This window comes from Sapajus apella, unplaced genomic scaffold, assembly GCF_009761245.1.
Source record: "Sapajus apella isolate SASKATOON/1434 unplaced genomic scaffold, GSC_monkey_1.0 scaffold7, whole genome shotgun sequence".
Taxonomy (NCBI): Eukaryota; Metazoa; Chordata; class Mammalia; order Primates; family Cebidae; genus Sapajus; species Sapajus apella.
In genome coordinates, this window is record NW_022436947.1 from 42513384 (window position 1) to 42657562 (window position 144179).

General features: G+C 34.8%; 1 protein-coding gene and 1 pseudogene across 5 annotated transcripts; both read right to left on the reverse strand.

The window, feature by feature from the left end:
• Positions 1-28559: 28559 nt before the first annotated feature.
• HGF (hepatocyte growth factor) lies at positions 28560-102132 on the reverse strand. 5 transcript variants are annotated; one of them, XM_032276445.1, is made up of 19 exons: positions 101971-102132; positions 101570-101699; positions 94404-94569; positions 90748-90860; positions 89262-89376; positions 84107-84234; positions 77324-77444; positions 75709-75827; positions 61486-61663; positions 57711-57838; positions 48105-48207; positions 44040-44173; positions 38660-38698; positions 37322-37418; positions 34283-34357; positions 33275-33415; positions 32642-32748; positions 32393-32538; positions 28560-29177 (listed from the first exon to the last, which is right to left on the reverse strand). In XM_032276445.1, exons 2-19 carry the CDS (start codon positions 101655-101657, stop codon positions 29001-29003), a joined length of 2175 nt encoding a protein of 724 aa, XP_032132336.1. In that variant the 5' UTR covers positions 101658-101699; positions 101971-102132; the 3' UTR covers positions 28560-29000. The 5 variants fall into 5 exon arrangements, with proteins under 5 accessions (XP_032132336.1, XP_032132334.1, XP_032132338.1 ...); XM_032276443.1 differs by having other exon boundaries at positions 84107-84249; positions 101971-102131; XM_032276446.1 differs by having other exon boundaries at positions 29001-29177; positions 61486-61660.
• A 1336-nt stretch (positions 102133-103468) lies between these two features.
• Positions 103469-104476, reverse strand: LOC116549899 (annotated as a pseudogene).
• Positions 104477-144179: the final 39703 nt, after the last annotated feature.

The window sequence follows — 144179 nt, forward strand, 5'->3', positions numbered from 1 at the left end:
ACTAATGGAATAGACTGAACATTATTTCAATAACCATCTTAGTCTTAAAGCCAAAAGAACTTAATTTAAAAAATCCTATTTTATAACAGATAAAAGCTCAGTACTGTTGCATTCACACATTATTAAAAGCTACATTGGATTTTATGTAATTCTTTAAAGAGAATTTTACTTTTAGATTTATTTTTTGGAAAAAAATAAAACAGCTGCTTTTAGCTTAAATAGTTTATTCTTGCTAAATGCAATGGCAGTCTAGAAACATTTTTCTATCAAGGTTTATCTCCACTTTAAGTTTAGATAAGAGACTGCCAGATTTTCTCCTTCAAAAGAGATAAGAACAAATGTAACCATAAATACTGCTCATTTATCATTAGCATGTATGCTTTCACAGAACAAAGTAAAAATGCATCCAGCTCTGCTTAGAAAGAGGATACATTTGATTTAGACCAAAAGGAAACATCAGATATTTAATTTCAAAAGATAGTGGTACAGGTTTTGTAAGAGAGAATATTTCATAAATAATACAATACTGGAATTTTAAGTATTAAATTATTGTTTTGAAGTTCACTAGACTCAGATGTCTTTAAGAGTTTATAGGGAAGACAGTGTCTTAAAACAGTCACTCACCATTGTTATGATACTTAGGGTTGAAACATAGTGCTTTATTCAAGAAGATTTGCAAATACTTTTTATACCTATATAGTATCATTTCTAATTCATCAATTAACATTTACATACATTTAAATGTTAAGCAAAATAGCTATAGGGAATTATAGTACAGGTAGTATAGTCAAGACATGCTAAGCACAGCAAGTTAAAAGATAAAAAATAACCCACATGGGGATGATATACAAAGATACAAATAATCCAAATGTAGTATTATAGGCATTATGGGAGAAAAATGAACAAGAAATTTATGGACAAAGCACAATTCATGGAGGGAAAAAGAATGGATCTAGGACTTGAAGAAGAATAATCAAGATGCTTTCAAGTAGAGAATGAGGAAGAGAAAAGAAATTCTGTGTAAGGGGCACAAGTAAAGGTACTGAATCATAAAAGGGTATCAGGAGTTTGAGAACAGAAATATAGTATAAATTAGTCATACATCATCAGCTGTTGAAATGGTGTTGTAGGAAACAATGGATAAGACACAGATTTGAGCCAGGATAAAAAAAAGAAATTTAACTGAAGCTTTGGCAAAATCGCATGATACATTTCTGTCATGGCAAATAGGTCACTATGACTAAAATATATATCTTTGACTAACAAAACAAGAGGCAGATTAAATGACTAGAGAGATACATATGTAAAAAATTGAGAAGCGTCTTGCAGAGTGTACTAAAATGTTTGTATTTTAGCTGCAGTCAATGAGGGTCCAGTGAAGCATTTAAGCTGGGAAATGACATGATGAGTTCCGTCATTTGGGATAACTGCGGTGATGCTGTGTAGCATGAGAATGTGAAGGAAGTGAATTGCATAAGAATGGGCCGTGTTAATTTTGCCTTCCCATCATTCTTTCTTCCCCTTCTGGTGGAACAACCTTTTCCTTTCTTTCTTATTTTGCTAGTTCTGGGAACAAAAGGCATCCTATCATGCTTTGGTTAGGCTAATTACCTGGGCTAATTATAGTTTTCTTTGTTCCCAGTAACAGTGAAAGAATCAGAGATAGGTATGTATCCCTAGTGGAGTTTACTCTGGGATTTTTTAATTTTCACATATTTCTGCTGCGGAAGACTGTAGTTTCATTTTAAGTACAGAACCGCTTGCAACTTGAAAACCAGCCTCAAGGGACTAGCTGGCCTGAAAATTACAGATTAGAACTGGACAGAGGAAAGGAGACTCCTGATAGAATCTATCCCAATAGTCAACCTTCTCTGGAACTAGCTCTATCTCATTTCTAAATTGTATTTATGTGATTATAGTAGTTTGAAAATGACCTCAGCTCTTCCCCTCCCTTTATCTGTGCCCTTTGCAATGTGAAATTTCAGCTCCTCCCATCAAAAAGTAGAGTCTATCCCCCACTGCTGTGGCCTATAGAATGAGTAGGAAGTGATCATGTACCAGCTCTGAGCCAGAGTTTCAGGAGGCTCATGGCAATTTGTTCTCTGGAAACCCTGCCATTGCTGTAAGAACAAACCTACACTGGCTCACTGGAGGTTGCAAGACCTTGTGAAGGAGAGCTGAGTCATCCTGGCCTGATGACAGCCAACTTGCCAGCCTACCTCGATTATGCTAGCCCAACCAAAAGTATTCAAATACAGTCCATATCAACAATTGTACTCACCTAACCCATAGACTTATAGAGCAAAATCAATGCTTAGTGTTTATATTCCACTGAGATGTAATGGCTATTTCAGACATTGTTTATTGTGACATTATATAATTGACAGTATATGACTGTGACAGTACATAATTGATGCAATAAGCCAATAAATTCACCCTTGTTAGAATAAATTAGCTGGATTTGGGAATATGAAACAACTAAATGAATCCAAACATAACCATTTAACAAGGCATTTGAATCATCTAGACGAGAGTTCATAGCCTGAAATACCATGGAATGTACAATTATTTAACATTATAAACAAAGTAGAGAACCTAAAGTTTCTCTAAAATAGTCTTTTAAAAAACAAATGAGATGGGTGATGCACAAAACTTGTTCTACAGTTGGATGCAGTTTGGGAGTAAGGGGACATTGTTAAAAATGATGCTAAGATCTCAATTTAGAAAAATCAGGAGTTTGATAACTAAAATGGGGAATAAAAAAGCAAAGCAGGGGACTGAGAAAACATGACCTAAGTGACAAAGACAGAAGTTAGGGAAAGAGTGGATTTCAAATGCGTTAGCATTAATGATTTCAATGATTATGGAAAGGTCAAGTATAAAGGAGTCTAAAATGAAGGCATTGGTTTTGATAATTAGCACAGAGTGGTTGAATTTTCCATTGCAATTTCAGTGAAAACATAAAGTGGAATGTGTGAGAAAATACAATTTGTACAAATTATTAACCACTATTATTTATATTGTATATATCTGTATTTAAGTATATATGTCTTTATTTATTTTGAAAGGGAGGTATACAGGTGTATTTACTCATTCATGCATTCAACATCTGTTTATTGTCTGCTTTTTGCCACGCTGATTGTCAGGGATATGGATAGAGTCACTGCTCATATTCCAGTGAAGGACGTATTATGTAGACACATACATGAAGTACATAAAAATAAGTTTATAAAAGAAAACATTTAATAATATAAAATACCATCTCATAGAAGGATAAATAATCAACCCTACCTTTCAGAAGTCTTCCTAAAACGCAGCATATGAATTGAGTTTTGAAGCATAAATCTAAATTCTCTATTTGGATAAGCAAATATGTGACCGTCTAGGCAAAGAAAACTATTTGCCTAGATGGTGATAGATTGTGAAATTGTACTGGGTATGGAAATGAAATTTCAACAACTTGATTCTGATGAAGGTCAAAGTGTACTGGGAAAGTTGTGATCATTGAGATTGGTGACAAAGGCAGAAGACAAATCTGCCTTTGTCGCAGTCTCAATGATCACAAAGAGATTCATGCATTCCTCAGGTTGAGATCTGTACTATAGAGGAGGCTGAGAGTTGAAGGTGCCTAATACAAGGGAGCTATAGAGTCAGATTTTTGTTTAGAAAGGTAATTCAGGGGATAGTAGAGAATGGAAAAGAAGCAGGGAATGAGACTGTGGTAAAAAGATGCTCAAGATAAAAGTCTTTCTAAATATCAGTGACTATTTCTATAAAATGTCATCAAGATTTTTTACATATCAATGTATTAATCATATATGTCTTTATATAAGCTTTATTTTATATCAATGTGCTTTAAATTCAAACTTATTCAGAACAAAACTAATTTCACTACCTTAAAACAGAATAAATAACTTTATTTTTATGATTGATTCTTACATGACATCTAAAATAATCTTCTGTACTACTAGTGCTAAGTAAACAACTTGGAAAACAGTGTCCTCTGTCATCAATGGTAAGGAAAAGGAGAGGATAGAGTTGAGAGACACTAAGAGAGAGATTCACTAAGGCCTAAGAATTGATTGGGTGATGGTGGTAATACTGACTTTACGTTAGGCACCTCATATGTGCTGAACACAATTATAAGCACTTCAGTATGCCTACAATGAGAATAGAGTAAGTTGCCTCAATTTTTATGGAATTATCTACATTTTACAGATGGGAAATGCAGCATAGAATCTAGTAGAATGGTTGTTAGGTCTCTTACACTGGTTTTCTCTAAAGACTCATCTGGATAAAATAAAGACTCCATATCATTGGGAATAAGCTAGCATTTATTGGGTGCTTATATACTATTTTTAGATATTATATTGGGATTTTGATGGTGTTTGGTGATACTAAATCCAGAAACAAAAGATGAACCATAGTCTCTTCTACTAATAAAAACTAACCTTTTGTCTCCCACTACCACATTAATATCCCTGTGGAATTATTATTTAAGAATGGCAGCAAACTGAGGATTAAAGTGCCAATTGATTAAGAGCTGAGGTTGTATTATTCCATATCCTAAAGAACTCTGATGAAATTGAGTTGGAATGTATAGTGTAGGCATTCTACCTTCTGCTCATTTATCTGTTTTGCTTTGCTTTTTTTTTTTTTTTCAATTATTTAGTAAATGTATTAAAAACTCACTCTGTGACAAGTACTCTGGTTACAAGATCGAAAAAACACCTCTTGACCGATAAAATTTATATCCTATTGAGGAAGGGAACAATTAACAACTTAATTAGATGTTCCATACGTTGGATGGCCATAAATGGCTTGGGGGAAAATAAATAAAGCAGTGAAAAATAATAGGGAAAGCCAAAAGGCTCTGAATTCAGTTTATAATGGGGTGGACAAGAAAAGGTCTCATTGAGAGTTTTGCACTTTTCACAAAGATCTGAAGGAAGTAAGCCATAAGATAACCCAGGTAGAAGTATTCTATACAGAGGAAACAGCAATAGTAAAAACTCCCATATGTTTGAACAGTTGTGGGGAACATACTCTTACCTGGGTAAGGTAGAGAGAGAGCTAGAAGGCTCTGCAGGACCTTAGCCACTCAGGTACAAAGAGGAAGTAGGAGAGAAAGAACTCGATAATAGCAGCCACATTTTAAGCCATAGTGACTCCATTGGCTGGTTACTATGGTTTATAGTAAATTCAAGCTCTGATCCAGTGGATTAGCAACTAGCTCTTCCTTGAGGAAAAGCTAGAAAAGCGTTTGACAGAAGCAGCTGTAGCATGAAAAATGGGCAAAAATTGTTCTCTCCCGTGGCAGTCTTAGATGAAAGATAGGTGAACCGGGGATGTTTCAGATAACTCCAGTTCATTCTAGATTGCATTTAAAAGAGTGATTTTCCAAACTGGATTCCCTGTGTTATCATCACATAGGCATCCACATCATTTCAATCTTTGCTGAAATAAAGCCAATACTACGTTTAAATACAAGAGCTGTGTTCTAGTATATTACGGAATAACTGAAGGTAGGAAGTTTAAACACCACAATAATGTAATTAATAATCATGTTCCCAGTGTTGTTTCACTTAAATGTAATCTTATTTGTAATAAAGTAATTGAGTTTCAGGTTATAGAAATCCATACCTTATTAGAAAAGAATTTTATAATAGCATAAATATGCATATAACCAGTAACGTTGCTCATAAGATGAGAATAACTTCCAAATATAGGATATTGTTTAAACACATTTATTTCTTTCGCTGGAAAGATTGTTTCTAACATAAGAAGAAGGTACTTATATAAAATAAAAGTAGCTCAAACATCAGCAAAATCCAATAAAAGAGACACTCGAATGACTTTTCAATATTGGCTTTACCAGAGCTAGAAAATTATAAACAGAGAAGAGATAGATGTCATGAAGTTACACAAGGCTCTGATGTCTTTTTTTTTTTTTTTTTTTTTTTGAGACGGAGTTTCACTCTTGTTACCCAGGCTGGAGTGCAATGGCGCGATCTCGGCTCACCGCAACCTCCGTCTCCTGGGTTCAGGCAATTCTCCTGCCTCAGCCTCCTGAGTAGCTGGGATTACAGGCACGCACCATCATGCCCAGCTAATTTTGTCTATTTTTAGTAGAGACGGGGTTTCACCATGTTGACCAGGATGGTCTCGATCTCTTGACCTCGTGATCTACCCGCCTCGGCCTCCCAAAGTGCTGGGATTACAGGCTTGAGCCACCGCGTCCGGCAAGGCTCTGATGTCTTAAAAAGAGGCCGGGGAACATTTCCCTAGGTCGTTTTCATGTGCTCAATAAAACAATATGCATTGGGCCTAAGTTCATAGTAAACTCTGGCAATATCTGTTGGGTTATTTGAATGGTCCTAGAGTGGAAAGAGAAATCTGTCCTTCATTGTCACCATTTCGTGACAATCCTAGAGTAAAACTAGCTACAGTAGTAGAGAAGATATGGGATATAATTAGTATAATCCATGCATACAAAAATATCCATCCCTCAAATATGCAAATTTAGGTTATTAAAGCTGATCTATATTCTCGTGGTACATTTGATAACTTTTTTTTTAGGTTAGAAAATTTTTAAATTTTATTGTGGTAAGAACACAATATAATTTTCCCTCTTAACAAGTTTTTTAAGTATACAATATTATTATTGACTATAGGTACAATGTTGTATAGCAGATCTCTAGAGCTTATTATTCATCTTGCTTAACTAAAAAGTTATGCTCATTGACTAATAACTCTCCACTTTCCCTTTCCCCTAGCTCCTGGCAATCACCATTTTTTTTCTTTGATTCTATGAATTTAACTACTTTACATACATCATATAAACAGAATCATCCAGTATTTGCTGTTCTGTGACTGGTTTATTTCACTTCGCATAATGTCCTCAAGGTTCAACCACATTGTCACACAGAATTTCCTTCTCCTTGTACTTCTTATTCAGTGGTCAGGGTAGAAATCTATCCTCAAGTTAAGTATTCTGTGGTATTTATTTAGCTCTCATTTATTGAGCACTGACTATTTGCTACCCAAGGAGCTAGACTGGGTAGAAGATAAACAGAAGCAACAAACACGAATTTTACTTTCTAAAAGTCTGTGCTCTAGTAGAAATAAAACCGTAATTGAACTATATTATAATATGATATGTACTATGGTAAAGGCATATCTAAATTGCTATAGCAGCTTATAGAAGGAAGTGATTATTCTCTCTGAGGAGGTTTAGGAGGAGGGCTTCCCAGAGGTGGTGACAATTTAGTTGTATGGAAAATATGAATGTAAGTTCACCATGTATAGAAGGAAGGTATAGTAGCATTTGAGAAAGCAATATGCAAAGTTGTGACGTATAATGTTTGGTGAATGAAAATTAGTTCTGCATGATTATAGGATTGGGGGATTGGAGACAAAAGAGTTTAAATGGCTTTGAAACACTTGAGTATTTCAGACCAGATCCTCTAGAGAATTGTAAGCCAGGAGGTTTATAACTAAATTATTAAATTTTATTTTTAGGAATATGAATTGTGAAATAATGTAAAACAAATTATTTATCATAAACACTTCAATGAGTAACATTAAGTGGTTTAACAGAAAAAATAAAGGCTATGTATTTATAGAGACCTGTTCAAATACTATCACATCCATTTATCTCCTTTAGTTTTTAACCTCTTGAAGTCAGTTTTCCCTTCCCTTTATGAAATTATCACAATATATCTAACTTTCCTGACAGCTAGTTCACACAACATTGGGCACAAAGTGGGTGTTCAATAAATATTGTATTACCAATGAGTTTTATTCGCACAATTGTCATGAAGATAAAAAACAATTTATACGTTTAAAAGTCCTAGTATAAGCATGATGTTTCATTTACCTTTCTTTTTTAATTTTTGACTGAAATAATTGGATTTTGATACTTATTTTCATAAGAAAAGGAAAAGAAAAATTACTCATTTTGAAAACGCCATAAGGAAATCTAGGGGATTAAGCTGTATAATTGAAAGAAAAAAATGACAATAATAAAGTTATCCATTCACATAAAAAGCAATACCTTTCCAGTGGAATGCTGATCTATAAAAATATATACAACTAAAGCATAGAATGGTTTCAGATATGGAGGATGAAAATGGTCTGTGAATGTGATCATGGAAATATATATGATACAGTGTTGAGAGTATCAAAAAATTACAGAACCATATCTGTAGGCTGATTACATTTTTTAAAAGAAAGCATAAATTATTGTGTAAATAGAAAATCATTTAAATGATATATGCCAAACTGTTAATATCATCTCTGTGATGATGTGCTATTTTCAATTTTACCTTATATTGTTCAGCATTGCTTACTTTTTTTATAGTCCTAGGCATGTATTACATTTATAATACAAAATGGTAACACACACACATACACCCCTCTCACCAAGCACTTTACTTATTTTTCACTAAGCTAATACACAAAAGATAGCATTAAAGAACAAAACAAACACCAGCTCCTTTCATCAAGGAACCCAGCATACAAAAATGCAAAGGCGAAGTGGTAGCTTTGCCTTAATGAAGATAAAGCTGACAGTGAGAAAGTCCAGGGAAGGGTAATTGAAGAGATGTGCAGACATATGCCTCCCCTCACTTATGGTTACTGACTATCAACGCTGCTGCTGTGCGTGGATGGCAGAGGCAATCTGTGAGGCTTGAAATTAAGTAAATAAAGATAAATTTCCCCTTTTATTACACATAGAATTAGAAGCAAAAAGGATGAGGGACAGTGGTGATAAATAGGATAAAGCTAAACCTTAGCATATGGCATCAAGAGCCACACGGGATATGCTTTTAGAGACTCCAACTACAGCTAGGAACAAAAGTCTGTGTCATTTTTAAATGACAAACTGAAGGTATAAGATTCTGAAATTGATTAATATGGAGTCACAAAGAGACTCATTCTAAATTGCACAAAGAAAAATTGGCAATGTTAAGAGGAAAAGTGCTATTTTTCATGTCCATGAAAACTCAAATTTTCTCTTTTAAACACTTTATGAACATTTTGTATTTGTATATATTGTATTGTCTGCTTCATTTCAAGGCTGAGAGAGAACATTTGGAAAAACACAAACTGAAATTAACTGCTAATCCAATACATCATGTTTAGTTTCTTTTCTTCCTCAATTAAATCTTGTTTTTCCAAGGTCAACCACAAAATCCTACCTGCCAAATCCTGTAGGCCCTATTTTGTTCTATATTAAGTGTGTGCATATACCATAAGGTGGTGAAATTTTGCTAAATGTGGCAAGAATTTAAAATCACTCTTTTGTCCATCTTATGGCTCTAGATGTCACCAATTTTGTTACTTGCTATCCAGAAATACTCATTTTCACTTTTATTTTTGCTATGTTTTATATTTATACACAGACACACATATACACATATCGCACATATATATAATCACAAGAATTTTCATAAGTACCCTCAACAATGTAACATATTTTAAGAGCAGCAAAATATATGTGAATTTATACTACATATTAAACCATCCTAAAGTTAGATATTTAGGTTGTTTCAGGGTTTGAGTCTTACAGAAATCCAATGACAAACATTTGCACACATTTTTTCTCTGTATATATAATTCTTTCCTTAGGCTAGATGAGTTAGCCTCCTTAGTCTAGCTCTCAAGAATCAATAATAATATTTATGACAACGAGTAAGTCTCTGATACCACTCACCCTAAACCAAACCAGAGTAATCTGTGAATAACAAGTTAACTCTAAATCAACACCTCTTCATTTGCAGTTTCTGCCTGTCTGAATTTTAATTTTGACCTCATACATAAAACCACTATTTGTTTTCACATTCCATAGAATCTTAATGCTTATTGTATGCTGTTACTGATTGACCGGCATGTAGCAATCTTAGTGTGCCTTCATTTCAATCTTCTGAAGTGTAATTATATCAATCAAGATAGTCTAGGTTATGCCATGGTGATAAACAACGCATATATCCTAGTGCTTTTCAAGACAAAGGCTTCTTTTCACACCATACATCCATTGCAAGTGGAGAGGACATGAAAAAAAAGCCATCTTCAGAGCTAAACACATGCAAATTTTAGCTCTTCTTAGAAGCAGGAGAAAGTATCCCTATTATCTTACATCAAGAAATCAAAATACAAGAAGCCAGAAAACAAGCTGCTAACGATGTTTCAATGACACTTAAAATTCTCATATGTTGTTAAGAACTTAAATTCATGAAAATTCTCACATGTTGTTAAGAGCTTAAGTTCATGAACCCCCATTTTGAAGGCAATCTGCTTATACGTTAAAGAGCTTTAGAAATAATTATCTCCCTTACTTTAATCCAGTGATTCTTTTTCTGAAGCTTTAAATAAATAAAGCCAGACCTATTTGTCTGGCTGATCTGTTTCAATGACATAGCTGAATGTTTTTTTTTTCTTGCAAAGTTGGAAAAAAGTATTTTAAATTGTGTGATTTAAATTCTGTCATATGGAGTATATGAAATTCATTTGGGAGACCAGAGGATCCTCCAATTAAAAGACAGTTACTTATGATAGGTTGTATTATGATTCACTCAAGTTTCTTGCCCTTCTCTCAGGGAGAATTACATTCTGACTCACTGATTCAACACTGGTCTTGTGACTCACTCTCATCAATGAACTCCACATAGAAGTGACGTGTTTTGCCTGTGGGAGCAGCTGTAAGTCCCTTCTGCAATGGTGATTGGCAGTGGTCCAGAGTGAGGCTGTTCCCTCAACCTGAGTAAGCAGAGCTTTTTACCAAACTCCTAACCATAGCCTACAAAGCTCTCCATTTATGATCTGGCCCATCTATCACCAAACCTACTTCTAAGCCTCCTCTTCCACCCTCTCCAAACTCATCCAGACATGCAGACCTTCTTGTAGCCCTTGAGTTCTCCAAGCATGCACCACTTCACATTACTTATACTTGCCCTTCCTCCCCGTGGAGCATGTTTTTTTTTTTCCCCCTTTGTGTGTTTTCTGTCTCTGCTTAAATATGATCTCATGAGGAGAAAAGTCTTCCTTGATCATAGATCTTAGGCCTCAGACTCTTTTTCAGATTGTTTTATCTCCCTACTTTTTTTCTAATTATTAAAACAGTTGTTTTGATTATTTTTAAGTTGTTTACTTATTTATTGCTTAAGTCATCCACTACTGTGTTCTCAATGCTTATGCAAGTACCTGACACATAACATCTGTTTAATAAATATGTCAAGTTAAATTAACAGATGTAATTTAGAGCAGGGTCAAATTTCACATTCTTGAATAAATGGTTAGTTTTATTGCTACAAGGAATTTTCATAAATAGCAACAAGCAGAAACAATTTAACTCCTTGAAATATATGCTTAAAAATAAGGGAGGCAGAACACAGATACAATAACATTAGCATATCTTTCAAAATAGATATTTTAGCTATTTCATCCTGATATTATGAAAGAAAGAAAATAAAACATATGTCATGGTGGAACGAGATGGAAATCTGTGGTAAATAGTATAGATTGGATGCACATCACTTAATAATGATCAGCATGCCTAGTTCCTAACTTTCCATTAACTTGTTGGTCAAATGAAGATAAATGGATATATTAGTCTGTTCTCACACTGCTATAAAGAACTGCCTAAGATTGGGCAATTTTTAAAAGAAAGAGGTATAATTGACTCACAGTTTCACATGGCTAGGGAGGCCTCAGGAAAGTTACAATGATGGCAGAAGTGGAAGCAAACACATCCTTCTTCACATAATTTCAGGAAAAATAATGACAGCCAAGCAAAGGGGGAGGGAAGCCCCTTATAAAGTCATCAGATCTTGTGAGAACTTACTATCACAAGATCAGGATGGAGAAAATTGCCCCCATGATTCAATTATCTACACCTGGTCCCTCCCTTGACATGGGGGAATAATTACAATTCAAGATGAGATTTGGATGGGGACACAGAGCCAGACCATACTAACCAATTATTGTGAAATAAAAAATATATATTCATAGCCTGGAGCAGTGGCTCATGCCTGTAATCCCAGCACTTTGGGAGGTCAAGGTGGGCAGATCACCTAAGGTCAGGAGTTCGAGACCAGCCTGGCCAACATGGTGAAACCTTGTATCTACTAAAAATATAAAAATCAGTTGGGTGTGGTGGTTGGTGCCTGTAATCCCAGCTACTTGGGAGGCTGAGGCAAGAGAATTGCAGTGATTGTAGTGAGTGGAGATTGCACCACTGTACACCAGCCTGGGTGATGGTGAAAGGCTCCATCTCAAATAGTAATATGATCTATATTCACTTTTTGTATAATGTCTGCACATAGGAAATATTCAATAAATATTGGTTCATTTCTTTATGTTGGCTTATTTATATATTAATTTTAATATGTTTTAATTTTGAACATATAACATATCATTAGTTAAATGTAGATTACCTAATTGTAAATATTTTCCAAATAGAAAATCTATGTAATGATGAAAAAATAAGCATTGTTATACATTTTAACTTAAAAACTTAACCACTGTAAACTAAAATTATTTCTTCATGAATATATGAAATCCATATAAATTCCCATAGATTATTAGGCTTTAGTGAGATTTTTTAAAACGTATAGCTTTCTTTATCATAGGAATATGAGTATGTTCAATTTAAATTGAAATGGTTGCTAGAAAATGATAAAAATATCACTATTTTTTCCTATATAAAATCCAGCCCTCATAATTATCTAGCATGTCATCAAAGCACGTGTTGCTTGAAATAGTCATGACCAGATGTTAAGTACGGTTTTGTCTTCATAATTTTAACAAGATATTGTTTAGTTTTTTTCTTGTCTTTTTTAAAAACTCACTGATTACACAATACATTCTCTCTCCACAAAGTATATAAAGTTTGTTCCAACAAAAGTATACAAAATTTTAAAAAGTAAGATATATTAAAAACGAAATTTTAGGACCGTGATCTGATGAAAACAGTAGAAAATGAAGGTAAGAGGAGAAATTTGGGGCTAAAAATTTTTTCAGTAAATATTTTTATACTCACTCAGAATCACTAGGAATGATGTCTCTAATTGTCCCTTTATGTAGCCTGATCCTGTAATTTAAATAAAATTATATTGTCATTAAGTAGGTTAAATAATTATTTGTATCAATATTCCATCTAAGGAAGTAAAATAATACTACTTTACCTTTCCACCCTCACCATTTATGTTCTGCTACACAAGGAAAAGACAACTATATATCAAGTTTTCCACCTTAAAATTATGAAGAATTCTGACTCTTCGGACAGAATGGAAAAGAAAGTTTAAAGTTTTTCTTTATAAAAGTAAATATCCTTTAGCACAGAGTTGGCTGGCGCTCCCCTAATCCATTCTCCACTTCTGTTAGTAATAGAATTCTAAATATTTAGCTGGGCACATGAAGCCTAAGTCACCCTTTCAGCTAGGTTTGGCCATGTAACTAAGTTTATGGCAAAGGGAACATTTAGCAGGAGAGCCATGCTTGGGCTCTTGGGGTATGTTCTTAAAGGCTGCACCTCCTTCTTTTCTCTCTCTGGTTGCTTGGAACACAGACTTGAAAATGGGTCCTTAAGCAATCATTTTGTACATGAAATGGAGCTGAGTATTGGGAATAATTCAGCGACAAAATAAACAGAATCTGAGTCCCCAGTGATTCCTGAAACTACCGTGTCAACTCAGGACTTCTACCCCTAGATTGCTTTTATATGAAGGAAAAAGAAAATTATCTTGAGTTTTTGTCAATTTAGCAAAACCTAATTCTAACCGATAAATCCACATTCATGAGACTTTCTTTCATATTAATAAATAACATACTTAATACATATTGCAAACAACTCATAAAAGCATAGATAGAATCCCTTAGTATCACACAAGTGATGTTAAATATTTAAATGGAGGGAAAATTACAGTGATTCAAACTACTGCTGATTAAATAAAAATCTAAAATTTAGATCAAACAAATCCAAAGTCATAATTATTTTAAGAGATATTTATATGTATCTTGTTCTAAATTTCATTTCATGGGAGAGAAAGCAAGAATATAAATTCATAGTTCAGTGGTGTGCACGCTAGGCAACACTTGATATAGAAGCTGAAGCTCCCAGGAAGAGAGAACAGCTGTGAGAACAATGTCTAAGGGGTTTTATGTGCAACAATGTCAAGCTCTGAGTGTGCTCAGCCCAGTTACAGAGCCGCAATCCTATTGCTTCAAGGATAGCAGGTTCTTTAAGGTTATCCACCTAAAAACGGATGGAACAGATCTAGAGCAGTTTCGTGCCCAGACAATGGGGCTGGTAGGAACTAAACAAGAAAGTCAGGACCCAGCCAGCCAGAGTGGTTGGGATAAAGGCCAAGAGGAAGCTACAACTGAGGTCAAACTCAAAACCTAAGTAGGGTTCAGCAAGGAATAGAGATGATAGGTAGAACTATATACGAAAGACAGAACACCAGGACAAAATATTGTCAAAACACCAAAACAGAACACCGTAACAAACACTAGTGAGGACAAAAAAAAAAAGGACAAATAAAAACAAACAGCAAAAAGAAATATATGAGTAGTTTGTCAAAGAATGACCATGCTATCTCTTTGCTTAAAGCAGGACTAACAATTAGGGAAGACGTAAGGGTGAACTCCGAGGTCACTAAAACCCTGGGGTCTGCGTCATGGCACATAGAGAGCCACAAAAGGACAGTAGTGCTGGCTGCCTTTTCCACATGTGCCTTTTAAAGAGATCACTCTAACAGCATAGGGGAGAGGGGCCCGAAGAAAAACTAGTTTGGACTTAGCTTTTTAGAACACTGAAGCAGTGGAGGGAAATAATGACAGTTTCTACCAGAGCGCATGAGGCAAACAGGAAGAGGAATGAAAACTTTGAGGCCATAAATAGAAACATTTAATTAGACAAGATCAGAAGCATGTAGAGAGCTGAGCTGTGGGGCAGTGGCAGAAGAATGGGATGAGCCAGGGCTCTGCCTTTGGTGGTTTTGCAGATGGTACTGCCAAAATTGGAATAGAAATTTGAAAATTTTAGAGAAAACCCGATTTTAGGGGGAAAGGATGTGATCTGTGCTTGTAAGATGTCATTTGAAGTATCTATTGGACAATCAAGTGGATACATGCACAAGAGTTTGTCTTTTTGAGTAAACCTCAGAAGGGCATCCAGATGCATTAAACTCCAGGCATGACACTGGAAGAGGGTTTCAGAACATTTAGCTGACTAAAATGTGGGCCACGTTACTATGATATTACTCAAACCATGAAAGTCGAGATAATACAATTGTACATTACCAATTACATGCAGAAGTGATGAGAATATCTCATTTGCCAAGCCTCCCTCTTCCCCCAAACAGTACTATTTCATGGAGACTGCACAGTTTCCAGAGGGATCATTAGACTAAAGAGGGAATATATATATGAGCATCTTGAGAATACTCATAGGGTATACAGAGTTTGAAGATTCAAACTCATGAATTAAGGTGGCTGAGAAATATATAAATCATGAGCATGATCCTGAGAACTATAAGAACTATTTACTAAGTCTTTAATCCTAGCGTATAATCTATATTTGGGAAACATCAGGTTAAACTCTCAAACTGGTCTATTTAAGAACTCATTTTGTCACGGTAGGTCGCGGTGAGGCACACCTGCAATCCCAGCACTTTGGGAGGCTGAGGCAGGCAGATCACCTGAGGTCAGGAGTTCAGGACCATCCTGACCAACAAGGTGAAACCCCGTCTCTACTAAAAATACAAAATTTAGCCAGGTGTGGTGGTGCATGCCTGTAATCAGAGCTACTTAAGAGGCTGAGGCAGAAGAATCTCCTGAACCTAGGAGGTGGAGGTTGCAGTGAGCCAAGATCGCGCCACAGCACTCCAGCCTGGGCTTTAGAGTGTGACTCTGTCTCAAGATAATAATAATAATACAAAAATTAGCTGGGCGTTGTGATGGGCACCTGTAATCCCAGATACTCGGGAGGCTGAGGTAGAGAATTGCTTGAACCTGGGAGAGGGAGGTTGCAGTGAGCCGAGACTGCTACATTGCACTACAGCCTGGGTAACAGGGCAAGACTCTCTCCATCAAAAAAGAAAAAAACTCATCCTCTCACAGGTTTCACAGCCACAGAACACCCCTAGTTCTATAAAAGTAAGTGAAAGCAATTTTAAATCGACAATCTTATAAAGCTGCTTAAAAAAATAAAATAAAATCATCTCTCTAGGTCGGGAACCCTTGCAGGTTTCTAAATTGTCAGGGTCATTTTCGCAGAGGTTGAAAAGAACAGACCTGCACTCATTATTCCATTTTATGCTACTGCTTGCTCGCTTGTGCTCTTGTTTGATTTGCATTTCAACTCCATTTCTGCCGACAGATTCATCCACCAGGTTCTCCTTAGAAGGACTTCTTACCAGCCAGGCATGGAGTCAAATTACAAACTGAACTGGGGAAGGAAGCCAAATGAAGATCCACCTTGGCTTGCTCCTTATGTAGGAGTTTGCTAGGGCTGCACCTGGGATGGGCTTTCTCTGCCAGGCCTTTTATCTCTTTCAGCTGTAAGGTAGGTCGAGTCTCTCCTTTTCTCTGACAGTGTTTTAAACTTTTAACTATTTATGCTTTTAAACTCCTTTAAAAGTACTGCAGATCCTTTAGAATTTTGATTAAATTTTAACATGAATATGACCTCAGTTTTAAAAATAAAGTACATAGTAAAACTAAGGTTTTGAATTTAAAATAGAGTAAATCTTGTTCCCAGGACTGGCTCTGCCTCCAGCTATGTGACCCTGGGCAAGTCATTATACTTTTCTGTTCCTGTGTGTGTGCACCCGTGTGTATGTAAAATGAAAAGCTGATTTTTAACAGGCCTTTGTGTTGTCAAAGTCTATGTAATATAGACTTGTGATGCAAAATCACCCTATGAAAAAGATTATAATTTCCTTTGAAGATGTTTCTTTCATAAAACACCTTCTGGTATCAGCAATAAGGAGCAAGAACCATTACTGCTTTTCTTTGTTTTAGAATAAATTTTGAACTTTTTCCCAACAAAACCCCTTAGAATTCTTACCAATACACATTTGTCTGCAGTTCTATTTCTGTCTCACAAGTCTGTTGCTTTTCTTTGTCAATAGCTCTATCCCCTTCCACCATAAAAGATAAATAAATCTCCTCGCTAAACTGGTCTTTCCCTGCTAACTTTCAACTCCATGGTAACAAGCAATGCGCATGTTAGCCAGGTACATTTAGAGATGAGGAGGCCATATTCCTTTAGTTGACATCTCAAAGAGCTTTGGACAAGGCCTGCCTGAAAAGCAATTTGACCTCTGAATAATTTCTTGCTCATATCCTACTCAGATGATAGCAGTGTTTCCTTGTTTAAATAAGAATTTTCCCTCCTCCTACTTTCCTGGAATATAATTAAATCAAAAGTCCATTACACAGTATAAAACAAAGGGCCAGGTGGAATTAATATTGAAAATCCACCCCTAAATGTATTCTACTTATGAATTATTTGAACACTCCTTTTCTCAAAAATGGATATAGTTTTAGAACCTACCTATGTAAAATTGTAATGGTGATTAAATGAGATTAAACAGGAAGCACTGAATAAGCATTATCTGTTGTTATTAGATCATCTTCAAACATAATTAAAAACTTGTGATGAAACATTTGTCAGTTTCATGCTAACTTGAGAAATCTTTGTAATTTCATGCATAAAATTTGCTAGTGTTTTCACCATTTGAGAAACTACATTATTCCCTTGATAATAAATGCACAGACCTCTTGAATCTATTAAGTGTGATAAGATTCTTGGGAAAGTAAGGAAGAAGGGGCAAGATTTAAAAGATTAGGAGCCTGGAAAAATTCAACAAAGAAAGAAGATAAAAGAGAGTAACACTAAATATAATTAAATAATTATGTCGTAATGGAAGTGTCCATAAAATAGAAAAAAATATTCAAATAGGCAGGATTTAAGATTACCACAATATTGAAAGATTAAGGAGGGATGAATCGAAAAGCTCAGGAAAATCTTGCTGTATACTCCAGAAGCTGTTTGCACTTCTCAGTTAACACTTTCAGATTCTCCATTCATGCCTGTTTCCCAAACTTGCTTGTGTTTATAAGAAGTGTAGGGGACGAGGTTTATTTACCAGCTTGTATCCCCAGCACCCAGCACTGTCATAGTAAATACTCAATAAACATGTGCTGATTTAAAACAGAAGTGTATGACAGAAGCCAGTGGAAACCACCTCCCTAACATTACTGCCAAAGGAATTTGGAGATCCTATTACTAAAAGAGTAAACAAAAGCTAAAGATTGTAATGCAATCGTATTTTAGAATTGAAAGAAAACCAGACAAAAACTGTGGACATGATTAATGACACATTCATTCAAAAAAATGTTTATCATGTAGTCCCTAGCTTAGCCCATGTTCTCCTGGAGCTTACAATCTAGTAGTAGAGACAACATTAATATCTATTTATGAAAATGACAATTTAATTAACTGAGGTAAGTGTCCCAAAATAGAAGTGTGTCATCCTGTGCAATGTGTAACTGGGTCAGGAAGGTGGGTGGGGGGACGATTGGTGATGTTTAAGCTGAATGATGAAGTAGGCATTAGTCAGGCAAAAGCTGGTGGGTGGGGGATAATTCCAGGCAGAAAGAACAGCAGATGCAAAGGTTTTGAGGCAGGGAAGAGCTTCCTGACCTACTCCCAGAATGGAAGGATACCAGTGTAGCTAGAATATAGTAGGCAAAAGGAAAAGAGGTGAGAGAGGAGTTGAACCATTAGGGACAGTTCATCTATGGGTCAGCTATAGGGAAACCATTAAGAAAATTCAAATGGGAGAATACAGAGTTACATTTTAAAATGAGTGTGTAGCTGGGTGTAGTGGTGTGTGCCTCAAGTCCCATTTGAGATTACTGTAGTAATGAAAAGTGGAAGAAAATTGTGCGTTGGGCTAAAGTCAAGTCATTGGAGATAGAGACATGTGAGTGATTTAAGATGTATTTAGGAGGTAAAACTGATGTCTGGGTGATTGGCTGGATATAGAAAGAAAGACACAAATAGGTTTAAAATGCTTTCTGGATCCTAGCTTGAGCAAGCCTGATGGTTGTACCTTTTATTGAAAAGAAGATTGAAGGGCAAGGAGAGATTGGGGTTCAGTTTTAGAAATGTTCAGTTTAGATGCTAAGAACACATCCAAGCAGTGACATCAAGGGCACAGATGAGCCTTTGCTTTTGTTGTCTCCACCTGCTTCAGTGCTTTCCCATTGAGCTGCTTTGATGAGGTCCAGCCAACCTCCCATGTAAAGTGGTGGTGAAAAGATGATGAAGCATTTGAAGCTGAGAAGGGAGTTGTAATATTTTAGAGAACAATTTTAATAAGTACTGGAGCCCAAATGAACAGCTTGGTAACTATAGTTAAGAAGATGCTGTAGACTTGAAATTTGTTGAGAGTAAAAATCAAGTGTTCTCATCACACACACACACAGTAACTGAGGTGATGACTATATTAGTTTGATTGTGGTAATCATTTTGCGATGTGTACATATATCAAATGTCCTGTTTTACACCTTAAATATATATAATTTTTATTTGTCAATCATATCTCAAATAAGCTGATAAAAAAGATATTACTGAGGAAGAAGTAAAAAGAAGAACGAGGTTGATAAAAGAATAAAAATGGGACACTGTGAATGTGGAAGAACTGCATTCTCTATGCTTGTTAATTTTGGGATGACTCATTGTATTTGGTTTGTAAGTGGATTTGGGAAATACAAGTGATTGTAATTAAGAGGAAAGAGGCTAATAAAGAAGAATAATGCTTTAGATCTTTTTGTTGACCTCACTTCTGAGGACATATAAATGCCTTCAGAAAACTTTCCCAGCTGCCCTCAACTTTGTTAACCTTTTTTTTTTTTCCTTTTTCTTCTTTAATTTGTATTTTCTTTCATAATCTTTACATGCCTTTCTTTTCCTTGGTGCCCCATTTCTGGAGCTGGAAATTTAGGCAGATGAGGGGATATCATGAGCACTAGAAGGGTTTAAAACAAAAAACAACAACAAAAAAAAGAGGCATTTTTTTTTTTTTTTTTTAGCTTTTAGTGCTGTTAAAATAGGACTACCTCCATAGTTTTGTGTAATCAGTTTTGCTTCTGTATTATTGACAGGAAAGTTCTTATAGATGATACACATAGTCAAGAAAAATATGCCTCAACTCCTCCTGTCTGAATTTTACTCAAATAAGTATACAAGAGTAAATCAGGTAAAAAGAAGTTTGAGCCTGGCACGGTGGCTTACGCCTGTAATCCCAGCACTTTGGGAGGCCGAGGCGGGTGGATCATGAGATCAAGGGATCGAGACCATCCTGGTCAACATGGTGAAACCCCGTCTCTACTAAAAAAACAAAAATTAGCTGGGCATCGTGGTACGTGCCTGTAGTCCCAGCTACTCAGGAGGCTGAGATAGGAGAATTGCTTGAACCCTGGAGGTGGAGATTGCAGTGAGCAGAGATTGCGCCATTGCACTCCAGCCTGAGTAACAAGAGCAAAATTCTATCTCAGAAAAAAAAAAAAAAAAAAAAAAAAAAAAGAAGTTTGATCTGGGAAAATTTGCTGTGAGATACTTTTGTAGAGAAAAAAATATTGTATATTATAAACACATAGAAATCTAAAACCATGTAGTAATAATTGCTTCTCATTTCAAAAGTAAATTTGCAAATCAAGTTTTTTTGGACTGCATTTATCAGAACTCTTGTGCCTAAAGAGGAAATGAAATATTGGCTCTGTAATTGTAAGGGGGTTCTGTAATACAACAAATCTGAAGAATATGCCCCCCTCCTGATCTTCAAGATATACATGAACATCCAAAGACTCTTAACTATCCCACAGCAAAGTGCCCTGTATAAAGCATCCCAGCATCTCCAAAACTTACTTAAGCCTTAAACATTTTATTCTTCTCAGTATAGCTTTTAGAGATCCTGCAAAAGACCAGTTTGGGTAAAGCTTATCAAAGTCATTAAAGCAGTATTTCCTACTTCAGAAAACATTTGTAGTTAGAGATTCTATTCTTCTTGTTCATTCACATATTCTGCAGCCTTCACTATTGGGAAGTACTGCCTGGTGTGTAAACCATCTGATTGAAATGTCAATCTTATTTTTCACAAAGTCTTACTTTTTTAACCAAAAGGACCTGAGCATTTCCTCTCAGAATGACTCTTTGGACGACTGAAGAAGCATATTTAATCATGTTTGCAACTTTTCTTCTCTAATCTGGAGATCTTTAATCACTTTTATCATTTCATAAAGTCGATTTTCCACTTATTAAATAATTCATTTTTTTAATAGGATATAAATTCTTTGTTTTATGGCACAATAATATATCTTGAACTATTACTACATTTAGGTTTTAATTCATCTAAAAAGTCAGAAACTTGAAAACTAAATGCTTTTGTAAACCTTTAAAAATATATGAAAAAAATTAATATGAAAATCCATCTGCCTTTGGTCCACCTCATTTCTTTACAACACACTACCCATGTTGATTTCTCTCAATTAAGAAAACTCATCAAATGAAAACCATTTGTTCCTTAAGTAATGATACTGTGAAACTTCTCAATGCACAGATTGCATATTTGTACATATGTAATGAGTGGACTATTGTTGACTCAGGATATTTTTGCAATAATTTATCCTTTATCTTCCAATGTTATGACCTCAACCTTACATAGAAGAACCTTCTCCCAGATGGGAAAAAATGTTCACTAGCATAATCTATACTATATTAGTTTGGTAAAATAATATCATTATCCATAAGCAAACTAAAATTTAATTTTTATTTCTGTTTTTAATAACCACATTGCAAATATAAATGTATAAATTCCCTAAAGTTAATAATTCCTCTCTTTTCCAGCTGCATTGTCTATTTTATAAATACAATAAACTCTTTTAAAATGGTCCCACTTACTAATTCAAATCTAAATAAAGCAACTAAACATAAAATCTTAAAATCCTTAATCCTCAGTGACAGTTGCATAATTTTTACAAAAATCCAAAATCTCTTGTTAACATTGATAAGGCTTCAAGAAGAGGGTGAATTATAGAATATTAATAGTTACAAAATATATATTGGATACCATAATATGTGAAGCATTGTACAAAATAGTATATAAATATTACTAATATGACAATGCTAAACATCTTCAAGGAGCCAAACTCACTGAGGTGATTCCATATTGAAAACAAAGCAGAATAAAACAAAACTAATCTAATGCCATCACACACACATACTGTTGTAACAAGTGAAAAGAAAGCATAAATAATTCACAATTGAAAAATTGTGGAACCAACCCAAATGTCCATAAATCCAATAGTGGATAAAGAAACTGTGGTAAATATATGATGGAATACTATGCAGTCATAAAAATGAATAAATTAATAGCATTTGTGGTGACCTGGGTGAGATTGGAGACTATTATTCTAAGTGAAGTAATTCAGGAATAGAAAACCAAACATTGTATGTTCTCACCAATATGTGGAAGCTAAGCTATGAGGATGCAAAGGCATAAGAATGAGACAATGGACATTGGGGATTTTTGGGACTTTGGGGGAAGAGTAGGAGGGGTGCAAGGGATAGAAGACTACAAATATGGTGCAGTGTTTATTGTTCGGGTGATGGGTGCACCAAAATCTCACAAATCACCACTAAAGAACTTACTCATGTAACCAAATACCACCTATACCCCAATAGCTTATGGAAAAAAATTTTTAAAAACATTTTAAAAAAATATAAAAAAAGAAAGCATAAGCAGCCACTGCGGCAGGCTGAGGAAATGATGACTTTTTTGGATAGAGCTGTTGAGGATGAAATCACAAAGGAAACTCAGTAACATATGAGGTTTTTAAGTGTTGAAGAAAAGTATGATGCTCATAGGGACTGTTTGAACAGAGACATGAAGTTTAAATTTGATGACATGTTCAAAAATGATGCAAATAAAATAATGAGCATTAAGGAGTATTTGGGAAGGATGAGGATCCGAAGTTGGTTTGGAGTTAGGTGTATGTCAGATTGTTCAGTTTGTCTGTTTTTGTTGGTGGTGGTTTTTTGATGTTGTTATCATTTACTTTTAAAATCCATAAACAGACAAGTAATCTATGATCCCATAATTCTTTTGAATTATGTAAAGTAAAATTAAGTTTCTTTCTTTTGCCAGATATTTTCTGTCTTGCTTAGCTGTGCTTTAGACAATAATATATTCTTCATAAATGTAAATGCTTCCCCAATTACTACAAGTATTCCTTCTATCTTTTAATTCTCAGCTTTTAAAAATAACACATGCAACTGAGATATTTGTAAATATAAGGGACAAAAGAAAAATATGGAGCATCAAGTGTAAAACTTTTAATATGAATTATACATGAGAGGCTTGTAATTTGGTGAGAATGATGTAGAAAGTTTTTTAAGGGTTGTATAGCTTAAGGATGGTGCCTGTGTAGGAGAAAAATAAAACAGAATGGCAACAGAGCTCCTGGACTAAAACACAGAGGAAATGCAGACCAAGGTGATTCTATTCAGGACATTGACAAATGGTAACTATTTAGAGCAACACAACTTATAAAAGTAAATAAATAAGAAACCAACAAAAATATTTTCTAAGTATTATTTATCAGATACCAGATATTTAAACAGCTTACTCCAACTTTACTGCGGACCCTGTTCAAATATCTCTTAAAGGAGCTTTGCTGGACTATTCTATTAAAATAGCAGAATATAAGTTTAGAATGGAATGGAATTCTAGAACATAGAGAAAAAATGTCAAAATTTAGAAAAATCAACAATATTTAAAATATTCTTACTGTCACCATAAATGGATTAAGTGTATATATTTTGCTTTAATTATAATCACTTAAAAGATTAGATATTTTAATATGGGCTATAGAATTAGACACATTAATCGTCACTTGAGATCACTCTATATGCCAGAATAAATTACTACAGCAATCTTTTGAGGGAAAAAGGCAGTAAAATACAATTTGAAATAATCAGTGGTGTTATAGAGCTCTCTTTGCTTAGATCATTGACTAGTTCTTCCAATTTGAATTAAAGGAATCCATTGAATTCTTATTTGTTCTTAACTGAATGCACACTTTAAAAAGATACTCAAAGTGCTTAAATAATTTAAAATCACCTTTGTATTATATAGTGGCATGAGAAAGGGAATTAGGTGACAATTCATGGCAATATTTTGGATATATTGGCAAATTACAGCATAGTACCATTCTAGTACCAAATATGAAGAATGAATAAATAGTTACATTTTACAGTGGGAGAAACTAAAGTGCATAGAGTTTAATGGTTTACTGAAGACCATCTCTATTGCTGTGCATATTAGTTAGAATAAAATAATTTTTGTCTTAGTCCTATTAAACAAGTTATAATTTTTGTCCTAGTCCTATTAAACAAGTTGTATGATATTTCTTATATGAACATATATGTAACTTTTGTCAGTGAAGTCAATGTTGTTGCTATTTTCTGCCTTTAAGCCCTAAGACAAATATAAATATGTACATGTAAATAACTATAACAGAGAAAAGAAGAATTTTGACAAAATATTTTATTAATAATAATATAATCATGGTTATAAAAATAACAACTTTATTAACTACAGAAAGTTTATAATACAAGTCATAACCACAGTGTTCCCTTTTTTGGGTAAGCATCCAGCTATACCACTCAATAGGCAGCTTATCAATTTCCTATTTACATACAAGACAAACAGTCAAAACATCCACAGTATTTCATTTTCAGTTTCCTAAATACAGAAACTTTCTGTGCAAATGGAAATGAGCCTACTTAAAAGTTACACTGTCAAGATTTATATGGTCCAAAAAATTTCAACTTTTTTTTATATTATTAAATTCTTAGTTCCAAACTCAGTTGAATGTTGAAAGATAACTTCTTTTTGGACTTTATCATGACAAGTGATTTGTTTTAAAATTATGTATTTAAAAACCACAGGCCAGGTCCTTTTACCAAAATTAATTTTATTATTTTAATGTGTTTATATATATGGGGTATCATTAATTAAAATAGTATTTTTTGAATCTTAGTAAATCAATTTAAGGCTTTTTAGTATAAGAGCTTATTAACATTCTTAACCTCATGATCTCTATATTGCAAAAACAGTATTTATTTAAAAAAAAAAAGTTTATAAACAAAAAGGAAATGCCTGACAGCAATTTCCCACTTCTTGACAGTGTTCTTTTAAAGAGAATGTTGTGGCTACAACATTCACTTTGTACAGTACCATTGGTACCAACAAGAAATATTCACAGGAATAAGTGAAATACAATTTTGCTATCACATGCCATTATTGTTAATTTTCTTGCCTTCCAGTATCTCACATTTCCCGTAATTTGAAACACTTAGATAGCAAGCAAAAGCCTATTAATACTAGAAATTGACTCAATATACATTACTGAGGACCTGCCCACAGCAAATACATAAAAGTCATTACACATTTTACAATAAAATTAAAGAAGTATACAAAAGGATTATCATTTCTTCTGCACGGCAGAGGCATTATGAAAAATATTTTAGTTTTACACTTCAATTCCTGATAGACATGAGAAAATGTCTACAATTATAACAGTACATAACCATTATTCAATCAGCCAAACCAGAAATCGCATTGAAACCTTCTGATTTAAAAGATCCTTTTGTCAATGACACAAAATAAAATGGATTATTGAATTTTTTAAATGTTTAATAATTTATTCAGCAAAGAACACCTAGTAAAGAGTATCTTCCACCAGCAAATAATGACATGACTCTACCCCATTCTACCACCTAAAATAACATGCACTTTGTTCATCTAACTTTCATTGTCAATTCCACCCATGTCCCTCTATCACTAAAGGAGCCTCCCAAAGAGAGAATTACTTTCTACAGTTTGTTTGATGATTTATTGGTGGTATTGTTTTTAGCCTTTAATAAAATGAAAAATACTAGGTTCAAAATGTCTAAATACTTAGCTTCATCTTGTATCTAGCTAATCTTTATCGGTATTTTTAGGAAATGTAGAGGAAGAGTCATAAAGGAAGTAGTTTTAAAATGTGAGTATTTAAAAGTATTATAATTTTATAAAAGTTGTATAAATATCATTATATGCAACAATAAAATTTCACTGGTTCAGCAATAAGAAACTATGAAATACACTCTATGTTTTGGCAATATGCTCTTGACATTTCTAGGTATTCTTATTATAATGGTGTATTATATAAGGGAAAGAGAAATACAATCAGATAAGATGATGGAGGCTAGCAACTAGTTGGACGTCTTTTTGCTTCCACTTTAAGATTCTTGATACCAGCACATATTTTACAAAAAAAATGAAACAACTTTTATAAGCACTTCTGGATTTGCTGCCCTATATTTTGTGGACTAAGTGCTCCATAAACTTAAAACCATTTTAGTCCAGATTGAACAGTATTCTAAAAAGCTGTTAGGGAATTGTTTGGGAACTTGGCCTTGATAAAAATCATTCAAGAAAACTAAGAGAAATGGGAATACTGTATTCACACCATTCAAAAAATTATTATTATTATTTTTAAACGCTACTGATTTTAATCTCTTTGTGCATAAAGGATTTAAACAAAAAGGCATTTGCAGTGTCCAAGATGATATTCCAGGTGCCAACAGTTTTGATACACAATGTCTGAAATAGCAGGAATATAACAACTGAATTCAATAGCAATAATCTACTGCAATGGAAGCCTCCAGCTCCAATCAGCCTGTCCACCAGCCACATTGAAGTACTGTAATGAATTGCATCTGTCAATACCCCTGCTGTCTTGAAGTCCTTAATTATGGCTTTGTGTTCCTTTTCTCCTCCTATAATTATGTAACCAGTTGTTAGTTTTTTGGGTTTTCTTGATTAGAGTGTATAGGAATTTGGCTAATGGGACACTTTATAAGAAATTGTCCCCAGAAAAATGGACCACTACCTCGTCCTTGCCCACTGTGCCAAGAGGATCACTTAAAGGCATGCTGCCCCAGGGGACAAAGGTTCCAGGGTCTGAGGTGGCTAACCAGATAACCCAACAGCAGGACTGAGGGTGCCCGGGGGCAAGTGCCAGCACAAGTCATCACCCTCACGGAGCCCGGGGTAAAGCTAGCCATAGAGGGCCAGGAGGTTAATCTCCTTCTGGAAACTGGCGCAGCCATCTCCTTTTTAATTTCCTGTCCTGGAAATTAAAGCCCTGTTACCCCAGGGTTTTCGAGATAGCCCCCACTTGTTAAGCCAGGGTCTAGCTCAGGACATTAGTAATTTTTCATATCCGGGTACCCTGGTTCTTCAATATATGAATGACTGACTTTTAATTGCAAACTTGAAAACCCAGTGTCAGCGGGCCACCCAGGACTTCCTAAACTTTCTTGTCAAAAAATTATTTTTAAAGGCCTTTTGTACAGGAAGTTTTTTGAAAAAAAATCAAAGCCTATCCTATTACTTTTTGTTATTCTATTTCTCAACAAATACATGATCTTTAGCTAAGCATGACAAATACAAAAATATGATAATTTGGCTGTTATACAGAAAGTTTAAATGATCATTACATATGGCATTAGGAAAGATCTTTGTAAAATGAAATAAAAAATGAAGATACCTTGATAAAATATCTGATTCAACAGATTCAACTGTACTTCAAAATAATAAATGAATACAGAGTTTAAACAAACTAGTTTATTTCCTTTTAGAAGTTTTCTTTTACTTCAAACAAGCTTTATTAGGCTAAAATCTTCCAGGTTAAGAAATATGTTTTTCTCCAATATATACTTTAATGCATGACTTGATGAAGGGTATTTATAAAACTTTGGAGACATGGAAGTTTTTCTCTTAAATTTTTTAAAAATTAAAGGCAGTGAGCTAGAAGCCAATCACAGGAGCAAGTCTTAGAATTAACCTATTTAAATACATTTTTAATAACTAAACAATTTTAAACTTCTTCAGTTAGATACTGATGTGGGCATTTAAGAAAGGCTTTAGTAAAATAGATCCACAAATATCTTGTGTAAATGAGTGGCCTTAAGTTGGAGGAAACAAATAACACAAATAGAACTATTACCCTCTTTTCTTTAAGAATTAGGAACTACCTGAAATAACTAGGTTAATAAATACATGTAAACACCTAGAATAGGTGTTGGTGTTATTTCACTCTCTGGGGGATGGTCACACCTGAAATGCCAACCAAAGATCATCTGCACATTATGTGTGGAGAATTAGCTAGTCATTTTGATCTTGCATCATTGTTTAATATTTCTACTGGTCTTTAGAGATTTCTTTCTCTTTTTTTTAGGTAAACTATAGTTACACACTTCTAAAATATTTAGGAGTTACATGAGGTACACCATAATTTAAACTGTAGTGCATGCACATGTGTACCTAGGCATGTGTACATGGGTATTGGTTTTGTAAAAAGTGTGTTCATGTACCAGTATTGCAGGATACATGGTGAGGAGAAATGAATGAAATATAACATATGGCATATGAAATGTAATATAATTTAATATAGGGCTACAATTAAGGGACACAAGGTATAAATTGTTCTGGTGAGGTTAAAATAATATTTAATTTATGGTTTGTTCATTATTAAGAAACCAACCTCAGTAAGCAGCATAGAGAGATTGAATTTTTTCCCATTAAATCTTTATCATCCAACAATTATACCTGTGTCTTTTTTTAATCCATTCAAGTATCTTCAGGAGATATGTTACTACTCTTGCATGTACCTTAATTCACTTCAACATTGACAAAATAACACAAACATAACAACAGAAAACACCCATAAACATTAATGAGAATTTTAACAAACATAACTCTCCAGTGGTTGTCTTAGGATTGTTGTAAGTGGCATTTTAAATTCCACATTCTCTGAAATCTTCATGTAGGAGACAGTTGTATTGATGGGTGCTTCAGACACACTTACTTCAGCTATGACTGTGGTACCTTATATGTTAAAATAATTTTGTGTATCCATTTTGCATAATATGCTACTCGGACAAAAATACCAGGACGATTTAGAATGGCACATCCACGACCAGGAACAATGACACCAAGAACCATTCTCATTTTATGTTGTTCACAAACAAGTGGGCCACCATAATCCCCCTAGGAGTAAGACATACAAAAACAAGGTATTATTAGAAATTAAAAATAATTGTACATTAACATTATGCCATATGGATTTGCATCTCAGTTATATACAGAAAAGGAATAACTGCAACTGACATATGAAGATATAAAAATTAGTGTACTCAACCATTTGTTGACTTTCTACTGAATTAGCCAAGACAGAGAAAAATACAAAGTTCAAAGTGTTCTATTATGTGTATTCACCTAAAAATGACTTGCCTTTTCCAAAATAGTCACTCATCCTTTTAAGTGTGTATTGCTTTTGTTGGATATAGACTAACATATAACAACTGGTACCTATTTAATAAGGTAGATTTTACATTTATTTCGATCTTCTTATGTTCAATACATGTTCAATATAGAAAATTTGGAACATGTAGAAAAAACAAAGGAAAAAGAAAATAACTTGGAATTATACAGTTTTCTTTTTGTTTTTTGAGACCGAGTCTCGCTCTGTCACCTAGGCTGGAGTGCAGTGGTGCGATCTCAGCTCACTGCAACCTCTGCCTCCTGGGTTCACACAATTCTCCTGCCTCAGCCTCCTGAGTAGCTGGAATTACGGGCGCGTGCCACCATGCCCGGCTAATTTTTGTATTTTTAGGAGACGGGGTTTCACCATGTTGGTCAAACTGGTCTCAAACTCCTGACCTCATGATCCACCTGTCTCGGCCTCCTAAAGTGCTGAGATTAGAGGTGTGAGCCACCGTGCCCTGGCAATTATACAGTTTTATTTTTTTTTTTTTTTGGACGGGGGTTTACTCATGTTACCCAGGCTGGAGTGCAATGGCGCGATCTCGGCTCACTACAACCTCCGCCTCCTGGGTTCAGGCAATTCTCCTGCCTCAGCCTCCTGAGTAGCTGGGATTACAGGCACGCACCACCATGCCCAGCTAATTTTTTGTATTTTTAGTAGAGACGGGGTTTCACCATGTTGACCAGGATGGTCTCGATCTCTTGACCTCGTGATCCACCCGCCTCGGCCTCCCACAGTGCTGGGATTACAGGCTTGAGCCACCGCACCCGGCCTAATTATACAGTTTTAATAACTAAACTGCGTTACATTTTCTCTTATTTCTAAAACTTTTTTTTTTTTTTTTTTTTTGCTTCTCGCAATCCTGCCCTAGATGATCTTAACAAGTTAAATTAAAAACCTGTAGTCAACAAAATAATTCTGTTAATTGAAATGGCTTTTCCAGGCAAGGAATATTCTTCCACTTACTGCCGGTATTAGTAGTTAATATAGTTATATTTATATTTTATACCCTTCTTTCTGTAGGGTGTCCTGTGATTTCATGGCATTTCTTATATGGCAAGCCTGTTGCTTCATCAGATATGGATAGATGAAAGATGAACAGATGGCTTTATTTGTGTTGTGTATATATACATACATATACTCATTTATGGTTTTATTTATTCACACAAATATAATTAATATGTAAATACACAAGTAAATATAAATAAACATATAACCACTACAACTGTGCTGCACCACTTTCATGAACCATGTAGGCTCCTAAGAATGCAATGGCTGGCTTCTGGCATCCTTATATGCAGAAGAGTGTTTGGAACTACCTTAATTTCCCCCCAACAGCAATGGGGGAAATTACTGCAAAATTAACTTCTGTGATTCAAATGGAAAGAAGAAACCCATTGGCATTCTATGATAGGGAAGACCAAGTTAGGGGTAAAGTAGAATATCAAACAGTAAAGAAAAATGGTTTATTCCAAGAGACTGCATAAACTATGCCAGGTGAGGCAATAAACCTGATTTTTAAACAAATGCACTAGTGGTTACTGACATGAAAACTCCTCAAAGTAATTCACTCTGGAGACTTTCACTAAATGTGATGTCACTGCTATTATACAAACATTTGGGAGATATCTCCTTCAAATTTATTTCAGTGGTTAAATTATCTTAATTTAAATGTCAGTGACATGTATTTTTAAAAACATCTGGAGGATAAATACATTTTGAAACATGGCAGAATCTATTTGAGGTCAAGTCTTAATAAGGTTAAAAACAACATATATAGAGATAAATAATTCAAGCTAAAGAAGGGAAATGAAGAATATATAGTTGATAACCCAGATTAAAGACTATTCTTCAAAAGCAGCTGTCGAATTTGGTTTTAGTAATAACAATAATTAGATGATCTATACGGTTGGGTCTAGTTAGAAACTTCTGTGTTTACTGGATGCTTATTGCTTTTACTTTTTAAAGTCATTACTTTCTCCTAGTAAATTTTCCATTGTTATAATGAACAGTGGTTTTATTGTTCATGATTTACTAGAAAGGCAACAAATTTGAAACTGGTTATAAACATAAAATGTTTCTAACCATATCAGCTTTAAGCAGTTCTAAAAACTAACTTAGTAAACAGTAAACATTTTCTCTTCTTTTCAGAAATAAAATCTCAGAGCACGGTGTATAACACTTGCATTTCAACACATATTTATGTTCCATACTTCCAGCAGGCATTTTCCTACATATCAAAGGACATTTCACTATCATTGAACTCATTTCATCCCTTGCTGCACACAGCATTCCATAATCCCACAGCCCTGAAGCTTGGAGAATGTGTCTCTCACATTCAAAATATAACTAAATAACAGCTTAACAGCTTGTCTATGTAAAACAGGGATAGAAACATTGTCAAGCTGAAATAACAGTTGCCTAACAAGTGAAATGTCCAAACTCGTAAAGTCACAAACTTTTTGATCTTTAGGTTTTTTAAAATATAATTTGTATAAACACATACACAGAGCAAAAGAGCAAGAGAGAGACCAGCTTACCCACAAAGAGATTTAAAGGTTTAAAGCCAGGTGTCTCTGAATGATATAATTAGTGAGGTTCACTTAGAGATAATTTAGAAAAACATTAGAAAAATGCAAACTATTTATCAAACTGATTTGGATACTTCTCATTTGAATAGCTCTCCCTTAGAGGTCCAGGTCTACACATTTATTGTTTTTTGAGAGACAAATGCCATCATAGTTTGCTGCTAATAAAACATTGGTTATCTCACTGTTTAGTTAAAAGAAATGCAGAATATTACAGAGTAAAATTTCCCAATTCCTCTCTCCTAGAACATGTGGTATACAATATTTTTGATTTGAGAAAAATAGAAAAAAAAAGCATGAAACACTAAGCTGTTAATCACATTCTCCTTATTAAATAACTTCCTTTTTACCTCACATGGTCCTGATCCAATGTTTTCAACCCCTGCACATATTTCAGACTCATTCAGAATCACCTTCCCTTGATGATACTGGTTGCATTTCTCATTTCCCACTATATAGAGATGTGCCACTCGTAATAGACCATTATAGTTGATCACTAGATTGATGCAAAAAACATACAGTAAGATGAGAAAACAGAGACAAATGTGTTCTTTTTTAAGTAAAATAAATATGGCTTCATCTTTTGAAAACTAGCTTACATCCAGTGTAGCCCCAGCCATAAACACTGCAAGAGGTCTTTTCAGGAATTGTGCAGCCATAATTAGGTAAATCAATTGTACTGACAAAATCATCCAGGACAGCAGGCCTGAAAACACAAAACACAGTGGTAAGTACTCCCAACCGGATTCAACACAAAATTAACATATTAAATGCAGTGTTCATGTTTAATATGACATTTACAGAGAATGAAGTCCTGTTTCTTAAAAAAAAAAAAAAAAAAAAAAAAGACGGGAATGTCCAAATATAATGATGCAATTTGGAATAGGTAGTAAAGAAATGAGTCATATATTTGCCAATATTTAAGAATAAATGGTTGATGCTATTTTTTAAATGAATTATTTTACATTTGAAAGTTATAACTGCTAAGTTTCCATTTTAAAACAAACTGATCAGACTGTTGGGCCAATGTTAGTTATTCATTTCTTACAGTTTTGCAAAGGCCTGTCTCTCTATACAGAGATCTGTAAGCACACATATAAGCATATGTAGAGCATGGTGACATATGCTTTTATAATGCATCTGTGTGAGAGAGAAAGAATTGCCACACAGCTGAAGAAAATGCTCCAACAATTCTAGTCCAGGTGAAAAATACAAAATCTAAAGTAACTAACCTGGCAAGCTTCAGTAAAACCAGATCTGATCCTTCAGGCCCATATACCAGCTGGGAAACATTTAGAACCTGTTTGCGTTTCTCATCTCCTCTTCCATGGACATCATGAATTCCAAGCCAAGCTTCATAATCTTTCAAGTCTCTGTTTTGAAGGATAAAGCTTTAAATGTAAAATATAATAATTCCAAATTATATAGTACTATTTCTATGTATTGTTATTTTAGACTATTAAGGCTCATAACCTTAATTTAAAATTCAATTCAAAGTACAATAAAGAGCAACCTATTTGTTATGGGATATTCTGAATACTACAAACATACATAAGCAGAAGGAGGCTTTAAATTGCTGAGATTCTAAATGACTATTTTAGAAACTTGCTTATGCTTGCTAGAGTAAGTCACTTGTGAAAAATGCTCAGGTAAAGCACTTTACATGAATTATATTTTTTTTCTGCAAATTTTGCTTTGTTTATGTCAGCTGTGTATATATTTGGTTTGGTAATAAGGGTTGATGTTTTTCTACAAACAAAATCAAAGTGACTTGGCTGAGAAGCAGGAAGGAAGTTTAGGAATGTTGCCTCTTTATCTTTTCCTCAGGCTAATTTTCATTGAAAATTATGCTTAGGATGATCCTGAGTCTGACTCTACAGGAAAAAGAAGTGAGGATTAAAATAAGCCTGTTGATAATTTAGAAAAAAAAGGAAATTATATCTAGAAATATAGGGTACAAGTAGAAAGTTGGGATATAAAACATTTACATAATTCTAGCAAAATTTTCCCCCAACTGAGAGTAATGCTAATTGTGAAAATAGGTGAACTGAAGTAGTGTCTTGCAAGTAAATATCAGCGAAGTCAAAGTAAGTTTGTAAGCCAAATTCTAAAAATAAAATAATTTGTTCACCCCACTGGTAAATCTCTATAAAATGAATACAATTATAACCTTAAGAGCAAAGTGGAAGACATATCAATTTTAAAGCCTAAAAATAATTCTAGTTTCAAAAACACATTACCGAGAAGGGAAACACTGTCGTGCAGTAAGAACCCAACTTTCCTTTATCAGTGATCCTCCGCAGATATGTTTATTTCTGTAAAAAAGAGGAAAGAGAAACAACATCTGTGCAGAAAGAGTGACTGCCAATTAATGCAAAGCCTGTGGCTCCATTTATTAAGAATAAATGCACTGCAGAGGAAAATATAGAAATTAACCCAACTGGAATAAAATGAGAAGTTCTTTTATCTGACGGGTGATATTTGATGATTGTAGAATTAGGACATTTTTTCATAATGGGACTACAAATTTATAAAATCAATTTTACTTTTGTGTAGTCTAAAGAGCTCAGTTATTACACATCAATAGCCATCCCCATTCGTGTGTATGTGCATCTATCCTTGTGAAAGTATGTGCTACAAATACAGGATAATTAGAATTTTTTAAAATGTGAACTTATTTTAAATTTCGGTGTTTGCTTATGAGAAATGCAAAGCTGAGTTCCTATTTGAACTCTGAAAACATCCAGTGGTAGCAATTTTATTTGTACACTATTTCCTTCTTCTACTACCATTATATAGTTTCGATATATTAACTTAAAATATAACTGAATAAATTTCTTTCTTCAGCATAAGAACAGCAATATAATATTTCATGTCTAAAGTAAAACAATTTTGCAAGGCAGATCATTTAGGAAATTGTAAAATGTTTGTAGAGAATGGTGAGTGCTGGTACATTCGTTTGCTGATATCCAAAATCTTAAATCCATTCTTTTTAGGGAGAGACATGGAAAAAGTACAACTTTTCACAATTTACATTTCCAAAGAGTACAGATGTTCAGTACTTCAGAGGGTAATACTAGAAGATTCCCAGACTGAGACCATAGTTATTTATGGCTTTTACCACACAGGAGGATAAGAATATATACTGACTTTTAATTTCTCTCCTTCTCAGTATGAGTTTTGGAAGAATAACTAAGCAGATGTTGTTGCTAAAAACTTGGATTTTAAAAGGAAAAAAAACTTCAAAAAATTTATAGTACTCTGATCTGATGGAAAAATGGCTTCACCTGCTTCTCCAAAAATGGAGATGACCAAAGCAGTATCCTTGTGAATTTTCTTACTGGAAAATATAATTTACATGTATTAGTATATGTCTTCTTTTATTCTCTGGGGTTATAAGATAAGCAAAGAATCACCAATTATCTCAAATGTGGATTATTGAAAGATTTCCTTTTCCCTCCCTCCCTCCCTTCCTTCTTTCCAGTCTTTCTTTTCTTTTCTTTCTTGTTTGTTTTTTGAGATGGAGTCTCCCTCTTGTTTGCCCAGGCTGGAGTGTAATGGGGTGATCTCAGCTCACTGCAACCTCTGCCTCCCAGGTTCAAGCAATTTTTCTGCCTCAGCTTCCTTGAGTAGCTGGGATTACAGGTACCCACAGCCACACCCAGCTAAATTTTTTTTTTTTTTTTTTTTTTTTTTTTTTTTTCGTAGAGATGGGGTTTCACCATGTTGGCCAGGCTGGTCTCAAACTCCTGACCTCAGGTGATCCACCTGCCTCAGTCTCCCAAAGGGCTTCTTACAGCCATGAGTCACCACATCCAGCCTCTTGAAAGATTTTCTATAATTAAGAAAATTAAACACTCTAACAGAATTCTAAAGTCTTTATTAAATTCTCATACTGCACACTCAACTTTAATATTCTGGTTACTTTGACAATTCTGTTTTAGTCCTACACACCTAGGACAGCTATACTACAATTATTGGCATAAATATTTATGAAATCTGATGAGCTATTCCTTGAGAAAAGGGTATACTGTTTTTTTTGGTATTTTCTCAGAGAAAAGGGTATACTAAAAAAGAACTTTAAGCCATCTCCTATGACATTATGGTCATCTAAAGTCACATATAGCAAAGGCTATAACCTCTTTTTTTCCAAGAATTTGTTTATTCATAAAAGGACTTCCATTTCAAGTTGTCTCTATTCTAATGTAACTGTGATTTAATAATAGTAACAGATATACTTTCTTTTTCTTTATTCTAGGAGGCTAGGGGTGAAGGAACATTAGGGTGTTCTAAAAGGGGATATTTAGGTTGAGATTTGAAGAACAGGAAAGACTATTCAGGCATAAAACATGGAGGAAAAAAGCCACAATGTATGTTGGGAACAACTGCATAAAGGTTTGGAGGAAAAAACATGGGGTATCTAGAAAACAAGACAATGTGGCTCAAATTCAAATGTATCTTGGGGTTTCCTGCATGGCGAGGTTCTGATAGGGATAGCCAAAGACATAAATATTTCAGCATTCCAAATAACATAAAGAACAATATATGTAGTATATGAAAGTAGTAAGATCAGATTTTAAGTTAACTTATATTTTTAATATTTAATTCTTATGATATAATTACTAAGCTTAATTTTCTCTCACAATATGATTTGCAAAGTGATTTTATGGAGGACATCTCATTGACTCCTAAGTGTCCTAAGAGCATTGAGAAATAGACATATCAATAATTTTGTATCTCCACTGATTATTGTAATATCAAGACTATTTAACTGTTGGCATTTTTTTGTAATGATAAAATACTCTAGAATTTAAAATTGCCCTTTTTTATTTGATAGACAAGTAAAAAGTCAGAAATTAAAAACAAATATAAATGTGTTGATATAATCATGCATAAACATGTTAGAAAATAAACCCATAGTGTCCTAGATTAGAAATTTAATAACAAGTATCATAAATACTATGGTAATATTAAGGTTTTCAATAGGTCCTCTGTTTTTTTTTTGCTTAATCAGAACCAAAGTGTCTCTTGGAATCAGGGACAATGCCAACACATATGGGACCTTTGTGAAGATTTCAAAAGGCACTACCTCTGGAAGCAGAAATTGTAGTCCAGAGCTTACAGTGTGGCAAGCAGAATGTAATCAGGCTCCTCTTTTACTGCCTCACCAAGTGCCCTGGAGAGGATACAACCTTCATAACCACATGTGTCCATAATTCTGGGAATATGACTTTTGCACATAATCTGGATATGCATGGTTTGCATCTATTAGTAATTACCTGTATTTCAAACTAACCATCCATCCTACATTTGTTCGTGTTGGAATCCCATTTACAACTCTCAATTGTTTCGTTTTGGCACAAGATATTACAGGATCTAAAAGAGGACCAAACATAGCATTTTAAAATAACAATTTGAAATAATGAGTGCCTCTTAGTTTTCTTAAATGCAATGATAATTAGACAAATGAAACTATTCTTATTGTGTCAAAAGAACAGTTTGGAACAAGAGTAGTTTTATATGACTGCAGTATTATAGTAAGCCCCTAACACTTGTCATCCTCATCTAAGAAGTTGAGTAACAGAAAAACAAATCAATTCAAAGCAGACTGGGTTGCCATGAGGGCGACAGTGGCTTTGCTCACAATGCACTAATTACCAAGTTCCTCCGGTCAACACTAATGTTATATTGCCCTCACCAGCCTCGACATAAAATGAACCAAACTTATTTACAATGGTTATTTCTAAAGGTCAGTAGAAATCAATAGCTTCAGTGAAAAAAATAAAACCAAGCTTTACTTGGTTATTACTTCTGAATTTGCACAGATTGTAGATTTACCTGATATGTCTTACAAACATTTGATTTTTTGAAATCATATCCAAATGATATAATTATCATATGCAAGCAATTATGCCCAAAGACATAATCTAGAATTCATTGAAGTAAATGTTTTCCTCACACTCCTCTATGCTCCTCGCCTTATCCTCTCTACTTCTGCCCATGGTCTAGAATAGATTTCCATTTGCTTCCTGAGCCTGGGGCACAGCAGGTGGTATTTTAAATCAAAAACACTTGAGTAACTTCCTTCAGCTCAAGAAATATGTGAAAATAAAATGGAAGTGCCTCCCAACAGATTCTTAAACTGAGGATTATCTGAGTATCTCAGACTGTGTCATCTTGTGCCCAGTGGACTGCAGGGCATGCAGAGAAGTTTACAGATAGAGTAGAATAGAGGCACTGAATAACTTTCCAACTTTCGGGTTTTATCCTTCCTGACTCCAGCATCCTAATTTTATTAAAGCATGGTATATATAAAGGTGGTCCATTATACACATTGTGCCGCAAATAAATATAAACTTTCTTTTCAAAATCACATATACCATCTTACAGATTTTTGGCAAGAAAATTGAATTTTCATATTCAGTAGGTAGTTGACTTTGAAACTCCTTTACAGCTATGCATAGAAAAATGTATTTTAAAAAGTAAAAATAAATAGAATAGCTTCTTCTTATAATGAAAGCTAATACAGATAATTTTCTATGAAGGACATAATGACATCATTTCTGACGTACAAAGAGAGACTCAGAATATACTTCATATTGTGAAAGATTACTTACGGTCTAAATTGACTATTGTAGGCGTGGTATCACCTTCACCTGTAAAAATAAATGTATAGATAAATACATAATTCATACATGCATATTTCTGTTATATAAAGCCAACTATATATTAAAATCCAAGTATCAATGAATTCAATAATTTACTAAAATTCTTTTTTTTTTTTTTTTGAGTCAGAGCCTCATTCTGTCACCCAGACTGGAGTCTAGTGGCTCTACCTCAGCACACTGCAACCTCCCCCTCTCGAGTTCAAGTGATTCTCCCGACTCAGCCTCCCAAATAGGTGGGACCACAAGTGCACACTACCACACCCAGCTACTTTTTGTATTTTTAGTAAAGACGGGGTTTTACCAGTTGGCCAGGCTGGTCTCAAACTCCTGACCTCAAATGATCCACCTGCCTCACAAAGTTATAGGATTATAGGCATTTGTCACCATGCCTGGCCAGTTTAGTAAAATTCTTGATATTTTATTCAGAGATAAAATGTAAGCTCTTTTGAGTAATTATGCATCACTTTTACTGGATAATATTGTAAGTATAGGCCCACTAGTACTAGGCGATATGAACAGAGCCCTCTTTTATGACTGTGGGGGCTCTCAGGTGTGTGTTGCGAGGATCATTGGCCACTTGAATTACACTGCTGGCATCAAGGAGCTGTCTGGATCCACAAAGTTGTCCAACATACTACACCATGGACATTCATTCCATTGAATAGGGCTTGTGTTCATTATTGTCTACTTGGACTCTTCATATAGATAGGCCATTTTGCTTCTGTAATTTGAATCATTTAAATTTTTTTCTGAAAACTTTTATTTTTGTATGATAAGAATAATTGCAACTATACAAACTTCATACATCTCTGCAAGGATTCTAGAAGATAGAATCCAATGTCACTAATGGAAAAAGAGGAATAACAAAATATAATTATGCTTTGTTGTTTGAATATTTCAAGGATTGATTTTTCCAGATGCTAGTTAAAAAAAGTATGGAAAAAAGAGAACACTGAAAACTACAAATTAATTACAATTAAAACCTGTAGCTTACTACTTTTTCATCTCTACTGGGGCTTAATTGCCACAAAAAAAGAGAGATGCTTGGAAGATGCAAGGATTTTGAAATACTTACGCTGTAATGAATGAGACACAAGACATTTCCTGGAGCTTAATGTCTGAGTATTCAGAATTGATGGCATAGAGTTCAGTCAGGCACTATTTAGACCCAGATGGTTGTTAATCCCTGGAAATGCCCTGAGCTCAAATAAGCCAGAAACAAAGCAATAATGCATATGGATTCCTTTGAAATGGATGCCAATGTGATTGTTATTTATAAGGACAATTGTGAGAATTAATATATACTTATTTATGTTCATTTTCCAGATCTAGATATTTTAAATGAATGGGGTAATGGTGAACATACAAAATTCATCATTTCTCTTTCCCTGTAGCTTATCCTAGAGGAGGGCTTGTCAGTCAGCTGAGGTCAGTGTTTTAGTTTTTAAATATGAGTTAAGATTGAGGCAGACTATGGTAACTAAAACATCAGGGATATTGGTTTTCCACATAAGTCAAATACTTGAAAATGTTAAAGTAAATAAGTAGATATTCATGTTTTATTTTGTAATGAGAAAGACTGGGTTATTTGTTCTAGCTTTACTTGTATATTAAGTCTCTTATTTCTAAGCATTAAGCTAATAGATCAACAAAGTGCTTACTTAACTCTTGTATCTTACCAACATATTTAGTTTTAAAAATTTGTAGATACTATACATTTTGGGTTTTAATAATTAATAGTAATGTATATGTTTTGCTTTCCCTAATCCAGTATTTCTCACACTTTAGCATTAACCAAAATACCATTTAAAATTAAATTTCTGGAGATTCTGGGCTGGTGGCTGGACTCTTCATTTTTATAAAGCATTCTAGGTTCTTTTGTTGTGTGCCTGGAATAAAACTTGAAAAACCGCTTTCTAGGCCTTTTCCATTTCACTATCAAATACTATTCTCACTTTTCTTCCTTTACTTTTACCACTATCTATACCACACTACTTTCAGACTCATGTCTAAAAAAAATGTGATACAATAACTATTTTGTATTGGATCAACTTAAATTTGAAGAAAACACGTCAGTGATAAAAGTTTTACGCATGGAAGAGTAGGGGTGTGTGTGTGTGTGTGTGTGTGTGTGTCCTCAGAACCAAACATGGACTCTTCCTGAAAACATAAAGAAAACTTTCTCCTACTCTTCTTAAAGTTTTAACTCAATTTCAAAACTTCATGAACATCACATATTTCTCCATGAAGAAATCTATGTTCATATTCTCATTTTATATATTGTTCATATATACACATTACATGATTATATTGCTTTGTAATTGTTTACACAAATGTCTCCTTTATATACCATCAACTATTTGAAATTAAGAAGCAGTATTAATATTTTTATAAACCTAGTATGTTATATATGGCTTTGTACACAATAGCAGCTCAATAAACAATAATGAATGAATACATAAAAAATAGAGATGGAAGTTAAGGTTTTGACTGTTAACTAGGCAACAGACACTGTTCACCATAGCCCCATATACTAGAATCTTTTACTATAAAATATTGCAAATACTATGAATCCTAAGTGGGTTTAGTAACTTGCCCAAGGTACTTACAAAATGATGGATCTGGCATTCTTAGCAAGTCTGGATTCAAGTTCTTAACCATGACACTCTTGGTGGTTAAGATTTTTCTAAAATAGTATACTAAGTATGTCTGTGTATAGTCAGTCATATAGGAACCTCTACATTTTTATGTTTGCATATTTTATAAACTTAAAAATATATACAATATTATTTTGTAAGCATGTTAGGAAAAAATGAATAAAAACCTTTACAAGTTTTGTAAGAGAACTGTACAGTGTGAAAATGATTTATACAGTCTCTGCAGTTATATAAATAATAAGAACTCAAATCTTCTAAAGATAAATATTATTACCCTTTCACCAGGGAGAAAATGTAAATAAATCCTGGCTATAAATATTAGTTAGAAAAATGACCGTGTAAAAGTCTTTATTGAAATTAATGTTTGGTATACATTGAAATAAAATGATTTATCTGCAATAGCATTTAATCAAATACTAGTAACACCCTCAAGTCTTTCAACAGCACATTACTTTTAGTTTAAAAATATTAGTTGAAAAAATTTTTTGAAAACTTCTAAATTATTAGAGTCCTGGCTCCCTTAGTTTGTGATTATAAACCAAAACACAGTGCCTTGAGATTCTACAGGACCATTTCACTCTTAACCATGCATATGTGCTAGATCAAGCTGCTGTGATTTTAAAATATCTGGAAATCTGTAGAGGAAGCAAAATAACATGTTTTAGAAGAAAGATAATTGTCTTTTTCCTTCTTCCTATAGTCGATGAGCCTCCATTAGTCTTAAACAGAGACTTAACAAAAACCTTGTGTTATAAAACTAGTACTTAGAAAAATAATAATCTTTTAATCATTTAAAAATATTTTTATATGGCACTGTCTGAAAGGGTAGGTGTGTTTCTTTTAGTATTAACATTTGAAAGGTGTCCTTCCTGGCAGAATATTTTCAGGGCCTGTGCAAACTTTAATATAGAAAAGTGAAGAATATTAGGAAAACAAATTAATTTGAAAGGCTATGATCATGGTTGATAAAATGAAAATATACTTATTAGAAATACCATTTATTTGCAAACATATATTTAGTTATTTATTCTTATAGAGAATTTGTGAAACTATTAAAAATAGATGGAGCAGCTACAAGTCTTAATTATAGGTAGACTTGATTAACATATTTTAAGTTTGCCTTTAATGCTAGAATTTCATAAAACCTAATGGCTGTTTCCATTTAAGGTGAACTTTACCTCTTTAATTTACATAAATTCTGGAAAACATAGACTTGTGTTTGTATTTCACTTTTTTGAAGCAACATTATCATTTCTTCAATTTAATCTCTCTTCTTATAGTAGATATTTTTGCTGCTATTCTCAAGGTACTTGCTACTACTGGCTTCTCTAACAAAAAACATTCTTAAAACAAAGTTTTTATAGAACTTACGAAAGTATTTCCTTTCTAAAGAGAAGGTAGTTTAACGTTGTGGTAAATGATATTTTTTGTAAACATGGAGTTACAGATGCATGGTGTAGTAAAATGGTCTCTGTCTACTGACACAGCTTTATAAAAAGGCTTTTTCACTCACTAACATGTTAAAGACATAGTGCCATCTCAATACATATTACTCTACATCAGTGGTTACCAGTGGAAATGATTTTGCCCTCCAGGGGACACTGGCAATGTCTAGAGATAGTTTTGATTGTCACAACTTGGGGCAGGTGTCATGCTACTGGCATCTAGTGGATAGAGTCCAGGAACACTACGGAGCATGCTGCAAGCACAGAACAGCATCTGGCCCAAAATGTCAGTGTAGGGAGGCTCAAAAATCCTGATCTATATCAACTTTATTACTGCTTTTTATACATTTTATCAAACTGACTTCACAGCAGGATTTCGAATTCACACTTGAAGGAGCATAGAATTGAGACACCCTGATTACCCAGGTCCTCACTAATATTAGATGTTTATTACAATCATTTTATTTGCCAACCAGACAGGTTGAAGTGACTTCTCATGCTTTAAAAAATGTTTCCTACTAATAAGTTTTCATGTCTTTTCATTTTTTTATTAGCTATATTCTTGAAGATTTATTTTCTTTCTTTTTCTCCTGAGTTCTCACATCTTTTTCTTATTGCTATATAGAAACTTTATAATATGAATTATACTAGACATGTATTTTATATGAACTATATCAAACACGTATTACATGTTTTTTATATAACTTTTATTTTATGCAACAATACCCTTTTAATAGAGCCATCTTGGGAATCAAATAACTGGGTGGAAAACTCCAGGTTTTTCTTCAGTCTTAAGTTAAAGAACTGAGAGGGAAATAAAAGTACCACCAGTTCAGGTCTGCTTATGGAACTTTGCTGAGAGCTCTGCTATATTCAGAAGCTGAACAGCTAGTATTGGTGTTGGGGAATGGGGAGATCTTTCTAGCCCAGTCATATCAGAAGTGTGGTCAATTATTGCTTTTGGAATCCAAATGGAAATCTTCTGGGGGAAGAGAATCTCCTTTAAAATGTTAGAATATCTTCTTATCTATAAGAGACATGGAGAGAGAGGGAGAGAGAACATGTGGTGTGTTTGCATGTGTGTTGTGTGCATCTTTGTATGGTGCTCTCTTTAAAGTCTCCTCAGTTGGGAATCAATGCCAGACCGCCTATATTACTTACAACTTTTATATGAAACGCAGTATATTTAAAATATTTCATATGACAAAGACCTCTAATTGTACTTACAACGAGAAATGGGGCAATAATCCCAAGGAATGAGTGGATTTCCCGTGTAGCACCAGGGTCCATGAGCATCATCATCTGGATTCCGGCAGTAATTCTCATTCAGCTTACTTGCATCTGGTTCCCAGAAGATGTGACTGTGGAGACAACAAGCTTTGCACATCACAATGCTTATTCTATCCAAGAGGCACAAAATAATACAAGAAGATGTAATCTCAGCACATTACTTTAGTACTTTAAGTTTGTCCTTAAGCCAAAATAGTACCATGCAACTTAATCCTTGATCAATTTCCTACAAATTGTTTCTAAAAGTCAAACCTAAACTAGATGAATTAAGTATTATTAGAGACCCATTGAGAGTTTCTAAATAAATATATCACGTATTTCCAGTAGCATGCTGGTAAATGTTTACCAACTGTTACTTTCAGGTATGTGTATGCTGAGGATGAAGACGAGGAGTCCTCATGTGTAGCTCTTGCTGATTTTTGTACTGTAAGTACTTCTACCATGAAAATTTCAAACTCCTAATGTAAAAAGCACTGAAGGCAACATTTTTGAAAGAAGGTGAGAACAATTATCTCTCAAAATTCCATAAGAGCAATCCGCTCTATCCACCACTACATGTTACTAAAAATGCTTTAAAAAACAGCAGTGCTGAAATCAGCATTTATTTTAATCATGCCAATTCTTGCTTAAAATTATTTAATAAGTCCTTTTAATCCTTAGGATAAAATTTAGTTCTTAACTGATATAGTGTTGCCACTTTGCGAATTCCTTCCTGTGGACATTGACCAAGTGACATTCTTTCAGTCTTACCAAAATTATTTCCTATATTCAAATACTCTAATGCTTTGGCCTTTGCACATGCAGTTTCTTGTGTCTAACGTAGTCTTCCTCCTCTACTTCTGTTGCCCGATTTCTATTCATCATATGTATATCCCAGCTAATTTCCCTTCCCTTTTTTTTTTTTTTTTTTTGTTGTTGTTGTTGAGATGGAGTCTCACCCTGTTGCCCAGGCTGGAGTGCAATGGCACAATCTCAGCTCACTGCAATCTCCACCTCCTGGGTTCAAGCGATTCTCCTGCCTCAGCATTCTGAGTAGCTGGGACTACAGGCACATGCCACCATGCGCAGCTAATTTTTGTATTTTTAGTTGAGACAGGGTTTCACTATGTTGGTAAAAAAAACATGCTGGTCTCAAGCTCCTGACCTTGTGATCTGCTTGCCTTGGCCTCCCAAAGTGCTGAGATTACAGGCGTGAGCCACTATGCCTGGCTATTTTCCCTCCCTTTAAGAAGTCTTCCTGACCACTTACGTCTGAGTAGGCACTTCTTTGCATTCCCAAAGCATAAAATATGCTATCTTTCATAGTTTTCATATGGCATTTCCTGTTTGCATGTATCCCACACTAGAGTGGGAGATCTATGAGAACAGAACTCTGCTGCCCTTTGAAGTCCTAGAGCTACAGTGTCGATATGGTAGCCCCTAGCCACATATAGCTACTGAGAAATTGATCTAGTCCACATTGATAGGTGCTATCAGTGTAAACAGACACCAGATTTTGAATATGAAGCATGAGAATATAATGTAAAAGGTATTTTAAATTATTTTTATATTGAACACATATTGAAATAAAAAACTTTAGATATATTGGAATAAATAAAACATTAAAATTGATTTTGCCTGTTTATTTTTACCTTTTTAAAAGTGCCTACTAGGAATTTAACAGTACATATGTGGCTTACATTTTTGAGTTGCATTATCTTTAATTAGAGAGCATTATTTTAGAACTATCCTTCTTCTGTGAAGTAAGTTAATTAAAACAATATAATACACGATTGAGTACATTTTGGAAGAGAATAAGGCACTTAAAAGACTGAAGCAAAGTCACTGCATCTCTCAGAGCCCTTAAATTCCTATGCACATATAGGAATCTTTCCTATAAGATTATGGTGGTCAAATGACATAACTCTTGTAAAGCAGCCATGTTATAGGCACTTGATCAAATGACTATAACTTTTTTCTTTTTTTGAGTAAAAATGATCATTTGTTATATATGACTTATGCTAAGGTAAATTTTTTTCAGAGTTGAATATACACTTTATGTTTTTTAACTTTATATATATATATTTTAATTGTACTTTAGGTTCTGGGGTACATGTGCAGATCATGCAGGATTTTTGCATAGGTACATACCTGGCAATGTGGTTTGCTGCCTCCATCCCTCCATCACCTATATGTGGCATTTCTCCCCATGTTATCCCTCCTCAACCTCCCCAACCCCTGCTGTCCCTCCCCTAGCACCCCCAGTAGACCCCAGCATGTGATGCTTCCCCCCCATGTGTTCTCATTGTTCAACACCCGCCTGTGAGTGAGAACATGTGGTGTTTGATTTTTTGTTTTTGTGTCAGTTTCCTGAGAATGATGGTTTCCAGATTCATCCATATCCCTACAAAGGACATGAACTCGTCATTTTTTATGGCTGCATAGTATTCCATGGTGTATATGTGCCACATTTACCTTGTCCAGTCTATCGTCGATGGGCATTTGGGTTGGTTCCAGGTCTTTGCTATTGTGTGCATAAACAGTGCTGCAATGAACATACGTGTCCATGTGTCTTTATAGTGGAACAATTTATTATCCTTTGGATATATACCCAGTAATAGGATTGCTGGATCAAATGTAATTTCTATTTCTAAGTCCTTGAGGAATCGCCACACTGTCTTCCACAATGGTTGAACTAATTTACATTCCCACCAACAGTGTAAAAGTTTTCATGTTTCTCGACGTCCTCCGTCCTCTCCAGCATCTGTTGTCTCCAGATTTTATAATGATCATCATTCTAACTGGCATGAGATGGTATCTCAATGTGGTTTTGATTTGCATTTCTCTAATGACCAGTAATGATGAGCTTTTTTTCATGTCTGTTGGCTTCATATATCTCTTTTTTTGAAAAGTGTTTGTTCATACCCTTTGCCCACTTTTGAATGGATTTGTTTGTCACTCTAATGATTGTTTCTTTTGCTGTACAGAAGCTTGGAGTTTAATTAGATCCCATTTGTCTATTTTGGCTTCTGTTGCCAATGCTTTTGGTGTTTTGGTCATGAAGTCCTTGCCTATGCCTATGTCCTGAATGGTTTTGCCTCGGTTTTCTTCTAGGGTTTTTATGGTGTTAGGTCTTGTGTTGAAGTCTTTAATCCATCTGGAGTTAATTTTAGCCTAAGATGTCAGGAAAGGGTCCAATTTCTGTTTTCTGCACATGGCAGCCAGTTTTCCCAACACCATTTATTAAAATTCTTTTTTCTTTTAGTCTAGTGCTATACTCTGGGATGTTTATGAAAAATCTGTTTTAGGTCACAATTGTGTGTTATACTTCTTTTGCAATTTTGTAAACACTAGCACTATTGCTAAGGCTGAGTGGATGCTATCTTCTCTATCTATGAATATATCTATGGTAAAAATCTGTAATTCTCTTAAACTTTTAGAATTTTTCAATTACATGTACATTCCTGTAATTATTGGAAAATTTTATGTATCAAAGCTACATAAGGAAACCTGCCATTGTACATTTTAATAGTTAAGATTTAGTAGTTTAGATATTTAAATTATATACATGAGAATGATTATTCATTGGTTTTTCATAAACTATTAATTATTAAATATGAAAACAATAATCCCATAAAATGCACTACTTCAAACACCACATTTGCCACTTAGTTATATACTGTCTTATTAAGTTATGTTACTATTGTATCAATGTGACCATATCCTCCTTGGAGGTTGGAACCAAAATATGTCCACTTTTTGTTGCTGTTCCCTATGGTACCAATTATAGTACAGAATGCATAGTAAATGCTCAATAAATATGCACTAACTTGAATTGCATATTTAAAAGTTGGCTTCTTTTTAAACAATGTTATGATGAGTTGTGCAGAAAAACCAATCCAATGCTTTTATTAGCTTGCCATGATATAGAAAAGATTAGAAAGAAAAAGCAATATACATATCTAAATACACAATCCATTGTTACTACTACATTCGATATATAGAAGAAAGAAATTTACATACCGGTGTAAGTCTTCCATGTTCTTGTCCCACATTGAACACGTTAGTCCAGATCTTGTTTTGGATAAATTGCCCATATAATTTTTGCCATTCCCACGATAACAATCTAGACATAAAACATACAGAAATAAGTCTAATAAATATTAAGGAATATAAAACAAAAACATTTTTATAAGTATATGGATTCATGAACATCAACATACAAATTAAAGTACTTGAAATCTGTACAAATCAAAAAAACTCAAATATCTCAGATTAAAATATCCTTATTTGAACCCCAGTGTCTTCATTAAAATAAGGGCTTATGCAAATTCAAATATTACAAACAGTAATTTAAAACCAAATGAGTGGCCCTTTGGAACAACAAAAAATAGGAAATTTTAGAATAACACATATATTTCCCAATATTTTCTTCTGAAAAATGTCATTCCATAGAAAAGTCATAAGAATAATATAATGAACATTAATCTACTAGTCACATTCCTTGTGTTTTGATTTTTGTCTTATATGACATTGACATTCTGAGTCACCCAAGCCAGCTGCTTTACAAATGCTCTTTAAGTTGAATTTGTTTGATTTATTTTCTCATGAATAAAATCAAGTTAAAGATATTTGACAGGAATATTGCATCAATGATGCTTTGTCCTTTTCAGACCATTACATCCTGTGACACATGATGTTACTTTGATCTATCACTAGTGATGTGTTTGATCACTCGGTTAAGTGGTGCAAAGGAAAAACACTTCTTTGTATTTAACAAAAAAACTGATTGGGGCCTTTGAGTCTGAATATAAATATCCTATTTCCAAACAAATTTTCACAAAAGAGCTTAGACATATTTTAATGAATTTTGCATGAATCAGTTATTGTCATGCTGATTGTAAAATGGTTATTTTTACTATTTCTAACATTTCTTTGTATTTTTTAGCTAGCATTTAACTGTAAATAGAAATTTTTCCCTTTCCCTTATCCCGTTCATTTAGGTATTAGTAGGAGAAGTACTAGAACTAGCTATAAAAGTTGTAAATTAAATGTGAACTTTTTATTTTTATTTTCTTTTTATTTAATATGATATACAATCTATTGCTGTTTTCATTTTGATGCTCAACTTGTTCCAAATTTGGTCAATGGAAGCCACTTTAAAACTGATTCCTGTGTCTCTTACCATGCCCCATGAGGTTTTCTCTTTCTCTTTTTTTATTGAGAAATTTGTGTTCTCCTGCCTCAGCCTCCTGAGTAGCTGGGATTACAGGCATGCACCATCACACCCCGCTGATTTTTTTTATTTTTGGTAGAGACAGGGTTTCAACATGTTGGCCAGGCTTGTCTCAAACTCCTGACCTCAGGTGATCCGCCTGCCTCAGACTCCCAGCGTGCTGGGATTATAGGCATGAGCAACCACACCCAGCCATATATTCATATTTTTAATCAAAAGAAATGTAGTTGGAAATCAAGTTCTTCAAAAAATATAAGTTGGCCAGGCGCAGTAGCTCACACCTGTAATCCCAGCACTTTGCAAGGATGAGGCAGGTGGATCACTTCAGGTCAGGAGATTGAGATCAGCCTAGCCAACATGGTGAAACCCCATCTCTACTAAAAATATAAAAAATTAGCCAGGTGTGGTGGCATGCACCTGTAATCCCACATACTCTGGAGAGTGAGGCAGGAGAGTTGATTGAACCCAGGAGGTGGAGTTGCAGTGATCTGATATTGCACCACTGCAATCCAGACTGGGCGACAGTGAGACTCCGTCTCAAAAAAATAAATAAAAAATTTAAAAAGTATATTATATATATAGATATAAGTATATATGTACTTATGTATATAAAGATATAAGTATATATATATATTTACTTGTGTGTGTATATATGTTACTTTCCAAATTTAAAAAGAAACCACTATTCTATATTTTTAAATAATACCAAACATTTTAAAAGTGACTTTTTATTCCTAACATTCTTAATTTTTACATGAATGAAAACTGTACATTTGACTATGAAAGGTAAACTACAAATTTACATCAACATTAAGATTTTATGTTGGGACAAATAACTAATGGATACTAAGCTTGGTACCGGGGCGATGAAACTCTCTTTACAACAAACCCTCATGACACAAGTTTGGCTATGTAACAAACCTACACATATACTCCTGAATTTAGAAGTCTAAAAAAAAAAAAAAGATTCTATATTTTAAACTTGGTAAACCATAGCATATTTTCATTGGTTTAAAATGTGCTATGTGATTACAACAAATATTAGGATATAAATGTATATATGATTCATTAAGTAATTTAATGACGGCTTAGAATCAGTTACCATAATCAAAAAGAAATACATACAATAAGCATATTCAATTGTCATGCATTCTCTTCTTTGGATCACACTTGCCAAAATGACATAAGGAATTTGGGATTAAAATAACTCAAATAGATCTGATGCAGATAAAAGAGTCATTACAATACACGATCAAATTGTTTTCAGAAAGCATTAACCTATAAAATTTAATACTTGCACACTAAAAGAATATATCAATTAAAACCTTTTCTCTGACAATACTTTTTTTTCTATATTAAGAAATTTTAAACATTTGACTGTTAGTAAAGTCTTTAGATAGGCTTTTACTAATGAAAACTATTGTGCAATATAGTGTAGTGGTATTGCTATTTTATACATTTTTATTTTTCACATCTGTATTTTTGTGGAACACAGATTAGTTGAAAAGATCCTCCCTAGCACCACCACCACTATCCTTTCTTTTGAATTTGGGCTAGGAGTTAGGTTTTTCTTGAGTAAACTTTTTATTTTAGAATACTTTTGAGCTTAGCGAAAGTTATCAAGATAGAAGTCCCCATATACCACAGTTTCTCCACTTTTGACGTTGTACAATAGTATGATTGACTTGTCACAGCCATCTAACTAATATTGATACATTACTATGAACTAAAATCTGTACTCTCTTTACAAATTCTTAGTTTTCTACCTGATACCTTTTTCGTGTGTTTCAGGATTTCACCTGATACCACATTATTTTCAGTCACCATGTTCCCAAAGCCTCCTCTAGACAATTCCTCAGAATTTTCTTGTCTTTAATGATCTTGGCAGTTTTGAAGAACACTGATTAACTGTTTCATAAAATGACCCTCAATTAGGTTTGTCTGGTTTGTCTTGATTAGATGTGGATCATGCATTTTAGAGAGAAAGACATGAATTTCTGTGCACTTCCTAATTTCTACTCCATTTCAGTTAATAGACAGGCCAGGCACAGTGGCTCACGCCTATAATCCCAGCACTTTGGGAGGCCAAGGTGGGTGGATCACCTGAGGTTGGGAGTTCGAGATCAGCCTGACCAACATGAAGAAACCCTATCTCTACTAAAAATACAAAAAGTAGCTGGGCAAGGTGGCGCATGCCTGTAATCCCAGCTACTGGGAAGGCTGAGGCAGAAGAATCACTTAAACCCAGGAGGTGAAGGTTGCAGTGAGCTGAGATTGCGCCATTGCACTCCAGCCTGGGCAACGAGAGCAAAATTCTGTCTCAAAAAAAAACTAGACAATGTGTGTGTGTGTTTTCATGTGTTTATCATGAATAACTACTGATTCCTCTAATCCAATTTAATACCACAGAATTTTCCTCTTCTGTATTTCATTTTTCTATCTCCTTTCTCCCACAATGAGAACCCTGGTTTCAGGTAACATCAATATATTTGATCATTTTCTCAGTTCTTCAATGCATACAACATAATTTCAAACTGCTGCAACTTAACAGTAACAACAAAACTATAATTTAAAGATTAAAATGTATTTACAGTTATTTTACTCTTAAAATATATTCTAATGAGAGTATGTACAGTCAGAGAATTGTATCCAAAATTATCTGGATTTTTTTTTCCTTCTCTCTACTAATGGTATACATTTGATATATACATAGACATATTTCTGTTTTTATTTCCATCTTTCTAGATGCTATTTTTTGAATATTTAAAACATTAACATTGGATCATGATCAAAACTATATGAAAGGGTAAATTCAGAGAAGTGTCCTTTTCTCTTGCTTCTGTGCCATTCCATTTCTACTTTCTACTCACCATTGCCAGTAGGCAATTTCATTTGTTTTTTGTTTATGGCCCTTGTGTATTTTCTTTACATTTGGCAAAAGGTATTAAATCCAATTAAATGGTATTTACTTTTTTGACAAAACTACTACACATACCTACATAGTAGCTTCCAGATACATATATGTACATATGTAGACATGTGTGTATATATGTATTTGCACATACAGATATATAGAGAGATATATCTATCTGTGTAGGTATACATATTATGAATGTATATATACACATATATTTGTATTTATATGAGTATATACATGTATGAATGTTACATACATATACATATCTGTGTATGTGTATGTATATACATTCATACCTGTATATATACACACATATAGATATATACATATATAATATGAATGTATGAATTTATATATATATATATATATATATATTTCATACCTGTAGTCTCATATTCTATTTTTTATTACCAGTAGTAAATTATCTTATTTAGTTACCAGTAGTATACAAACATATGTGCCTAGCTTTTTAAAAAAGTTAACCTCATGCTAAGCTGCAAATGATCTAATATTAGCTCTTTAACAGTTTTAGTGTTCTTTTTGCAGGTTCATAGCATTTTAATGTGTAGCTGTACCAGAATATATTTTCATTGTTTTGCTATGACAGATAATTATGCAATAAGAAACTTTGTGCACATATATTTGTGCATTGTTAGAACTTTATAATCAGGTATTGGCATCGTTGGGCCAAAACTATGTGGTTTCTTTTTACATTCAGATATTTTATCCATGTGGAATCTTTTTTCAAGTAGAGGGCATGAAGTACTGACTTTGACTGTATTTTTCTTTTTTTAAAAAAATTTATTTTATTGCATTTTAGGTTTTGGGGTACATGTGAAGAACATGCAAGATTGTTGCATAGGTACACACGTGGCAGTGTGATTTGCTGCCTTCCTCCCTATCACCTATATCTGGCATTTCTCCCCATGCTGTCTCTCCGCAACTCCCCACCCCCGTCCCTCCCCTATTTACCCCCAACAGACCCCAGTATGTAATGCTCCCCTCCCTGTGTCCATGTGTTCTCATTGTTCAACACCCGCCTATGAGTGAGAACATGTGGTGTTTGATTTTCTGCTCTTGTGTCAGTTTGCTGAGAATGATGATTTCCACGTTCATCCATGTCCCCCCTTCCTGAAGAATGATATTTAAGCACATACCTTTACGAAGTACAAGGACAAGCCATACGAAAAATTTTGGAGAAGAGCAAGCCACACAAAGAAGCCAGCACATGCAAATACCCAGAATCAGAAATAGGTCTGTCATGTATGCATAAGAACTGCAGAAGTATGCAGGGGTCAGTAGGTCACGCCACAATGTTGATTTCTAAGTTGATGTGAAACCAATAGGTTGTTTTAGATGATGTGTTCTGATTCATACTCAAAGAAGGTCAGTTTATTTGGTGTGCAGAGAGTAGACTATAGAAAGCAAATGTAAAATCTGAGAGAAAAGGTAATATTCTATCAGAGTAGTCAAGGTGGGAGATGATTACAGCTTGTTCTAAAAAAAAAAGCTATTGAGAGAATGAGAAATGGTCACACTTGGGACATATTCTGAAGGCAGAGCTGGACATATTTTCAGATGGATTGGATGTGGAACACAAGAAAAAAAGCAAAATTAAAGAAATTCCTTTGATTCTGTGCAAATTGCTGAACAATAGTAGCACCTTTTAAAAAGGTTGGGAAAAGAGTGAAACTGGATGAATAACAAAGATGGGCATCTGAAGTTCCCTTTTGCATGTGTTCAGTTCAAGGTTCTTTTGGGGCTGTCAAGTAAAAGTGTTGAGTATGATTATCGATGTTACATATGAGACTCAATCTGAGAGAACAGATTGAAGCTACAAAGACACATTTGGTTGTCATTAGCCATATTAAGCCATGGGGTATGATGAACTAGAATATAGAATGAATATAGATATAGAAGATGTAAAAGGGGAAAAAGATTTTTTTAACTTTTGTGGGTCTCATATTTTATCAATAAAATGGGAAAAACAGAAAGAAAAGGCATGAAGTTAATTTTATCATCATTCTAAATGGTTAACTGCTGCTCCATTATATTTTTAAAGTTAATATTGTACTCAGTGGTATAGTTTGCCATATTTTTAATATAATAAATCTCAGTATGCACTTGAGTCTATTTTTGGGTTTTGTGTTTTGTTGCAATTGCTAAAAAATTCAAGTGCTACAACAACACTCTTTTAGTTATAAACTCTTTATATTTTAATATCTGATAGGGATAGTTCCCTCTAATTGCTCTTCATTTTCATGGTTTTTCTTATTATACTTACATATTTTAGGAGAACTTCAGAGTCAATCTGTTTAATATAAGAAAAATACATATTGATCTATTTATTAATATCACATTAAATTTCTAAATGAAGTTTTCATCAGTTTTGTTGCTATTATAGATGTTTTCTCTTTAAATCTTCAAGCTCATAAAAATACTAGTGATATTTTTATATTAATTTTATATCCTTCTACCTTAATGAATTTTTTATTGTTTCAATTCCATTTTCCATGTATTACTATTACATAGTTTACATAAATAGAGATAATTTACTTTGCCTTTTCCAATTACTTTGTTTTCTCATCTAATTATATAGAATAATATATCCAATAAAACTTTAAAGAGAAAAACAATGTTAAGTTATACTTAAAATATTAAACAGTAAGGGAGATAGTGGAAATAATTATTCTTTTTGACCTTATAAGAATTCCTCTAATATTTCCTCATTAAGTAAGTGGTAATTTTATAAGTGGTTATTTATATATGTACATGTATACTCATGTATATTCAATATACATATATGTACATATATATTCAATATATGCTATGGAAGTATATATGTGGAGGGTATAGGTGTGTGTGCCTATATGTGGATGCCTTAAAATGTGAACATAGATGTTAAGGAAGTCTGTGTAAGCATAGATGGACATATATGGATGTATGGATGTGTGTATATGTATATGTATAAATATAAAACCCATAATTTTCTTACTTGAATACATTTATGAGGAATGTATGAGTTTTGCCACAGGAATTTCAGAATCAATTGAGATTTGCCATATAATTGTTTTTCTAACATCTATGATGAATTGTAATGGGATGAATTGTAAAAGGATGAAAGAATAAAAAGGTCAGTCTCAGGAGGGTCAGATTCAATCCCAATGTGCCAATTTGAGATGTAGGCAAGTTACTTAAATTCCATAAAACTAATATTTTCATCTATGAATAAATTGATTTATCTGATAAGCAATAACATCTGTTTCCCCTCCAGAATCCAAAATTTTCCTATTCTATTACCTGATCCTTTTTATGTGATGTATATGTATATAAAAATACCTTTTTACACACCAGAAATTTATCAAATAATTGTTTTCCTTCTCTCCCTCACAAATTATTAAAAAGTGTTCAAGTAAATGAGCCAGAAACACAGAAGACTCCACTGGTACCAAACTTCCCTTAATCACTGGCTTCAACATTATTTCCAACGGACCCTTAAAAGAACAGTGAAACTGACCAAAAAGGGACTCATCCCCTCTTCCCTCTACAACTCTATTTTCAGACTTGCTCACGAACAATGACACTGTGGGAAAAGTTAAAGGATGGAAGAAGGATGCACAGGACAGTCAGTCTATGAAATGGAGCTTTAGTTTGGCTTGGAATTTCTAGGATGATTTAGGACTAACCATGACCATGACCATCACAATTAAGTATATGTGAAATAGAATATGATCATCTGAAAAGGATATCTCTCAATGTACTATATATCAGTTATTCCCAGGACTCAACATTATTATTAATATTTAACAAATTATTTCTTTGAAAAATCTACTTTTAAAAAAAATTTATTTTAGGTTCAAGGGTACATAGGCAGGTTTGTTATATGTAAATTGTGTGTCACCGGGGTTGGATGCATAGATTATTTTGTCACTCAGGTAATAAGTTTAGTATTTAATAGGTAGTTATTTGATTCTCTCCCTTCTCCCACCCTTCACCTTCAAGTAGGCCCCAGTGTCTGTTGTTCCCTTCTTTGTATCCATATATATTTAATATTTAGCTCCCACTTATTAGTAAGAACATGCAGTATTTGGTGTTCTGTTCCTGCATTAGTTCACTTAGGATAATAACTTCCATGTTGCTGCAAAGGACATGATATTCTTTTTTATGGCTGTGTGGTATTCCATGGTGTATATGTACCTAATTTCCTTTATCCAGTCTACCATTGATGGGCATGTAGGTTGATTCCATGTCTTTGTTATTATAAATAGCGCTACAATAAACATATGCATCCCTGTGTCTTTATGGTAGAACGATGTATATTCCTTCTGGTATACACTCAGTAATGGGATTGCTGCATTGAATGGTAGTTGTATTTTGAGTTCTTTGAGAAATCTCCATGTTGCTTTCCAAGGTGGCTTAATTAATTTACATTCCCACCAGCAGAGTATAAGCATTCCCTTTTCTCAGCAACCTCACCAGCATCTATTATTTTTTGACTTAAAAATCTATTTCAATCTGACTTGACTACTGCTCCCTGAGACAGTTATCTTCAATGGTATCTGTGTTTCCAAATACAGTGGTGATTTCTCTCAAACCCCACCATTATCCAGCAGCTCTACTGCTAACACCCAGGGACATGTCACTCCCATCTCTAGTCTGAATTATTGAAACAACCACTTTGTTGGTTCTCCTGTTTTAACTGTTGTCAAGAATTCTAGCTATTTTCCAGAATGCAGCCAGAGTGATCCAGTTAAAACTTAAGTCAGATTGTGGAGTCCCTTCTCTTTCAGAGCAAAAGTACAAACCTTTACAATTCCTGAAAGGCTGATGCAACTTTAGCCCAATTGCGTCTCTAATCTCATTTCCTATTACTCTTCATCTTACTTATTTTATACTAGCTGTGGTGATGTGCTTATTTGTTTAACTTTCCCAGAGCTCTCTCATCTCACACCACGTGCATTTGCAGTTTTCTCTGTCTAGAATACTCTTACACATATATGTGCATGGCATGGCACATGCTGCTCCCTCACCGCCCTTGGGTCCTTCTTACATGTTAATGTAGCAAGTAAGAGCTTCCCTAAACATTCAAATATAAAACAGAAGCACCCCTCTTTTCTAACTCTGGGACATTTTTCTCTCTACTACTTATGAAAACTGTAATATTCCCATTTTCATTTTTATTTTGCTTTTCTATCAGTTAGATATTAGCTCCAAGAGGTCAGATAGCTTAGTTTTGTTTACTGGTATATCTCCAGCGCTTAGAACTGTGCCTGGTAGTAGCATACACTCAGCTAAATAAATAAATGTTGACTGAATAAATATGTAAGAGAAATCCAGCTTCAAACTTGGCAATTTTGTTTGCTAGCCAGCAAAACCAGTGCAGCACGAAGTAGCTCTTATGCTGTAAAATGTGTCCTCCTTTTAGACATTTCCCCTGAATTTAATCATGCCCACCCTGCAGAATGTCAGCTATTACCTTGTCCATTTGACATGTCACAGTTTGGAATTTGGGAGCAGTAGCCAATTCGGATGTTTGGATCAGTGGTAAAACACCAGGGTGATTCAGACCCATCTGGATTTCGACAGTAATTTTCTCGTAGGTCTCTGTTGAGAATAAGCATGTGAATGTAAATTGCCAGAGTTCTTACATTGGTGAAGTCAGTGTTATTACATTTCTAGAATTCCAGAATGTATGCATGTTTATAAATAGAGTTCTAAGTTTCTGGAATTAGGATAGCTATAACAATTTAAAACTCAGTATACATACCTGACACTACCCAAATAAATGCTGTCATATGTTAATATTTTTTTCCTTCTAGAGGCCTAGAGTTTCACACAAACATTACTGCTTCAAAAAAGAGAGAAATGGTATCACTGCATTCTTCTCACTCAGTCTCAAGATTTAGACTCTCAATTGGTACCATTTTAAAACATTGGCCATTATTTATTACATGTTCATGGCCCATATATTGTGTAGAAACAACACGTATCTCTCTTTGTGAAAGAAACGTTATTATCAATAGTCATTAACTACTCTCATTTAAAATGAAAGTTCAATCTATTCAAATATGTGCCACAGAAAATATGATAGCTATTTTTTCCTTAAGTTCTGTATTTCTTTGATTTATTTAATTTGTTGCATCAATTTATTTTAATTACAAAGCAAGTCTTTATCAATTTAAAGAGGCTACCTAAAACCTTTACAAATATTTCTTTTTTTTTTGAGACGGAGTTTCACTCATGTTACCCAGGCTGGAGTGCAATGGCGCGATCTTGGCTCACCGCAACCTCCACCTCCTGGGTTCAGGCAATTCTCCTGCCTCAGCCTCCTGAGTAGCTGGGATTACAGGCACGCACCACCATGCCCAGCTAATTTTTTGTATTTTTAGTAGAGACGGGGTTTCACCATGTTGACCAGGATGGTCTCGATCTCTTGACCTCGTGATCCACCCGCCTCGGCCTCCCAAAGTGCTGGGATTACAGGCTTGAGCCACTGCGTCCGGCCAATATTTCTTAAAGTTAAGACCTTGTTATACTACAGAGAAACGAACTATAGAATACATTGAAATGTAGTACATGTATATCCTTCATTTTACCAGTATTTTAATTAGAAGTTTAGAGTTTCTAATAAGAAAAAAAATCTATGCTAAAATTATCTGTATGTAAAATAATTTTAATCGTTTTCTATTTTAATATAAATAAGGTTCACATTAAATAAAATGTGCATTTTGTGATAAAATGTGTTAAATATGCTCTCCAATTTTAAGCAAGTACATTCTTTTATTTCATAGATTCCTTGTTAATAATTTAATTAAATGAATATTCAGTCTTTTGGAAACCACAGTATTTGTACCACTTAGGTCCAATTAGAAGTACTATTATACAATTATATTAATATCCAAATAGACCATTGGAAACTGAGAAATTTTTAAGGAAAAAGCTTGTGTTTGGTTAGAAAATCAACAAATAATAATAGTCTTACCTAATCAAAATAGGTCCTGACACAAACTATTATTTAAGGATATGAGAACATTAACCACCAGTGGTTAAAGCCACTGTATAATAAGTGTTTATAACCCATATTCAAACCTTTAGCCTTCTTATAAAATTATTAAATGGAATAGATGAAAAAAACAATTTATACTTATATTTTAAAAATTATGTCAGTGTAACACATGTGTGTTAAATTTTACATAAATGTTGCACACACTTTGGTTTTATTGTCTATTATTTGGTAGAGATGGAGTCACCCTTTGTTGCCCAGGCTGGTCTTGAACTCCTGATCTTAAGCCATCCTCCCATCTCATCCTCCCAAAGTTCTGGGATTATAGGCATGAGCCACTATGCCTGGCCAGATTTGCAATTTTACATAAATAATCACTCAGTTTAATCATTTGGATTGTTCATTTAGACAGGCCAATTAAATGAAGATCAAGGGCTATCAAAGTCCTAGTTTGGACCCACTTTAAAATCTGTTTTAGAAGCACCTCAATCAATAATCTAGATGAAGCAAGCATGAAAGTCAAGATTTGCTCAAATATTTTTACTAAGTCCTTACCCTTCACTTGAAGGAGGATTGATTTACAATTACTAAGGTGAATTGATGAGTTTATGATTCATGTAGATTCATCACAGGCAGTATTGTTCAGTTACATCCAAAGATTGCCATTTGTAAGGTCTCAGTACTAGGCAAGTAATGTTTAATGTTTAATGTTTAGTAGAGACACCTGACCAGTACACCCCTCACTACTAGATCACAAATAGTAAATGGTAAATCAATGTCCTGAGAAAAGAGTTGAGTCAGATTTTATCAGTTTTAAAACACAGCACAAACTTTGTTTCTTAATATTTATATTTGGTTATTTAAATCAAATAACAAAATTAAGAAAAGATGACTTAAATTCTGCTAAGATATAACAGATAACTTTTGATAATTAAATTTTAATTGTGAAGTCTGTGAATTAAATTTTTACAGTCATTCTGTTTTTCTTACAGATGATTTTCACTAGGTATCTGCATATATACAATTTCTTATCGGGTATTACCAGTCATTAGAAGTCAACAAAAATGTGAAGGCACTGACACTATCTATCTCCCTTGTCCCTTATAACAAACATTTTCTCTGTTTCTTTGTTTTCTCTACTTTGATGTATTTTTCAGGTGTGAAACACATGGGTCAGGAATAGAGAGTGAATTGCTTTGATGGAAATGAAAATAAACCCAGAATGATAACCATTAATTTTATCCTTATAAACTAATAGGAAAAAATATTAGTTATTATAAACTAATGGGAAAAAAAGTCATAGATTAATGTTTACTATCTAAACAAATAAATAATGGAACTAGCTAAATCTTGTGCATGCACACACACATACACACACAAATCTCTCCTCTCCTATGGTGGATGGCCACTAGTGCTCATAGCTCTTCATTCAGAAATGTTAGGCTGTCTTATTAAAAACCAATTACATAAAGCCAATATATGTTATTTATAGGTGCTATTTCAGGAAAGCCACTATGAATGATGTATGTGTTATAAATTTCAAAAGCAATCATTTTATGTTCCTCATAACAAGGTGGACAATTTAAAAACACATGGCATTGTGTCTGTGTCTGTCTACTAAAGTCAAGTGGTGTAAAAAGTACCCATAGAGAATGCACAGCTATGTAATTGATACTTAAGGGCAGTTTCTTTGGCTTGAGTCATCTACATTTTGTTTTGCTCCTTCACTTTTCAAAGCAAATCCAGAAACGATGCAACACATTCATTTAAGCTTTGAAAAATTATTTTATTCACAGAACTTTAAGGCCAGTAACTCTTCAGTAGTGTTACTTTTCTTTCCATTCTTTCAAGAGGAAAAATGTGTAATCCTCCCAAAGCTAATATGAAAATTTAAGAAGGCAGTATTTTGAAACATGCCTGCCTACCATTAGTATTAATCGATTAAACAGACTCACAAGAGCAAAGCTGTGATCAGAAACCACCTACGGATGTGTTTCCCAAAGCATAGTGAATCTATCCTCTGGATTCCAACCACCTAGAATGCTTAATGAAATGCATATTTGAGGACCAAATATCAGATCGAAAAAATCAAAATCTCTGAGCAGAGGAATAATCTGCCTTTTAATTCCTTATTATCACTGGGCACACTAAAGTTTGATCACGAACACAAAATTAGTAAAAAGTAACCACTCTATCTCATTTCCCCTAGGGCCTACTGAAATGTATAACATTTGCCTCTTTTACTCACTTGCATTTATAATTTTCAGGAGTCATGTCATGCTTGTGAGGATACTGAGAATCCCAATGCTGACATGGAATTCCATTCCAAATGGTATTGACAGTGCCCCTGTAGCCTTCTCCTTGACCTTGTATGCATTCAGTTGTTTCCATAGGAACATTAGTGTGATTCATAGTACTGTCAGCTAGTGGTAAAAAAAAAAAAAAATATATATATATATATATATATATATAAAATAAGAAATTTAACTTAACATTACTGTCTTCCTTCCAATTTCCCTTTCATTAAAATCCTAAATTAGTTTTTTATTAAAAGGTTACTTAAATGCATTTTACTTCCACATGTATAACTTATATATGCTGAATAGAAGTGTTTCTGAAATGACTGTCGATTATTTCTAAAATTAGCTTGCTTATAGTACATACAAAGCGGTAATGAAATTAACCATAATTTTCCTCCAATATAATGAATATATTCTGGCCAGGCATGGTGGCTTACGCCTGTAATTCCAGCACACTGGGAGGCTGAGGTAGGCAGATTACCTGAGGTCAGGAGTTTAAGACCAGCCTGGCCAACATGGTGAAACCCCATCTCTACTAAAAATACAAAAAAAATAGCCAGGTATGGTGGCAGGTGCCTATAATCCCACCTACTCAGAAGGCTGAGGCAGGAAAGTGGCTTTAACCAGGGAAGCAGAGGTTACAGTGAGCTGATTGTACCATTGCACTCTAGCCTGGGCAACAAGAGTGAAAGTCCATCTCAAAAAATAAATAAATAATAAATTCTAAGCTGACATATTAAGTATTTTTAATCAGCTTGTTGACAATAAAGAAAAAAATCAGTTATTGCTAGGATGATCTATTTCCTACTTTTTTTCCTAGTCCAACTTCAGTGCTTACTATATTTCATGAAGATCATAAAACCCTCAGTCACTAAGTAAAAAAAGTATAAAATTAAATTTTTACCACAATTTTGTCTCTATGTGTAATGTTTATTAAATCAAAATATAACTCAAAACATTCCAGAGCAATTAAAATTCATATATAGTCTCAAAACATACATGAAAATGTTTATGGTTTGATAAAAGTTACCCAGCTACCTTTACAATCTAAATGGCCATTCAGGATGCCTTTGGATGAAACTCAAGTCAGCAGCCTCTAGGACTGTTTAAGATTTGAGTAAATTTCATTGATTCTTTTTTTTTTTTTTAACTTTAGTTTCACTATTTAATAAAAAATTATTTGCTTATTCAATCAAAAATGGTTTATAATAAAAGCAATGATAACACCAATTGTTAGTGAGGCTATGAGGGAATTGGGCCCTCCATATATTGTTAATCGAAACATAAATTGTAGAACTTTTGGGAGGGCAATTTGAGAGCACATAGCAAATCTTTTTTTTTTCTTTTTCTTTTTTTTTTTCATTGCATTTTAGGTTTTGGGGTACATGTGAAGAACATGCAAGATTGCTGCATAGGTACATGCATGGCAGTGTGATTTGCTGCCTTCCTCCCCTTCACCTATATCTGGCATTTCTCCCCATGCTATCTCTCCCCACCTCCCCACCCCCCCGTCCCTCCCCCATTCCCCCCCAACAAACCCCAGTGTGTAGCACTCCCCTCCCTGTGTCCATGTGTTCTCATTGTTCAACACCCGCTTATGAGTAAGAACATGTGGTGTTTGGTTTTCTGTTCTTGTGTCAGTTTGCTGAGAATGATGGTTTCCAGGTTCATCCATGTCCCTACAAAGGACACGAACCCATCATTTTTGATGGCTGCATAATATTCATCCATTTTGGAATTGGATGCACCACTATACAAAGGACAGGCCAGAATTAGAAATGCCATCAATGACTAGGGATGTCTATGAAAGTTTTCTATATTTAATAATGTAAATGTTTTAATAGCTCTTAAATTTCATTTAGACATTTCTCTCATGCAAACCATTGCTACCTTATGTATTTGAATGCTTTATTTCATTGCATTCTATGAGTTAACCTTAGGCAAACTAAACAATAGCCTATGCTTAGAGTTATTCTATGAAGTTTTGTGAAAAAAGGGAAAATGTTTCCTTAATTACCACCCTAATTGTTGAAATAAGTTGTACTATAGAAATTTCCAGTAAATTCCTTTTAAATAACTTCATTGCAGCCCATTTAAAAAGTATTTTAATGTTTTGTATATCTGCTTTGGTTAATAGAAATATGACTCAGAAATATCCAAAATTAAAAAGAAATTCAAATGAAGATGAAAAGTGTTCCGCGATTGACACATAAAAGTGATAATTGAGAGCTGATAGCCTACAGAATTCATCCATGTTGATACTGATGATATATATTGATTTTAGGAAGAAGAGAAATTATGAGACTTGGGGAAGTGGCTTGTATAGAAAAAGTTCATGCTGATTTTGCAAGTCTTTCATAATCTTAGTACCATTATGTACTTCTCAAGACAAAGGTCTTTGATGAAATACAAAATAAGATGGATTTCATAGGTCCTAAGGAACTACATTTCATCAATACAAATGCTACTAAATTACTCTATTTCTGACTATTTGAATTAACTGTTAAATGACATGAGGAAACTGAATGTGTGTAGGAAAGTTTTAAAAGGTGGTAACTCTAAAACAGGTAAAAGGTCAATATGCTATATTTCATATCTAGTTATAAAACTCATGGGAAAGCAGACAAAAAAAAATGTCCTTGGGCATCTATCAATTCATTCACTTAACATGCTAAAAGAAAATTTTTTAGGCACAAGTTCTAGGGCAACAAACTTGTGACCTCAGTCAAGACTAAGTCATGACAATGGAAGGAGTTCAGAGTTAGGGCAGCCAGTGCAAACACACTTCCTCTAATCTCATAGGCTTCACTGTCTGCTTCAGGTACCACAACTCTTTTATTTTCCTATTCAATTGTATGTGTTTTGTTTTGATTGTTTACTACTGAACCATTCATCTCAAACACTGCCCTTGTACTGAGCACATAACTCACAGATCCAGTCTTGATGAGTCCAGATGTCAATCAGAGCCATCTTTGGCTAGATATGGGCCCATTCATTGCATCTCACTGAAAAACTAGTTCATGGCTCTGCCCATGAAAAATTAACATTCCACTCCTTGGACACAAGTATGATCTACCAGATACGAATCAAAACAGTAAATAAGAGGAATATAATACTCAGACATGATTAAAGTTTTGAACATTATTTGATGAAATTTCTAAATACGGAAGCAGCTTCAAAAGGCTGTTTCCTCTACTATGTGAAGGTAGCTTCCTATTGTAAAGATATGCCTGGGTAGTGGTGAGAGAGTAAATATAGTCGTCTACATTGTCAGTGTAAGATTAAATATCAACTATCATTTCTAGAGGATGTTATTAGTCAAAGGTAATTTGAATTTCAAAGTAATTTTTCCATAAATAACATTTTGAAGTTACACTCTTGCAGAAATGACCCGTGATAGTTATAATCTGAAGCAATATTAGACCCTTAAACTCAGAAACAAGTGGATATATACCTTATAAAAAGGGAGATAGTAAGGTAGACACAGATGATCACAATTCATTAAAATATCAATACCTGGCAGGTTCAATGAGTAGCTGTAAGCAATCACAGGATAATCAGGAAATATTAAAAGAAATGATAAAATGTAAATACTGATAAAGGATAAACATATTCCTTATTTGAGAGCAAAGTTTAAAATTTTAAGAACCTCTGTGAAATTGAAGATCTATATTATCAAAACCCCAAGTCAAAGAAAAGACTACTTGCTTAAAAATATTCAGGAACATAGTTCGGTGTTGATTTATCCACTAAAACTTTAATGTCAATGTCAATTCTGACATGTGTTGTTAGTGCTAATTCTCTACTTCAACTGGTGGTTTCCAACCAGATTTAATTAAATAATCTTTCACTTTTAAAAGTAGCAATAATATAAATCTCATCATTTGAACTATTATATTGAACAGTTGTTATTCTAAACTTATTAGCATATTTTAAAGCATTTAATATAAACCTGAGTCACTAAACATTCATTTTTAAAAAGTACGTTAAATGGTTAAATAAAAACCAAAATGCTCAATTTGGATTAAATAATTTAGACTATTTAAAATATTTTAATTTGGAGGTAGAAAATAAAATGTTTTAGAGTTTTTTAAACTACAAGATACAAAGAATGACTTTAATATAAATATTATATTTTACCAAATAAATATAACTTTTTCTTTAGACTTTAAGATGTAAAGAATCTAAATAATAGCATTATTATTTTTCATCTTTTAATAAACATCCATAACTTTAAAATATGTATAACTCTAATAACTTAATAGTTTTCTTTTTCTCATGTTTTAATTCATTGGAAATATTTATCATTATTTTAAACACAAACTAGAGTATTTAGCTAGTATTTTTCTTTAACTCCAAAATACCCTCTGAAATTAGTGCATTGTATTTGTTCTCTTTGACATTCAACTGCTAGGAGTCACCCCATAAATAAAAACTACGTAATTCTGGTGGCAATGTATAGAATAAATAATACAGGCGAATAAAGATATATTAGTATGACAAGGTAACTAAATAGTTTTCATCAATAAATAAGAGTTATTATGAGTCTCCATGAAGCCATTTAATAAATATCTGATGAGGACCATGATGAATGATTTGTCCATAGACCATTTAACTGTGATAGAAATGTTTGATCTCTGCTGCTCACATACTTACTATTCAAACAAAATTAATTATTCCTCAATGACAGTGAAACAAACTCCTTCTGCAGCCCTGCTGTATAAATATCAAAACTGGGTGCAAAAATAAAACAAATGTTTCATGACAATTGATTTGGAAAGGGCTATTAAATATTGGGAAAGGCATTCCTTTGTACTTAATACTTTAACATGGGACCTGAGTAAGGGAGGGTTTTGAAAAATCTCCATTGGCCAAACTAAAATGTCAGAAAAGCACAGAAAGATCCGCAAATTTCACCTGAAGTTGATTGATTAGACAAAGCAACTGGTTTTTAAAATACAGCATCCCCACATACACAAATATTTTTGCAAGCATGTCTACCAAGTTCACTCTGAAAATACCTGGAACTCTTCTGAGAGTTCCTACAAATAAAACCTTTCACCAGGGGTTTCAGTAGTGGCTACCCCTTGGAAGCAGAGACAAAGATATTTATGTAATCGTCAGTGGCCTGAGTAAAGGAATGCTTTCCTTTGATGATTGACACAAAATTTTCTGTTTGGAAATACTTTAAGGAAAACAACTTTTGCTATTGAAATTTTTCACTGTCTCGTTTGAGTATGATCAAATACAATGAGTGCCTCTTGGAACATTAATTTCACTTTGCTGGTGTGGTTGTGCAAAACCACAACTGTGGTGTGATCTGATTGTTACAAAGTTTGGAAGGGAATTTTAAGATTTGAATAGATTTTTTCTTGAGACAAACAGTATTCACTGTTGTCTAATTCTTGGGATGAGCATCTTGCCTCCCAACAGAGACCAATAGAACAAGATCACTAACAAAAAAAAATTTGATTACTTTTCTCTTTGAAGGACTGGCCAAAGCCTTGCAGAGATGCCACAGGGCCTTTATGGAGGTCTGAATGGTAGCTGGAAAGAAGTGCATAAGGATATTACAAATGGCAACACCCAGGGCTCTGTAAGCTTCATATGAATGATGAGTAAATTCTTAGGTCTGCAGTTTCCACCACCCCCAGGCTGCCCCAAACATCCCCACCAAAAGAAAACCCAGATTTTCCAATGGAGACAAACTATTGCTTCTCTTTCCCTATAGGTAGAATAAGTCAATTCATAGGCTGGTAGACAAATACCCGATTATCCCTTGGTGTAGTTCAACCTAACCAGCTGCTTCTTCCCAGCTACTGAAGAGCAACAGAAATGGAATTTACTTTATGACGGTCCCTTGAGATTGAGAACAGTGTGTAATAAAGCCACTCTCCCATCAACAGTACTTGTGCTCTGTGGGCCACGAAGACCAGGATCAAGCTCATTATAAATTTAAAGAGCTTCTTCTTTCAAAATTGACATGGGAAAATAGTAAAGACCTCTGAAATACGAACCTCAAATTGCTTGCACGTCTGCTTTCCATGTAAAGCCAGGATTCATATCTGAAACTTTTCCCTGGACTTTATCCAAGCTTTTTCTGGTACAAAATGCTCAGGAGACAAGACTTTCATGAAAAGTCTTCAATTCCATAGCCTTATTCTTTAGAAGATAGTTTGGAAGAGACCTCCAAGTAAAAGATTTTTCCCCTGAGAAAGGGTATGGATAGCATTGGTTTTCCCTGACTCAGGACACAAGATTTTATTTCTATGAATCTGTATTCTGGACTTGGATAAATTAGTAAAACTCAAAGAAACAATCAGCTTTCTCTAAGAAAGAAAATAATTTGTAAAAATTATTTTGTAATTGTATACAATTTGTAAAAATTATTTTCTCATCATACAAACATACTGAATCTTAAAAGATGACTGTTCTTTTAAAGTGATATGTTCATTGGTTACTAAGGGAAAGGATTTTTTTGTATTTGTTTCCAATGGCAACATACCTATATTAGTCTGCTCATGCTGCCATAACATAATACCACAGATTTGTTGATTTAAACTAAAATAATTTATCTTCTCACAGTTCTGGAAGCTGAGAAGTTCAAGACCAAGGTGCTAGCCAACTGGGTCGGCAGTGAGGGCTCTCTTCCTCTCTTGCAAATATTCACTTTCTTGCTATGTCCTTACATGATAGAAAAATAGAGTTCTCTTCTTCTTTCTCTTGTTATAAGGCCACCAATCCTACCAGATTAGGGCCCACTCTCATGACCTCATTTAAAATTAATTACCACTTATAATCCATATATCCATATATAGTCACAATGGGAGTTAGGGCTTCCACATATGAATTTGGCCAGAGACACAGTTCACTTCATGGCAATACCTCGAATACAAACCTTAGATATCAAAGATCTGCCTAGGTCTTACTTCTAAAATGTTTCTGGGCATTTAAGTGTAGTGGTTCCTCCTTATCTGCAGTTTTGGTGTCTACCATTTCATTTACCTGTGGTCAACCATCATCCAAAAATATTAAATAACTATTCCAGAAGTAAGCCATTCATAAGTTTAAAATTGCACACTATGTTCTGTTCTCCTCAAATGTGACTCATTCCTCTGTCCAGTGCTGTACATGTAACCTGCCCACTTCGTCTCTTAGTAGCCTTCTGGGTTATCAGGTCAACAGTCATAATTTTGCAGTGCTTATGCTCAAGTAACCTTTATTTTATTTAACAATGGCCCCAAGGCACAAGAATAGTGATGCTGGCATATTGTTATCATTATTCTATATTATTGTTGTTTTAATCTCTTATTGTGCCTAATTTATAAATTAAATTTTATCATAAGAATGTATGGAGATAATACACTAAAGGAGCTCAAATGAAGGAAGTGATAACTTAGTTGAAATGTAAATGAGGAGCTGCCAACTAAATAAGGAAGAAAGTAAAACCTTTTTGAAGGCGGAAAGCATGGCTAGGGTAAGGAGACTATAATAAGAACATGGAAAATATGAGGCAAAGGTCAGTGCGGCTGGAACAGAGAGCAAGAGAGCCTGGAGAGAAACGTGGAGGTATATGAAGTCATATATAAGGTTAGAAATATAGGTAGGGGGTAAAAGATGGTTTTGTTTCGTCGTTGTCCTAAGATCAAAAGAAACCAATGAAGGATTTTTGTGTGTAGAGGTGTGTGTGGGGGGGTGTATGTTGGGGGGGCAGGTATTGTATAGATGAGGAATAATAGAATCAGATTTTTGAAAACATTCTGTTTTGCAAAGAAAAGAAGTAGATATAGATACTTCACTCTGAAGGCCATTCATGTAAAAAAAAAAAAAAAGTTACTCTGTTCGATAAAAGAGACAGTGATGGACTGAAATTGTCTTATTTGAAAGGTATATATAAGATAAAATTGATAGGACTTGGTGATGCATCAAATGTGAAGAGTGAAGGAGAAGGCTATGTCTAGGATTATGCCAGGCTTTTGGATCTTAAACTGGGTAAATAATGGTACCAATCATGCAAAAAAGACCTTAAAAGGCTGAACAGACCCTCCCATCCCCCGTTTAGAGGATTCATGAAGAAACTCAGAGCAAAAGATAATCAATAAGAGGTGAGTTGCTGGTGCCGAGGGCTGAGGAAAATTGGAGGAGCCCACAGGTAAATGCTAGCTAGTGTACTCTTAAAGAGATATATCAGTCTTACATGTTCTGACATATAGCAAAAAGTTGTTCTCAGAGGATCCTGGGACACCTGAGGTTCCTGAGATCCTTTCAGGGGTCCAGGAAATCAAAACTATTTTCACAGTAATATTAAGACATCATTTGTTCTTTAAACTATGAAATTTTCAGATAGCACATGATATGTGATATCCCAAAAGACTGATGGCAAGATGCAAATACAAGACACCCAGCTGTCTTCAATTAAGGTGTCATTAAAGAATTTTTTTTAAATGCTAAATTTTAAAAAGTTGACAATGCCACTGATTTTACTATTTTTCATTAGAATATATTTATTAATATCAATGACCTTATTGCTATTTTAAATGAATTAATAAATGTTTTGAATTTTCTGTTTTAATTTCTAATATGGTAAACATGGATTCATATAGTTCACACAGATAATTTGGGCTTCCTAATAATGTCAAAGAGTATAAAGGTATCTTCAGTCCAAGAAGATTGTGAACTGATCTCAATACTCAATGTGATTTCTAAGGGGTATCAATCACAAGAGAGCTTTTAAATTGCCAGGGACCTGTTGAAGTTTACGTCATAAAAATACTAATACCACATGTCCTTACTTGTAAGTGGCAGCTAAATGATGAGAACACATGGACACATAGAGGGGAACAATAGACACGGGGCCCACCTGGGAATGGAGGGAGAGAAGAGGGAGAGGATTGGGAAAAATAACTAATGGGTACTAAGTTTAGTGCCTGGGTGACAAAATAATCTGTACGACAAAACCCCATGACACAGGTTTATCTACATAACAAATCTGCACATTTATGCCTGAACTTAATAAAACTTTAAAAAATACAATAAATTCAACAAATATTATTTATCTCTGAAAAGCAGTGAACTAATGTATAGAACCAACTGTTATTCAGGATATGAAGTTACAATCAGGGAAAACAATAAGAAAATCAGTACTTCATTCAGGCACTATGCAAATCTTCCAATCTTTTATAAATTTGTGATGTCTTAAAATTCCATATGCCTAAAACTCTGTTAAAAAGTATATATTTGCGGGCTGATGACATTTGGGTTTATATCCCCTGCTGAGAATTACAGTGTGAAAAGTCTGAAAAGGCTGTCCCAGAGCACCCTGGCACACATTTGCCAGACAATGAGCAACATTCATTCTTTACTTTGAGTGATACGTTGATTGTAACATAGAAGCTTGGAAGCAAAGTGACAAGAACAAATTTGTAGTTCATTCAGCTTTTGAACAAATAAAAGGAGAGCAGTATTCAAACTTTGGCTGGCAGGTGGGAATACCCTAATATCAAGGCAGTGTCACCTTTTGCTTTACTGGTTTGTGTTAAAGCTCTGAATTTTCCATCTTGTTATAGGCCTTGATCTGTTTTATTCCCTTCTGTATCCTAGCTACTAGAAAAGTGTTTGACATATAATAGCTGCTCAGAAAATTTTCTTGAATGAATGCTATAGAGAAAGGGGCAAACAACCCTCTTTGTGTTCTCAACATGCCGGCTGGAATTGCTGAAGCCTGAGGCTTTGCTATCCCTGTTCACTTGTGACTTTTCTAGACCTGTGGAAAAATGAACTTAGATGTCCTATGAACAAGGATGCCAAGCACCTGCATCTCAATATAAGCAGAACTAAACCTCTGATCTTTCTCCTCAAATTAATGCCTCTCATATATACGTCATCTACCCAATAACTTGGAAATGTTTTAGACCTTTCTCTCTATCCCATTTCCTAGTATAACCAATTTGTCATTTTATACTGTACATTCCTCCCTTTTGATATTGTTTTGATATTATGATCCTTCCTCGCCTTGTTTTTCTCACTGCTTACTGCCTTACAGGCCTGTGTTGTATTTTGTGTTGAATAGTCTTTTATTCCTCACCTCATCATACTTCTCTGAAAGCTTTTTATTCATTCTTGTGACCAAAAGTTTCTAAGAGAAAAATATACACATACATTGAACACATGCACATATATATATATATAGTGTGTGTGTGTGTAGAGATACAATTATTAGTAGTCCATAAATTATAAACAGTGTGAATATATGTTTAATGTTTTTTCAAAGATCTTTTTGTTTAGTGTCCCCAGGGTTTCTAAAACAAGGACAATGAGCTACAGTAGCATTCTGGAGGAATGGGAAGGTTGTCTTTGTGCAGTAAAGTAGGAAAGGGCAGCAGTGTGGGAGGGTAGGGGTGTTGATGTGCCTGACTTCTGAGACGCACTTGCATCATCTTTAATATGTAATTAAAGTCCTTAATCAGTTGACTATAAGTGAATCAAAAGGGAAATTAACCTAGGCAGGACTGACCTAATTAGGTTAGCTCTTAAAGAGAGAGTCTAGAGGTCAAAAGCTCAAAGCTGGATAGATGCTATCCTGTTGGCCTTAAAGAAGTAAACTGCCATCTTGTAGAAAGGGTCATGTGTCAGAAAAGGTTAGGCAGTTTCTAGGGCCTTTGGGAAAGAATTCACATGAGAGGAGAGGAGATGAAACTTGAGCCCTTTATGTGATCCATGCCCAAAGGGCCCTAGGAGAGTCTGTATTTTCCTGGGTCTCATGGACACCAGTTTGGAGATCAGTATTCTAGATCACAAGTGAGATAAGATCCCTCCCCCTGCTTAATTTTCCAGTGTTTCTCCTAGCAACTGAATGAGCTACTCTTGGGTCCTACTTGATCTGCCTCATATCAACTTAATTTTCTCAACTTCTTCCAGTTTTCTGTTTTTACCCCTACCCTGCCCATATCAATCTTGTTTTACCATGTCTTGAATTACCATACTGCTCCAGCCATCCATGTCTTCACCCCTTTCCTCACTGGCCTAATTGCAGCCATTTGCTAGGAATGAAATAAGGATTGTTAATTCTACAATGGAAAGCACCTCTCTGTAGGTGTTAAATAAATGGTGGTAATTATGCTTTTCTAATGCACTTACTCTATAATAAAACAAGAGTTTAAAAATTCCCCTTCAACTTTCTAGAAAGTAAGTCACATAATCATTATCTTTATTCTTTTTTTTAGAAACAGAAAATCTAGATTGAGTTCAGCTAGACTGGACTAAGAGAAAACTAGAAAAGTGGCCCAGTTAATGATACAAATAAAAAATAATAATTAATTATCTGTTACAACCAGTACAAGTAAATACACCAGTTGTCCCCAAGATCCCTACCCAGTGGTGTTCACACTGCATAACCTTCTCCCCTTGGGTGTGGATACAACTTTTGAATACAATGAGATCTATTCTTGTGATTAGGTTATGTTATACAACAAAGTTGTAGAGATCTTGCATATGTAATTAAATTCCCTAATCAGTTGACTATAAGTGAATTAAAAGGGAAATAAACCTAGGCAGGACTGACCTAATTAAGTTAGCTCTTTAAGAGAGAGTCTAGAGGTTAAAAGCTCAAAGTTGGATAGATGCTATCCTGTTGGCCTTAAAGAAGTAAACTGCCATCTTGTAGAGAGGGTCATGTGTCAGAGAAGGTTAGGCAGATTCTAGAAGAATCATACCACAGCCTTAAAACCACAAAAAAATGAATTCTGTCAAAACTAGTGAACTTTAAATGCAACGTGGAGTTTTAGATGAGACCAGAGATGTGGTGGGCACCTTCATCAGGACATTGTGAGACCCTAGCATGGAACTCATTTGAGTTATGGTTGGACTCCTGACCCACAAACAATATGAGATAATAAATGTGTGTTGTTGTTAGACACTAAGGTTTTGGTAATTTGTTATGCCACAATAGAAGATAGAAGCACAATTGAATCCACCACCAAATTTTTGGTTTTGCATTATAGGCTTTACTATATATGTGAACCAAAACATTTGAAAGAATATTCATAAATTATCTCTTATTTTTCCAGAATGTCAACTTTATTTCATCCACTTTAATAAAAGTATTGTCTCTTATAGCCATATATATTTCATCTATATTTCAACTATAGTTCATCCACTTTAATAAAAGTATTGTCTCTTTGTAGTCATATATAAATATAGCTATATATAAATATGGCTATAGACAATAATTAAAGTGGATGAAATAAAGTTGACACATGTATTTTTTAAACAAAAAGCTATTTTTAATAAGATATTTCCAAAATATTCCCAAAGCTCAGAAGACTTTTTAAATCTGAGTGATATAGGTTTGATTCACAAATTCTAGTATCGTTTTTTAGAATTAACATCCTATAAACAGTATCCTCTGCTTAACAAAGGCATTGGAATTATAGCATGCTACTTGAGTAACTAGTCAGCTCCTTTTTAGACAGAAGAGAAAAAAGAAACCTACTTAATAGCTAGAAAGTGTTATAGTCATTCTATTTCTTGCCTCTCTCAATCTCTTTTTAAAAAAAATACCCTAAAGATTGGTTTGGAACTCAAGAGGAGGGCAACATTTGGATTTCTTGCCAGTTTAAGGGGGAATGGGCAGGTGAGCCTGTGTGTGTGTGTGTGTGTGTGTGTGTGTGTCTGTGTGTCTGTGTCTCTGTATATGTGTGTGTGTACTGGTCTTATTCCAGAGAAGATTTATAAGAGTACCTAAACCACACATACATATATAAATTAAAAAAAAAAAACAAAACAGAAGGGAAACAGTTGGTTTATTATACCTAACAGGTGTAGAATGATGGAAAGACTAATAAAATGAAACAAGTCAATGAGTGGAACCAACTCAATCTATATAGAGAAACACTATCACATGAGTCATCTTTTATTTTAAAGGACAAAATAGATGATTCAATTTCCTTGGAACATAGTGTTTTACTCTGAAAGGCTTCCAGATTCTACAAATTTTATATATGCTGGGTACATCCTCTGTCTATGGGGCTGTTGTTCAAAATATTAAGAGTTGTCTAAAACATTTTCTTTTATTAGCAGGTCTAGGTGGAGAGAGATTTACCTTGGCAATACCATCCTGTGGATAATATTGAATTAGGTTTGTTCAGGAGAATTTCCCTATCATTCTGCTGTAATGAAATATACTAAAATCAATCCATGTCCTCTTAATTGTATATTTTACTCTAGGTGCTGGTGCCTGAACTTATGTAGGTTATTTAGCTGTACATATCTGTCCATATATACATAACTTTATATTATCAAGCCAATTTATAACATGATTATACCTTACTAAACTTATGCAATTCTATTGAGTTTAAAGAATTTTAGGATCCAGTTGAAAAAAATAAGACCTGTATTCAAAGAAATGAAAACATTATTTAATATTATTTCAGAGAACAGTGAAAATGTGTGAGTTAACCATGGAGGAGAGAATCAAGTTCAAAGATTGAAAGGAACAATACAAAACAGGTTTAAAAAAATAGTTTTTATCATGAATTCAGAAAAGCTGGGTATGGGCCAGCATAGAGCAAAGGGATTGTAGGGATTATTAAAACACAGATTGAAACATAATGGAGGCTGGGTACAAAGACAGGCAGAGAGGTAGGGATCAGCTATAGAGATTAGAGACATCTGTGACAAACTTCTGTTGGACTTATTATTCTAAATTGCAGCCTCTGTCATTCACCAGAAGAGGCTCACCATCAGTTGAGAGCTCATGCTATGTCTCTGGGGAGGAAAGGCTGGTAAAGGATACAGGATTGGAAGGTAAGGATCTAAGGTCCTAGCTGTTACTATCTATCCTAATGACTTTGTGATGCTGCACACATTTCCTGTCTTTTTCTCTCTCTGTGGATTTTTAAATTTTCTTGATAGCATTAGAATGTTTAGGCCCTTGCCACAAGTAAAAATGTTTTCTGTGGATGTGTACATTTGCATATTTATTTCTGTCAAAATAATCAGTCTCTGAAAATGCAAAATATTGGGTATGATTATGTAACACATTCTTAAAATATTAAAACCTGCACACATTAAAGCATCAAGTTAAACAGTTGTTAACCTGCCTCGCTAATAATCGCCTGCTTAGATCCAGTCTGTGAGAGGAAAAGGAAGCAATAAATTTGACCTTAACTTACCACATGTTTTAATTGCACAGTACTCCCAGCGGGTGTGAGGGTCAAGAGTATAGCACCATGGCCTCGGCTTGCCATCGGGATTGCGGCAATAATTATCATCAAAGCCTTTGTCGGGATATCTGCAAACCACACCAAGAAAAGTGTCACGTAAATCTGCCTTGAACACCACCCACCCCTCAGCTCACAAAATAACTTTCCACTTAGTTTGTCTACACCTAGCTGGGGAAAGAGGGCGTTTTCTCTTTTGCCTTACAAGGACTGCTGATCACTGACTAATCTACTAATTTACATATCCCACTAAGGATAAAGTGTCATCCTCTTGGTAATAAGTTAGGTCCATGTGGTACCTTTCCACTAAGTCAGGTTCCAAACTGAGTCTCTTTCTCCTAGAACCCAGTTAAGGGCAGATTACAAAAACATGACCTCATGTAGAATGCTCATTAAGAAAACAGGTCCTCTTCTGGGGAAGGCTTAAAGTTCAAACTAAAAGTTCAGTTTCAATAGCACCGTTACTAATGACAGCTCAGTTTTGGAAATAGAGCCTTTGGAGGTCATGCCCTCACCTTCACCAGATCATGAGACAAACTTCATCACACCACTTTGTCCACACCCCACCTCCCTTCAAATTAACAGAGTCCTGAATTGGTGACTTGATTTTAATTGCTACCATATCCCTTCTGCTCTCAGTTAAATGACAAGACAAACATTTATTTAAAAAATAAGCTGGAGTTTCAATTTCACTTAAAATGATAACATCAAACAAAAAAGGATAAAGAAAAATAACAAAGAAAAAACACCTAACAGTAATTTCCAAAGAAAGGTGGGGGACATAGTTTCCTGTGTAATTATTTGTATTTTTATTCTTTATAATCAAAATAAAGGAATTTCTTCCTTTTTTTCTTTTACCTTGAAGTTTCATGTAAAATACATGGGCAAAAGTAGACATTATTTTTTGGGGGATAATGATTTAAGCTCAAAATCTACTCCTGGGGAAAAAAGACAGATTTAGTTGTCTGACTTCTCCAAATAGGCTTTTTATATGGGCAATTTCAAAATACACCAGGATAAAGCAACCTGAATGGTTTGTTCTACTTTTTACTCCCTTTTTTTGAGCACACTTATGTCATGCTGTTATGAGCCTGGCCTGCAGTACCTGAGTCTCAGAAGGAGATTTCCTGCAATTAGTAGCAATACCTCTAACCACAGCTAACACTTGCCACCATGGTCATCACTGAATTGGCCCTGTGGCTTGCTTTGGTTTTGTTTTGTTTCTGCTCTGAGAGAGAAAGAAGCTTATTTTAGTGCTTCCACTCTATACCCTGCTGAGGATTTTGTGTTCAGGACCATGCTGATTTTAGAAATTCTGACCAGTTAACTATATAGTCAGTGTTCTCATATACCTCATTTTAAATCTCTTTGCCCTTACACTATTTCCTCCAAACATAATGGCCAGAAATTCTGTCAGAAGAATGCTGAACATTCTGAGAGTTCTAAATGTTATGTTCATGACCTATCAGGAAAACATAATATAAAGAGAATTTCCACAGCATTGTGTCATAGAGTGAATAACAGTTTGTAAAAGAATCAATGAAAGCATGATTCATTAGTATTTTACCTTTCAGGCAAGAATTTGTGCCGGTGTGGTGTCTGATGATCCCAGCGCTGGCAAATCTTGCCTGATTCTGTGTGATCCATGAGACCTCGATAATTTTCCCCATTGCAGATCAAGCATTCAACTAATAAAATTAAAGTATGGCACGTTAATTGTTTCTGACAGCAAAATTAAAAACACAACTGCTCCATTTAAAGAACAACACTTGTTTAGCAAACAGATTTTTAGAAAATCCTACACATCATTCTAACTTTATATTAGGGACTAATGTCCATAAATAGTGACATACACTACCCCCTACAGAACACATCATACAGTTTAAGTGAGATTTTTGTAATTAGTGTCACACAACTTTACTGTAGGGCCACAATGCTGTCTATCTGATTTTTCAATAGCTGTCTCAAATGTATCTAGAAAATGGAAATAGAAGACAAATCCTTGGAGATTTTTCCTGTGTTGATCTAAAACGCAAAGATCTCAGTATCTATTTTGTCAGCACAATAGTGTTTCTCTCTCAATTTGTCCTCCAAACACATCTACAGGAATTACAAAGTTTGAGTTTTTGTCATACTTTTATGGTTAATGCCATAATCAGGACCACATAGATTTAAGAGATTGGCTTCATATAGAAATCTGGCACAAATCAAAGAACACAGGCATTAAAAAAAATAAATCACAGCTCCTTTCAGTTAGCGAACATCCATGTTGAATAGGCTGGGCAGGTTTGCATTTCTGTCTGGCTTAGGATAGAAGATGACCTGCTAATGAACTCTGTGTTCCCACTCTTTTTTAAAATGTATAACCTGATCTAATTAGGTAGGATCTTACTGATGATTTTGTGAGGTTAATTCATTGTTCTCTTCTGGCTGGCCTCTTATGTCACACTGAAAACTGAATCACATCAATTGCTGAAAGTGAGACTTCTCAAACAGACAGGCTGATTTGTAGCACAGCAAGCATCCTGTGGAATAAATCATTGCTTGGCTTTCCTATGAATCAGGCAAGCTTCCTTAAACACATCATTTGTATCTTACAATTACTGATCATCTAACTTTAGCTGAAGTGGGAAGAGGCATCAACGTTTAGTTTTATGCAATGGAATCTAGCCTATAGAGTATTTGTAGTAATTTGAGATGTAGTATTTGAATAATCACTTTTGAATCTTTGATTCTTATAATCTAACAGGGACATTGACTATTAACTTTCTGAAACATGCAACAACTTGGCTTGATTCATCTACTTTCTTTCATTTACATTAAAACATGAGCTAAGAGGCCAACTCAGCTTCCCTTCATTTGATGTTGAGATTCCCCAGACTATAGCCAGTAAGCCCCTGAAACGTAAATAAGCATATCAATAAAGGTGCTCAGGTTGGCCAAGGTCATTGCAGTGCTCAACATAGGTGATGCAATGTTACATCTCAGCTTTCCATTTGAATGGTTAACAGATTCATTTAGTTCTCTTTTTTTTTTAAAGAATACAAAGTTTTATGCCATCAAAGAAAATGATGTAGCATTCATCACTATTTGTTCCTTTGTATTGAATGAAATGTAAATAGAGTACTATGGTCACATATAAAAGATAAGTATTCACATATACAATTTCTACTCTTGTATAGTACTTAGGAAAGAGATTACATGTATTATGCCTTTTTCAGCAAATGCAGCTTGTGATAGTATATCCCTTTCTAATGACAGTGAATATAATTATTTTCTGAGAATCAGTACATTGAGCAATATTATTAAAAAATAGCTAGATGAATGAAACATTTTTTCAGCAAATGCAGCTCGTGATAGTATATCCCTTTCTAATGACAGTGAATATAATTATTTTCTGGGAATCACTACATTGAGCAATATTATTTTTAAAAAAGCGAAGATGACCACTTTCCATTATGAGTGTAGCAGATCAATGCTTGTTCAAACATGAATGTGCATAAAAACCACATTGAGATCTTATTAAGAGGCAAATTCTGAGTCAATGGGTCTGGGCTGGGACATTAGTAACAAGCTCCCAGGAGTTGCTGCTGCTGCTGGTGCTCGGACCTCACTTTGCTTTGCAACTTTCTAGATAACGGGATCTATTCTCAAAGTTTGAACGATTTGGCAGTAATGGTTTTTTAGGAGAGACTAGATTTTACTGGGACCTTGAATGGATGAGAGTTGGATAAATTATAAAGGGAAAAAATAACAAAATCAGAAGCATAAGTATGCTATGTTGGTAGTACAGTGAAGGGAGAGTTATGTTTGCAGTCATGGGCCTAAGGAGATAAGAATAAATAAATAAAAGTCAGCAAGAATAATGTTACATTTTAGAAAACAATGCAAGTTATTGTTGGGGTGGGAATTTAACATGCCATGATAGAATTGAGACGCTTAAGTATATTATAGTTACATATTATTTGCTGGTTTATAACACACTTTTAACATAAAAGGTATCAGCTGAGCGCAGTGGTTCACGCCTGTAATCCTAACACTTTGGGAGGCCAAGGCGGGTGAATTGCCTGAAGTCAGGAGTTCAAGACCAGCCTGGGCATGGTGGCATGTGCCTGTAGTCCCAGCTACTTGGGAGGCTGAGGCAGGAGAATCAGTGGAACCCAGGAGGTGGAGGTTGCAGTGAGCCAAGATGGTGCCACTGTACTCCAGCCTGGGCAACAGAGCAAGATTCTGTCTCCAAAAAAAAAACAAAGAAACATGAAAACATGATAGGTATCATTTGATTCTTACAGTGAGGAAAACAAGGCTCTCAAAAGTTTTAAGAGACTTACCTAAAACACAAATGTCAAACCTGAGCCTTGAACACAAATCTTCTGACCCATAGTCTTACTATTCTTTGCATTATCCCAAAATGCCTTTTTGTTTTACATATTTTATTTCCTACATATTTTAACTGTTTATATTTTGTGATATACTGAGAGCAATAATTTTAGAAAGTTGGTATCCCTGTCCTTTTTAACATTGTCCTCATTGCACTCTGCCTTTTTGTTTACAACAGTTAATGTGCTCTCCTGTTGTGGTCTCATCTATTGCAGCATTGGGGGAAAGTCGCCGTGGGAATATAGCTAGATTGGATACCTTATCCAAAGTCAGTGGCTAAAACGTTGGCTGTTTTACCATGGAATCAAACCATCAGGCTAGTCATAAGAATTATCTCAAGAAAGCCAAATTTTTAACTCATATTTACTTTTCAAACTTTGGGAATTCTCAGACTTTTCTAAATTTTCTTAAAGTCAAGAAGTTCAGGTGAAACCAAGTCCATGTACTCAAGGAAACAGGTGAATGTATAAACTATATAACAGTGTAAGGGGGTGAGGGATGTCCTTTGGCTCTTTCTATTGCTGTCAATACACTATTTAGCTGCTCCAGAGAGTTATTCTCCTAAAAATAAGTTTAAAACAGCGAACTACTGCCCTAGATCACAAAAACTCAGAGTAATGGTTTCTGTACATCAGCTCAATATTTTTTCTAAGTATAGTTCTGGACCATATAATAGTAGAATACTACAAAAGCTATATATAAATTATAAAACACATAGGATTAATTTAACAGGTTTCCCATCATACTAACCAACCAAACTTTAAAATAATGTGTTCCATTTTTCTCAGTCATAAAACAGGGGTGACATGAGTATACAGACTAAAACAATTATTTTGAAAGTATCTGAATCTATTTTTAATTAGTGTTTGTTTTATTCCATTAAAAACAGTCTGTCAGAAAAATCCATGCAGTGATTACAACAAAACTGAATGTTTAAAATATAAATAGTCTTACAAATTTGCATAAATACAAGTTTAAAAATAAATTATAACCTGCCATTAAATCTTTATAACTTGCCATTTAATCTTTGTTTTTAAAAGTCTTTCTTCACATAGAGTATCAAATTATATACATAAACTTATGTCAGTATTATTTGGGATTTTAAGTATATTTTTTGAATTTATGACTTAATTAAAATATATTTACTTGATCATTTGACAATCATTAGAAATGACATCTGTTGTAGTGACTAATGATTGTTTTATTTTAAATTTCAAGCAAACGCTAAAGCAAAAAATTGGATTTTACATACCTCAACTTTCTATAACTTTAAAATCAAGCACTACTTATTTTATTTGTATAACTATATAAGGTTCTTTTTTAAAATTGTCCAATAAAAGTATACATATTTATCATGCACAACATGATGTTTTGAAGTATATATACATTGTTGATAAATCTAGTTAACATATGCATTACCTCACATAGCATTTTTGTGATAAGAACATTTAACACCTAGTCTCTTAGCATTTTTTAATATACAATATAATATTATTAATTACAGTTACCATTCATGAAATAGATCTATTGAACTTATCTAATTGAAAAGTGATAAATGTGATAAAAGAGTATTTGTTTTCTTTTAGAATATTTGCTATATTTAAAAATTTTAAATTATAAGAAAATAATATTAATCATTGACTATCAGATACAATTCTTTTATGATCCAAAATTTTAAACATATTTCAGGTGATTATGTAGCCACGTTTTAAGCATAGTTACAAACATTTCAAAAAATATATACTGTTCTATATGTCTTTTTCATTTGAACAGCCCAAAATATGATCATAGGTATTTTTCTTTTTTAATTTTAAATATGCAAAATTATTTTATAGCTGCTACCTCAGCCATAATAAAATAACCTTTATAACTTACCATTTAATTAGTATCCATGGATAGAAAGGGCCCATCTATTATACTATTTAAGCATTCTGGATTTTGAGGTTTCCCCCTTATATATGTATTTTAGAAGAAATTTACATCATGTCTACATTATTTTGTATATTTTATATTATTGGTTTTATAAGTATTTCTTTTTCTCTGCCAAAGTGTTGACAATGTTTCTTATTTTTTATATTTTTCATTAAAATCCTGCTAACACATTTCTTGTGTTAGCTTGAATTTAAAATACCACAGTTTAACTCATACTCTCTAAAATATGTTTAACCTACATGGCAGATGTTGGTTCCCTTCTCCCACAGGAGAGTTATTCCATGATTGTCAGGCCACTAATTATTTCCAGAAAGAATGTATCTGCATCCTTTAGTGCTGTGGTGACCAATAGCATCATGTGCTATTAATACCAATGAGCAATGCCCTAAGGGAGGTGTGATGGCCTCAAATTATTAAAGGTTACTAGAGAGTTACATTCTAATGAGATAAGAGTAACTGTAAATAGGATTTATTCAAGGACTTCTTTTCTAGCACTTTTAATCCATGTCACCTAGCAGTCCAGTCCTATATAAGTATATTTTGATGAATGTTTTTCTTATAAACCCAGAGTTGAAAAATCACATTCTCATAAGAACCAGGCAGGTAATGAAAATGGTAAGCTGTTTAAAGTTTGGCCAAGGTACCAGCCTTTGAAAACACTTTTTTAAGGTCAAACAAACCAATAAACAAAACCCCTTTCCAATGATTTTTCAACCTCAGAAAACTGAAATAGGAGACATTCCCCTAAAAGTCGGGTTTTTTTTCCATATGCAAGTTTAAGACAAATATTAATTCATTCAGACTTATTCATACAAAACAGACTTGTTCATAACGTGGTCTTAGAAAAGTTTATTATTTTTAAAAGAAAAGAAAACAATGAAGAAGTTATAGGGAACAGAATATGATATGGAATGGAAAGTAAGAATTTACAAACAGAGATGGAACTGGCTCTAGCACATAAAGTCAAGGATTTAAAATTCACTAACAACAGAAAACAAATCCTTCTCTGTGACAATTAGCTAACAATAGCCTTTACTTGTTATGTGATAAATATCAACCTAATATTAAATGAATATTTATAGAGGAAATATATTTTAAAATATTTGATTAATAACAAACAGGTAAGATACCTTAGTATAAAACTTGGACAGCATTCAAGTAGTCCCCATCCCCAAATACTTCAAAATCCTAATAATTTTCTAACAGTTTCATCCATGTTTCACTTAGATTTTTGGAAATTTAGAGTTTCCAACAGAACTGAAAAATCCAGGTATTCAGTAGCCAAATAACTAAGAAAAGTGAAACCACATACAATGCTGAAATGCTTACTCTTCCATCTTGTCAGCCATTCAGTTTTCCACTGCAAAAGTAAGGACAATGCCCTTTTATGCTGTGAGAAGAGGTGAAAACACAGGCATGGATTTAAGGTGCCTGCCTTCAAGACAGTTTGGGATGCATTGCTTTGATCTCTTCAGATCCTATTCTGAATGGTACTCAGTTCCAGCCTATGTGTCACATTTGATTCTAGGCACATTTTCACCCAAACGTGCATAGGGTCAAACTTCCAGTGATCCCTTCTTATACTGTATTCTCTTCTGGGCCCATATACCCTTGTCACACCAGAGTAGTTTTGACAAAATTTCTGTGGAAGCAGGTACTGGATGAATAGAATTAACATTGCTAAGGAAAGGCTAAACTTCATTCAATTCCTTTCAGGTACCACACTGGAGGAGATTTTGAGGTATGTGAACTCAAGATAGTAGGTAAGTACGCCCACTCTTTCACTTTCCCCAGAGGGATGTCTCAGGCAGTGTTGAAATTCAAACTGATAACTCGCTCTGTTATTTTGCATTAGTCTGGTGATAATCCGACAGTTTTAAAAACATTGTGTAAAAATGTTTAAATAATTATCTGCAGTTGCATTTGCATGAACAACACATTTATTATGACTGATTCATTTCTGTCAACCTTTAATGTGAGTTACAGTTCTACACATGGGGGGAGTAGATTGCCCCACCTGGCATTCGGGTTTATTTACCTTCTGAACACTGAGGAATGTCACATTCTTCGTAGCGTACCTCTGGGTTGCTTGTGAAACACCAGGGTCCCCCTTCTTCCCCTTGAGGATTTCGACAGTAGTTTTCCTGTAGGTCTTTACCCCGATAGCTCGAAGGCAAAAAGCTAGTTTTAAAATGATAATCATTACAGAATAAGAGCATGCAACCTTTTGGGCCTATTAATTTTACTATTTAGTGGGTATGTTTTTGCTGAAAGTAGAAAAATCCTTTTTTATCTTATATACCTTCATATACTTTAACTTAAATTCTGTCGTTTCCATCTATTCTTAAAATCTTTGAATTTTAACATCCATTTAGCTGAATTTCCATATTTAACATCAAGTTAGAAAGATTAACCTCTTAATTTGCTAAGAGCCAAACATTCCAGAACTCAATCAGTGTTGTTTGAAACATAATTTCAAAGCTCCACTCAAAGATAGCTGGTGACTGAACAAGGCCACTTAAGAGAGAAATGAGAAAACACTGCCACTAATTTTGAAATCTCACTATTTCTTGCATTACTTATTTGAGATCATTACTTATTTGTTTATTTTTTTTATAAATATCCCCCTTTTTTCTGCACAATTGAGAAACAGATTCATTAAGTAACATGAATAGAGTCCAGAATCCAATTAAATCTGGGCTCAAACTTGAGCTCACTTTCTTACTGAGACCCCAGCAAGTAATTTAGCTTCTCTGAGCCTGTTAGCTTACCTGTGCATTGAGTATAACCATAACCTATAACATCTTATACCTTATATGGTTATTTTGAGAAGTTCCAAGGGATGATAGAGTAATTGACACTTAACAAGTGCTACCCGTTATTAAGCACACTCTACTTTGTAGTCTGTATCTACTCTGTCCTAATAAAGAACAGAATTGCAAATTCTCTTCAATAATTTTGATCATTTTGACTGACTGAAGCTTAGTGATCCCAGTTTTGGTTTATAATAGTAAGCCATTGGGTGCAGTAACTGCAACACATTATCTTCACTTAAAATTTCGAGTGCCCTACTCATAGTTTTGTGACCAGCATAAAGTATTTTAACACATCAGAAAAGCCCAAGTCTTTTTTTATACTTTTGTACTGCTTGTGATATTGGACTCAACAATTAGATATTACATTTGTCTGCCAGACTTTACACAAAAGATCACAATAAAGAATATACATCCATAGGTAATACCAGTAAACATTTTTTTGAAAATCCAGTTACATTTTTAATATTCAGTTTGGGTTTTGTTATAAAGGCTTTATTTCTACTTTTACTGCGACCTTGAGTTCTAGACGACACTAAAATTAGAGTGAAGTCCAAGGATTTTAGTCTCTTAGTAAATACAAATATCATTCTAATGTGTTTACTACCCAATGAAACTTCTAATAAACTATCATTTTTCACATTGTGACACAAAACAAATACATATATGCGTCATGTACCAAGCAATATTTTGCAATTAAATTCTTTCATTTTGACATGAGTGTACTCTAAAGTTTAGTCTTCAAAAAATATGAATTATTGGTCCAAACAAATAGTGTAAGAGACTTAATACTAACTAAACATTTTCAGACAACCAATTAAACATTATTGACATTATGCAACTTCAACGTGTTTAAATAGTTAATATCCTTACTTCACGAGCATTCTAAATATGGAGAAATAGAAATAAGACATGTTGTCAGACCATATGACTGACAAAAAATATAATGCAACTAAAATTCAGCATGATTTCACAACTTCTAACGGTAAACTTTTTTAAAAGTCATTTTTCTTACTTTTTGCTCCATCATTCCAGAATAGTTTAGTGCATATTTTGTTTGGGCCATGGCTTAAAATTTATTTTCTTTCATTTTAAACACTTCAACTTTTTGTAATAAATTTTTATGAAAATACTTTTCTGACAGAATCAAAAGTGACTTTTGCTTTATATGTTTTCAAGCAGTCATGCACCAATCAAATTTTATTTAAGCAAAGTATACTTTAGCTCTATTTTATAGAAAAAAGTTGATACAATAGAGTGGTGAGAAGTTATTATTAATCATAAAACCCATACGGTTGCCCCATATCTATCACCTAAGTAGTATATGATCTTAGTCCTTAGACAATTAATTTACTCTCTGGGTTTTAATTTCTTCACTTAAATGAATAGAGTGAACTATAATTTCCCTTTTTCTATATCATTTTATATATTAAGATTATTTAAGAAACCTAGTAGTTACAGCAAATGTTCAATATACAAATACTCAATATTTATAGTTTGAGAGAGGATTTTTTTTGACCCCTCTACACATGCACATCAAAATACACACAGTGACACACACATACACCTTTCCAGTGGATTTGTAAAACCAAAAAGAAGCTGCAAAGTAGTGAATTAATCAGTCAACAATTTATTAGGAAAAATACAGGTAGAAAGGAAGAGAGAATAATGCAGAAATCAAAAGTATATATGGCCAAAAGATGAATAAAATTCCCTCATTGGAGTTAATAAAATGAAGAGAAAAGATGGGCTTCCTTCCACAATTCTGAATCAATCCATATCAAATTCCTCTCTAGGACTTGAAGGTTAAAGAGCAGTGTGGGTCATCTCTTTTCTTCATTCTTTGATGTATTTTACCTTTTACCTAAATTAACTGGTTGTTGGTGTGTGTGTGTGTGTGTGTGTGTGTGTGTGTGCACGCGCGAGCGCGTGTGTATGTGAGTGTCCCAACGTGTTTCACCTGCTTTTCTTTAGCACCCCATATTTGAACAAGAAATGAAGCCTAGCTCTACTCTTTCACTTATGGTTGTTTATTCAACAGGTGTTCATGAGAACCTATTACACACAAAGCCTGTGCCAGTCAGCAGATTCTGTAATAAGCATTTATTCACATATACACTATCTTTGGTTCTCTGTCCTTGCTGTTGGCAAGGTTTTAAGAGAGATAAGTGAGGAAATGTTTAAAATTGGGTTACATCCAAATATACTTTGAAATATAAACTAGATCTTCTAGGTGCTAGGCTCCCTTTGTTTTCTTTTAATATTCACTGTGTTCCTAGGAAACTTGATTTATTCCATCATCTGATTAATTAATGAATGCTGGGTGGCCAATGAAGGATACAGATGTAGATATCAGGTCACCTGATTTTCTAGTTAAGCTTCTATACTAATTTCATCATCTATCATCATCTTTCCATTAAGCTTCTTGTAAAATATTTCAATTTAGGGGTCAACAATAAATCATTTCTCCAGACAGAAGCATATTTCTTTTTCTATTTTTTGTACAATTAATCTTTAGTCAACACTTAACTTTAAAGTGTTAAGCCATAATGCTGATATTCCAATAAGCTGCTAATTGATGAAAATTAAGTGTTGTCCTCGTTGAATACAAAAAAGAATTTGATTAATAGACTGGATCCTCTCAGCCGTAAACATCTATATCACAAGGAAGTGTTCACTAGTAAAATAGCTGATTGAACTGGGAAGCCAGTTCCCAGGGAGATCTATTTCACGTTTACTCCTCCAGCAGAGAATCACAATCATGGAGAACTCAGGGTGAAATAAGAACTCCACTAGGTCAGTCCAATGCATTCTCCTGGACTAGGCCAGATTGATTTCAAATGTTATTCCTTTGTTCATGAAAAACTTAGAACCACCTACTTAAATAAAATGTTTTTTTCCACCATGCAAACTCTCAAGAGAGGACAAAGCTAATTATAATGTTTGTTTTTGTAATATAACTAAAATGCTATGTTTTAGAGGCATTCCTACATAATTGCAAGTAACTAATTTCTGAAAATTGTTGTTTTCTGTTACTGAAATGTTGTAGAGCTGATCAGCTTGGACACTTACTAGCTAGTGTTAATTAGGCAAAGATCATAGGTTTAATCCCAGTGTGGAGCAACAAACTCTTTTTCTTTCTCTGTTGGTCAGTTAACACATTTCTGTTTCCTAATGTAGAATCATCTTGCAGAATTATGTCCCCAAAATGGAATATAATAAAAAGTGGATTCAACAAAGCAGTTATCACCACCACTGCAAAAACAAATCACATCATGGATTATACTGATAGGCCAGGTGTTTCGTGCCCTAAGGTTGATAAAAGCAGAGGTTATAGAGTGATGGTGACTGGGCTGATATTCTGGCCATGCCACTTCCTAGCTGTACATGACACTGAAAACTTACTAAGCGTTTTTATGCTTCAGTTTCACCATGTAGATAAAATGGAACTAATAAAACTACCCACTGTGTGGTTCTTATGAAGAGTAAATGAGATTAATGAGGTATATTGCTCAGCACGGTACATGGTAAAGTAAACCCTCCAATTCCTTACCACCAAGGAGAGAGCTATTTTAAACTACTTTGGTTTCTGATAAAATTGTGTGTGAAATAAGCTTTGACTAATTCTCCAGTCAGTATTAGGTATCAATCTTTTTCCTAGTGATGATTGAAACTCTCAGTCTGACGAGCCTAAGGATATTGCATTTACTCATCTTTAAATAGTATCCATCTGTTGTAATGAACACGTTTATCCTATTTGGTTGTTAGGCAACAGGTGAAATGGAAAAGCTAGTCAATCTGAAGCCTGAGCTTTGAGCAGTGGTTCTCAAATTTTTGGCTGCACTTTGCAACCATGGGGGGAGCTTAAAAAATACTGATACCTTTTCTCCCCTGAGATTCTGATTTAATTATTCTGTGTTGTCATCTTCTAAGTAAGATTCCTCAAGGGCTTGCAGCAAGTGATTTTAATGTGCAATCAGTGTTGGGATCCACCAAGGTTAAAGAACCCTCAGCCCTCAGTAAGGTAAGAATCTTATCTACCTCCGATTTTTCACAGTCAACCTCTCCAGCTGCACAGTGGTGTACTTTCTCAAAGAAAGAATCTTTTTAAATGAAGTTTACATTATTATTTCACAAATACTGAGACCTGTAAATCGAGGCATTAAGGTAAGATGTTGTTTTGGCCATATTTTATTAACATATTAATCAATCATTTGCTAAATTTCAGTCCTGAATTCATATAAACCTTGCTGTAATACAATTCAGCAAAGTTGGCTAAATTATTCTACAATTGTAGAATTATTCTGAAGGACTAATATGAGACTGTTAACACATATAAAAGACAGAGGCTCCATCCTCTTTTCTTCATACTGTTCTTACCTGTGTTCGTGTGGTACCATGGAACTCCAGGGCTGACATTTGATGCCACTTTTAGTGATAGATATTGTTCCCTTGTAGCTGCCTCCTTTACCAATGATGCAGTTTCTAATATAGTCTATTGAAGAAAGCAGATAAAATTATTGCAACTATGCAAAACATATGCTGTATTTATCAAAGAAAAGATAAAATTCCCTTGAAACCTGTAAGTAATTAACTCTTGAAAACTATTTCAAATAACATTGAAATTTCCTACCTAAAGCTTCTACTGGTATTTTCAAAATAACACATTTCTGAATAATCCAAAACAAACAAATGATTGAGAAGTTTTAATTTTGTGTATATATGCATAGATAACTAGAGATTAGTCTCCGTACTTAACATAGTCTGTATACTCAACTAGCCAAGCAATTATGATTTGCTCAAATATATAGAACATTTTAAGAATATATTAAAAACAAAAATTAAGTGATTTTTAAAACCTATATTGAATTGAAAAAATTAATATAACTTATCATTCTTAGTAAAATTGTGTGGGTTTTGTTTATATATGTATATGCATGAGGTAGCTTGCTTATTATTTTCCATATTTTTGCAAACATTTCCACTGCTGTGACAGGACAACCAAATTGTAATAACCTATATATATTCCTACCAAATAGTGTATATGCAGTTTTTAGCAAGCTAGAAGAGAGTTTGAAGTAAGAATAGTCTTATAGTAGATCATGAATTATGTTTAGGATTTGTAGTATTATTGAGGTATGTAAAGATTATCTTATTTCTACCATGAATTTATGTTTAATTTTCTTTAAATATTTACCCTATTAACTTGAAAACATCTATATATTGTACCATGTTATTTATACAAATGTAATATGACACAGTTGTTTAACATTCTTCAGTTATTTTATTTACTTGACTCTGCTTTTGAACAAAGTAAATACCTAGTGAATACAACATCAGATGACCAGAATAGGTAATCAACCAATAATAAGGTCTCAGTTCCTTCTTTAAAGATGTTTTTCAAGTATATGATGAAACATAGTCCCAACTCATTTCTCCAGAATCTCCATATTTTGTTATTATCAGTGAACATTGCTAAAATTTAGTTATCCAACATTGTTAAATGTAAAATACTGTAGCAAACTCAAAATTTGTTATAATATGAAGTGCTATAAAGTAATGAATTAAAGTAGCACTTTCTAAAATGAACATGGAGAATGCTAGTTCTAGGAGATGCTCCAAAAACAAAAAAAGAGGGAGAGAAGAATCTAGATTATAGAAAGTTTGGAAAATGCTCTCTTTAAAGTGCCATATTAAAAGTAGTCAAGATATTACTTTCAACTGTCTTAATGGATGAATTCACTACATAAAATATCCCATATATAATAGAAAAATCAGTGGGAAAGACCACTCTGGAAGGAAATTACAAACATATATTTCATTATAACTTATTTCATTATGCAATATTTAGGGAGAAGTCAGTTACCTTTGTTTTCATAGAGGTCAAATTCATGGCTAAATTCTTTTCTCACTCCATTTGACATGCTGTTGAAGGGAAACCAGAGGCATCGTTTTCTTGCTTTGTCAAAAACAAAAGCCCTGAAAAAAAATATCAGAATGAAAAGAAGAAATACTATTACTTATACAGTATTTAAAGAATGGGCATATGGTTCATTAAGGAGGACAATATAAAAAAGAATGCATAATTACATATACATAACAAAAATATGAGTAAAATTTGAATCTACAATGTTGATAGCCAAACAAGAAAAAACAAACTTAAGGTTTTGTAGGAGTATATTTAAATATCAGATTGAATACTCTTTGGAATGTTCTCATGTTATTCTGAAAGACTTGTAGAAAAATAACAGTTTTAACATGTAAAATCAATACGTAACACAAGTATTTAAATTATTTCTGAGGGCTTTATTTTTCTGGAACCCCACAGCAAGTTGGAAGGTTTTATCTGAAGTTGTATAAAAATGGTATTATATTGAGATATTTAAGTTATCTCAGTTATATCTAAGATATCATGAGTAATTTCCAAAATGTGTAACTGTAAAAAATATATTCTAAAATGACATTTTCTAAGGTGTGTTAGATAAATCAAGTGTTTGGAAATTTTTGCATATAATGTAACTTTTTTGGTGAATTATAAAACATTGCAGCTTATTGAAACTATGAAAATCTTGAGGATAACTAAGCTAATATTTCCTAAATAGGTTTACTTATATAAGGATTTTTAATTGAAAAAAACTAGTAATATTTGAGAATATCTTTTTGATATAGCATTTCAAAGAAAATTACTAAAATATGCCACCTCTACTATTCCTATAGCTAAGTATTATATTGGTTTTTTGTTGTTGTTCAGTGAAAGTATATAAAAAATGATATATACCCAAAATAGTGATAAATTTGTTTTTAAGTGATTCCATCTGTAAAGTGGGTAACAGGATTTCCAGTTTGCTGATCTCATTGATTCTTTTCTCTCATTCCAATACAATGACAAATTCTTTAAGAAAAGTGTTTTTAAATATTGTTTTACACCTCCCTATAAAGTGGGCAGAAGCCATCAAATTCTATGAGTTGCGTCTTCTTTTAGATTTGACTTTTCGTATCTTTATCTTAACATCGTTTTAGCTTTAATCTTCTTTTCAACAAAATAGCTTATTTTGTCTATTTCCTAGTTGTTTATGGCAGGAAGGCAATTCCAGTACCTGGAAATTTAGCCATTTAGCCATGGTTAAAAGAGGAAAGCTTCCTATCTCATTCTTTTAAGTTGAATTCATGAATGAGCAATTTCCTGAAAAGCTTAGAATCTGGAATTCTTGTTCATCTTTCCTACCCAGCAAAGACAAATTCGAACCTCTAGAAAATTAATATTGTTGATATCTTCTCAAGAAAAAACAGTATTTAAGAATGTTCCACCTCACACTCATTATTCACTTCACAGATGCTTTTGCATACTTTTTGGTATTTTAGAAGTGGTTTTTAAATGATTCTGTTTTATATAACAAGTTTACAAACCAGATTCTTCTATTCATTAAGACCCTAAGTTCACAGTATCATAGTATGTTCATTCAATTCTGTATAGCTAACATATTTAATACTTACGTTAAATACGTACGTGTGTGTGTGTGTGTGTGTGTGTGTGTGCGCGCGCGCGCATGTGTATGAATGAGGATTTTGCCATTTCTTGGCCGACGAATCTTGGCTCTAATACATAATATTACCTATGGTTTTCTGCACAGGTTGCCATATATTTGGAGATAAAATATAACTCAACCAAAATATGGTAGGAAGGTATGAAACCTCATATATATGGAATATGTGAGCACCTAGTAATTTATTAATGTTTTCTCCAGTGCAGGAAAATCCTTTTAGTTCCTACTAAATAAAACAACAGGGAAGTTTTTCTTTCCTAAGTATAAGGTTGACTGATGTGAAAACTGAGCGGTAGCAATACTTTCCTTACTTGTGGGTCCAAGACAGTTTATTTTCAAAATTAAAAATCAGCAATGAGGTGTCTTCTCTTTCCCTTTTTCCCACCCTTCCAACTCTGAGAGGGGAAAAATACAACTCCATCCTCCTCAACTGCTGGAACATGCCCATGAATCTACACAGCTGAGATGTTGTTTGAGAGTAGTTGCCTCTTGTTAAAAGCATTAAGGCTTTCATTGGGAAGTCAGGAAATAAAACAGTATTATCATACGAATATACTTGCAGTCCATTCCCAGTCCCCTTGCCAGAAGCTATCTCCCTGAAATTGGCAGTTTCACTGTAAAAATTGAAAGCAGATAGCCTTTCCTCAGCCTAAAGCTGATAAAGATCTTTTCTGACAATGCTCTTTCCTCCTAGGCCCATAACATTTATTTCTCTGAAAAAGGCAAGATGAAATTAGGACTGCTTGCCATGACATTACCAAACCCTGTGTTCACATTATGTGTCAATACCTAAATGTAATTGAGTAGAATTCAGTATGCACAGGATTTTATGCATGACCCTGTTTAAAAAAAGATAAAATAGGAAATGAAAGAGTGGGGAATAAGTGAGGGAAGATAATGAAGAACTAAAAATTGTGTCTTTTTCTGACAGTTTAGGAGACTATTCAAATGAAATTGTCATCCTCTTAGCCCAAGACAAAAAGTTTTATCCTTTGGGATCACTGGCAAAGAATTAAGGCATTAGACCCTAACATTTTTGGCACCAGAGACTGGTTTCTTTTTCCAAGGGAGTGGAGAGAGAGGGGTGGAAAGGGGAGGGGGGATGGTTTTGGGATGAAACTGTTTCACCTTGGATCATCAGGCATTAGATTCTCATAGGGAGTGCGCGACCTAGATCCCACACATGCGCAGTTCACAATAGGGTTCAACAACTGTGAGAATCTAATGCCGCAGATCCAGCAGGAGGTGGAGCTTACTGGCCTGCAGCTCACTCCTGCTGTGAGGTCTGGTTCTTAACAGGCTACAGACTAGTGGTGGGGGTGGGGAGGTAGAGGACCCCTGTAGTAAGGAATTCTTCCTTATGAGGTCACACAAGGACCGCCAAAAGACATGAAACTCTCCATTTAAGTCCCCTCATGCCGCTTTAAATTGCTCCATCAATTTTCACCTGAAACTTCATCATTGCTATCCTCTTCTTTTAAACAGCCTCTGCTGACACCAATCTCTCTAATTTTTAAACTAATTCTCTCAACACCTTTTATTTAAATCCCTTAAAGCAATGATATAATAAAGTTGCAGTAAGTTTTGGCTGCTGCCCAATTTCTGTTCTAAAAATTCCTCCATTTCTCTTGCAAGGAAAAGGAAAAGGTTACTCTGAATATTTTAAAATATTAGGGAGGTCAAAGCCAATTGAATTTCATTTTAGTTTCTCAAATTCAATTGTTCATGAGATGAGAAAGCAAATTCCATAACCGAAGCCACTGTGGATTGTAGAAGATAGCAGTTTTGCACTCTTACTCACTCAAGCTGTGCTTCCATAAACTGAGAGCTAAGTCTTCATTTGAATTGAGTTAAATCTAGAGTCAAACTTAAAATTTTATGATCAAATCACGTTGACTACAACACAAAATACACATGATTATAATGCGTGCATGCTATATTTGGAAAATTATTCTAGGAACAAAATGAAGTAACTTACTTGCAAGTGAATGGAAGTCCTCTATTCCTAGTACATCTATTAGCACATTCGTCTGCAGTATTCACTTTTTTGGTTTTTATCTTCAGTGATGGGTCTATTTTGATTAGGGTAGTCTTTGCTGACTTTTTAAATTCATGAATTGTATTTCTTCTTTTCTTATGTCCCTCTATTAAATACAAAATGTTTTAAAAAGTAAACATTGGAGAAATGTTTTTAAGGCTCATATATATTTTAGAAAATCCTTAGGGATCATCTACAAGAAAATTATTTTACCTGACAACATACTAGATTTCCCGGGATGAGGAGCAGAGTGAGGTAGGGAATAGTTAAGATAAAGAGAAGAATATGGGACTCAAGGAAAAACAAATAACTTGTCATGTAGAGTCACTCATTTACATTTTTTCAAATTAAGGCACTTTTAAAAATTAGGACAGAGTTCACACTAAAGAAATAAATAACATGATATTTTCCAAACATGAAAGCAAATATCAGTGCTAGAAACATATCATGTCATGCTTTATAATTAAACTTTTCATTTCTTTCTACAACTGGTCCTCTTGTACATTATAGTATTAATTAGATAAGCCAACACAAAGACAAGTGAGAAACTTCTCAGTAAAAAATGTACAGTGGACAAATTCTTCTGACCTACCCTTTAAAGTCTTTCATATGAATAATATTTTAGCCCCTCTCTCCTCATTTAGTACATAAATGTTTTTTGTGCTTTTGGACACTATTTCTTGATATCACTGAACTATTTGTCTTGAGATCAAGCCAAATGCTGTAAATCATATGTATGTAAAACTTCATCCTTTAATGTAGCAATATCATTTTTCTTCATGAAAATACAAGGCGCCTAGATAGCATGAGCCTCCTACTGAAAAACAGGACTAAAACATTTTGAAAGACTTAATCTTATGGATAACTTGAGTGTATCAAAAACTTGTTCTCTATAGTCTCAATTTGCCCAAAATAGCCCCAATCTTTTGGTGAACAGCATCTTCACAATGCAGATCAAAAATTTTAATGGAATGCAGCTATTGTGTAATAAGGATATATGTGCTTGTGCTCTTCTGCCTGTCAATTCTTTTTGAACATGCTTATACCAAATGCAGTCAGGATACATTCATTTTTAAGTCAAAGAAACCAAGAGAGAAGAAAATTAATTGACCACTTAGATCTCAGATTGGAAACCTAGCAGCCTGGCTTAAAAACCACCACTCTGAACCACTGACCATGCCATCTGTATCTAAGAATTGTTATTGTAGTGGCAATATGGCATGTAACATTTTCCTGAAAATTTGGTTTAGAGCTAGCAGTAAAGAAGAAATGTGAATAGTAGAGACGGAAATACATTACTGATCTGTGTCTGTGTTGAAATGTGTCAAAAAAGGAGAGTAACAATTTTGGTGCACAAAATTTGGAAATATGACTAGCAGAGTGAGGTACCGAGAACGCCATCATACTCTGTTTGTCAGCAACCACTGGCTCCAGTTGGTTTATGAGATAACCAGATGCTACTAATTAATGTCCATCCTAATTGAAGGCCGCAATAAATTAGAGAAAACACGATGTCCTCTAAGTTTCTGAATCTCCAAAATTCCACAGCACAATATCCAAAAGACTAATACTAATTCCTGCAATGATGCTTTCATTTTTAATTTTTCTTTGCCTTATAGGATAAAATGGCTATGGTACAACAGATACAGTTTAAAAGATATTTTAACATGAAAACAAAATCAAGCAAAAATCTGTCAACATGTTATCTATTGAGTGTAGACCAAATGCCTTGTATAACATTGGCAGAGAGATAATAATTCTGGCAATCTTATTGACTTGCCAAATGACTTTATTTAATTACCTGAAATGTTAACATCCCGATTTCTCAATCTAAAATATGAAAGCTATGTTAACTTTAAACTATTATGATTAGGTAAATATTTGAAAATCAGTTTGGATTTTTTAAAGTTATACAAAGTTTTAGTTTTGTTTTTGAAATGTTATCCTTCAATCTCTGGCATGAAGAAGAAACTTTTATTCTTCCAAGCAAAGAAGGCATAATTCATTTCAGATTTTGGTTCCTGTCACAGAACCATGTTAATAGGTGATAAGATTTTCTATTAAGAGTTTCTCCTTCCTTTGACCTTATTACACTATTTCTAAGGTGCTTTGAACTGCTTCATAGCATAATAGTTATATAATCTCCTATATTCATTTGAATGTTTCTTAAAAACAAACGACAGTTATTGATGAAAAAAAATCTGTGAAAACAACTGTTCACCAAAATAGAAGAATTTTATATACATATTTCTCAAACGAATTCTATTGACTAAAAATATAAAATTGCAGTTGGCCTGATGTATAATGTATGTAATATACATGTCTAAGTGTGAGGGAAAAGCATAAAAATAAATTCAAAAAGTCTAGGACAAACATTAAATGTGTCTTGTATTTTAATGCATCAAATGAAACAAAATCTCTGGTCAATGTTCTGTTTTTTTCTCAATGGCATGCAAAATGAAGGCAAGCTGTGAAGACAATTCTGGAGAGCAGAGGTCTCTGTGGAATTCCTGATTGTATTTAATTCTACAGATCCTCAGTTGTCCTATTGAAATGCGTTAATGTGTTGTTATACCTCATAAAAATAGTCTACACTTGCTTGCTGACAAATTTTCCAATCACTACTGTTCATCTAAAGATGAAAAAGCATTTTGCGAACCAAATCTATTATTTCCCTTTACTAGATAATAAATAGAAGCGAAAAGCTTGTCTGGGCTACAAAACTATCAGGGGCAATCGGAACCAGACACCAGAATTCTCTTCTCACTATTTTGTTCTCATGACATAGAAACTTTCCCTTTTAATTAAGTCATTTCTACTAAGCCAGTAACTAATTACTCAAAAATATGAAGTTGGAGCTAATTGTACATCATGTAATCCACACATCTATAAAATTAATTCCTTATTCAATAAAAGAAAAATTGAAAACAGCAGTCATTCAAAAACAGCATCTGAAAATAAAATTCCTTTGCTGAAAATAGTTTCAACATTCTCTTCCATATGTATTAACAACTGATGCTTGTTTTACTGAAAACAGTTAAAAGCCAAGCTTAATTTGGGAAGAAACTCAAAAATATCTTTGGATCAGATTTTTCCCTACTATTTTTTTTTGTGCGTGACTGTTAGTTGAAGTTTATAAACAAAATATTGAAATGAAATCAAAGGGTGAGAGATCACTACAAACTTGTCATGCTTTCCTGTGCTTTAAATTACAACTCCTTTTTCCTCTTCTCCCAGTATGGGAAAACATTCTGGAAGCTATATTTCCTGAAAAACCTGAAGTCCCTATTTTAGAGCTGAAGTCATTAGGATCCTAGTGAAAACCTATACACAAAAAGTAGGGTCAAATGTATCAAGGTGCTTGAAGAAAGACACATTTCTCCCTCTGGTCCCGGCACCTCACACTCATTTCTCTCAGTACCTCATATATTTTCTTCTCTGTGTGGACTAACCATTGACTTCAAAGGAAAATCATGCAAGGAAAGGATTTGCAGGGTGTGGAAAGAAGCAGGAATCTGGCTCCACATATTCTGAGAAACCTATCCACATGATTAGTGATTAACAGTTTGAAGTGGCAAGATGTTAAGATGAAAGTACACAAATAATGGAAGGGAATGGTTGGGACTGGAGATTGTAAACTCTCCAGAGCCCACAATTTCAAATAGAAGTCTACATTTTTATTGCTCTTATCTAGGACATAGATTTTGCAAGTTGACAATCATCTCCCCTTCTTTAGAGAAGGCAACAATATCACTAATAAAGACACCAAGAAGACAAGAGATTGTGTCAAACGTAAATCAAATGCTCGTATTTCACAAGCAGCAGCAGCATCTCTTCCAAGGGGATTTACAAAGGAAAGTGATGTTCAATGTGATTTGAGGAGCCTCCCTAGGTATGTTCTTCCTTCTTTCCAGTTCTTGTTTAAAGTTTTATTCTTCTAGAAGCCTCATCCTGGTCTCCACCTTCACTGTCTGTTTCTGCCTAAAACTCTCCTTTCACGCAGGAACTGAAGCAACCACACTGAAGTACAACTTCAATCAAGTATCTTTTCAACAAAAAGCTGCTCCCATGACATTCATTTGAAAGACCTCATGGTTGAGCATGACATTGAATCCTATCCATTCTACCTTATCTTACTTTTCCACTCACAGACAGCATTCTTCATCACACACCCAGTACTTCTGCCTCAAAAGCTTGCCTTCTGTTGCTGGGGTAGGGGAGGCAGGACCTTGCAGGGACATTCCTTATATTTATGAACCTCTGTACTTTGGGCCACTTACGTTCCTCTGCTAAGGTACTGACTTTTTTAACATCCGTCTTTTCATATTGACTTTAGTACCATATTACCCTTTAAGCTGGTTTGCTAGAAATGAACTCTCAAACTATAGTTCAAAGCATTTCTAACAGAGGGGTTTTTTAAATATATCACTTAACCAAATGATTTTTTAAAAACAAGTTTCAGTTGATTTCACTGTTGTTGACTTCAGTATAAATGAAAGAGGAAAAAACCAAAAGCACCACATAGTTCATTCACATAGATTTGGGTAGGAATCTCAGCTCTGTCCCTTAACTCACAAAGAAATAAGATAACAGGTCTTTGAGCCTCAGTTTCCTCAGGCAAAATGAGTCCAATAGTGCCAATCTTATTAGAATTAACTAAGATGTACTTTACTACTTGGTTCATGCTCAACAAATTTAAGTTCATTTCTCATTTGTTCATCTTTATATCCCCCACATACTCCTGAACATTAGGTGCTCACTTAATGCTTCGTTTGTCACCGAGGACTGGATATTTGTTCCCAATGTAGGTGGGAGTTAATGGAGGGTAATTCTATGTAGACTAACTTCTACAAACACGGCTTGGGCCCAGTATGTTGAATATTTCTTAAGAAGATTTTTTAAAAAGTATCTCCATAAGGTATTCTGTTCATAGCTGGTTGTCAGCTTTTTATAGTACATACTTCTTTTCTAACAATGTTTTATTTTACAATATGGACAAACATAAATTCATAGAATAAATAAAAAATTATAACCAAAGCTAGTAACAACAACAAAAGAAACCTCTAAATAGTCAATATTAAATAACATTTAAAAAAGAACAAATTTTATGTGTTCTAAAAGGCTAACCATGTTTTTCATTTTAGAGGTTATTAAAAAAAAACCTATCAAAATAAAACTGGCCACCTAAACAAAGGCGGACCCTCCTTTGATGACAATTTTAGAATTATCCACTTCAGGAATTATTCACAGCATATTTGTAATTCCCAACTGGACTCTCCTTGCCTGCCAGCACTCTTGGGCTGCATTCTGCCTGTACTCAGGAAACACAGTCATTTCTACATTAGGCAAAGTGAAATATAATTACAAATGTATGTCTCCTGCCAAAAGTTCATAATGCATGCCAAAAACAAATAGACACTGGCTATGGTTGATCTACTGTTTGGGTTTTCCACACTGCGTTCCCCTTGCATTAGCACAGATGAATTCAGGTAACCAGATTCTTCTTCAGAACAGTGAAATTTTAATCTTTGAAAATGAAAACCCTCAAGATATTAGCCATTATTTCGATTTATGCTCAAAATCCCCTAAAACAGCAGTCTTCTGTGAAGCAAATTTTTTTTTTTTGAGACAGTCTAGCTCTGTCGCTCAGGCTGGAGTGCAGTGGTCTGATCTTGGCTCACTGCAACCTCCATCTACTGGGTTGAAGCGATTCTCCTGCCTCAGCCTCCCAAGTGATTAGCTGGGATTACAGACACGTGCCACCATGCCAGCTAATTTTTTTGTATTTTTAGTAAAGATGGGATTTCACCATCTTAGCCAGGATGGTCTTGATCTCCTGACCTTGTGATCCACCCACCTCGGCCTCCCGAAGTGCTGGGACTACAGGCGTGAGCCACCGCATCCTGCCCTGTGAAGCAATTTTAACATGACACACCTCAAACATAATAACCTGCTTGATTTGAACTTACTTCTTTTTCACTGCTTCAGAAATCTTAGGTAAATGCTTTCAAAGTGACCCTTTTCCAAACAGTGTCATTTTCCAAAAGGGCCACTTCACAAAATAAAAGAAAAACAGGTGGGTTGAATGATTTCGTGTAGCAAATTCTTGAGGTTTTTAACCCTTGTAGCCTATCAGAAACTAGATCAGAGGTCTGATAAATTTCACATGTAACATCTCAAAAGATACTGCCAGTTCTCTTTTTTATATTGTAAAAAGGCCATGTCTCCATCTGGACACTTGTTCCATTCTTTTATTCCCCTGTGCCCACCCTTGATATTCACTGCCTTCTCCCGTTGGCACCCCAGCCACTACAATGATAATACAACCAAATACAGATGTTTCCTCTTGTCCTGATAACAAGAGAAACTTCCCAAAGCAGCAAATGAGGTCTCTAAACCTCCAGGCAATATGAACTTTCAAGCAACTCCTCCCCAACCGGCAAATCCAAGGGAGAAAGTGGGAGATGGAGAGGGGCAGTTCTGCAGCCTTAGTCAAAGTCTCCGTGCACTGCAGTTTCAAAAGGGCAGGCATCCACACCCAGAAAGAATAGGATCCTTAAACAGAGGCTTTCTCTTTCATTTTTATGATATGCAGATACTCAGAGTTTATTCTGCCTCCTCCAAATGAAAACCTGTACAAGGTCATAATTTGGCCCCGAATGTTGTCTAGGTGATGTGGAGTAGTGGATTATCATGAAAAATTGTCCTCTGGAAAAAGATGACTTCCTGCTGGACTGACCATCACTCTCCCCTCTTCAGACCAGACCCTCTCTTTAGCTTTAAACTTGTCCAGAGCAGCCAAGTTCAGCCAGTATTAGCACTTCCTTCCTATCCCATAATCCATAATTATTAGGCTAAATGGGACCAGACTTGGGTTGGAGGTGGAGGGCAGTTGAGGGAATGTTAATTATCATTTTAAATGCTATTCAAACAAAAAAAAATAGAATGTCAAAAGAAGGCATAATGAGAGCTTTTACAAACCTATGCTACATACTGAGTTCAGAAAGGATGCTGCGAATAGGGTAAAAAGAGAGTGTTAAAGGAATAGGGAAGGTTAGCCAGAGAGTTAAATGCTAATAATAATTATGAAGAAGAAGGAAACTAACCTGCATAGGGGATGGCGATGGGGAGCAGGAGGAGATGCAGGAGGACATGCTGCAGCAGCAGGGCTGGCAGGAGTTTGGTCACCCACATGGTGCTGCTGGACCGGCTGGCGGATCCCACTGGAGGAGATGCCTGGGTGAAAGAATCCTGTCCGGAGTCAGTGCCTAAAAGAGCCAGTCGGCTCTGAGCTGCTTTTTATTGCGATGAGCTAAGTTTGTTGTGTGATTAACTGGAAAGATCTAGGTCTGAACTCCCTCTTACGGTAAGAAACTGTTTAACAACAGCCCTTTACTCTCTTCCAGCCCCCTCCTTTCCTCACTCGCCCCCCTTCAACACCACCAAACAGATCCCACCCCCCCCTGCCCCGCCTCCCCCCAACCCTACGCTTAGGAAAGAAACTTACAAAGAAAAGGTCACCTGGCCTGAGGCCAGCTTCAATTTGGAAGCTGGAGCTCCAGATCCCAGTGGCTCCTATCCGAGTAAGGAAGGGAGGAGCAAGGCTGAGCCCAAAAGCTAAATCAAGGCACAGGCAGAGGACCAATTCGCTCAGTTTAAACAGGAAAATACATGTGTTTATATATCTGTTTGGAAAAAGAGGAAGGGGAAGCAGCATAAGAGGAAAGCGAAGAGCTGTCGTTCAACCAAATGTGCCCCAGCTCCTAATCTGTTTAGTTTCCCAGCTAGAGCAATCGAGGGATTCAAAACACTGACACAGTTTCCCTAGGGGTTTAGAGACCTGGTAGAGGAGGGAGGGGGGCCAGGGAGGAAAGCCCACGCAAGTCCAGCCCAGGTAGAAAGAGGTTAGGTAAGAAAAGGGTGTGGTATTGTGGGGCAAATTTAAGCAAGCGAAACAAAAGCACGCAGATTGTCAGACAAAAAAATTGCCCCTAGGCCGGGCGCGGTGGCTCAAGCCTGTAATCCCAGCACTTTGGGAGGCCGAGGCGGGTGGATCACAAGGTCAAGAGATCAAGACCATCCTTGTCAACATGGTGAAACCCCGTCTCTACTAAAACTACAAAAAATTAGCTGGGCATGGTGGCGCGTGCCTGTAGTCCCAGCTACTCAGGAGGCTGAGGCAGGAGAATTGCCTGAACCCAGGAGGCGGAGGTTGTGGTGAGCCGAGATCGCGCCATTGCACTCCAGCCTGGGTAACAAGAGCGAAACTCCGTCTCAAAAAAAAAAAAAAAAAAAAAAAAAAAAAAAAAAATTTGCCCCTCCCCCATCGCCTCGGAGCAGGCAGTTCTTTTTTTTTTTCCCCCAAACTATGGTAAACTCACAAAATACCATACATTTACCAAAAGTATATAAAAAAAACTTGTCTGATTAATCTGACTTTTTAAGAGAAATTCCAAGAAATAGTCATTGTCCACTGCCTGTCACTGACAGGTAAATATACCATGTGTCTTGTACAGGCGCACGTGTGCACAACACATATTCACGCATGTTGGTGTGTACATATGCATGCACTGGCTAGGACAGACTTTCACTGGAAATCCCTCAAGCTGTTTGAACTCACGAGTATTGAATACGCCTCTCTTTTCCTGCTTCATCCGCCTGCACACGACAGTTTCCCAAAGTCTAAGTGAAAGGATGAAGAGCTTGTATCAGGTGAAGGGGACTCCTAGGTCTCAAATCTTTGTGAGATCATTGCCCAGACCCCTCAATTGATTCAGAGAATTTGTCTTTGCACCCCAAGGTGGATGCTCTGGTAACTTTAGGGAAGAGCTTGCTTTATTTCTCTTTCTTCTCCCCCTTCGCCCCCCCAAACCCCCCCCCCCCCCCACCAAGGATGAGTGTTTTTATTGGCATTGGGACTGGAAACTCTATAGGGGCTTCTGGTTTCTGGGCTGTAGGTTTGGGTGTAGAGTCTTAAGTCAAAGGCCGAGGACTAGGGCAGGGTATCAGAGGGTGATGGCATCCTCGTACAGGGACAGCAGCAGCAGGACAGTCCAGCCGCCCCGCAGGCCCACGATGCACAGCAGAAATAAGAGCCAGGACGGCGGGTCCCGCACTTTCAACATGACCGGGAGCGTGTCGCAGAGCCCCAGGTAGAGGAACAGGCCCGTGGCAACCGCCAGGATCCAGACCTTGCTCTCCTTGCCGACTCCGATCGCGAGTGCCATGTGGAGACCAGCGAAGGCCAGGTTCAGCAGCAGCGCTTGGCGCATGGACAGCCCCGCGTGCAGCAAGGCCGCGAAGTCCCCCAGCCCAGCGAGGCGGCCAGCCGGTCTTCCAGGAGGACGCGAAGGCAGCGCCACGGCCAGCCCAGCCGCGAAGTTGTGCACGGCGTCGCCCAGCCGCATCACAGAGGCAGCAGCCTCAACTCTGGGCTCAGTCTTCTGGGCTCAGGGTGCAGCAGCTCCGGGCTCTCCTCCGCCACCAGATCTACGCTTTGTTTCTGCTGGATGCTGAGGGATACCTGCCCCTGTGTCTCTCTCAGATGGATATTAGCAGGGAACTGTGCCCCTGTCCACAGAGGAAGGGAAAGTGGGCCGAATGTGGGAATGACCGGCGCAACGTGTAGCTGTGCAGAATGATTGTGGGGCAGAACTCAAAGACATCCACGGAACAGCCTTCCCTCCACATACGGCCTTCATTCGTCCTCCTCCAGCTCCCCCAGCCCCACTTTCAGGGAAAAACAATCTGCCTGATAAGTCCCTGAGGCTGTGAGATATCTAGAGATGCTAGAGATTAAGATAGTTCTATTTTATATAACCCGCTTCTGTTGCTAACCTATCTCTTTTAGCCTTTGCTAAAAGATTTTTTCCTCCTGACTTAAAAATCCTTTGTCGGCCTCTCTCTGGTGTCCCCAGGATCCATTTTACTTTCTTTTTACTGTTCATCAGACTTTTTGGAAAATTTCAGTTCTATGTATTACCTGACTGTGACGCTGAATTGCTCCGCTGCATCTCTTGTACTTTATTAGGGTGTAGGGCTCAGAAAACGATACCCCAAATGAAGGCCTCAGAAGCAGATCTGTCTGATCTCCTGCCCTCCAGTCTCTGGCCCTTCATTCTCCCCCAAGACAAGCCGTAGAAACTAGAATTCCTCTTTCCCAAGGTGGCTCCTAGAAACCAGAATCCTTTTTCCCAAACCAGTCATAAAACCTAAACATGATACTCTAACACCTCAACTTTCTGTGTGAAATCTGGCCATAAAGACGTTATCTGACCTACCTTGTTTGATCGTGGCTCATAAGAGCCCATTCCAGAGAGGGTTCTGCCCCGTACTCAGAAGGAATGAATGCTGCAGAGAGATATCAGGAAGACCCTTATCTTCTAGGTGTCCCCACTCAGTCTGTTAGCATGAGGTCATACTCCTTTTGACCAGTTGTATTTCTCCACACCTGCCCACACTTTGTTGAACCTAAGCATAAAAATGGACAATTTGTTTTGTAGCTTTGGATCTTTTTCCAAAGGCTCTCATGTTGGGTAAAATTATGATCAAATAAATTTGTATGCCTTTTCTCCTATGGATCTGCCTGTTGTCAGTAATTTTTTAGCAAACCTTCAGAGAGCAATGGAATTTTTTTCCCTTGGCCCAACAAGGGATTAAAGCTGTTTTTAAAAGAAGCTAGAGTAGGTAAGGAAGGAAAAAGAACAGTGTTTCTATTTATTATTTTTTTCTCTCCAAAAAACTAGAGTCAGGGATGTAAATTATTGTTATAAGTTTGGGGCAAAATTAATCTAGGATAAGGGGTTTAGGACATTGGAAAATTGAAGAAACTTATTTATTAGGTTACATTTTTTCACAACTTTTTTACTGTCACATTAAATATTTTAAATACAACTTAAAACCTACATAATTTATATATTCACATTTCTTTTTGACAAAAATTATTTGATCTTTCTTTACTGAAATCGTCACTAATATACACTGAGCTTTTAATATATACTAAGCATCACACTAAGTACCATTGAAAATTATTTAATCCTTACAATAAGTTTAAGAAAGATTATTAAAATTATTATTTTACAGTTAAGGAAACATAGCTTGTTATTTTTATTCTTAAATAATTTGCCCAAGATCCCAAAGTAATATTCATGTGTCAGATTCAGATTAATCGTACCCCAAAGAATGGTACAAATATATTTTTTAAACCTCACAAGAGGAATCACATGTTCCAGAGTATAATCACCAAAATAAGTCTGAGGCTGGATATATAGGAGATGCTCCACAATAATTTATAAAATAAATCAGTACATAATTGTAAATCTCTCAAAACTGTAATGAAACATTCAAATGAAATTCTAATTTTGCTATTACTTTAGCCTATTTTGAAAACACATTCTCTTTGTTCTTTCTACATCATACAATGTTTTTTCCCATCATCTAATACTTGCCTTACATAGGTATACCTCATTTTATTGCCCTTTACTGTATTATACTTCACAGATAAGGTGTTTTCACAGATGGAAGTTTTGTGGCATCCTTGAATTGAGCAAGTCTGTTGGTGCCGTTTTTCCAACAGCCTGTGCTCACTTTATATCTCCGTGTCACATTTTGGTAATTCTTGCAACATTTCACATTTTTCATTATTTATTTTACATGATGATCTGTGATCAGTGATCTTTGATGTTACTGTTATAATTGTTTTAGGGTACCACAAGCCACAACCCAAAGTTAATCCATTAACGTGTGTATTCTGACTACTCCACTGACCAGCCGTTCATCCACCTCTCTCTCCCTGCCCTCAGCCTATTCCCTAAAACACAGCATTATTGAAATTAGGCCAATTGATAGCCCTGCAATGACCTCTAAGCATTCAAGTGAAACGAATAGCTGCCTGTCTCTTCCTTGAATTCAAAAGCTAGAAATAATTAAGCTTTTGGGGAAAGTCATGCCCAAAGATGAGTTAGGTCAAAAGCCAGTTCTCTCGCACCAAACAGCCAAGTTGCGAATGCAAAATAAAAGTTCTTGTAGAAAATTAGAACTGCTACTCCAGTGAACACACAAAGGATGAGAGAGCAGAACAACCTTATTCCTGATATGCAGAAAATTTGAGGAGTCTGGACAGAAGATCAAACCAGCTGAAATATTTCCTTAAACCAAAGCCTAATCCACAGCAAGGCTGTGAACATCAAGCAAGTCCCTTGATCAGCAAAAAGGACTCACTGAAGGCTCATATGGTCATTAGCATTTTTTAGCAATAAGGTGTTTTTAATTTAAGATTGAACATTTTTAAACATAGTGCTATTACACACTTAATAGTCTGCTTTATAACTTTTATATGCACTGGGAAACAAACAAAAAATCATGTGACTTGCTTTATTGCGATTTTTGCTTGATCACAGTTGTCCGAAACCAGAGAAGTATTATCTCCAGGGTATGCCGGTACTTCTTAGGTGTTAAACAGTTTGTATAAATCCTCAAAAAGTTGTGTCTGAAAAGTTTTTGATAAAATAACTTGTAAAGAGATTACTTAAAATACTACATTTTGCATAAATACTTAAATACTAGATGGATACTTATTACCCTATAATATCATTTTAAATCTGAGGTTTCTAGTATCTCATGGATACTAGATGGATTTAATGGAAAAGCCTGTATTACTGTACTTTTTTAAAGGCTGCTGCTTTAACATAGTATCTTTCCTTGTCTTAAGCCCATGTTTGTCAACCACAAGTGATGTTTGTAAAAAACATGGGGAATAAGCTGACATGACCTTATGATCTGCAGATTACTAATGAGTTTTGTGGTCTTGAACTGCTCATTTTGTTTACTAAACACCTGTGATTACTAATGAGTTTTATGTTCTTGAACTGTCATTTGTTTATTAGATGTCTGTCACATGCCAGGTGCTATTCTGTTTCCTGCTACCACTCATATAGAGGCTCAGCTTAGTCATATGCCTGCTTTCAAATCCCAGCTGAGTCAGTTACAAAACAATTACAAATTCAGAAAGCTAATTTATCACCCTAATGCCTCAGTTTCCCTATCACCAAAATGGGGCCTTATGTGTCAGGTGCTGTGCTAAACACTTCATATATATTATCTCACTTGCCCTTACACTGTGCCTCAGGAAAAAAAAAAAGTTATATGTATCTAAGAGGTATATTTATTGTTGTCATTGACTTACAGATGATGAAACCAACATTTAAAGACGGTAACTTGGTTTAGGTTAAACTGTTAATGAAATGTGATTTCAAGACACCAGCTATCCAGGTATCAAATCACTGCTCTCAAACACTGTATCACATTAAAAGAGATTCAGATTAAGAAATTTCCAGCATTCCTTCTATCTTTAAAATTAGATTATTCTACTTCTCTGAATTCTTTAGTGGTCACTATACTTCTATACAGTACTTATCTTACACACCTATGAAGGAAGCACTTATGTTATTTTTGATATTGCTTATTTTTCCTACACAAGCATATCTTTTCATTCTTTCCTTGCGTGTCGATTCTACCCTCTAAATGGTCATTTTTTATCTTTAGATGTCACCACTGAATATGTTGACTACCTTTAATGTAGGAAATAATATGAAATTTATTACAATTTAATCAGACAAAAACCACTTAAAACACGTGAAGTAGAAACTAAAATCTGTATGACACAAGCAAGCATGATGACACATTTATTTGCAAAATTATTGAAAAGAGGACACAACATCTATGCAGACACCTAGACCTGTGATATCTAATATGGCAGCTATAAGCCACATGTTCCTATATAAATTTAAAATGAAATTAATTAAAACTAAACTTCCTCTGTTGTGTTTAGTAGTCACACTCATGTGGTTGGTGGCTCCTGTGGTAGATAATGCAGATATAAAATATGTCCATCATTGCAGAAAGCTATATTAGATAATGTTGATCTAGTTTAAGTTGATTGATGTAAATATCTAAATGTGATTATGGGTAAAGCAAGATAATGACTATTAAAGGTGTAGCTTTTAAAGATACTAAAATGTTATCTGTATGTTGGTGGCACTTTAGTTTGAATCCCCCACTTTCTTTCTACCAGCATTTTCCATGAACAAGGATAACAGGACTTTTATTATTTTGTCTTTTGAACACAAGGTAACACTGACAGAAGATAGCTCCTCGTTCAGAGAATATTTCAAGCACATACCACAGGCACAATCCTGGAGAAAATGATTTTAAAAAGTGTTTTAAAATAGTTATGTCTAACAAAACACCTGTCTACTAAGAAATGTGAATCAATCTATATAGTCAAGTATAGAGTCTCTGGGAATTTGGTGAGTCTTTGTCCATTACATAATAAAAATGACCTAATTGAAAGCAACTGACAGGGTTTTAGTACACATTATAGACTTAATCTAAATGTTTTATTTTTATTAATTCACCATTGATTAACCACTAAAAGGACTCTAATGGTTACTCAGTCAAATCATCGTCTCAACCACTCAATCATGACTTTGCCATACTTCCAGGAAATCTGTTGCAGAATTTGTAATGAGACCACAAAACAACATCCAGGAACATGACAGTAACAGTCAAAGTACATCATCACAAGGTAGGAATTTTCATGTGTCTAAAAATAGCAGGGCTATTTTTTTCCTCTAGAAGTATGCCATATATACTTAGACAGCATTTTTATATTGTTCACTATGACTATAAAACAATAGCAGACTGCATATTAAAATACATTCTTCTCAAACCAAAAAGACTGTCATGACTTGAGCTGTGTTTTGCCTTTTGGGAGTAAAGAGAGGATAGGTGTTGAGAACACCAGGAAATCTGAGCTAAAACTAAACTCTGATGCTGCATTTTCAGTTTTCTTTTCTGAGCCACGAGGGGCCATTTTCTGAATCCAGGGGGCCTTGTTAACTAACACTCATCACCTTGTGCTTAGAGGCCAGCTTTTATGTATTTCCAGGTGTTGGCTGCTTTGTTAAATCTGGAGTGCCCCCAAACTTATAAAGCCTAAGCACTCCACACCTGGTATGTTGGACACTGGCATATTAGTAAAATGCATGAATTGGAGGAATCTATTTCTTCTTTCCCAGTTTAGAATCCAACCATTTAAAATCATTAGTGTAAGAAAATGAGAATATTCACAATAAGGTACTTTTCAAAGTAACTGTTTAATCCATTTATTTTGCATCTTAAAAGCCATGTAATAAAACTGAGGTTTCCCTTTTACTATATGTACATGTTGCATGTTTATTGTGGTCCTGGGGATATCTGAGGGCAATTCCACTTACCAGATGGCACTCAATACCAGGAATTACATTTCAAACCTGGGAGCCTGGGAGAAAAAGGCTCCACCTGGTGGAACACTGCTTTTTTTTTTCTGAGGGTTGGAGAGCAGTGTTTGTTTCTTTATACTGTATACCAGTCATCTGATGGCCTTCTTAAGAATTACTTAAAGAGTTATTTAGCTAATGCTATGATAGCAAGGCCCCTATGATATATTAATCTTGTGACATTTAAATGACTGAATTTATATCTAGTTTATGCTTAATAAGATAGTATGCTTTAAGTTTTTTAAGAAGTTTCTATTTAAATTTCTGAACTATGAGCCTGGCAATCCTCATTTGATATGAGAGGGTCCTTGGCAGACTTCTTACCGCTTTCAAATTTGTGAGGATTTGCAGTCACTGGACTCCTGGAGACTTGATGGAGCTAAGAGACAATCAAATCCACCAGAATCCTTGCTTTTTCTAGCCTTGGAACATAGGATGTGAGAAGGCAAATTCATACTTCCTGAAATTGCCTATATTCTTTAATTATTTAATCTTGTTTTATTTATATATTTTTAAACTCACAATAATGAATATAGCAAAATTATGAAAAATAGTAGGTGTAAAGGACAGATGAAGTATGTTGCTCAATGCTTTAATCTGGTTCTAAATGAAGAGACTAGAAGGAAGAAACATATTGCTAGAATGAGCCTAGTGTCCTCATGCTGCAACTCAAAAACAGAATTATGCCTTGTGTATTGAATACGTGATGACATTTAGCAGAACACCCACTATGGAGAGCACCAGATTATAGCTATCCTTAAACTTGTTGTTTGCTTTGCCCTGATAAAAGAAAAAAATGTTCATAGACCTTTCTCAGTCTCTTTTGTATGGTTAATTTATTTGCTTGTTTTACGTGAATAAGAAAGGTTGCATATGGCTTTTTCTTTTGAGAGTTAAACAAGTGAATCTCTTTTCAGCTATCTTTGTCCAGCCCCAAAATGCTGTATTTATCCTAGCATTTCTCACATTTAAAGGTGCACTAATATTTTTCTATAGTTTGTTTCTGTCCTTTTCCTAAGAGACAACCTTTTACCTCTCCAAAGTGCTATTACATCTTATGGCTATTTAGCATAGTCCTGAATATTATTTATCAGAAAAAACTGTGTCTTGTTTTATTTTTAATTCAGAATTTCTGTACAATATACAGCTTGAATACCCTACCAATTAAGATTTCTTGTTAGGGATTTATTTATTTTCTTCCTAATGTACACAATGAGATAGCACAGTATAGACCAGCTGGTTGAAGTCTTAATTATACCACTTACTAACTGAGCAAACCTGGACAAATTAATTTACTGTATTAATCTGAAAAATGATTATAATAAGAGTTCTGGCAGTTATTTACATGTGAATTATAGTGAAGTCACATGTAAATTTCATGTGAATTATAGTTATGTGAATTATAGTGATGATTAGAGAATAAACATGCAAAACCCAGATGATGTATTTAGGAACACAATACAACTTTATTACTAGTCTTATTAGTACTGAATCATTTAAGATAGTCTCTGAGTCATTTGCTATCTCAAACAAAAAATACCTAAATTAAAATGCAGAGTGAAGACATGATCTTGGCATAATGATATTAGAAAATGCCTTAGTGTTTAACAGTTATATAATCCAAAGTATCTGTTAATATTTTATAATAAGTCTTAAGTGAAACTGAACATGAATTTAAGTTTGCTGCATGCATTCATGTATTAACTAATGTAGGGAAGTAGAAGCCACAGAATTCCATGTCATACAATATTGCTAATGAAAACTTTCTATTTAAGTAAAATAATTTGCTGTTTTAAAATGTAAAAAGTTTTGAGCATGCTTAAGTTTGCATTGGCATCATTTCTTGATAAATGTCATAAAAATAATTTTCTTGAAGTTCCTTAAAGGCTATATAGCACTCAGGAACTAACAGTATTTGTGTTTTATACCATTAAATTAGTAAAAAGAGAATAAATACCATCATGCTCTGTCCAAAAGATTCTTATTGACTCAACTTCTCAATTTTGTTAATAAAATGTTAACTGAATTTTCCTAAAAGAACTCAAGCTAGCCACTCATTCTGTTAATAGAGTACATGATTCACTATATATTGTCCCCCTTCGGAGCTAGAGCCTGTAGCAGTGTCTGGCATATCTTAGTGACTACCAAAAGAGATTTAGTAGTCACTAAGTAGGCTTTAATTGTTTTCACCTAATATATTCAAAGTGTTTGACATTTGTATCCTAACAGCATTGCAAGGCCAGCACAGTGGCTCATACCTGTAATCCCAGCAATTTCAGAGGCCAAGGTGGGTGGATTATTTGAGCACAGAAGTTTGAGACCATCCTGGGCAACTTGGCAAAACCTCATTTCTACAAAAAAATACAAAAATTAGATAAGCGTGGTGGTATGCATCTGTGATCCCAGCTACTCAGGAGGCTGAGGTGGGAGGATCCTGTGAGCCCAGGTGGTTTCGGCTGCAGTGAGCCATGGATCACACCACCTCACTCCAACCTGGGCAACAGAGTGAGACCCTGTCTGAAAACAAACAAACAAAAAAAAAAACAAAAAAGAAACCAAGGTAATAGTAAATTCACTAATTTCTTTCACACAGACACTATATACATAGACACACATCTGTATATACATGTATACATACACACACATTCACAAGAAAGCATAAGTAAAATCTGTTCATAAAAACCACTATGAATTACTCCAAGTCAGTTTACCATTTAGTAGACTGCAAGATTTATGTGACTCAAGGTCTGTCAATTTACAATAATAGAAACTGAAACTGAGAGCAGACTTCTACTTTTCCAACTGTCAAAGATCCCCACTCTCTGATACATATTTTTACACATAAATTTAGGTCAAAACCTAAGATCTGTGCCTATTGGCACTGTATTGAGATTGTGTTAAACTCTAATAAATAGCGTTCTAAATAGTATATGATTTGTAATAGCAAAACTTCTGAGCAATATATTAACATGTATTGACACTAGAATTTATGATTAATAATTGTAACACCATTCGTTCATGCATTTATAAGGACATACTTTTAAGTTCTTTTTGAAACATTTATTTTTAGAGACGGAGTCTTGTTACGTTACCTAGGCTGGAGTACACTAGTTTTTCACAGGCACCATCATGGCACACTATAGCCTCAAACTCCTGGGCTCAAGCAATCCTCCTGCCTCTGCCTCCAGAGAGCTGGGACTACATGCACCTGCCACTTCACCCAGCAGTTTATAAGTTCTAAACTAAATCTTCAAATCTTTTGACTTAAAATAATTAGATAATACTGTGCCAAAAACAAGTCATGTGGATTCGTGTATGAGTGATGTCCCTTTCCATAAACCTAAAAGCCTTTTTCTTATATCATCTTTATTGCTTTATACATCTATTTATTTGTGGATTAAAAATATTTATAAGGTATTCTCTAAGTACGAAAGATACCATAGTGATTTTATATGTTGTGGTAGGCAGAATAATGTTTCCCAAAGATGCCCTTGTCCTAATCCCTAGAACTAGTGATACCTTACATAGCAAAAAGGACTTTGTATATGTGGTTAAGATTAAGAACTTCGAGATGGGAGATTATCTTGGTTTATCCAAGTAGGTCCATCAAATGAATACTTTAATTCAGAGAACCTTTCCCAGCTGTGCTCAGAGACAGCTGTGCTGTCTGAATAAGGGTCAGAGGAATGCAGTGTTGCTGATTTTGTAGATGGAAAAAGGAGGCCAGAAGATAAAAAATATGGGCAGCCTCTAGAAGCTAAAAAAGTCAAGAAAACTGATTCTCTCATGGAGTCTCCAGAAATAAACACTGCCCTGCTGTCACCTTGATTTTATTCCAGTAAGATGTATATCAGACTTCAGAGGTACAATAGCAAAGACAATAGAGTTTTGCTGCTTTAAAGCCAAGTTTTTTGTAATTTGTTACATCAGCCTAATATCTAAGTACATTTTACTTCTCTGAATGCTTTGTAAACTCTTCAAAGGTAGTAATTCTTATATTTCATTGTATCTTTCCAAATTACCTATTTCTATGCTTTGCACTTAGTAAGTATTAAAGGAAGTCTCTGAATGATTGCTGTAATAAGGAAGGTTTGTTTTTTTAAGAAACTATTTGTATTGATTAGGTTATGATGATAATCTTAACCTCACAGTGGGTTTTGCCTTACCCTGTGCAATGATGCATCAACTGATCTTTGAGAGAAACATTTTGCAATGTACTGTTTATTCAAGTAATCAGGAGAAAGCACAAATATTACACTTGACTTTGCAGGAAGATTAGCAAACAATAGTGCTGTTTTGAAAGACAGAGATCTGTATCTTTGAAAAGGGAAGTTGCAAAACTGTCTTTTCCTTTATCTATTCAGATTCCTTAGAAAGGAGGATTTTACAACTAGTATTATCCTTGTTGGAGACTCTTTTATATGGCTGGCACTCCTCCAGTCCAAATTTATCTGATGCCCTAAGTCTTCCCAGAGCCTCGTCTGCGATGCCAATCCAAAGTTTTTGTGCAAAATGTAACTGAAAATGTTGATGTAGCAGTGCAGAAACTTGCCAAATAATTTATTAAGAAGTAGCAGAAAAATAGTTACAGAAATTGCACAAAGTTCATCAAGAAGATGATTTTTGCTAAAAATCCTGGCTATATCCTCCAGAACCTATGGGTATAAAGTGGGTAGTTGGAAGTATGTTTATTCCTGCCCCTCTTACCTTTTTAGCTCATTTACTATAACTTGGATGACTCTTGTATTTACACATCTCATTACATACATAAATCATACGTTAAAACTGACTCCAATTCTTGCACCTGCTGGGAAATCACATTAATAATCATTGAGTGCCCAACGTACTAATAGATATAAAGTCATTCAGAGAAATAGGAGACAACTTCCCCACCGAAAGGAGGAATTATCTTCCACCAATAAGCCTAACAATAACCTGAGTAGTGCCACTAGAGATTTTATATAATATATATTTAAAGTTATTTCATGTGTTTTATACTTAATTTTGTATTTCCATTCTTTGTGTTGTATTTCTTGTAAATTTTTTTGACTCAGAAAGTAACTAGAACTCAGTTTGTTTTTCTTCCTCTTTCCTCAGTTATTACAATGTTTGGTGACCAAAACACTAGTATATGGCAAATCTGAGACTGGAACCCAAACATTCTGCTTCTGGAGCCTATTCTATTAACCTTTAGAAAAAAAGGAGAAAAATAAGGCATAGCAGTCTAGGGAAAGAAGATAGGGTCTCAATTGAACTTGAATTTAATGTAGAAACTGGGGAGAAATCTATCATTAGTAATAAAACTGATTTCTCTCCATCAATAGGTGACTGCATGGATAAGTCAATTTTTGCAATTATTACTCAGGACTGCCTTATCCTCCATGTGCATTGATCTATATCCCTTTCCATTTTTTATGAACTCCATTAGTTGTTACATGTTTTTTGGATATTGAAATTAATGATGCTGACATTCTAGCTTTACCCATTGCTGCAAACAACACTTCAACTACTAGTCATTTACTCTCTCTTTCTTCTTCAAAGACGGGAAATATACCATCGTTCTTGGCAGTTCTATTACTGAGCTGCTGTAGGGTTAGAAAATGTTCCTTCATATTGATCTGAAATCTACCACCTTATAATGTTCATGCATTTGATTGTGCTTCTGCTTTCCAGAGCCAAAGAAAATAAGACTACTCTCTTTTGAATACGTACAGAGGTGTAGTGCTCCATAGGATGAGCCCCACTCCAGCCATTTCAGTACTCTTCCTTGGCTGTTATGTTCAAATGCTCTTTTAAACCACCAGGTCCAGAGGAGAATGGAACATGATAAACAGGATCCTCTCCACGCAGAATGGAGTTCTGATCATCTTTATTCATGAGCTAAAAACCAAAGAAATGTCAATTAGATTCAGTTATTATAACACAGAACCTGCCATCTATTGACAGGCTATTATATGTCCAAAGCTGGGAAAGAACTTTATATAACACCATATCATTTAATCCTCCTAACAACCCCCTAAGGTGGGTACTGTGGGGAGCAAGGCATACTATTTCTGTCCAGATGCAATTTTTCTTTCTCCACATTTTGTTTACTGTGGTCTCTCAGTGCCCACTCAGTATCACTTCTTCAAGCAGGCTTGTGAAATTTCTCTTGCATGCTTTGTGGATATTTAGGAACAATTAAATATAAAATGTACATAAATATATTTTATAGCAGTATTAAAATGAGGTAGTAAAACCATTCTCACATAATAAATCCTCATAAATGCAGTAATTTTAAAGTGTTATTTTCTCATATAATCCGTTCTTTAACTCATGCTTATAAGGTTATGTCAGCTTATATAGTTACATATGATTTGATTATGTAATATTAACAGGTAAACATTTGGTCATAGAATTTTTAGCTGTTTGTCACAACAGAAATCCACAATAATTAGGAAAAATCATTAAGAGAAAGCTGTTTGGAACATGAAAATACAAACAACCATAACAAAAGTATCCATAAACCACGAAAAAGAAGACTTTGAGAAATTTATCCAGATTTAAAACCAAAGATCTTTGGTTTTCAATTGGGATAAAATTTAATTATAATACCATAGGATCAAGAGTCACTGTCCAATAATGTGTTTTAAATTAACTAAATGACACCTTACACTCTTTTTATATCTACTCCAGGAAACCCTGATCTTTATAGTTCACAAAAATATAAACATTCTTGTCAGACCTCACTAAATTTATTAAGATCTGGCAGAATGCCTATGCAAAAAAATATGTTTCAGAAGGAAGTTTAAAATGAGTAAGAAAAATAACCTCTTGAAATGAACCAGCAGAGCAAAGCAGGTTGCAGCTAACTAGTGAAATAATGAGTTCCTTTAGTGCTTATCTATCATATACTAACCATTTTATTTTCTAAACAAACTTTGCTGCACCCTGAGTTCTGTTCACTTTAGCAATAATAAAAATTTCACTGAGATAAATTTGTATCATGAAAATGAGGGATAAAGATGGAAAACATATTAAATAAGTGATGCTAATGCCTACACTGATACCTTAAATTTGTTTTCACCCGTGTCTTGAATTTATGTAGTACTTGGTTTAATCACCCCTGTATTATGCTGGCTCGGCCAACATTAGGCATAAAACAGAGAACCATGGCTACTTCAAAGTAAATAATAAAACAATAGGTAAAAGTATTTCAAAATATTGATAGAAATAAAATACATTTGAATCACCATGTATTTCCTTATATTGTATGCTGATGAGCATTTTATTTGTCCTTAAGAAATTAAGAAAATATTAATGAAAAATACACACATATAAATATACATTTATATATTCAAGATATGTGCAAAGAAAAATAGTAAATTCACAAATATTCCTTAAAATAATTGATGGTTTAGTGTCATTATTCTTAAAGGGTCAACTCCCCAAAATGGTATTTGCTTTTATTGCCAAATACCTTAATAACTATTCATTAAGAATTTCTGGCAAGGTGACACTTTTCAAAGACAAATTCCTTAAAATGTAATGATTCAATATTTTTTGATTTAAGAATAAAAACAATTTTTCAACATAGTGTAAATTACGCCAAAGGCTTACTAATGTGGTGCATAAATGTGTTCATAATTAACCTAATTTTCTGCTACTGTGGTTAAAAATGTGTATATGATCTAGTTCTGAAAACACAAGATATAAATTTGTATATGTTGGTGTAATTTAAACTGATTGTTGCTAATCACAAAGGAAAATGACTTCTGAAAACAATAGAGTTTCTTTATAAATTCCTTATTTTGCTTTAATTCTGGCAACAAAAACAAAGGGAACTCAACATTTTTTTGCCTCGCGTTGAATATATCATAACAACAAAGACATTCAAGATACAACAGGTGAGACTCAAATGAATTTGGAAACTAAACTATTAAAAATATAATTCCCTCAAAAGTTACAGATTAATTTTCATTAAAATAAAATTTAAATGAAGTTAATTAAAATGTGATTTTAATTTTCATCCAAGAGAAATTTGTTTTCATTCTTGCTAATCTTTTCCAGTTATTGAACTACCATTAATATCACATTTATTTCTAAATAGGGCCACTGATTTCAGAGGAAAATAATCATATATAGTAGTCCAAATATTGTACTGTAATGTAGAGAAAGATAATTGCACTTAACTGCTCATATGTAATTCCTATTACTATACTTTTTCCTATTGTTATATATTTATTATACTATATATATTTGATATGAAAACACATGCAAATTTATATTTAAGACATCACTTAAAAAGCATTTCAAGTATGTTTGGGGCCAAAAGCAAGAATGCTTTACTGTAGTTTTTTTTAACTTGTTACCTATTTTGAATAAAACTGAAAGGCTAAAAGTAGAATTAATAAGTTGCATTCAAATAGGACCTATATATTTTTTTATTATCTCTGGCATTCATTGGTAAATGGCAATTTAATTTTTTATCTTATCCCACTAATATTCACCATAAAGCATTTATCACTTGGTTTTCATAACATTGTACTATCATACTTTTACTATGTGCTTTTATTTTTCTCATTTATTGAATCAGCTTGTCTCCATACACCCTACCTGTGGCTACTTGCCAAAGGCAAGTAGGAGCTGTGAGAAACAAATTTCTGTTGTATATAAGCAACCTAACTGATGCTGTTTTATTATACCAGCCTGAATGGACAAAGACAGATGCTAAATAAGGAATTGATCCTTCTTTTCCTTGAGATCTCTCATATCAAGCACATTGAAACAGGGACATTAGAGAACTTTACTGTGTTCCTCTGCCTGAACATTCTTCCTTAGAGGGCTGCTTTATTGTCATAGCATAGCTCCTTAATGACAAATAACATGTTTCGTTAAATTATGATTCCTTGGTATTTATCAGAGGCCTGCATATATTTTAGTTGAATTATCTATATTCATTCATTCTTTCTTTTAGTTTTTTTTTTTTCTGTAAAAGCTTATTGAGTGCCTATTTTCTGCCAATAATAATGGCAGGATGTGAGGCACTGTTGATTGAGATAGGCAAAGATCCCTGATCACCTGGAGATGATATTTTAGTGAAAAGACACAGCAAATAAGTAAATACACAATGACTGAAATTATTTTAGATAATAAGCTCTGAAGAATATCAAGCATGATGATGTGTTAGGGTGGTGAAATCAAGGGCGATGGAAAATTTAGATTGGGCTAGCAAAGAACGAGTAGGAGAGGTGACAAGAGAATTAAGACCAGAATGTCAAAAGGAAATGGTTTTGGGAAATCTGGGATAAGAACTTCCGGAACAACTATTATTTGAAAGGCGTATGTCCAGAATGAGCCTGTGCTCTGACTGCACACTCTCAGACCCTTCTGGTCATTTCAATAAATATTTGAATGTCAACCCAGAGTTAGTTTAACAGACCGCCGTACCAACTTTCTCAAAACTTGCTAACTCCTTTAACATTAAAATGTTTTTTGTGATATTACCATTTTTCAAATCACCAACTTTGGAATCTTGAGTTAGCTGAGACCCTCCTTTTTCTTTTTCATGAAGAATCATTCAAGATTCTTTTCAAATGTGTTCTCTCTCTCCATTTATTTTTTTCTTTTGAGACAGAATCTCCCTCCCATTGCCCATGCTGGAGTACAGTGGTACGATAATGGTTCACTGCAGCCTTGTCTTCCCACCCTCAGGTGATTCTCCCATCTCAGCCTCCTGACTAGCTGAGACTACAGGCACATGCCACCACACCTGTCTAATTATTATTATTATTATTATTATTATCATCATTGTTGTAGAGAACAGGTCTCGCTATGTTGCTCAGGCTGGTCTCTAACTCCTGGGCTCAAGCAATCTGCCTTCCTCAGCCTTGTGAAGTGCTGGGCTTACAGGGCTACACCAGTGTGTCTGCCCTCTCCTATCTTTTTCTTTCTACTTCCCTAGACGAGTCACCTGATCCAATTACATGATTTCCTGAAAACATAGTACTTCATCTGTGAAATGGAGGTGATACTTCTAGTGATAGCGTAACTGCCGGAAGGTTTCTTCCTGCCTGTTACGCAAAGACAGACCAGGGGAAATAACATGAGTTCTGTAAAGAGGCGTACAGATGAAAATCTGGCCCACTGCTTATTAACTATGTCATCAGGAAAGTGGCAACCTATTTTAATTTTTGCTTTCTTGCTTTATATAAAAAAAGAATTTATTAAATAAAATGATGTGCTTGCTTCACAATACTTTTGTAAAGAATAAGGAAAATATCACACAAAAAGAACCTAGCATACATATTTAGTGAGTGTTAAATAACCTCTCTTGTCCTTTTTTATTATGGCACTTACGGAATTAATATATAGGAAACCACTTTATTGATAATATATTTTGTCAAACATTTTTCTGTTTTTCTTATATTGCCAGTGTCCCTATCCTCAGCTCTTTCCACTTGAATTTTTCCTTAAATGCTGGAGGCAGCTATGGTTTGAATGGTTATGTCTCCTGAAAATTTATATGTTGAAATCCTAAGCCCCAAGGTGATGGAATTATGAGGTGGGGCCTTTGGGAGGTGATTCCGTCATGAGGACAGAGCTCTTATAAATAGGATTAGTGCCCTTCTAAAAGAGGTCCCAGAGAGAGCCCTCTACGCATCCACTATGTGAGCACACAGCTAGAAGGCACCCTCTGAACCAGATGTCTGGCCCTCACTAGGCACTGAAGAGGCCAGCACTTTGTTTTTGGACCTCTAAGCTTCTGGAGCTGTGAGAAACAAATTTCTGTTGTATATAAGCAACCTAACTGATGCTGTTTTATTATACCAGCCTGAATGGACAAAGACAGATGCTAAATAAGGAATTGATCATTCTTTTCCTTGAGATCTCTCATATCAAGCACATTGAAACAGGGGCATTAGAGCTTGAACACCAGATTTTGCCTAGGATATATTATAGAAAACTGAAATTGCTATTAATGACATAGTTTGGGGCCAGGTGTGGTGGCTTATGCCTGTAAATCCCAGCACTTTGGGAGGCCGAGGTGGGCAGATCAGGAGGTCAAGAGATCCAGACCATCCTGGCCAATGTGGTGAAACCCCGTCTCTACTAAATGTACAAAAAAAATTAGCCAGGCATGGTAGTGCACATCTGTAGTTCTAGCTACTCAGGATGCTGAGGCAGGAGAATAGCTTGAACCTGGGAGGTGGAGGTTGCAGTGAGCCAAGATCACACCACTACACTGCAGCTTAGGTGACAGAGCGAGACTCTGACTCAAAAAAAAAAAAAAACAAAAAACTGAGTTTGGGAGCTTCAGGCGTAATTTTATTCTTGCCCCACCACAAATAGTCCCTTGAGAACAAATGCTAAACCCAGTGTAAGGTAGAAGCAGGATTCCTATTACCCTACACTGGAAGGAGATCCTTCTCCATTAAACTGTGATCTGGAGGTAAAGCCTAGTCTCATTTACCTCAATATCACCAGTGCCCAGCACAGTTCCTGGAATACAGTAGGTTCTTAAGAATTGTGTGTTTTATTTTCACAGGATGCTGATATAGTCTTAATTTTCAAATATGAGGGGGATATCACTGAATATGAAACCATCAAAACTTTATTATACTTCCCATGATTGAGTTTCTAAGGGTTCAGAAGTTCACATGGAGAAATCTGTGACCCCTGGCACCATGCTGTTTGAGTGACTGGTTATTCTGAAAGAACTGCGATTCCTGAGCCAAATGGGAGAGCAGTCCTCAGCTTAGTCCTATACACCCCACACCACCCATGAGCAGGAGCCTGGCAGCTTCTCCAGAAGATTTTGCCAACAGAGTGGCCATAGTATCATAAAGCAGGTCATAGCCCTCAGAGATCAAGAGAAAATCTCTTTTGGAAGCTACCATTCCCTTCACTGGAAGTTCCAGCAAAGAGAAGATTTTGCTGTGGTTGTTTTATTTGTTTTGGGTTGTTTTTGCTTTTGCTTTTCTTGCTTTGTTTTGTTTGCTTTTTAACCAAGTTCAAGGCCTGAAAACTGTATCACTCATAAAGTAACCCCAGCACTTCATGCCAGAGGAATTTCTGACAAAATGAATGGTTTCAAATGCAACAGTCTGCTGACCAAGTTCCCAGCTTGCAATCTCCCTGAAATCTGCAGCCTTGGATTAACCCTCAGGAAAAAAAGCCCCTCATTCTGGTGTCTTTGCCATATCTATTGTCTGCTCCAATCCTATAAACCCTCTAGGAAGGGTAAGCTAATTTGGACAACTAGATGCGCAGTAGTGCTATAAAGCTATTTTGTCCTACTTCTTCTAAATACATTTTTAAAAGAACATAAGGAAAAAGTAGCAAAGTCTCTTTAAAAACCCAAATTCAGAACCAGCAGAAGGAGCACAGGAAGTTTTACTGAGTAATTGAAGTGATTACATGCAAAGCACTTTCCCATAATCAGTGAGTTTCAAAGGAGGGCAGAGGGTGATTGACAGTGTTGGCCACCCTTGAAACTACATCCTGATTGGAGAAAATAATTACAAGCAGGGAGAAAGAGACTCAGTGCTCTACATCTCTTTTATTTTTAGATTTAATCTGAGACAAGAAAGATTACAGTAGAAAATAAAGTTTAGAAAGTTTAAATCTTGTTCTTGGATAAGAAGAAAGCAAAAAGTCCCTGCTATACCAACCACAATAGAGTCTTTTATTCAACTTTTTATTCATTTACTGAGCACCTACTATGCTCCAGGTTGTGGAAAAGATCAAAGGATGTTTTGGCATAAAAGCATGTGAACTGTAAACTTATAAACAGATATAAGCTGTCATTGTGGATATAAACTTTTCAAGAAAAATAGTGTAAAATGATAAGCTAAGATTCCAGATCAAGCTTGCTGTTTGTTGGACTGTGTATCTAAGTACACATATGTATAACAGATAGTGTAGACAGGGTGAAATAGATAGGGGGCAATTTCAGTTGAAGCAGACACAAAGTTCCTTGACTTCAAGGATTCCAGAGCTCTAAAAAAACCTTTGAAAGCCACTGGCCTACGAGAAAATATTCATGCATACTTGTCTGCTGTTGGTGTTCTGTCCCTTCAAAAGGAGCCAGGCTGTTTTGCTATCTTTGAAATGTTTCCTCCTTTCTTCTGTCTTGTTGATCCTCCTTTCTTCTTCTGTCGTGTTGAATGCGTCTACATTGAATTCTTGATCTCGTTAAATAAAATTATACATACTCAATACTGTGCCTGGCACTCAACACATTTGAACTATTATTACTGTTATCATCAGTATTATAATTATTTTCTCAGGAAAGACTTACTGAATGGAATTCTGTTGAATAAAAATTAGAATAGGTTGGCTCTACATTCTTTCCCAAGGAGAAAAATGGAAACTTTCAGAATGTCACCCATTCACAAGAATGTGTTGCCAAAGCCAAATGGGAGGGAACTAGAAAATCCTGAATGGAACTGGCTAAGCAGAAAGTATTAATATATTAGACTAAACAACAAGCTGGGTGACGTAGGGGAATAAGGCATTAATATGAAAGCATTGGCTTGGAAATTCCTGGTTACCCGTGGTCAAGTTGGATGAGCAGAGTGATGCAGCCCAGCTGCCTCCCTCACCACTGCTCTTCCCATGTTGCAAGCACTTTCTTGCGAGAGGCTTACTATCAGCGGTATTTAGTCTTACCTTTAGGTATTCTGTTCCTAAAGTCTTTAGTGGGCTTTGGAAGTGAATTATAGGTGGCAGAATTTAACTGGTCTAGAAATAAGTGCAGAATCTGAGTGTTTTTAGAGACACAGATGCAGGGATACTCTCATTATAGAGACTGGGCCGTTAGTTCTGCTGTGTGCTTTATTTTGGCAACAGAGCAGTGAACTGTGAAACACGGAGCAAAACTTCAGGTTGCTACCAAACAGAGAACATCATCATTTAGAAAATGAAACATTTCATAGATAGTATATGCAATGAAGCCTCTTAAAAGGATTCCTCCTTTTAATCATGTTTAAGTAAATATTTTATTCTTGTCATTTTTTCTAATTCACTTGACATTCTCTCAGCAATCTTGTTAACTACCAGTTGTTGGCCATTGGTCTGACAGCATCTTCTCTGACTTCCCAAGACTCTTCTATGGTAACTGGAGTTTTTATAATGACCCGTCTCATGGTTTTATCTAGTAAGTGTCTGTCTCTCTCACTTTAGGCTCTTAGCACCTTGAGGGCAAGGACTTTATTAATCAGCCATGTAATTTTAGTTCGAGGCATGTACTAGATGAACAAAATATTAGTGTTGAATATACAAATGCTAAATATTTTCTGAATAAAGTTTTGTTGGATTTTGTTTTTGTATTTCTACTAATTCTGAGGCCTAAGCTTTAGAACTCTTCCAAGTTACTTTCTTAAATTCAGAAGTTTATCCAACCTCTATCCTATTACCAGAAAGCCCATTAACAATGTCCCCAATATGGTTCACCCATAATCTGCTTGCATACAATATTCTGAGTTGTATTCCCTTGTCTGCAAATAGTAATAATTATATCTATTTCCCAGATAATATGTTAAAACAAACAAACAAGAACCAAAAAAGGAAAGATAAAAAACTCAGGGCACTATTTAGCTTTTACAAATGCAGAAGTTATTTTTGGCACTGAGGACTAACGGCAAGATAAGCAATCATCTTTGAGAGAATGCTCATTGAAAGACCACTCCCAGAAGGGAAGATTTGTCAATTATATTTGAACAAACTCAATTTTTTTTGGAAAGCTCTAAACCTACATTTCAGCAAACAATCTGCTGAATATGTTAATGAAGATGCTATATAGTAATCTTGCAAATGATGAAAATAGATATTTATGTCTCCAAAAATCTGCAATAGCTAATGGTTACATCAAGTTTACATCATTCAAGGTACTACATAAGGTGACCAACAGTTTACCCTAGATTTGGCTATTTCTCCATTTAGTGTACTTAATTCTGGATTAAATATCTCCTTTTCTAAAACAATATCCTTTCATTAAGAAGTAGACTAAATATTGTAGATTTTGTGTTTTGAAATGCCTTTACTTCCAAGAGAATAATATCATTTGTTTCTAAATATTCTTTGGCTTAATATAATTCTTTGATCCTATTTAAAATGGAGATATATCTATATATCTATATATATAGATATAGATATAGATATAGATATAAATTTATCTGTATTGATTGCAGATATACTTATATATACATATATATTCTTTCTACATCAAAATGCATAAAATCATTTAAAATTTTCAGATTTATACACCAATGTATTTAGCCATGCCTGTAGGATTCTTTTTGTAACCTGTACTTTTAATTTAAAAGAACTTTAAAACATACAGATTGACAGATTTTATTTTATGTATTTTTTGAGACAGGGTCTCCCTTTGTCACCTAGGCTGGACTGCAGTGGTGCAGTCTCAGCTCACTGCTCCTCTAGTAGCTGGGATTACAGGCACCGGTCACCACACCTGGTGGTTTTTTCTTTTTATGTATTTCTTTTGTAGAGATAATGTTTCACCATGTTGTCCAGGCTGGTCTCGAACTCCTAAACTCAAACGATACACCCATATCTGCTTCCCATAGTGCTGGGATTATAGGCATGAGTCACTGTGCCATGGCTACAGATAGATTTTTTTTAAAAAAATCAAGTTTCCTGATAAATCTTGATTTCCCTAAGTAGCACCTTAATTAATTTCACTTTTTTATTGTGTAAAAATTCAACTTTCAGGTAAATTTTCAAGTACAATGCAGATTTTCCAGTGAAGTTCATGAGATGCTACAAATCATAAAAAAAATTATTTAAATTACTCTTAATAAAAATGTAGATGTAGCTTAGAAAGTAGTCAAGATGCAATACTAAATAGAAAATTGAATAGAAAGTAGTGACATATTTCTTTAAGGCTGGGAAAAATAGGTGGTATTTACTTCAATATGATAGCCCTATGTTGAAAAGGTTAATAACAGATTTTCAGTAATTAGATAGTGGTTTAAAAGAATATTTGCACAGAATTTTAAATCCTTGTTTAACTGGTGTAGGTTAAGAAAATCTCCTCCAGCACCAAAACATGAAATCAAAATGTAAATAAAAGATCAAAGGCTTGGCACAGCTGGCCATGGTGGTCCCTCAATTCACACCAGGCCTCACTGAGCAGTTAGCAAAATCATGTTTAATAGCTATGCTGAGTGTCAGTGTCACCCTGAAAGCAGTGTAGGTTTGGAGATCAGGGAAGGAAAATGAAGAAGGGGTTATAAAGAGGAGAAGCTGAAACTATCAGCAAAATCATCTTGTCTGTAAAACTTATTTCACCCGTAAGTAGAAGATTTATTTTGCAGACAATCGTTCTAAATTATTTCTTAATTTAGCACGTTTTGATTTTTCAAATAAAACCACAGGACATTACCAAGTGACCTTAAATAAGATTTGACACACTGTGCATCATCAGTTTTTCTCTTTAAATCAGGCATGCAAATTCCAAGTCATTTGCTAGGGAGCAAAAGTGAATTATGTCTTGCTTATATGAAATTGCTTAATGCAGGAGTCTTCATTCATGGAATCATTTCAAAGAACATGATGATAAATATTAATTGAATTCTTCCAAAATGAGATTATAATGCAGAGCAACAATGGGTGGATCCTACAGTTTTAGAAGTAGACCATTCCCCCTCTTCTGTTTATAATGCCCTTTAAAGTCTGTCTTTAATACATCTGGTGTTTGTTCTCCTAGACTGAAACTAACTAGTAGACCACCAGTAATTTAAATTGTACCCTGTTCCAAGGATATTTGACATGTGGTCCCTTTGGAAGAGCTAATGCAAAAAACTGGCTCTAACCCTGGAAATAAGGTTACTATAGACTAACAGAAGGTTGCAATTAACTAATATCAAGAAGGCTAACCTGTAAATTTCTTTCTCAAATACATACTAATCTCATTTGTAAACCAGTTTATGCAGTTACAGAGAATGAAAATAATAAGGGTTATATTGTTTAATTTTAAATTTGATTGTTTTTCTCTGAAAGGAAAAAGAAAAAGATAATATTACATTTAGTTAATAGTTACCAGTCTACCAAACACACACACTCTGAATTTATTTAATGCTTAAACTTTATTATAGATAGGTAGATGAGAAAGAGAGAAAAAAAGAGAAAGATTCTTTCTAAAGACCATGATATATATTTTATTTTTATCTGAATGTTTACAAAAATAAAACTGTGTATTTTAAGATCTTCCTCTATCATTCTCCATCCTTGTGATTTCATAGTAGAGGGAAAAATCAGGATCATTAGAGTATTAGAGGATGAAGAGTTCAAAATTATGTAATTTAACCACTGCATTTCATAGATTAGAAAACAAAAATGCAGACTGAAGCAACTTGCCGCAGTGTGCACAGCCAGTCACTGGCTAATGTGAACTAGAAACCTGTTTTCCTGATTCAAAGTCCAGAACACTTTTTTACAATACCAAAGTGTCTCTCATAAAATATTCTTCATGTATCTCCATAATTGATAAAATGTGGGCATACTTAACTAGAAGGTTAAAATAGTAGCATATAAAACTTGGTGACAAACTTTTAAAAATTCTTTATAATAATTTCTCTTACAGTATTTTACAAATGGATGGTAGAGGCAAAGAGAGTTAATTTTCTAATGGGAAAAAGTAACACTAATTTGCATTTAAAAAGAATAACAGAATCTGATCATGAAGCATTTAACACTTATGTATGGTTTAAAGAATTACTTTAGCTTCACATTGACTATTTGGAACAAAGTGCATAGAGTAAGAAGGAACATGCTACTACAATATCCTATTCATTATGGTGCTGCCTATCCATGGAAGATAGGATGGATAGAAATCATTGTGACAGTTTCTTTTTTACCTCTGTTACTCAAAAGAATGTTACAGAAGCACATGCCAAGCAGAAAAAGCAAAGCAGAATAAAATAAAAATTTAACGTCACCTAAAATATTAATTTATATGACAAAAAAGAATTGCTTATATAGATATATAAATATCCTAAAAATAAGAAATTCATTGCTAATTCCAGTCATTTAAATTTGTCCTGAACAGATAGCTTGAGGTCAGGAGTTCTAGACCAGCTTGGCCAACATGGCAAAACCCCACCTGTACTGAAAATTTAAGAATTAATCAGGTGTGGTGGCACATGCCTGTAATCCCATCTACTTGGGAGGCTGAGACAGGGGAATTGCTTGAATCTGGGAGGCAGAGGTTGCAGTGAGCCAAGATCATACCATTGTACTCTAGCAGCCTGGGCAACAAGAGCAAAAGATAAGTAGGTAGGTAGGTTGGTAGATAGAAAGATAGATAGATAGATAGATAGATAGATAGATAGATGATAGACAAACAGATAGATAGAGAGACAGATAGATATTTGCTCTGCAGTGCACCATCCTGCTGCCCGATGACAGGCCTTCCTCAAATGCCTTCCAGTTCTTGTTTATCTTGGTTCTTGAAGGTAGTAAAATCATCTATCTTTCAAAAAATGGGACACTCATTTGCTTCCTCCATGCAAATATTAAATGTTGAAATAACTCATGATTAAATCCTAAACAGTAAGTGCTGTTTCACTAAAATCATTTCTAACTTTTAAGTAATATATATTCAAAATTTTAAAAGAAAACTAAGCAACAAATTTGGCACTAAAAATGTGACAGCTTGACTGAAGTGCAGATCTTTGATGGGGAAGGAAATAAGCATTTGAAGAACTTAAAACATCACTAATAGTAAAGTTAATAACCCTCATAAATATACTCAGGAAATTGTGTGTCTATAATTGATATTAATACAAAGTAAAAATAATAGAAAATGTTACTTTATAATCATAGAACTTGAACATACTTTTGATATAATAATACTGCTGAATAATTGATCCTGGTAAGTACCAACATTCAGGAAAGATAATAAATATGAATAAAAACAGTGTTTTACAAATCCTGCATGCATGATAAAATTAATTTCCAAAATAAGTCTAGGCTATCTTTATTTTTTGACACAAAGTCATTTTAAACAGAATATATCCAAGTTTATATCACATTTTCTCTTCAAGGTCTGGAGAGAAGGTTTCCAAAAGGGTGAAGTGATAAAGTAGCAATGAAACCATGGAGATTATTGGTGTGATTCATTGCTTTCATTTCTTAAAGCACACTTTTCTCATCTCAAAACTATGGAAACTAATAAATATCTTGCAAGATTATGTTGAGTTTCACAAATAATATATGTAAACTGCCTGGTGCAGAAGAGGAATTTAATACATGATAGCTAGTGTTATTAATGTGACTGGAGAACTTAGGCTCAACATAGCATGGGAAACATCTCTGAAAGGAAGGAGGAATAGAAGACACCACCGTTTTGCTGGTTTTGGCTCTATTAAACTTCAGCTTGGCAAGAACAAATAATTTGTACAATGCAGCATTTTTTTCATACAGGTGCAAATGCATGATTTATGCATTTATAAATAAATCTGGCTTTACACATGGTTAACTATGTAAAATGAGGCTTTTTTTCCCAGAGGGTATGTGATCATGGTGTACATACAGAAAAGAAAGTGGGACTGTTGAGAACCAGTAACAATAGAACTTGTGGAAATGATGATGTCAGGAAAAGCCTGAAATATTTGAAAATAAATTTAAAGAAAACATATGCCTAAGCTCGTGGTCATGGTTTACTTTTTAAGGAATATCAGTTATGCTAAAATCAACATAAATATGCAGTAAATAATGTTCTTCAAGCAATTATATAAGTGAAAAGGAGTTTAAAACTGAAACAATAGGCAGTGTGCTATCATTTGAATACCTATACCGAAGACATCATAAACACTGGGCGGTAGCTTAGTTATTTACTTGTTATGTGTGAGGCCAGAGCTAAAACACTAGACCTTAGTTTTATCGACAGTTATCTAGGTCAATATGTCTCTAATTTCCCTTTATTTCATTTTACTTTTTATTTTTATTTATTTAGGTAGGTAGGTAGTAAAGCTGAGAAATCCTTCCTTCAAAAGATAGCTTATTCACATGCCTACTATTTAAGACAGGTAAAACTCTGTCTTCTCTGATTGAAGCAGAAATGATGGCCTGGAAATCCAATCTTCCAGCTTCCACTTTGCTCTACACACTCTCTTCCCAGTGATTTTAGTGCATCATGGAACCTAACTAAAAAATCTTTCAAGAGTCTTTTGATAGTAATGAATAACCTGCTCAAATGATTTATTTAGAGTGTTCCACTTTCCTCAAGGAGTTATCTCCCCTTTTGGTTATTAAAAATAGGATAATTATTCCCTCCAATTTACTTATAAAATAACAATTTGACATGAGTCATGTACAGTTCTTCTGAAAAGACAGCATAGTTAAAAGTAAATAACAATGAGTTTTAAGCAACAAAATCTGGTTTGGTTCTGCTTGCCTCCATTTACAATATAGGTGACCTTGATCAAATCATTTAACTTCTCTGAGCCTCAGCTTTCTCAAGTATCTAACGGACACAATGATCTCTACGTGTTTCAAAAACCTGTTGTGAACTTTCAATAAGATAAACATGTCACAGTGTTTGTAATGTTTACATCATTCACATTCTTTACTACAGCCCTCATTCTTACAGGTTCAGGTTATAAATTTTTGTTTAATATTCAATTTAATTACAGATTTATTTCTCACTTTAACTTTTTAAGAAATAACTATTTTTTCATAGAATACCAACGTATAGGGTCATCATTAACTATTGCAGAATTTTACATTTGCAATAATTATATATTTATACTTGGATTACTGATAAAATTTCAACAATGACATACTTACATTCTTTCAGCCCAAGGGAAGAAAATATTCAGGCATGAATAATATATCTGAATGACATGGCTTCAGTATGGCAATTAGACTTCTTGGGAACTCAATAACTTTTCACACACATGCTCAGGAACACTAAAAATGATACGTAAATAGATATTCACCTTTCTGGCTTTCCAAAGGCCAGAGCTGAAGCCAAGCCAAAAAGCAGATGTTGGACAAGTCTAAAGACTGAAGGTGAACTTTGTTGCATCCTTAAATATATTTAATTCTCCGTGAGTCCTTTCTTGTTTTCTATTTGGTTTTTTCTTTATTATGTCTTAGCCTTGTTTTGTGGACATGATTGTCTTTTCAATTACTTCAAGGGTATTCAATAAAGACTTATTAAAGTTTGATTCTGTGTTCTAGGCAGGGACTGCTTCACGTGTGTGCAAGCTGTGTGTTCTCACAGGGCCCCATGTTGAGAAGGTGTAGCTCAACTGTGGCCATCTTGAAAATTTTACTAATTTTCAAATGGTCTCATGTTATTATTTTTCACTGGGCTCCACAAATTATGTGGCCATTCCTGTTCTAAGTGCACTCTTCCATCCTGGGCCAATTTTGTTTTCTTCTTCTCATTGTTTACCTTGTTCTCTCATTTTGTTGTTGATTCTTTCCCACAACTCTTTAGAAATCTTTGGTTGCCCACTCATTTTCTAAGAGAGATGCAATAAAAAATGCTTGTGAAATACTTGTGTTTACAGGGAGAGTTTTGCTTTAAAATGCTTAGGCAGGGAACCGTCCCCTCCCTGCAGGGACTTGAGGTTTGTTCCTGCAACATTCAATTTCTCCACAGAACAAATTTCTAATTAAATGTCATATTGATGCAGTCACCTTTTAATTTAGGGTCACTCCAAAATACTGATGAAAACAGTAACAGAATATATCTATATAAAATTCTTCCAGAAAATCCATTTTCTACAATAACCCGCCTGCTGTTTTATCATATATCTCAAAAATGATTTATTTCAAGAATTAAGCAATATAAAGTGTTAAGAGTTAGCAGAAGAAATGCTATTTTGAGTAGCTAAGGAAAGCCACTTTATAAATAAGGTAGTTCAGGCAAAAAATTCTAAAGGAACTTCCAGATAAGATATTTTAGCATTTATCGTGGACATGAGAAAATGTTAGCTCCTGTGTGTGCCCACACTAGCATATATGGGTACCTCTGTCTACATATTTGTAATGACAGAAATAACAGGTGCATTGAGAAGAGTTGGGGATATACAGAGAAGGCTAGAGATGCTGAGAAAAGTAAAATCATGTCTCACTTTTACCTGTCTTACCCGTTTCATATTCAAAATGTTTGTTAGTATTTTGAGATTTGGAAAATATCCCATAAACCTTATGTTTTCCAGCACTCAGTAATTCCTTGCTTGAAGGGGCTCAAAATATTCAAAATATTCAAAGTTCAGCATAAACCCTCAATGCACATGACAGAGATACAATTTAAAACTGTTACAAAATAATATATGAGCTATTATGGATATCATTGCATATAAAGAAAGACCACATTTCCTTTAAAATGAGAAGTCTTGCCAGAGAACCAGTGTCACTTGGCAATTTATAAAGTTGTATTAGGTATGTATGTATGTATAGGTGCGATATATATAAATTTCACAATTATATGTTTATAAATCTCACAATTATATTTATATCACAATTATCTATAAATGTAATTATATTACATATACATATATATATGTATATAATGTAATGTAACTATATATACATAGCTTTTTTTCCCGAAAAGAGGGAAAGAAGACTCAGGGTTATTATCAAATTCTAATTCTCTCATGGATCTGAAACTCAGCAAAGTTAAAAATACTGGTCCTTTTTATGAGATTAAGAATACAAAGCACTGACAGAAATTGTGGTATAGCAGAGGGATATATTTTTCAATTTATTACTGTCACTACTCATAATTTCATTTTCATCTTCAAGGAAAACAGAAAAGACATTTAAGATTTGGAGATATGTAAGTTCAATCAATTGATAGCTTTTGCTATTATTTGGCTATGATTCTCAGCTACAAATATCCCACAGATGTCAAGGAGTCTGTGTGTTCTTTTAAAATAAGGTTATTTTTAAGATTACACTTCACATTTACATCTAGAGAATGCTACTGGCAGGCATTAAAAGCAAAAAGAGATTTTTACTTTGAATGCCTCAACATTTAAATTTTAATAAAATTATTGGCAATTTAAATTTTTTTATATTTTAATATATACACATAGTACACCATAATAATTAAATTAAATTACCTAGGTAGATCAGAAATATATATTTATCAAAACTTTTAGAGAAAGCAACTTCAAACTCTTTTTTAAAAACTTTTTAATTTTTTCCTAACATGATACTGACCTTCATCTACAGCCTTATTTATTTGGCTCTTTTAAAATATAAACTTGATACTAGAGACCTTTTTTGATAATATACCTGAGATGTATTTTCAGAATATGTTTGATTGTATATGCAGACTGTTCAGGGAGCTCTGTTTTTGCATTTATATTTATAAGAAGCAGCTGTATGAGGACATGCTCTGCATCGTTTTGAGACAGCTCTTAAAGGTGTTTATAGAAATTAAGAACACAATCCCTGACATTCAGGTTTGAATCCTGCCAGGTTCCATCTCTGATAATCTGGGTGACTTGGGCAATGTACTTATTATAATTATGAGTTAGTGGACTATCTTCATTGGGAAGTAATGAGGATTAACAAATGTAAAGTACTTAAAATGGTGCCTGGCACAGGGTAAGCCTGAATAAGTGTCAGATAAGATACTTCTACTGTTGCTGCTATTGCCACCTCTATTGGGTATTGATCCTGTTTAGATTGATTGCCCAGCAACTCATTTCCTCACTTTCAATAGCACATTGGCTTCCTTTTGGGAAATTGCCATTCCCCACTCTCTGTAACATCATTGGGGTTGTGAATTCAGGTGCCTGCTTTTCCACTAAGGAAGCCCATGGGGTCCCTAGAAAAGTCCTACAACAGAACCTTCCTCTCATTGTCCCATACAGCTCAGAGGTGTGAATATCCCCCAAGCTCACTCAGCTACTCTCTCACAGGACTTTTAATCCTGAGCATCACACAGATAGGGAACCATTTTTAAAAACACCTGGTGTCCAAAATCAGGAGTGGCTCTTTGTATCTCTCCTGCACTGAAGGTGATGGGTTTACTCTCTTCACCTTCTTCCCCCTGTATCCTGGCCTGGGGTTAGGCATAAGGAAGAGAGAAGATAAGACTCCCAGTAAAAGTGTTTCCATGTTTTCTGAAGAATTCTGTGAGGTGCAATATCTACTCTTATTAGATTATTACATTTTACTCTCATTTCAGTTCAATATTTCCTCTCCCCTCAGCACAGACAATTTGCTTGATTATATTTTTCTTGACCCAATAGGTCTACATGGACCTAGCCATTTACAGGTGAGAAGGGGTGGTAGCAGTTGATGGCAAGAGAAGGAAAGCAGCTGGTTATCTCAAGTCCCTGCCACAGGTAAATACTTGTAAAAGCAAGGACAATAGGAAAGTTGGACTTATTCATGAGAGTGCTAGTGCCTCAGAGAAACTGCTAAACTCTTTCTGCTATTAAGACACAAGTCACCTTGTTATGGTCACAGAGACAGCAGAAATGTGGGACTTATTGAAATGCTATTGCCTGGGAGAAGCTGCAGTCTGTTTCAGCCACTGAGACTCTAAAACAGCCTAGTTCCTCTTGGGTCCAAGCTGGTTCTTCAACCTATCCTTTGATTCTGTAAGTTCTCTCATATCTTTCCTCACTTAAGTTACACAGAGTTGAATTCTGTTGTTTGAAACCGAAGACTTACGAAATCACTGCTTTGCAGTGAGATGTATAAGATAAATTACTCCTAAAAATTAGTGCTAAGAGATTTGTCTTCCTGGCATTCTGTTATGCCTTGCATGAGATCGTTTATTCTATTTCTCTTTTTGTGCTTTTTCTTCTTGGAAGTTTAGGATTGCAATTAGTTTACAACTACAGTAGCTATCTTTAAGCAGGGATTTTGAAAAATAGTAACACCCTGTTTTTTCTCCTCTTAGTAATTCTTTACCTTTATTTTAGTTGATTATGTGTTTGCCTTTTATTACAAGTTCCTTCTTCTTTGCTTAAATGGATGAATAAAACAATCCAAAACATAGTAAAAAAGCAATTAAATATAACGATGGCACATTTGAAAATTTCAGACTATTAAAGTTTCCATCCATTCTGCTATTCTACTACACATATATACAAAAGAATTAGCTACGAAATATACATTTCTATTCAATGAGATAAATTTGTCTTTAAGTTTCTTTGTCAGATTTCTTTTAAATCTGGTATTTGCATATAATATAGGCATGAAACCTTAGTGTCAGTAAGGCAGATTATCACGAAAATGTGCACGACTCTTCCTTCTGATATTTAATGTCACTGAACCCTTTTCTTTAAACTCTTCAGTGACACTCACTAATGATTAATGACCCACTGACTCGTGCTGCCTTATAACATGAAAGTCACCGAAATGCCTTTTCCCTGGAGAGCAATTATTCTATGGAACAATATCCCCTACCTGGTGCATTGAAGTCCCAAAGGTTGGCTGTTAAACTCGCAGTTGTAATTTGTGAAAAAGTCCAGAATGCCAAGTTTTGAACTGCTGGGGATTTTATGCACAGTTTCATTTTACTAGAAACAACTTGTTTCTTTTCTGCCTTTGCTTGCAAGGATTTTGAAGAAGTAGCTGAAATTGTAGAGATTTGAAATAGATGTTTTCATGTTTAAACCCAAACTTACCTAACTGAGACCTGTGTATCCTCTAGCTGCTTGATTTGTGAAATTATGCTGCTGACTTGGAAATGTAGAAATTCGGGTGTTCGTATGTGTTCAGATGATCATCTGTTTTGATATCTCAATGAGGTAAAACGATTAGAAAAAGGATAAAACACAGGCCTCAGAGTTACATTTTGAAGTAGTAAAGAATTTCAATGCAATTCCACATATAAATCTGTGGGACTTGAAGTAAAATGTTCTTCTGATTAGAACATTTCCCTTGTCTGCAGAATATTAGGAATATTTCCTTCAACATGTATGTAAATAAAGCTACTATCATTAGACATGTAAAGTCTAAACAAATCACTTACCTCCTTGAGATGGTTGATACTGAGAGAGACCTTGCCAGCTTTTTCTGTGCTGATAAAAAATAATGCCCGTTTAGTGTGAATCGGTCAATTAGGAAAAATGTTACTCTTTTTTTTTTTTTTTTTGGAGACGGAGTCTTGCTCCATCGCCCAGGCCAGAGTGCAGTGATGCAATCTTGGCTCACTGCAACCGCTGCTTCCCAGGTTCAAGAGATTCTCCTGCCTCAGCCTCCCAAGTAGCTGGGATTATGGGTACCCACCACTGTGCCCAGCTAATTTTTTGTATTTTTAGTAGAGACGGGGTTTCCCTATGTTGGCCAGAGGCAAAATATTACTTTTATGTGCCTTCAGCTATTTTAATGCTATGAATGGTAAAAGTAATATTAATCTTACACAGGAAATATTTATGGTCTTTTTGGTTAAAAAAATTAGCATATTTATTAGATAACAGTGAAGGACTAGAGCATATGATATTGAGGAAAATTTTATGATTCAGAAAATAGAGAAATTATTAACTTGCTTGATCATAGAACATGTGGGACAAGTATTTTGAGCTGAGCCTCCAATTACAGTTAAAGTTTGAATGAAAGGAAAAGAAGGAAGAAGAAAGGTAGGAGGAGAGAATAATTTAAGACAAAGTTTTGAAGTAGAAATAAAGTGACTTGTGTAGGAGAGTGGATGGAAATGGCCTCTCTTGAGCTTAGAGTAAATGTTGAACTCTTAGAAAGTAGACTTAGGTTAGAAAGACCCAGACATCCCAGAAGAAGTGTTTGGACTAGCTAGGGGTTGTGAATATTGACAGACCACTGATCTGAGGCCAGAGTGGTGGATGATGGAGTGGAGGCAAGGGAATCATCCTAAAGCCTTTTTTAGTAATTTACGTCCGAGGCGATGAAAGCCCAGAGTAGTGAGGTAGCCGCGGGAAGGAAGCAGGGGAGGCAAAGCTGAAGGAATGATAACACTTGGGGACAGATCATAATTAGATGATAAAGGAATAGAAAGAATAAAAGATGACTCCAAATTTTCTAGTCTTATCCAGATGACTAGAAGACTAATAGTATCTGTGAGAGACATGATGCAGTTAAAACTTGATAAACCGAATGTGGTGGAAAGAAAGTTCAGTGGTAGCACCCTATCAGCGACTGGAATCAAGAGAAGTATGCAAAGATCCAAGTCATGTATTATATATGTGAAAATACATACATACATGTATATTATATATGTGTAAATATAATGGAAATATATATGTGTGTGTATATACATATATACATAATTCATGGATGACTGTTACAGGAATAAATAAACAGGAAACTGGGAGACCTAAGATAATTTCGATTTTGATATAAGTAAAATAAAATGCTATATTCAGAAATGTCATTTATTTAAACTTAACATCTGTGTAACTCCAGATGAGTGCCCTTCAGTCTCTTCATCTGTAAGCTGGAAATAATAACCATGGCATTTCACAACTCAAAAAAAGGAAAGTTAAGAAGTTAATAAAAACCTGGGCAACAAAAGGAGACCCCCATCTCTACAAAAGATGAAAAACAAAACCAATTAGCCAGGTGCAGGGGTGCACACTTGTAGTCCTAGCTACTCAGGAGGCTGAGGCAGGAGGATATCTTGAACCCAGGAATTTGAGGTTGCAGTGAGCTATGATTGTACCACTGCACTCCAGAATGGGTGACAGAGCAAGATTCTGTCTTAAAAAAAGAAAAAGGAGTTAATAAATCATGGGAGAACAGACAAGAACAAGTCCTTTTCAATCCTCAAAGAATGTTCTAGAGTCCTTTTTTAATTATCACTTTAGTACCTCACTCCTATTTCTCAGTCCCTAACATCTGATACCAGAATTCTGCTGTGTCTCCAATACCCTCTACCTAGTCATTGCTTTGCATAAACTTCAGGTCCAGGGTATTGAAGGCAGTGCTTCCAGTTCAGAGTTGCGGATGGTTTTATTCATCATTTATTATGGTCTTGCAGGACACAAAGAAGTGGAACAGACAGAGGCCCTGTCTGTTTAATTTATGATTAATCAAATAATTAATCAATAAGTGACAGTGAGAAACTGGAGAGAGAGAGATGGTTTTCTGCCCCTCATACTAACTATTGTGTGATCTTCCTAGACCTCAGAGGTCACTACTCTGAAAGAAATTAAAATGTAAAGATTTTATTGTCCATTTCTTCTTTCACTATATAGGATGCATTTTCAAAAAAATTTCAGCACTTAAACCTTGGGAATTATATTTTACATTGTTCTAGTCACAATGTGCTTGTAATTTTTTTTAAGCTCTAGACTAGACTTGATATTTTCTTTCTTTACTTTTTAAAGTCAAATACTGAAAATCTCCTCTATAATTCTGTGTGGAAGAAAGCGCTGAGTCAAAAGGAAATATATATATATATTCACAGCTCATGGAAGACAATATATATATATATGAATACATTGATATATATATATATTCTTGTCCCAACTCTGCCACAATGGCCTTGGGCAAATCAGATTTATTTTGTTCTTTTTAAAATGTATGCCGTCTCTGAAGTTCAGTTGCCTCAGTGTAAACTGGGGATAATATTATCTTAATGGACTTTTCTGATCTTTAAATTAGGTAATGTATTTGATAACTATTATTATTAGGTGATAGCTTTAAAATTCTACCTTCTTTTCCTTTTTAATTAGAGAATCAGGTGGGGCATGGTGGCTCATTCCTGTAATCCCAGAACTTTGGGAGGCTGAGGTGGACAGAGCACTTGAAGTCAGGAGTTCAAGACCAGCCTGGCCAACATGGTGAAACCCCATCTTTAGTAAAAACACAAAAATTAGCCAGGTATCAATAATCTCAAGTACTTGGGAGGCTGAGGCAGGAGAATCGCTTGAATCCACGAGGCAGAGGTTACACTGAGTTGAGACTGTGTCACTGCAGTCCGGCCTGGGGGACAGAGAAAGACTCCATCTGAAAAAAATTAATACTAATTGTAATGAGAGAATCACAAATGTTTTAGGATATGATGTGACTTGGGAATATGGGATAGTAAGTGGGATAAAATCCATTATAGATGGGATGAAATTGGGAAATTAAACCACTTAATGAATTAAATATTATTTAATTCAGAAACTCTTGATTTTATGAAGATTTTTAAAAATGTGTATTTATTTGTAAATTTATCTATTTTGGAGACAGGGTCTCACTCTGTTGCCCAGACGAGGGCAGTGGCGCAATCTCGACTCACTACAACCTCTGCCTCCCAGGCTCAAGCAATTCTCCTGCCTCAGCCTCCTTAGTAGCTGAGATTACAGGTGTGTGCCACTACCACCAGGCTAATATTTGTATTTTTGGTAGGGACGAGGTTTTACCATGTTGGCCAAGCTGGCCTCAAACTCCTGACCTCAAATGATCCACCCATCTTGGCATCCCAAAGTGTTACGTACCGGGTCTAAAAATGTTTTTGAGTAGAGAAAAGGGCACTTTAAGCCAAAATACAGTTGGATAAAAATAGATTAAACAGATGTTTACATCTTCAAACGAGTGGACGGATATTGCCATGTTCTTGCACAAGAAGGCAGTAAAATCACTACTGTCCCTGATCCGCTCTCCACTTGCTAAAGGTGGAACCTTTGCTTTTGCCACCTTCTGTGATTTAAGTAGCATTTTAGTCCCACTGTTAGGACAGCATCAGGGAAACAGATACATAGGGAAATACCCAGATGCTTGCTTCTGTGGGTATAACAAAAAACAACTAGATTGATGTAATACTGTTGCGAATTCACTTGTACATATTTTAAATTAGCTTTAATTTTTGTTGATTACTAAAATCACAAGCTAGATACAGTGACATATGCCTATAGTACCAGCTACTTGGGATACATGGGATAGGATTGCTTTAGCCCAGATGTTTAAGACCATAGCAAGACCCTGTCTCTAAAAACATTAAGTAAAGTAAAAATGAAGACTAAAAATGGACAGTTAGTTCATCAATGCTAGACTAGATAAAGAAAATGTGGTACATATACACCATGGAATACTATGCAGCCATGAAAAGAACAAGATCACGTCATTTGCGGGGGCCTGGTGACAATTATCCTTAGCAAACTAACACAGGAACAGAAACCCAAATACCACATGTTCTCGTTTATAAGTGGGAGCTAAATGATGAGAATACATGGGCACACAGAGGGAAATAACACACACTGGAGACTTTCAGAGGGTGGAAGTTGGGAGGAGGGAGAGGATCAGGAAAAACAACTAATGGATACTAGGCTTAATACCAAGGTGATGAAATAATCTGTACAACAAACCCCCGTGATACACGTTTACTGTGTAACAAACCAGTACTTGTACACCTGAACTTAAAAGTTTAAAAATGCCTTTTAAAATAAAAACATAAAATTTAAAAATTAAGAAAAAATTAACATTAAAAATTTTAAGTTTATAATATAAAGTAGTTCAATAACAGTCATTTAAAAAATTTACAGTTTACATGTTACATATGTTTTTCAGTTCTCTCACTATATCTTAATAGATTTGGATACTGCATGCATTTTATGCACAGTCTTACCTCATTCTGGGTCTAGATGAAACCATTTTTAAACAGTCTAAGAAGGCCTCTAATGATGAATGATAAATTGCATTTATATTCAATTAAAATTTAAATATTTTAATAATGAAACAACAATATTAATATATGTGTATTTTCCATTTTAAGAAATTTTACCTCAATTTTTTATGTCTATAATCTTTATACAAACATTTCTATATTCAATAAACAAGATATATAATTATCTGTTTATTCCTCTGGAAGTTAGTAATGTCATTTTTGTCTATTCATTCACATCTTTGGAGAAACAAAGCCATGTTTGTGTTGATTTCTATCATAAAATATATTGTACAAATTGTTCACAACAACCTACTATATTCTCTGGCTACCAATGAGCTCAAAGGGAAAAGATTAGATTTCTTCTGTTCCAGAGTTTTGCCTATAGAATCCTCTTTCTAAAATATTGATTAATTTCAGAGGCTTAGTCTGAACCATGTTCAGATGTAAAATAAAGAGCATGTAAACACCAGACTAAGGAAGAGTTAGTCAAATGTCAGCTGAATTCGTAGAGTGTCACTTAGTTTCCATTTGCTTCTTTCTGTGAAATAGGATTGTTGGGAGCAAGGAAGACATGGGAAGACAACAGATGACCTAGTGAGACAGTGTTAAGCATCCAGATGAGTCTTGGCACTGCCCTGGAAACTGGCCCAGATGAGGCTTGGCACTGCCCTGGAAGCTTGCAGTTAAGGGCACAAGCATGCGTGCATGCAAACACACAGGTACACAGCCACCACCACCCCGTTTCCTTCTAAGTGCTGAGAGATGCTATGGCACTGCTCAGGAAATCCTCTCTGTATTTTTTTCTAACGAAATCATAGTTTATAAATACAACAAGGCGCACACTAACATGAAAGGCAATAGAGTTAAATTATATTTGTCTTTGGTCCTCCTGTACCCTACTCCACCAAACTGCAGACCCTCAGGACAGTGAGACAGGGACAAGGTTTTCTCTCTGCACTTGATTGCCAAGTGGATGAGAGGCATCGTCTCAGCTTCCTCTCAGCTGGTTTATAACAACCTCCACTCAGGTCTCACTTAGAAGAGAACACAGATCCGAGTCATTCTGTTTGGGACATTTTCCAAAACATATTAAACTGAACATTAGAAAAAGCTGTAAAGAGAAAAGGAATTACAGAGGCCCAGCTTGAATGCCTCTTTGCTGCGCTGCTTTGGGGGGTTATTGGCAGCCTGCCGGAAGGTACCTGATGTGCTCATGAGAGAGGCCTTCTTAGACTGTTTAAAAACGGTTTCATCTAGACTTGGAATGAGATAATATAAGACTGAGACTTGACTCCCTCAGAAATGAGCATGGGTGGGGGAAGTGTAGCTTCATATGTCATCATACCAGAAATACTGAAGTTCGTTTAGGGAACTTAGAAAGGGTTTATGACAAAAATATATTTACAATGGCATAATCTTTACATTTTCATACTTTCTGAAACTGGTTTTCCCATGCTGAAAAGAGTCCGGTTTCAACTAAGACCAGAGCAATGGCACTTTGCAGATGAAAACAGAAGCGAGTGATACTGTCCTTAGATGAATCCTGTTTTCTCAGGGATTCATAAGGGAAGACATGCTAGGAGACATGCTCACAGTGATTTAAGACGCTGATCTTACCCCACCAGTCTACACAGATCATGTGGTCCACCAGAGTCTTGTGCTGTCATGGGGACTGCTTGCTGATACAGCAGGATTATTTTTAAGTATTATTTAATAGTCTTGAGTCTTTTGTTGAGAAAAAAATAAAAGAGTGAGATGGAGAATTCCTCTTTTTGTCGTAAGTAGGGGTATGCATTTCTGAAAGCTCTGACCAGATCACCAAGACTCGAGGCAGTGAAGCTAACCATCTGGAATAAAGTTCCACTTAGCCATCTGCAAGCCACTTACAGAGACTATTTTAGGCGCAAACTAGCAGAAAATTCTGTAATATTCATCCAAGAGCCTGCATTTCTGAAATTTCCTCACAGTATTTTGTAAAGGAAATCAGTCACTGGATGAGTTGGTCTACCTTGTGTTTCTAATATTCAGTGAATACTAACACTAACAAAGTACTGTACGGACTGGGTGCAGTGACTCACACCTGTAATCCCAGCACTTGGGGAGGTTGAGCCAGGTGGATCAGCTGAGGGTGGGAGTTGGAGACCAGCCTGGATAACACGGTGAAACCCCATCTCTACTAAAAATGCAAAAATTATCCAGGTGTGGTGGCGCATGCCTGTAGTCCCAGCTACTTGGAAGGCTGAGGCGGGAGATTCACTTGAACCTGGGAGGTGGAGGTTGCAGTAATCCAAAATCATGCCACTGCACTCCAGCCTGAGTGACAGAGCGAGAGTTCATCTCAAAAAAATAAAATAAATTTTTTAGAAAGTACTACACATACACACCCCCACACACTTATAGGACATGGAGTCATTATCAAATGAAAACAGCTAAGGGGAGACTGAGTTCGGCCAGTGATGTGAATTCTAAGAGGTATCATAATTTGACAGGTATTTTAGGGAGTTCATAATTGAAACTTATGAACTTAGAAAATAGAGTAGCCTAGTTCAAAGTAAACACTGAATTAGCCAAATTATCAATTTACAACAAGAAATGCAGTTGCATTTGAGACGGAAAACATTGCCCCATGGGACCAGCTCATTTTTTTTCTGTTGGGAACTGACATGGGGATCCAAACCATAACTCAAAGTGATTAGCACAAAATCAGCATGGAAAGAATTCCACATATCATCCGAACAAGGATGCAAGCCTGGATCACCATGGAGTGAGATGATCTAGCCACACCCTGTCGATTCTTAATGGGGCCTGGAAGTTGTATTCAAAAAGTACCTCAAACAAACCACTGACATCAGTTTAGAATTTGGGAATGTCTGAAAGCTTATCCAATGTGCCAACATCACTCTAGGACAATCAAATACATCATCGGCACTTTAGAGATATACCAGCCCTCTGACTGTACAGTTCATAGTCTTAGCTCCTGCCACCTGGATCTACATGAATGAGCACTGCCAGTGAAGCTCTTTCTGGAAATATCTAGGGCTGAATGACTTATTTCTAACCAACACCTTCTTTCCTTACATGCATTGTTACCTTCACTTAATTTTGCTGTATCCTGTGGTATATTCTGCTTCCTGAAAGGCAGCAGTTTTTTTTTTTTTCAGACAATAGTATGAAAAAAGCCAAACAGTAAAACTAGAAATCAAATGTATTTGGGGTTAAGCTTCAACGTCATAATCACTGGGCACATTGCCTTGTACGTTGGTTTTACACTTCAGTGCACAAAGGACACTGTTAATTCCAAACGTTTGTGTAGCCTCTTGCTGTTGCTTCTCTTCTTCATGTATTGCCTAGAGAATTGAGAGACTGTTGTCTAACAGTGGGCTTGCCTGGCCCAAAGGTTTCAGAAATTTTCTTTAATTTATTTATAGCCATTCCCTCATTTTACTCATAGGCACATAAGAACCTATTTCAGTTATGGTAAAAAGCACACATTAATTTTAATAAAATATTGAAAGTGCCTAAATAGCAAGAGAGAACTGTTAAGTTGTTTTTAAAAGGGAGACTAATACATGGTACTTATTATTATTATTTTCAATTATTCATTATACTTTAAGTTATGGGGTACATGTGCAGATCATGCAGGTTTGTTACATAGGTACACACGTGCCATGGTGGGGGTTTGCTGCATCCATAGCCCCGTCATCTACATTAGGAATTTCTTTTAATGCTATCCCTCTCCAATCTCCCACCCCCCACTATTCCTCCCCCAGCCCCCCACCCCCCAGCCCTGGTGTGTGATGTTCCCCTTCCTGTGTTTTTGAGTCAGGGTTTCACTCTGTCACCGGG

Bases quoted from the DNA above. Each gene is read 5' to 3' on its own strand.
- HGF (XM_032276443.1), bottom strand. From the start codon at position 101,657: ATGTGGGTGACCAAACTCCTGCCAGCCCTGCTGCTGCAGCATGTCCTC. The intron at 84,250-89,261 runs GTAAGAACAGTA...TTTTAAAACTAG, and splicing joins ATGGTACCACACGAACACAG to CTTTTTGCCTTCGAGCTATC. The intron at 29,178-32,392 runs GTAAAAAGGAAG...TCTTACTCCTAG, and splicing joins TTGGATCAGGACCATGTGAG to GGGGATTATGGTGGCCCACT.